Raw genomic sequence first — 139,923 nt, 5'->3', positions numbered from 1 at the left:
TTATCAAAAAATTACGAACCACTTTACCGATGTACCGGCATATATCCGAGGGTTTTTTGCATGGAAAATGGCCGAGGAGTTCCGAATGATGTTGCTTTTGCTGTGACAAGTGGATACCTCACAATCAAACAATACAGTTTGATAAATTTCAGTCTCATACAAGGAACAGACCGTCTCTTAGAAGGATGATGGTCTGTTTTGAATAATAATAATAATAATAATAATAATAATAATAATAATAATAATAATAATAATAATAATAATAACAATAGTGTAGCACATATACCTATTTGTGCCTGACTGTAGGGTAGCACATATACCTATTTGCGCCTGACTGTAGGGTAGCACATATACCTATTTGCGCCTGACTGTAGGGTAGCACATATACCTATTTGCGCCTGACTGTAGGGTAGCACATATACCTATTTGCGCCTGACTGTAGTGTAGCACATATACCTATTCGCGCCTGACTGTAGTGAAGCACATATACCTATTTGCGCCTGACTGTAGGGTAGCACATATACCTATTTGCGCCTGACTGTAGGGTAGCACATATACCTATTTGCGCCTGACTGTAGGGTAGCACATATACCTATTTTCGCCTGACTGTAGTGTAGCACATATACCTATTCGCGCTTGACTGTAGGGTAGCACATATACCTATTCGTGCTTGACTGTAGGGTAGCACATATACCTATTTGCGCCTGACTGTAGGGTAGCACATATACCTATTTGCGCCTGACTGTAGGGTAGCACATATACCTATTTGCGCCTGACTGTAATGTAGCACATATACCTATTCGCGCCTGACTGTAGTGTAGCACATATACCTATTTGCGCCTGAGGGTAGTGTAGCATATATACCTATTCGCGCCTGACTGTAGTGTAGCACATACACCTATTTGCGCCTGACTGTAGTGCAGCACATATACCTATTCGCGCCTGACTGTAGTGTAGCACATATACCTATTTGCGCTTGACTGTAGGGTAGCACATATACCTATTTGCGCCTGACTGTAGGGTAGCACATATACCTATTTGCGCCTGACTGTAGGGTAGCACATATACCTATTTGCGCCTGACTGTAGGGAAGCACATATACCTATTTGCGCCTGACTGTAATGTAGCACATATACCTATTCGCGCCTGACTGTAGTGTAGCACATATACCTATTTGCGCCTGAGGGTAGTGTAGCATATATACCTATTCGCGCCTGACTGTAGGGTAGCACATACACCTATTTGCGCCTGACTGTAGTGCAGCACATATACCTATTCGCGCCTGACTGTAGTGTAGCATATATACCTATTTGCGCCTGACTGTAGTGCAGCACATACACCTATTTGCGCCTGACTGTAGTGCAGCACATATACCTATTCGCGCCTGACTGTAGTGTAGCACATATACCTATTTGCGCTTGACTGTAGGGTAGCACATATACCTATTTGCGCCTGACTGTAGGGTAGCACATATACCTATTTGCGCCGGACTGTAGGGTAGCACATATACCTATTTGCGCTTGACTGTAGGGAAGCACATATACCTATTTGTCTATTTGCGCCTGACTGTAGTGTAGCACATATACCTATAAAGTATCTGCGCCTGACTGTAGTGTAGCACATATACATATTTGCCTATTTGCGCCAGAATATAGTGTAGCACATATACCGATATATCTATTGGCGCTTGACTGTAGGGTAGCACATTTAACTATTTGCGCCTGACTGTAGTGTAGCACATTTACCTATTTGCGCCTGACTGTAGGGTAGCACATTTACCTATTTTCGCCTGACTGTAGTGTAACACATATACCTATTTGCGCCGGACTGTAGGGTAGCACATATACTTATTTTCGCTTGACTGTAGTGTAGCACATATACCTATTTGCGCCTGACTGTAGTGTAGCACATATACCTATTTGCGCTTGACTGTAGGGTAGCACATATACCTATTTGCGCCTGACTGTAGGGTAGCACATATACCTATTTGCGCCTGACTGTAGGGTAGCACATATACCTATTTGCGCCTGTCTGTAGTGTATCGAAGCACTCACTTCTGTTAATCTGTAGTGTAGCAAAGAGTTCACGTTGTGACTAACGTTAGTTAAGCGAAGGGACCTACTTGTGTCTAACTGTTGTGTAGCAAATATATCAATTTGTATCTAGCGTCATTGCAGTGAAGATACCTACTTGTATCTCACTTTAGCAAATGCAAATACTTGTAATTAAATGTAGTGTAGCATAGAGAACTAATTGTGTCTTGCTCTAGTATAGCAAAGAGATCTTCTTATGTCTAACAGCAGCGAAGGCACATACTTGTGTCTAACCCTTGTGCAGCAAACACGACTAACTGTAGTGTAGCAAAGAGACCTACTTGTGTCTAACTGCAGTGTAGCAAAGAGACCTACTTGTGTCTAACTGTAGTGTAGCAAAGAGACCTACTTGTGTCATTCTGCAGTACAGCGAAGAGACCTTCTTGTGTACAACTGCAGTATAGCCGAGACACCTACTTGTGTCCAACTGCAGTATAGGCAAGACACCTACTTGTGTCCAACTGTGGTGTAGCAAAGAGACCTACTTGTGTCATACTGTAGTGTAGTAAAGAGACCTACTTGTGTCATACTGTTGTGTAGCAATGAGACCTACTTGTGTCCAACTGCAGTGTAGCAAAGAGACCTACTTGTGCCGAACTGTAGTGTTGCAAAGAGACCTACTTGTGTCTAACTGCAGTGTAGCAAAGAGACCTACTTGTGTCATACTCTAGTGTAGCAAAGAGACCTACTTTTGTCCAACTGCAGTGTAGCAAAGAGACCTACTTGTGTCATACTGTAGTGTAGCAAAGAGACCTACTTGTGTCATACTGTAATGTGGCAAAGAGACCTACTTTTGTCCAACTGCAGTGTAACAAAGAGACCTACTTGTGTCTAACTGTATTGTAGCAAAGATACCTACTTGTGTCCAACTCTAGTGTAGCAAAGATACCTACATGTGTCCAACTAAAGTGAAGCAAAGAGACCTACTTGTGTCCAATTGCAGTGAAGCAAAGATACCTACTTGTTTCCAACTGTAGTGTAGCAAAAAGACCTACTTGTTTCATACGGTAGTGTAAGTAAAGAGACCTACTTGTGGCATGCCGTAGTGTAGCAAAGAGACTTACTTGTGTCTAACTGCAGTGTAGCATAAAGACCTACTTGTGTCATACTGTAGTGTAGCAAAGAGACCTACTTGTGTCTAACTGTAGTGTAGCAAAGAGACTTACTTGTGTCATACTGTAGTGTAGCAAAGAGACCTACTTGTTTCATACTGTAGTGTAGCAAAGAGACTTACTTGTGTCATACTGCAGTGTAGCAAAGAGACCTACTTGTGTCATACTGTAGTGTAGCAAAGAGACCTACTTGTGTCATACTGCAGTGTAGCAAAGAGACCTACTTGTGTCATACTGTAGTGTAGCAAAGAGACCTACTTGTGTCATACTGTAGTGTAGCAAAGAGACTTAATTGTGTCTTACTTAAATGAAGCAAAGAGACCTACTTGTGTCCAACTGCAATATAGCAAAAATACCTACTCGTGTCCAACTGTAGTGTAGCCAAGACACCTACGTGTGTCTAACTGCAGCGAGAAAACACACTTGTGTCATACTGTAGTGCAGCAAAGAGACCTACTTATGCTTAACTCTTGTGAAACGAAAGGACCTACTTGTGTCTTACTCTAGTGAAGCAAAGATATTTACTTTCACCAACCTGTAGCGAAGACACCTAATTGTGACGAATTGTAGTGTAGCAAAGGGACCTACCTATGTCTAACTCGAGTGTATCAAAGAGACCTACTTATGTCTAACTCTAGTGGTGTATCAAAGATACCTACTTATGTCTAACTCGAGTGTATCAAAGATACCTTCTTATGTCTAACTATAGTATAGCAAAGAGAACTACTTATGTCTAACTCTAGTGTAGTAAAGAGAACTACTTATGTCTAACTCTAGTGTAGCAAAGAGACCTACTTATGTCAGCTCTAGTGTATCAAAGAGACCTACTTATGCTTAACTCTAGTGTATCAAAGAGACCTACTTATGTCAGCTCTAGTGTATCAAAGAGACCTACTTATGTCAGCTCTAGTGTATCAAAGAGACCTACTTATGTCTAACTCTAGTGTTGTAAAGAGAACTACTTATGTCTAACTCTAGTGTAGTAAAGAGAACTACTTATGTCTAACTCTAGTGTAGCAAAGAGAACTACTTATGTCTAACTCTAGTGTAGCAAAGAGACCTACTTATGTCTAACTCTAGTGTAGCAAAGAGACCTACTTATGTCTAACTCTAGTGTAGCAAAGAGAACTACTTATGTCAGCTCTAGTGTATCAAAGAGACCTACTTATGTCTAACTCTAGTGTATCAAAGAGACCTACTTATGTCTAACTATAGTGTATCAAAGAGACCTGCTTATGTCAGCTCTAGTGTATCAAAGAGACCTACTTATGCTTAACTCTAGTGTATCAAAGAGACCTACTTATGTCAGCTCTAGTGTATCAAAGAGACCTACTTATGCTTAACTCTTGTGTATCAAAGAGACCTACTTATGCTTAACTCTAGTGTATCAAAGAGACCTACTTATGCTTAACTCTAGTGTAGCAAAGAGGCCTACTGATTTCTTACTCTAGTGTATCAAAGAGACCTACTTATGCTTAACTCTTGTGTATCAAAGAGACCTGCTTATGCTTAACTCTAGTGTAGCAAAGATATCTATTTATGTCTAACTCTAGTGTAGCAAAGAGAACTACTTATGACTAACTCGAGTGTAGCAAAGATATCTATTTATGTCTAACTCTAGTGTAGCAAAGAGACCTACTTATGTCTAACTCTAGTGTAGCAAAGAGACCTACTTATGTCTAACTCGAGTGTAGCAAAGATATCTATTTATGCCTAACTCTAGTGTAGCGAAGGGACCTATTTATGCCTAACTCTAGTGCATCAAAGAGACCTACTTATGCCTAATTATAGTGTAGCAAAGATACCTATTTATCCCTAACTCTAGTGTAGCGAAGGGACCTACTGATGTCTTACTCAAGTGTATCAAAGAGACCTACATATGTGTAACTTTTGTGTATCAAAGAGACCTACTTATGTGTAACTCTAGTGCCTAACTCTAGTGTAGCGAAGGGACCTATTTGGGATTTCTTTAACACTACAATGGCCCTCTCCCAACGCCCGTTTTTTCGAAAACGTTTTGTGTACCTAATTTGTTCTTTTCGCAAAACCAGGTTCCAAAACAAGCACTCACTAGAATCACTTTTATCACCAATCAAAGTATCTAGAAACCAGCCAAAATATGTCTTGAGATTTTTAAAACATTAAAAGTTAAATACATATAAATTCAATTTTTCATCAAATATTGCCTCTAGGTTTTGTAACTAAAGTGACAGATTTATTTAATGGTATAAAAGGCGGAACAAAGGTTTTCTTATCTCTACTTAAAAACACTTTGCACTGAAAACAGAAGGTGGCTTATACATTTATAGAAATATAGGCACATATAAACGTAAATATACATTAATTGTTTATGTAAGGCATCGGCTGATTGCAAACCGTCACCTTTTGTCAAAAAGAAAGACAATTGTATACCACTCGGCTATGTCTGTGTTAACAGAAATTGCCGAGAATATGCGATTTAAGCAATGATGCTCAAATATATATTTGTGCATTTCAATCAAAGACTGTGGAGACACGTAGTTATTATTATAATGACATGCATGAATTATACAGTATTGTTGATTCCATTCCAGCACTGCATACACTATTAAAATGGTTTAGGTAAAAATGAATTTGCGGTCGATTTATCTATGTTCCATGTTTTCCATCCCCACAATTTCCATAAAATATTTATGGCACTGGAACTAAATTGAAAGCAATAACGAACTGTTCTGTAACTCCTGGTAGCGCTTTGTCAGCTGTGACAAACATATCTATAGGGGCTTGGTTTGTAGTCTAATGGCGTTATTGTTTGAACATGCATATACAATATTCCATCTGTATAAAGGGAACCATAAATCCTAATATCCTGATAAAGCTCACTGACATGAAAACGAAGCACATTTGCCGCCGAGTACAGGACGCGAGGATGAGGTTCAACATTTAAAACAGCATAAAATTAACAAATAATCAAATATGCAACAGACATCATGCAGATTATTACTGGTTACAGGAAAGTGAAGACAACTATTTCCAAGTTTTCATTGAACGTTGGCTGCCGCCTTTACCATTCATGTACTGGCCCCTACCCCAGTCCCAACTCCATTCATGTACTGGCCCCTACTCCAGTCCCAACTCCATTTATGTACTGGCCCCTACCCCAGTCCTAACTCCATTCATGTACTGGCCCCTACCCCAGTCCCAACTCCATCCATGCACTGGCCCCTACCCCAGTCCCAACTCCATTCATGAACTGGCCCCTACTACAGTCCCAACTCCATTCATGTACTGGTCCCTACCCCAGTCCTAACTCCATTCATGTACTGGTCCCTACTCCAGTCCCAACTCCATTCATGTACTGGTCTCTACCCCAGTCCTAACTCCATTCATGTACTGGTCCCTACTCCAGTCCTAACTCCATTCATGTACTGGTCCCTACCCCAGTCCTAACTCCATTCATGTACTGGTCCCTATCCCAGTCCCAAACTCCATTCATGTACAGGTCCCTACCCCAGTCCCAACTCCATTCATGTACTGGACCCTACTCCAGTCCCAACTCCATTCATGTACTGGTCCCTACCCCAGTCCCAACTCCATTCATGTACTGGCCCCTACTCCAGTCCCAACTCCATTCATGTACTGGCCCCTACTCCAGTCCCAACTCCATTCATGTACTGGTCCCTACCCCAGTCCCAACTCCATTCATGTACTGGCCCCTACTCCAGTCCCAACTCCATTCATGTACTGGCCCCTACTCCAGTCCCAACTCCATTCATGTACTGGCCCCTACCCCAGTCCCAACTCCATCCATGCACTGGCCCCTACCCCAGTCCCAACTCCATTCATGTACTGGCCCCTACCCCAGTCCCAACTCCATTCATGTACTGGCCCCTACCCCAGTCCAAACTCCCGCTCCAAAACAAAAATAACAATAGGGGTCATCTTCTGGTCCAGGCAATATACCACTAGAGAATCATGCTTCTACCTAAACGTGTTCTCAAGTTTTTAATGCGGACACAGTTTTATACGACTGTTAACCCTTGACAATGACCAACTAAACTGACCCTTGTCATCTTCTTGTCAAGAGCAACCGTCCATTAAAGGTTCATGGTGGTACTGACCTCCAAGCAATGGCGTTCATGTTTATGGCCAAGGGTAACTGTTTACTGAAGTTTGCTGGTCCAAGAACAAACCAGTCTAAAGTTTTGAATACTTGATGTATCGAAACAAGAGAGGCGAAGCTGGCATTGGCCTCGACTTACTTACTTCGCTGGCTTCCCTTCCAGCATCGAGGCAGCTGCGTCGTAGAAGCCACCGTTTGCTCACCGTGAGTCAGGTCATCATCCGAGGCATTGTAACTGCAGCATAACCAAAGTTTGACAAGTATCGGGACTTTAAAAAGTCTATGGATATACATGTACATCTAGAACAATATACCAGGACAATGTCTTGTTTTTTTTCAATTCCTATTGCGTAATTTTAATATACACTTTCATCATGAATCAATAAATCCTCATGTTCCCCATGTTGGGAAAGCCAAAAAAAATATGCGTTATGAAGGTCTGTTATGACTACAGATGATGACGACCTGTGATGAAAGGAAGCTGTAATGGTGTGGATTTGAAATCGTGACTCTTTTAGGATGAACGTGAATTAGAAGCCATTGAACAGATAAAGCATCCAATTAACTGCCTTTGTATGGAATGAACATGTGATTTAAAGTGACAAAGAACAAGATGAACGTATTGCGTTAAAGGTTAAAAAAGCTGCTCTGCATAAAGGCACCATTGTTAACCATTTTGCCAATCTATGGTTTCCATAATTCAGCTTTGGGAAATGCTTTAAGAAGGATTGTACATTAACAATTCCGTTCATGTTCTTCTGTCATGCATATTAATATGTTGGAAATTTGTTTAAATCGAGATAGTACTGTAGAACCTGTGTCAATTACGGAAGAATTGTTCATACATTATGTATATCCTAGCGGCGCGTGATAAGCAATGTCCCATGTGACCTTGTTGGCGACAGTATGTCAATCCAGCTAACATACAATATCACCGTTAACGTGGTATTTTCCTGAATTTTACGGGTTTTTTCATCGACAGTTACTGTTATACTCCGTAATAAAAAGTATTGCTTGGCAAGAACATGGATAAACGTTGGTGTACACAAAGAGAAAGGTTACTTGTGCAAATTAAGAATTGTCATACTGTGATCTGTAAATGCCTGTCACGTGCCCGGGTGTATGACCATTATCCCGGGGAGAAGTGTTATGACCACCCCACCAATTGTCAAATTTCGCATTGACCGCGGTTACTATATGTGGTCAAGTTGTGGCTTATAGCATTTGTCAGGGGTCGCATTAAAATACTGTTTCAACAATTAAAATGAAGCGCTTGAACAAGCTATAAAGTGTGTATTTTAATTTTAATTAGATATTTAATTATTTCATAGTAGCTCGTACCGTTCGAGTGAAGTGGCTTGTGACTAGTTGAGCGTTCACAGCCTTCATAACAGAAGTGAAAAGAACTTGTTCAACCAAGCTGTTGAGAATAAAAAGACCCTAGTTTTATCTTGAAACTTTTGCCAATATTATCATTTTGAATAAATATGATTTAATAAACTTGCCATCACAATCGTGTGAATGATATAGTGATACAAAATGGAGACCCAAACATTGTCAATGATTGTATAAACAAAATCCACGACTGACCCATTCCGTTACCTACATTCATCAATATGCGACGTTACTTTGACCTAAATCAGGTTCTACAGAGAACCCAAACGGGCTTTGTCCTAAGAAAATAAAATACATTTTGTTTAACAAATACAGTCTTAATTCCATGATTTTTATGTACATGTATAATGAACCATCAAGAACAGGGTGGTTGAACAAGACACATTTCTACAATGCCACTCTGCCAAGTTTGATAGATGCATGGGCTAGAGGTATAACCTGCAGCATACTAGCTGGGATTTTGTTCATTAGGAAGAATATGATAAAGTTGATCATAAAATCATTTTGCACTGTACTGTATTTGTTAGCCATGTCTTATTTTCGAATAAAGGGTCGGGGAATCGTCATAGCCTTGGTCTGGGAAATGCCATGGTATTTGATCGGGGAATCGTCATAGCCTTGGTCGGGGAATTGTCATAGCCTTGGTCGGGGAATCGTCATAGCCTTGGTCGGGGAATTGTCATAGCCTTGGTCGGGAATTGTCATGACCTTGATCGGAAAAATGTCATGGAACTTGGTCGGGGAAATGTCAAAGCCTTGGTCAGGTAAATGTCATAGCCTCGGTCGGGGAATTGTCATAGCGTTCGTGGGGAATTGTCATGGTATTTGGTCGCGGAATTGTCATAGCCTTGGTCAGGTAATCGTCATAGCCTCGGTCGGGGAATTGTCATAGCCTTGGTCGGGGAATCGTCATAGCGTTCGTGGGGAATTGTCATGGTATTTGTTCTCGGAATTGTCATAGCCTTGGTCGGGGAATTGTCATAGCCTTGGTCGGGGAATTGTTATCATCTTGGTCGGGGAATTGTTATAACCTTGGTCGGGGAATCGTCATAGCCTTGGTCGGGGAAATTTAATATCCTTGGTCGGGGAATTGTCATGACCTTGATCGGGGAAATGTCATGGTATTTGGTCGGGGATCGTCATAGTCTTGGTCTGGGAAATGTCATAGCCTTCGTCGGGGAATCGTTATAGCCTTGGTCGGGGAATTGGCATAGCCTATGTCGGGGAATTGCCATAGCCTAGGTCGGGGAATCGTCACAGCCTTGGTCGGGGAATTGTCATAGCCTTGGTCGGGGAAATGTCATAGCCTTGGTCGGGGAATTGTCATAGCCTTGGTCGAGGAATTGTCATAGCCTAGGTCGGAGAAATGTCATAGTATTTGGTCGGAGATCGTCATAGCTTTGGTCTGGGAAATGTCATAGCCTTGGTCGGGGAATTGTCATAGCCTTGGTCGAGGAATTGTCATAGCCTAGGTCGGAGAAATGTCATAGTATTTGGTCGGAGATCGTCATAGCTTTGGTCTGGGAAATGTCATAGCCTTGGTCGGGGAATTGTCATAGCCTTGGTCGAGGAATTGTCATAGCCTAGGTCGGGGAAATGTCATATCCTTGGTCGGGGAATTGTGATGACCTTGGTCGGGGAAATGTCATAGTATTTGGTCGGGGATCGTCATAGTCTTGGTCGGGGAAATGTCATAGCCTTCGTCGGGGAATCGTAATAGCCTTGGTCGGAGAATTGGCATAGCCTATGTCGGGGAATTGCCATAGCCTAGGTCGGGGAATCGTCACAGCCTTGGTCGGGGAATTGTCATGACCTTGGTCGGGGAAATGTCATAGTATTTGGTCGGAGATCGTCATAGCTTTGGTCTGGGAAATGTCATAGCCTTGGTCGGGGAATTGTCATAGCCTTGGTCGAGGAATTGTCATAGCCTAGGTCGGGGAAATGTCATATCCTTGGTCGGGGAATTGTGATGACCTTGGTCGGGGAAATGTCATAGTATTTGGTCGGAGATCGTCATAGCTTTGGTCTGGGAAATGTCATAGCCTTGGTCGGGGAATTGTCATAGCCTTGGTCGAGGAATTGTCATAGCCTAGGTCGGAGAAATGTCATAGTATTTGGTCGGAGATCGTCATAGCTTTGGTCTGGGAAATGTCATAGCCTTGGTCAGGGAATTGTCATAGCCTTGGTCGGGGAAATGTCATAGTATTTGGTCGGGGATCGTCATAGTCTTGGTCGGGGAAATGTCATAGCCTTCGTCGGGGAATCGTTATAGCCTTGGTCGGAGAATTGGCATAGCCTATGTCGGGGAATTGCCATAGCCTAGGTCGGGGAATCGTCACAGCCTTGGTCGGGGAATTGTCATAGCCTAGGTCGGGGAAATGTCATAGCCTTGGTCGAGGAATTGTCATAGCCTAGGTCGGAGAAATGTCATAGTATTTGGTAGGAGATCGTCATAGCTTTGTTCTGGGAAATGTCATAGCCTTGGTCGGAGAATTGTCATAGCCTTGGTCGAGGAATTGTCATAGCCTAGGTCGGAGAAATGTCATAGTATTTGGTCGGAGATCGTCATAGCTTTGGTCTGGGAAATGTCATAGCCTTGGTCGGGGAATTGTCATAGCCTTGGTCGAGGAATTGTCATAGCCTAGGTCGGGGAAATGTCATATCCTTGGTCGGGGAATTGTGATGACCTTGGTCGGGGAAATGTCATAGTATTTGGTCGGAGATCGTCATAGCTTTGTTCTGGGAAATGTCATAGCCTTGGTCGGGGAATTGTCATAGCCTTGGTCGAGGAATCGTCATAGCCTTGGTCGGGGAATTGTCATAGCCTTGGTCGGGGAATTTTTATCACCTTGGTCGGGGAATTGTTATAACCTTGGTCGGGGAATCGTCATAGCCTTGATCGGGGAAATTTCATATCCTTGGTCGGGGAATTGTCATGACCTTGATCGGGGAAATGTCATGGTATTTGGTCGGGGATCGTCATAGTCTTGGTCGCGGAAATGTCATAGCCTTGGTCGGGGAATCGTTATAGCCTTGGTCGGGGAATTGCCATAGCCTAGGTCGGGGAATCGTCATAGCCTTGGTCGGGGAATTGTCATAGCCTAGGTCGGGGAAATGTCATATCCTTGGTCGTGGGAATTGTCATGACCTTGGTCGGGGAAATGTCATAGTATTTGGTCGGAGATAGCCTTGGTCGAGGAATCGTCATAGCCTTGGTCGGGGAATTGTCATAGCCTAGGTCGGGGAATTGTCATAGCCTTGGTCGGGGAATTTGTATAGCCTGTGTCAGGGAATTGTCATAGCCTAGGTCGGGGAATCGTCATAGCCTTGGTTGGGGAAGTGTCATAGCCTAGGTCAGGGAATCGTCATAGCCTTGGTCGGGGAATCGTTATAGCCTTGGTCGGGGAATTGGCATAGCCTATGTCGGGGAATTGCCATAGCCTAGGTCGGGGAATCGTCATAGCCTTGGTCGGGGAATTGTCATAGCCTAGGTCGGGGAAATGTCATATCCTTGGTCGTGGGAATTGTCATGACCTTGGTCGGGGAAATGTCATAGTATTTGGTCGGAGATCGTCATAGCTTTGGTCTGGGAAATGTCATAGCCTTGGTCATAGCCTTAGTCGGGGAATTGTCATAGCCTTGGTCGAGGAATTGTCATAGCCTAGGTCGGGCAAATGTCAAAGTATTTGGTCGGAGATCGTCATAGCCTTGGTCGGGGAATTGTCATAGCCTTGGTCGGGGAATTGTCATAGCCTTGGTCGAGGAATTGTCATAGCCTAGGTCGGGGAAATGTCATATCCTTGGTCGGGGAATTGTGATGACCTTGGTCGGGGAAATGTCATAGTATTTGGTCGGAGATCGTCATAGCTTTGGTCTGGGAAATGTCATAGCCTTGGTCGGGGAATTGTCATAGCCTTGGTCGAGGAATTGTCATAGCCTAGGTCGGGCAAATGTCATAGTATTTGGTCGGAGATCGTCATAGCCTTGGTCGGGGAATTGTCATAGCCTTAGTCGGGGAATTGTCATAGCCTTGGTCGAGGAATTGTCATAGCCTAGGTCGGGGAAATGTCATATCCTTGGTCGGGGAATTGTGATGACCTTGGTCGGGGAAATGTCATAGTATTTGGTCGGAGATCGTCATAGCTTTGGTCTGGGAAATGTCATAGCCTTGGTCGGGGAAATGTCATAGCCTTGGTCGAGGAATCGTCATAGCCTTGGTCGGGAAATTGCCATAGCCTAGGTCGGGGATTCGTCACAGCCTTGGTCGGGGAATTGTCATAGCCTAGGTCGGGGAATTGTCATAGCCTTGGTCGGGGAATTTGTATAGCCTGTGTCGGGGAATTGTCATAGCCTAGGTCGGGGAATCGTCATAGCCTTGGTTGGGGAAGTGTCATAGCCTAGGTCAGGGAATCGTCATAGCCTTGGTTGGAGAATCGTCATAGCCTTGGTCGGGGAATTGTCATAGCCTTGGTCGAGGAATCGTCATAGCCTTGGTTGGAGAATCGTCATAGCCTTGGTTGGGGAATCGTCATAGCCTTGGTTGGAGAATTGTCATGGCCTTGGTCGGGGAAATGTCATAGCCTTGGTCGAGGAATCGTCATAGCCTTGGTCGGGAAATTGCCATAGCCTAGGTCGGGGATTCGTCACAGCCTTGGTCGGGGAATTGTCATAGCCTAGGTCGGGGAATTGTCATAGCCTTGGTCGGGGAATTTGTATAGCCTGTGTCGGGGAATTGTCATAGCCTAGGTCGGGGAATCGTCATAGCCTTGGTTGGGGAAGTGTCATAGCCTAGGTCAGGGAATCGTCATAGCCTTGGTTGGAGAATCGTCATAGCCTTGGTCGGGGAATTGTCATAGCCTTGGTCGAGGAATCGTCATAGCCTTGGTTGGAGAATCGTCATAGCCTTGGTTGGGGAATCGTCATAGCCTTGGTTGGAGAATCGTCATAGCCTTAGTTGGGGAATTGTCATAGCCTAGGTCGGGGAATCGTCATAGCCTTGGTTGGGGAAGTGTCATAGCCTAGGTCAGGGAATCGTCATAGCCTTGGTTGGAGAATCGTCATAGCCTTGGTCGGGGAATTGTCATAGCCTTGGTCGGGGAATCGTCATAGCCTTGGTTGGAGAATCGTCATAGCCTTGGTTGGGGAATCGTCATAGCCTTGGTCGGAGAATTGTCATGACCTTGGTCGGGGAAATGTCATGGTATTTGGTCGGGGATCGTCATAGCCTTGGTCAGCGAAATGTTATAGCCTTGGTCGGGGAATCGTCATATGCTTGGTCGAAGAATTGTCATTACCTAGGTCGGGGAAATGTCATAGCCTTGGTTGTGGTATCGTCTTAGCCTTTGTCGGGGAATTGTCATTGCTTTGGTCGGGGGAAATGTCATATCATTGATCAGGGAATTGTCATGACCTTGGTCGGGGAAATGTCATGGTATTTGGTCGGGGATCGTCATAGCCTTGGTCGGCGAAATGTTATAGCCTTGGTCGGGGAATCGTCATATCCTTGGTCGGAAAATTGTCATAACCTAGGTCGGGGTATTGTCATAGCCTTGGTTGTGGTATCGTCTTAGCCTTTGTCGGGGAATTGTCATGACCTTGGTCGGGGAAATGTCATGGTATTTTGTCGGGGATCGTCATAGCTTTGGTCGGGGAATTGTCTTAGCCTATGTCGGGGAATTGGCATAGCCTTGGTTGGGGTATCGTCTAAGCCTTGGTCGGGGAATTGTCATAGTCTTGGTCGGGGAAATGTCATATCCTTGGTCGGGGAAATGTCATATCCTTGGTCGTGGGAATAGTCATGACCTTGGTCGGGGAAATGTCATTGTATTTGATCGGGGATCGTCATAGCTTTGGTCGGGGAAATGTCATAGCCTTGGTTTGGGAATTGCCATAGCCTTGGCCGGGGAATTGTCATAGCTTTGGTCTGGGAAATGTCATATCCTTGGTTTGGGAAATGTCATGACCTTGGTCGGAGAAATGTCATGGTATTTGGTCGGGGATCGTCATAGCCTTTGTCGGGAAAATGTCATAGCCTTGGTCGGGGAATCGCCATAGCGTTGGTCTGGGAATCGTCATTGCCTTGGCCGGGGAATTGTCATAACCTTGGTCGGGGAAATGTCATATCCTTGGTTTAGGAAATGTCATGACCTTGGTCGGAGAAATGTCATGGTATTTGGTCGGGGATCGTCATAGCCTTGGTCGGGGAATTTTTATCACCTTGGTCGGGGAATTGTTATAACCTTGGTCGGGGAATCGTCATAGCCTTGGTCGGGGAAATGTCATGGTATTTGGTCGGGGAATTGTTATAGCGTTGGTCGGGGAAAAAGTCATAGCCTTGGTCAAGGAATCGTCATAGCCTTGGTCGGGGAAATGTCATGGTATTTAGTCGGGGAATTGTTATAGCCTTGGTCGGGGAAAAAGTCATTGCCTTGGTCGGGTAATCGTCATAGCCTTGGTCGGGGAATCGTCATAGCTTTGGTCGGGGAATGGTCATAGGTTAGGTCGGGTAATCGTCATAGCCTTGGTCGGGGAATTTTCATAGCCTTGGTCGGTCAATTGTCATAGCCTTGGTCGGGGAATCCTCATAGCTTTGGTCGCGAAATTGTCATAGCCAAGCTTTCAATTTCACATTAACGTTGCAATCTTTTGAATGTATTGAAATACAGATGTAATTAAAGTCGCACTTTTTCAAGCCGCATATCACCATGCTTCCCATTTTCTAGCCCCGGTGCATTAATTATTTTAGCATGACATGTCAAAAAGTAGTTCCGACGATACTTGGTTTCTATTTGGGGTACTAAAGTCTAAAGGATCTCATTTTTCTTCAATAATATGTCGGACCATCCTAATAAATCAAACTGCATGAGCATTGGCCAACCTGCATCTAAGTAATGATTTAAGATTGTAAGTGAATACATATTAAGATAAATGGTTTGATGCGACTTAGTTTTCATATTCGTTTATTTCGTGTAAGAATGTACAAACAATCTAGAAGTTTTTTAGTGCTCTGCAATATATTGTGTCAAGTACCCACTGACTGGGCTACCTACTGTTAAAATTCAATAACGGCTGATTTACTGAAATAAATCAGGTGATGCGGTAAATCCCGTTACGATTGTTTGTATGTTATTACAAGAAACAAGATACAAGAGATACAAGAATCTTTATTTAAAGTCGAGTATATATAATAACAAGAAACATTAGCTCAATGAGCTTTTTCCGACATGAATAACACATACATAACATATCAAAAACATAACAATGAGCTTGTGACCTGGAAATAAAAGCATATAGGTTAAAATAGGTACAAATATTGGAACAAGTATTAACAAAATCCGTTATTATTTTCATGCATATATTTACAAAAAGTAAGTTGGATTAGAGCATTGCAAACAGTGGTAACATCAATTAGTTTTCCCGGCTGTATGGGCAATCCACACGAGCACGGTTCCGCGAGTTGACATACCACTGTAACATGGTTAGTTTTTTCAAGAGTACAACTTAAAGCTGCACTCTCACAGATAAACCATTTTAATATAACTGGTTTCCATGGATTTTCGCAAAAAATTGGCTCGTTCCAAGACAAAAATGAAAAAAATTGGTCAAAACATTTAATCTGTGAGAGTGCAGCTTTAAAGTATAATCCTATACTTTTAAACAGCAAAATTGTAAGTAGCATTGTATGAATGGGAATTACAGCATGGTGCATTGATGTGTAGTTGGTAAAATGTTATAATTGATCTAGCTTTATAGGAACACTCTTTAGAAAGTATTGTTAAGAGGTGTTATATTTATCATGATAATTTAAATACTACTAGATTTTGCTGATATTATCAGAAACAGTACCGTACACAGGCATTGTTTATCCCATGATTGGGTCAATCCCTACCCACAGGTAACCACCCAAACCTCTGCCAGGTCACTGTCCTGACAATATCAGCACCTGCCATTGTGTAAGAATGGTAATTGAAAATGCCAAGTCGTAACACCTAACCAAAATACTTGCCCCAAAACACACATTGTCAAGTAATTGTATGTGTTCGACAGCACAGGGGCAGGTTGCGTTGTTTTGACACACCACGCCCCGCCCTTTTTTGTCATTGAGACAAAGGATAAAAGATTTTCAGTGAAACATCTTATAATTCTCAATTTCCTCTTATTTTTAAATTGCAATAAGATATTTGCACATTGAGCATTTACACAAAATAGATGGTTATGCGACTGCTAAATTACAGTACATACGGTCAATTTTTAAACATTACGTAGTTTTCAGTGGTCACGTTCTGACAAGGGAAGTTGATATCCCATATAGTGGTGACAGATTCAATCTAATAGTTCATCGTCTTCATATGTTATTGTCAATAGTCATAGACAGCAAAGTATTATTAAAGAACTGGTATTGCAATTTGATTAAAACTGTATCACAGTTCTGATAGAAATTCTTCACTGATTTGGCTACAAAACAAGAACCAAGGCATCGTATTATTCGATCGCTTTATAGTAAAGTATATCGTTTTCTATCAAATGCGTAATAAGGCGTCAGCTATAATGTCATGACAGCAAGGTATACAATGGTTAGAGATGGCACAAGGAAAGAACGGATGTTCCGTTATGCCACTATACGTCAAAATAATGGAGTCTTCCATTAACTGTAGATATCTTCCTTACAAAAATCGTATTTCCGTGCAATTATATACACTGGACCATGTACTTTTTATACACATCCAGTATCTCCACTTCTTTAGATGTACGTGAAGTTAGCGGCCTAGCGGCGTGAAGTTAGAGGCCTAGCGGCCTGGCGGCCTAGTGGCGTGAAGTTAGCGGCCTGGCGGCCTAGCGGCGTAAAGTTGGTGGCCAAGCGGCCTAGCGGCTTAACTTTTCTATTTCAAAACAATTGTTTATGCGTTTTTTTGGAAAAGAATGATAAAACAAGTTTTTTATTCATACATTAACATATCGGCATTAAATTGTTTTCAATTCAGAGCATTTTTCTATACGTGTTCTTCTAAATTTATGATAAATTAACTGTTTTAATGCACAAATTAGCAATCTGAAGCGATTATAAACATTTTTTCAAAAAGGCGAGCAAGCACTCCAGCGGTATAACGACCTAGCGGCGTGAAGTTAGCGGCCTAAAATGGTATCCTATTTCAAAGCATGTCTACATGCCTTTTCTTCTAAACATTGATATAGTATCTGTTTATATGCACGAATTATCACTCTGAAGCGATTATCAACATTTTTTCAAAATAGTCGATCAAGCAGTTAGCTATTTTAAAGCATGTTAAAATGCTTTTTCTTCTTGCCAGATAAACTTCCTCCATCCACGGCACTAACCTAGTATTCTCTATTTTCACTACCAATTGTTGCATTACTGCTGCCAGCTTTAAGCAGTACCGTCCCCAGCACTTTCAGTGCTTTGATTTTTCTTGGAATGAGCCAACTCATTCAATTATTTATTAATGGAATATATAGGACCTTAGAACTGACAAATCACCAATTTAGCCTTCATATTTACAACATTTAATTCCACAAAAGGATGAATTGTGTGTTATCGTTGAATATAATACTATGTATAACTTTTTTATTCATATCTTTTGGCCTTGGAATGAGCCAAATCATTCAATTATTTATATTTACGGAATTTATAGGACTTTAAAACTGCTAATAACCAATTTAGCTTTCTCTTAAATCATTTTCCAAGTTATGCATAATTCATCATTTAGTGGAATTAAATGATTCTTGCATGAGGCTGTCTTAAATGGCAGTCTATAGCCGAATATAAAATGAATAAAATACCTCATATTTTTATATCGAGTTTGAAAACATGAATATCTGTATCTACGTTTCGAAGGATGAGAAACCGTTTATCATAAAACGATCCGTTACGTGGTATGGTAAAGTGAAACTAAATTACCGCTGCAATAGCAAAATAAACTGTTTTAATTTGAAGACTTTTTTCATTATATAATGACGGGAAAGTTTGCGCGATTTCGTCTTTGGAGAGCGATAGAAATCAAGGTAAATGCAAGCAAGAAGGAGACTGATTAAGTTTGATGAAATGAAATATAATACATCTTATATTGTCTTAAAAAAATATTGAAAGACACCACTTAAAATCTTGTATACAGGCCAGGTGACAAAAGCGCAGCATGTTTTTTCTAGATCCAGGTTGATAGATCTGGTAGCGGGGTTATAATAGAAAATAAATGAAATTAAACCATTCAGACTTTTTTTCAAATGACTTGCTGCTGGATAGTCGTTAATATCTCGTTGGCCTTTCGTTGAATAACGGGTCGGCTACGTCGACGTTTGAAAAGATGAACTGTACAATATTTTCAGCACTGTGTGTAGTTATATTGCTTAATATGCTGTTAAAATCGGTGAGTTTGCCGCAAGGCTACGGGGCAAACATTTTTTAAACATTGATCTCAATGTACTTTATAAGCTCGAATGCCGACCTTAAGAAAACATTTAGCGCTCAGTGTTTCAAAAACATTTGACTACAAGCAATCGTCTGACAATTCCTAAAATCGTCAACCTGAAAATTTTCAGTGAAATAAAAAGATTTTTTTTCGATTTTTAAAACATGCATATCTGGATTTATGTTATGTTGCTGACTTCACGATGCCTGTGTGTCAGAATGTTTTGCTGCCAACCATAACCTGTCAGGATGTCAGGGTGCTAATTTTAGCTGTAACTGTAAGGCTGCTGAGCTTTTATGTTGCTTTGTTTCGCAGCCAGGCTGCCATGCTTTAGGCTGCTAATTTTACGCTGCCACACTGCTATGCTGCTATGTTCACGCTGCCAAGCTGTTATGCTGCTATGCTCACGCTACCAAGCTGTTAAGCTGCTAAGTTCACACTGCCAGGCTGCTATGCTGCTAAGTTCATACAGCCAGGCTGCTATGCTGCTAAGTTCACACTGCCAGGCTGCTATGCTGCTAAGTTCACACTGCCAGGCTGCTATGCTGCTAAGTTCACACTGCCAGGCTGCTATGCTGCTAAGTTCACACTGCCAGGCTGCTATGCTGCTAAGTTCACACTGCCAGCCTGCTATGCTGTCTTGCTGCTAAGTTACGCTGCCAGGATGCTATGCTGCTAGTTAACACTGTCAGGCTGCCATGCTGTTAGGCTGCTGACTTCACGCTGCCAGGCTACTAAGCTGCTCTGTTCACACTGCAAAGCTGCCAAGCTTCTATGCTGCTGACTTCACGCTGCCAGGCCGCTATGCTGTCATGCTACGAATTTATGCGGCCAGGCTGCTATGCTGCTATGTTCACGCGTCCACGTTGTTATGCCGCTAAGTTCATGCTGCCAGGCTGCTATGTTGTCATGCCGCTAATTTACGCTGCTAGGATGCTAGGATGCTAGTTACCACTATCAGGTTGACATGCTGTAAGGCAGCTTACTCAACGATGCCACGCTTATAAGCTGCTATGTTCACGCTACCAGACTGCCAAGCTGCTATGTTGCTGGCATCACGTTTCCAGACCGCCATGCTGTTAGGCTGCTGACTTCATGCTGCAACGCTGCTAAGCTGCTATATTTACGTTGCAAGGCTGCGAAGCTGCTATGCTGCTAATTTATACTGGCTGGCTACTAGGCTGCCAACTTCACGGACATGGTGTATAGCACAATTTCTTCGCTTCGACGATGCCGGAAGACTAGTAGGTAGCGGTTGCTTTTTGACTGGTGGCAATAATTGCGTTTCACCCCCTTGCCTTCGATTCAGTTGTTTCTGAATTTCTTTATAAAAACGCTAAACTCACCCGCAGAAATCAGTGTAAGAACTTAATGATAAGCATTTATAAGCAAAAACAAATTAAAAATATTGTGTAAGGGTTTTCAAATAAACTGTACAGCAAGGACTATAGTAAACAACCAATCAGCTCTCAAACATAAAACGGATCGAAGCAGAAAGCTTTACCCCCAGCATTACCGCCATGTATGATATATTTACGGTATAACCCCTCTGTCAACAATACAATGAAATCTACTGGGACAAGCCAAGCCGTCCATCACTACAACACCTGACCTGTATAGAGCAGAAGGCATGGGTCCAAATTAAACACTGAACAAAGTACAAACACCGCATACACACGGTCAACCACCACATACACCGCATACACATGATCAACCATCACAAACGCCACATACACACGGTCAACCATCACAAAAGCCACAAACATATGGTCAACCATCACATACACCACATACACACGATCAACCATCACATATACCACGTACATACGGTCAACCATCACATACACCAAATACACACGTTCAACCATCACATACACCACATACACACGATCAATAATCACATATACCGCATACACATGGTCAACCATCAAAAACATCACATACACACGATCGACCACCACAAACACCGCATACACACGATCGACCACCACAAATACAGCATACACACGATCGACCACCAAGAACACCGCATACACACGGTCAACCATCAAAAACACCGCATACACACGGTACACCATTACATACACCACATACACTGGTCAACTACCACATACACACGGTCAACCACCGAAAACATCGAATACACACGGTCAACCATCACATACACCGCATACACACGGTCAACCATCACAAACAACAAATAAACACTGGTCAACCATCACAAACACACCAATCACACGATAAACCATCAATTCCGCCACTTATACAAGGTCAACCGTCACAAACAACGCATACACACAGGTCAACCATCACAAACACCGCATACACACGTTCAATTATCACATATACGGCATACTCACGGTCAACCATCACAAACAACGCATACACACTGGTCAACCATCACAAACAACACAAACAAACGGTAAACCATCACAAACAACGCATATACACTGGTCAACGATCACAAAAACCGCATATACACTGGTCAACCATCATATAAACCACATACACACGGTCAACCATCACATACACCACATACACACGGTCAACCATCACATACACAACATACACCACAAACACACGGCCAATCATCACATACACCACATACACACGGTCAACCATCACAAACAGTGCATACACATGGTCAACTCTCATAACACCACATACACACGGTCAACTATCACATACACCACATACACACTGTCAACCATCAAATACACCACATACACACGGCCAACCATCACATACATCACATACACACGGTCAACCATCACATACACCACATACACACGGTCAACCATCACATACACAACATACACACTAGTCAACCACCACATACACCACATACACACGGTCAACTATCACAAACAATACATACACACTGGTCAACTATCACAAACACCACATACAGACGGTCAAACATCACATACACCACATGCACATGATCAACCATAACAAACACTTCATACACACGGTCAACCATCACATACACAACATATACACTGGTTAACCACCACATACACCACATACACACGGTCAACTATCACACACACCACATACACACTGGTCAACTATCACATACACAACATTCACACGATCAACCATCACATTCACCACATACACACGGTCAACCATCACAAACACACGATCAACCATCACATACACCACATACACACTGGTCAGCAACCATTAACACCACTTACACACGGTCATTCACCACATACACCGCATACACACGGTCAACCATCACATACACTACATACACACTGGTCAAACATCACATACACATGGTCAACCATCACATACACCACATACACCATATACACACGGTCAACCATCGCATACACCTCATACACACGTTCAACCATCACATACACCGCATACAAACGGTCAACCATCACATACACCACATACACACTGGTCAACCATCACATACACCACATACACAAGGTATTCCATTAAATACACCACATACACACTGGTCATCCATGACATACACCACATACACACTGGTCAACCATCACAAACACCACATACACAAGGTATTCCATTACATACACCACATACACACTGGTCATCCGTCACTAACACCAATACACACTGCTCAACCATCACATACACCACATACACACGGTCAACTATCACATACACCACATACACACTGGTCAACCATCACATACACCACATACACAAGGTATTCCATCACATACACCACATACACACTGGTCATCCATCACATACACCACATACACACTGGTCAACCATCACATACACCACATACACACGGTCAACCATCACATACACCGCAAACACACGGTCAACCACCACATACACCACATAAACACGGTCAACCATCACATACACCAAATGCACACGGTCAACCATCACATACACAACATACACACGGTCAACCATCACAAACACCACATACACACTGGTCACCCATCACATACACAACATACGCACTGGTCAACCATCACATACACCACATCCACACTGGTCAACCATCACATACACCACATACACACGGTCAACCATCACATACACCACATACACACGGTAAACCATCACAAACAACGCATATACACTGGTCAACCATCACAAAAACCGCATATACACTGGTCAACCATCACATACACCACATACACACGGTCAACCATCACATACACAAAATACACACGGTAAACCATCACATACACAACATGCACCACAAACACACGGCCAATCATCACATACACCACATACACATGGTCAACCATCACAAACAACGCATATACACTGGTTAACAATCACAAACACTGCATACACACTGGCCAACCATCACATACACCACTTACACACGGTCAACCATCACAAACACCGCATACACACGGTCAACTATCACATACACCACAAACACACGGTCAACTATCACATACACCACATATACACTGTCAACCATCAAATACACCACATACACACGGCCAACCATCACATACACCACATACACACGGTCAACCATCACATACACCACATACACAAGGTATTCAATCACATACACAACATACAAACTAGTCAACCAACACATACACCACATACACACTGGTCGACTATCACAAACAAAACAAACACACGGTCAACCATCACATACACCACATAAACACTGTCAACCATCACATACACCAAATACACACGGTCAACCATCACATACACAACATACACACGGTCAACCATCACAAACACCACATACACACTGGTCACCCATCACATACACAACATACGCACTGGTCAACCATCACATACACCACATCCACACGGTCAACCATCACATACACCACATACACACGGTCAACCATCACATACACCACATACACACGGTAAACCATCACAAACAACGCATATACACTGGTCAACCATCACAAAAACCGCATATACACTGGTCAACCATCACATACACCACATACACACGGTCAACCATCACATACACAACATACACCACAAACACACGGCCAATCATCACATACACCACATACACATGGTCAACCATCACAAACAACGCATATACACTGGTTAACACTCACAAACACTGCATACACACTGGCCAACCATCACATACATCACTTACACACGGTCAACCATCACAAACACCGCATACACACGGTCAACTATCACATACACCACAAACAAAAGGTCAACTAGCACATACATCACATACACACTATCAACCATCAAATACACCACATACACACGGCCAACCATCACATACACCACATACACACGGTCAACCATCACATACACAACATACACACTAGTCAACCACCTAATACACCACAAACACACGGTCGACTATCACAAACAACACATACACACGGTCAACCATAACAAACACCACATACACACGGTCAACTATCACATACATCACATCCACACGGTCAACTATCACAAACACCACATACACACTGGTCAACTATCACATACACCACATACACACGGTCAACCATCACATACACCACATACACACGATCAACCATAACAAACACCACATACACACGGTCAACCATCACATACACAATATACACACAGTCATTTATTACATACACCACATACACACGGTCAACCGTCACATACACCACATACACACTGGTCAACTATTACATACACCACAAACACATTGTCAACTATCACATACACCACATACACACTGGTCAACTATCACATACACAACATACACACGGTCAACCATCATATTCACCACATACACATGGTCAACCATCACATACACCACATACACCATATAGACACGTTCAACCATCACATACACCTCATACACACGGTCAACCATCACATACACCACATACACACGGTCAACTATCACATACACCACATACACACTGGTCAACCATCACATACACCACATACAAACTGGTCAACCATCACATAAACCACATAGACACGGTCAGTCATCACATACACCACATACACACTGGTCAACCATCACATACACTACATACACACGGTCAATCATCACATACACCACATACACTCTGGTCAACCATCGCATACACCACATACATAAGGTCAAACATCACATACACAGCATACACACGGTCAACCATCACATACACTTTATACACACGGTCAACCATCACATACACCACATACACAAGGTCAAGCAACACATACACCACATACACAAGGTCATTCATCACATACACTACATACACACGGTCAACCATCATATACACCACATACACAAGGTCAGTTATCACATAGACCACAAACACACCGGTCAACCACCACATACACCACTTACACACGGACAACCATCACATACATTACAACCCCTATAGTACCTCTGCGTCAAACTATTATTCCAAAATTCCCTCTATGAATATATGACCTTTAGTCAAGCCTACTCCCAAAATGACTTCGACGTCAAGCGTTTTCCCGAGTATGCCTTTAAGTCCTTTTCTATTCCCTATATTGCATCGATCATAGAGTCTGTCAAAATATACTCGAAATAGTGCCGCTCGTGTCAATCCTTACTCCCGATGGTCACTGTATCTAGCTTTACTCCTCACACTTCAAATTTGACCCCTATGTCAAGTTGCACTCCCGACCTCAATATCACAAAAATACTCAAGTCAATTCTCAATCTCAACTCAATTTACCACAGCAAAGCATAGTATAATTTAAAATCTTGCATGTTTTTTATACTTGATAGAATACTATTTTCTCATAGAATGTTTTATTAAAGAATATTGTTTCCCTTGAAATCTTGACCAAATCCATTATTCAACATATTCTATGACATAATGCGCTTTTAGAAGGTGTTTAAACACATATGATTTTAATAACATTTGATGCTATGAGCTAAAAAGAGTTGAGTCTGAGAAAGAGATTTGACTTTATCCTGATATTGGGACCCTGTGGTGCCCCTGTGTCAAGCCTTACTCCAAATATGACATATATGTCAAGCTTTGCTCCCATTGGTTGTGTCTATGTCAAAGTTTGCTCCAAATAATTGTGTCTATGTCAGGCTTTACTCACAATAGTTGTGTCTATGTCAAGCTTTGCTCCCAATAGTTGTGACTATGTCCAGCTTTGCTCCCAATAGTTGTGTCTGTGTCAAGCTTTGCTCTCAATAGTTGTGTCTGTGTCAAGCTTTACTCCCAATAGTTGTGTCTGTGTCAAGCTATGCTCCCAATAGTTGTGTCTGTGTCAAGCTTTGCTCCCAATAGTTGTGTCTGTGTCAAGCTTTACTCACAATAGTTGTGTCTGTGTCAAGCTTTACTCACATTAGTTGGGTCTATGTCAAGCTTTACCCCCAATAGTTGTGTCTATGCCAAGCTTTTCTCCCAGTAGTTGTGTCTATGTCAAGCTTTGCTCCCAATAGTTGTGTTTTTGTCAAGCTTTGCTCCCAATAGTTATGTCTATGCCAAGCTTTGCTCCCATTAATTGGGTCTATGTCAAACTTTGCTCCCAATAGTTGTGTCTGTGTCAAGCTTTATTCCCAATAGTTGTGTCTGTGTCAAGCTTTACTCCCAATAGTTGTGTCTATGTCAAGCTTTGCTCCCAATAGTTGTGTTTTTGTCAAGCTTTGCTCCCAATAGTTATGTCTATGCCAAGCTTTGCTCCCATTTATTGGGTCTATGTCAAACTTTGCTCCCAATAGTTGTGTCTGTGTCAAGCTTTATTCCCAATAGTTGTGTCTGTGTCAAGCTTTACTCCCAATAATTGTGTCTATGTCAAGCTTTGCTCCCAATAGTTGTGTCAATGTCAAGCTTAGAAGGTGTTTAAACACATATGATTTTAATAACATTTGATGCTATGAGCTAAAAAGAGTTGAGTCTGAGAAAGAGATTTGACTTTATCCTGATATTGGGACCCTGTGGTGCCCCTGTGTCAAGCCTTACTCCAAATATGACATATATGTCAAGCTTTGCTCCCAATAGTTGTGTCTATGTCAAAGTTTGCTCCAAATAATTGTGTCTATGTCAGGCTTTACTCACAATAGTTGTGTCTATGTCAAGCTTTGCTCCCAATAGTTGTGTCTGTGTCAAGCTTTACTCACAATAGTTGTGTCTGTGTCAAGCTTTACTCACATTATTTGGGTCTATGTCAAGCTTTACCCCCAATAGTTGTGTCTATGCCAAGCTTTTCTCCCAATAGTTGTGTCTATGTCAAGCTTTGCTCCCAATAGTTGTGTCTTTGTCAAGCTTTGCTCCCAATAGTTATGTCTATGCCAAGCTTTGCTCCCATTAATTGGGTCTATGTCAAACTTTGCTCCCAATAGTTGTGTCTGTGTCAAGCTTTATTCCCAATAGTTGTGTCTGTGTCAAGCTTTACTCCAAATAATTGTGTCTATGTCAAGCTTTGCTCCCAATAGTTGTGTCTATGTCAAGCTTTGCTCCCACTAGTTGTCTCTTTGTCAACCTTTGCTCCCAATAGTTGTGTCAATGCCAAGCTTTGCTTCCAATAGTTGTGTCTTTGTCAAGCTTTGCTCCCAATAGTTGTGTCTATGCCAACCTTTGCTCCCATTAGTTGGGTCTATGTCAAATTTTGCTCCCAATAGTTGTCTCTGTGTCAAGCTTTGCTCACAATAGTTGTGTCTGTGTCAAGCTTTGCTCCCAATAGTTGTGTCTATGCCAAGCTTTGCTCCCAATAGTTGTGTCTATGTCAAGCTTTACTCCCAATAGTTGGGTCTATGTCAAGCTTTACTCCCAATAGTTGGGTCTATGTCAAGCTTTATTCACAATAGTTGTGTCTATGTCCAACTTTGCTCCCAATAGTTGTGTCTATGTCAAGCTTTACTCACAATATTTGTGTCTATGTCAAGCTTTGCTCCAAATAGTTGGGTCTATAACAAGCTTTACTCCCAATAGTTGTGTCTATGTCAAGCTTTACTTCAAATAGTTGTGTCTATGTCAAGCTTTACCTTCAATAGTTGTGTCTATGTCAAGCTTTGCTCCCAACTGTTGTGTCCTTGTCAAGCTTAACTCCCAATAGTTGTGTCTATGTCAAGCTTTGCTTCCAATAGTTGTGTCTATGTCAAGCTTTACTCCCATTACTTTGCTCCCAATAGTTGTGTCTGTGTCAAGCTTTACTCACAGTAGTTGGGTCTATGTCAAGCTTTACTCCCAATATTTGTGTCAATGTCAAGCATTGCTCCCAATAGTTGTGTCTGTGTCAAGCTTTACTCCCAATAGTTGTGTCTGTGTCAAGCTGTACTCCCAATAGTTGTGTCTATGTCAAGCTTTACTCACAATAGTTGTGTCTTTGTCAAGCTTTTCTCCCAATAGTTGTGTCTATGTCAAGCTTTGCTCCCAATAGTTGTGTCAATGTCAAGCATTGCTCCCAATAGTTGTGTCTGTGTCAAGCTTTACTTCCAATAGTTGTTTGTGTGTCAAGCTGTACTCCCAAAAGTTGTGTCTATGTCAAGCTTTACTCACAATGGTTGTGTCTGTGTCAAGCTTTATTCCCAATAGTTGTGTCTATGTCAAGATTTGCTTCCAATAGCTGTGTCTATGTCAAGCTTTATTCACAATAGTTGTGTCTATGTCAAGCTTTGCTCGCAATAGTTGTGTCTATGCCAAGCTTTGCTCCCATTACGTTGCTCCCAATAGTTGTGTCTGTGTCAAGCTTTACTCACAATAGTTGTGTCTGTGTCAAGCTTTACTCCCAATAGTTGTGTCAATGTCAAGCTTTGCTCCCAATAGTTGTGTCAATGTCAGGTTTTGCTCCCAATAGTTGTGTCTGTGTCAAGCTTTACTCCCAATAGTTGTGTCTGTGTCAAGCTGTACTCACAATAGTTATGTCTATGTCAAGCTTTGCTCCCAATAGTTGTGTCTGTGTCAAGCTTTACTCCCAATAGTTGTGTTGTGTCAATGTCAAGCTTTGCTCCCAATAGTTGTGTCTGTGTGAACCTTAACTCCCAATAGTTGTGTCTGTGTCAAGTTTTGCTCACAATATTTCTGTCTTTGTCAATCTTAACTCCCAATAGTTGTGTCTATGTCAAGCTTTACTTCCAATAGTTGTGTCTATGTCAAACTTTGCTCCAAAAAGTTGTGTCTGTCTCAAGCTTTACTCACAATAGTTGGGTCTTTGTCAAGCTTTACTCCCAATAGTTGTGTCTTTGTCAAGCTTTACTCCCAATAGTTGTGTCTATGTCAAGCTTTACTCCCAATAGTTGTGTCTATGTCAAACTTTGCTCCAAAAAGTTGTGTCTGTCTCAAGCTTTACTCACAATAGTTGGGTCTTTGTCAAGCTTTACTCCCAATAGTTGTGTCTTTGTCAAGCTTTACTCCCAATAGTTGTGTCTTTGTCAAGCTTTACTTCAAATAGTTGTGTCAAAGTCAAGCTTTGCTTCCAATAGTTTTGACAATGTCAAACTTTACTCATAATAGTTGTGTCTATGTCAAGCTTTACTTCCAATAGTTGTGTCTATGTCAAGCTTTACTCACAATAGTTGGGTCTATGTCAAGCTTCACTTCAAATAGTTGTGTCTATGTCAAGCTTTACTCCCAATAGTTGGGTCTATGTCAAGCTTTACTTCAAATAATTGTGTCTATGTCAAGCTTTACCTTCAATAGTTGTGTCTTTGTCAAGCTTTACTCCCAATTGTGTAATAACTCTTTCATTATACATGTTACGCAGGAAATATCTACTGGAAATGCATTCTATGGAACGACGCTCAAGCACTGGGATATATTAAAAGAGGAGTATATGCTTCATGATGTTAAATATATTTTAATTGTCCACTTACCTTGGCCATGTTTATTTGAATACGATATGTTTATTTCTGTTGCTAGGTATATGAAAGACTGAAGACTACCTCAAGGCGGTAAAGCCAACATTTATTAATAAGATATTTTAAATGCTTGTATAGTCTGTCTTTACTGTTGTGTGGCGGTTTTTATCTAATGTTTAATATATGTTTCTAAACATGGTTGGGCTTGTCTCTCTAGTTTCCATTGAGTTATTAAGTGTAATCATACTTTAGCAATCACATAACTGAAGACACCATGAACGCATTCAAAAAAACAACAAGGGGATATCAGTATTAAATGTGTATATAGTATATCAGGCCCAAACAACATTCATTGCCCCCCATTTCCTAGACCATTACTCCATGGTGAACAATGTGAGTAGAAACTGGTTGGTATTTATATAAACAGCGAAATTGCAAACAATTAAACGTCTTCCAGGGCCGAAGTATGTCTAGGCCTTTAAGACGTTTTATTATCTGATTCAGCGAACAATAATGTTACTTTATTTATCTTATGTAATAATTGTAAACCAAATAAAGGTAATCAATTGTGTTTCATATGGCTTAAAACTGTACTGCGAAGTTCTAGCTGGTTAGTCGATCACCAACATTATATTAAGAAGTAAAAAATGTTTTAGAATATTTAGTATATACTTGTCGGTGTTTTATAGAGATTTATTAGTGAGATAAAAATGATATGTTAGTGTTTTAAACACACATATATATATAAGCTCTTGGTGCCCTCTCGGTCTTGCGAAACAAACAATTATCCTTAATATCTTAATTTAAGATGTTTTATAAATGATTTTTAGTTCAATACTGCCGGTACGCGAGACCTGCTGGTAATTAATCATAAGGACATGATGTAGCCTCTGTGTAATTCAATTAAATATTTTATTTCCCGGGGAGGAGGAATATGGCGGAATCGGTCATAAACAGCCGGCCGCGCAGACAGGAGCGCAATTAGTCCTGCGTCACCGTCGAGGTAAGCTAGGCTGTCACATGGTCATTGTTACGATGACTTTTGTATGCGCTGAATAGCTGATAGATGTACTCGCCGAATGGGAAAGGTCCGAGTGCGAGTATAGATATGCTTGCACACCACCGGTATTTTGTCAGTCCAAATCGCAAGTGTGTAGAAGTCGCAAGCATTGTGTCTCGTAGAAAGCGTTCACTATAAACTCCACACAGCAGTTACTGCCCTTTGCCGTACCGAACTCACTGCAACCCCGCATAGCACGTATCGCGTGAAGTAAGTCATATAATAATAACAGATAGTTTAATAAAAAAGATTTTATAGCTGAAATCCTGCCATTTCATAGGCGATGGCTTAGATAATATCTTCTCGTCAGGGGAGATCACTGCGTATGAGATTTGGGTTACTAGTGCAGCCGCTGCATTTGCTTCTTGCGTCAAAAATAATCACTAAATTACTGAGAAATATGAAAATATAGCTCTTTCGGGATTCAAATCATGGCTTCCTGTCATTACAGACAGAAACCAGTCCACCGATCTTCGGGATTGACTGACATGATAAAACACCAATGAGAATTTAGCGCTATCACAATATTTCAACTCGGATCATATCCTTCATGCATTGCTTTATTCAATGGATTTTGACAGTAATACCAGATGAAACGGTATTCGTCTTTTAACCATATCAGTCAATTAACATGTTTCCTTCAAGAAGCTAAAAAAGGATGATTTTTTTCTTCTATGTTGTCCGATGAATTTATAATTTTATAAGACCAATGGCAATAGATTCCAAATCGGATGCACATTTTTCGTAGATTAACAGTCAGCCATCATTGACTTTATCAATAAGGTGAATCGGTAGCTTCAAATGAATTAAGGCTGGGTTAGTTGAACAAATATCATCTCGCCGATAACTCAGAAATTGTTATAAGTGTACATTTATATGTTAAAGGAACACATAAAGTCATTGATTGTGGTCAAAACATCTTAAGTAATAGTTTTGTTAAAGATGCACTCTTACTCCCAAATAAGATTTGCCGCAATGAATACAATTGTTTTAATATACCAATAAGGATGAATAAATGTAAATGGTTCTTTTGTAGGATACCGAGTTTAATATGAAAGAAATGTGCAGAAAACACGGGTTTTCTACCGTGTGAGACGAAAGAAGATAACAGTATATATTTTAGCACCCACCAATCATTTAATAGTTTTGCATTTTTAGTTATTAAATACATGGTTATGGTTATAATCGTGTTATCAGTTATTAATAGTTTCCAATTAAACGAATTATTTAGTGAGTATTTAAGGTCAAAATGTGTCTTTGTTATACTTGTGTATTTATTGATTTTGAATAAGTGTCACTTTTACTATTGTTCGACCAAATCGATTAAGTTGGTAGGCCGGGTTAAGAAAAGAAAATGGGCAAATGATTCAAATAACGCATTAATCTAATAGGTCAGTCAGTATATTGAATGTTCATCAATGCAGACATGGTTCTTACACGTGATTGAACATTTTCACAGAGATTGAATTTCTCCGCTGATTCATTGCATGCGATAGTGCCTATAATGGGTCCATGGATGTATGATGCACTGGTAACGGAATCAAGGGACTGCGATAGATATGTATGAAAATGGAGTGTTTCATTAACTGAACATATAACATCATGTCTTCGCTGGTATACAATCAACCATCTATCATCACCTTTCAACTTTAATAGATACGTATGACAATGTATTGTTCGGTAATGCAGTCATATATCACAACAAGCCTTTCATATCTACTACCTTTCATTTTTATTCACATAAACGCAAACTTCTGCAGGAAACATACGCAGAGAAAACAAAGCAAATATAATACAAATCACATTTAAAAAAGGAAAACGACTGGATTTTTTAAAGCATACTTACTTTGTCCTACCAAAAATATATAAAAGTTTTATGTAATAGATTTTTTTTTAAATGTATAATGATAATAGTAAACATATTAAACCTTAGAAATATAAACAAAATACAGCGGAAAAGAATGCCAACATTGTATCAGTAAACTGGCGCTCTCATATGTTACATTTGTGTATCTCTTCAGTACTGAACAGTTCGTACATAGGTCTTTGATGTGCTTAGTTTATACGCTCGTGCCTCACCAAATGGGATCGCTGACAGGATTCGTATTTAATCATTTGGAAACCCTCTGACGAACACAAACGCCAAATTTTCATTTCAGTATTAATTGGTTTGATGAAGTAGGTTATTTCAAAGCAATGGCTAGTAATGAGGCATTCTGCGCTAAACGCTAAGTTAGCATTAATTATGGTCTTCTAAATAATAAAATCTGCACCGGTCCGAGCCTGCCATGCTGACTTAATTGTTTAGAACAAACATAAACAGTTACTGCTACAAAGTGTTCGCATGGACTAAAATATCGCATGGATGGAAATATTGCAAGCCAAAAAATGTTAAACTAACGTCTATTATACATGATTATATAAATCAAGACATAGTATTACATCCGCACCAGTCCGGTATTCCTAGTCAAAACATGTGTATGTCCTTGATAAGTATGAATAGTATCCCCTTCAAGGTTTGACGTTTTTGGAAAGTGCTGAATCGTCGTTGTTTGTCCGCGTGTCGTAACCACTCTGTTGAAGGACAAATAATAATAGAGCTTGGGACCCATTACTGTAATGTCTATGTTGGCTGCAGTGGGAGGCGAGGACTGGCGGCTTAATGACACATAAATAGAGTTCTTCTCAATGCCTCCCTGTCTCTGACTCGTGGTTCCTGAGAGCCGCTTTCCAAACAATGCAAACATCTTTATATAATTCGTCAACATTCATTGAGTGTTTTTACTTGATTATATTTCAAAGCCAGACAAACGATAACAAAAATGTGAAAAAGACGGATGTCTGAATTGTCTGCATTTGGACACTTAAGTGCAAGCTTATAGAATATATATGTGCAAAATGCGTATTAGAAAAGTGCGTGTGTGCGTGCGTGCGTGCGTGCGCGCGTGCGTGAGTGCGTGTGTGCGTGCGTGCGTGAGTGTATGTCACGGTGAGAGAGAGATATGATTGGGGAGTGGTGGGTGCGACAGAGATAGATATCTTACACGAGCTTAATATTTCACCACGCTTTGCTAGTTTACTTAGTCTTTCCCTAATTCTGTCATTTGTCTCTTGTATTATTGACATTTTCTTGTGCGCCAAATCTGTTGTATGTCTCTCATCATAATATTCATCTTGAGATACATATGATGCAAATTTACTGTGTTAAGCTAAACATTAAAGCTGAAAATGAGATTATAATTATAACTCATGAGCGTGACGGGTTGCTGCGCGTGGACCTAAATATGCCCAGGGGAGGAGGGAGGGGGAGATGTCTGCTTATTTATGACAGGTAAAAAGAACGTTCGTTTGTAACAGGTCACTACTGAAGCCGCCCCAATAGCTCAGTGACCGAGCGTCCGCTTCCGGTGCCAAGGGTCATTGATTCAAACTCAGACCGCGTCATAAAGACGCTTGCCTTTCGCTCTACATATGAGATTGGAACGGAAAAAATCGTGGTTCTCAGTACTGCACATTGTATTTTGTGACAATTTTATGTTTCAATATAGGTAAAATATCGCAGTTGCAAAACAAATTGCTTACAGATTTATCTTAAGATCTGTAATTTTACATGATGCCGAGTTTCATAAATATGTCATCCAAAAAGCCTAGAAATGATAATGAAGGCATTGCAGCTGCGGCCAATGTAGCCCCTGTGTCATTAATTAAATAGTATAGTATCCACGGGAGACATAAACGTGCAGGCTCGCAGAGAGGAACACAATAAAGCCATAATTTACGAGGGCTCGGTCGGCTCTTTTCGGAAATAGTTCAGCTTTCTTTAAAGAGGCACTGGTGCCGCATCGCTTAGTCTCGTATATGTAGTCAAACAAAAACAGTTACTATCAAGGGACGAAAAATGCAACCGACTTAATAAACCTCCCATTGGGACTCGAACGTTGGTCCCCTGTGTGTACAGGCGGTAACCAGTCCATCTAGTTGACAAGCAGGAAAACAATACTGGGTGATCAGAGCACACATCCGGTAATCTACTCTTATCGTATCCGATCTGGGGTTTTATGTAACTTGATCCACATTTCTTTTGAGGAGAGTGAACAATTGCTGCTGTGGTGTGTTATACATAACATGACAAATATCAGAAATTGTATTAAATGTTCTCGATAGAATGAATACGGATTTTAATCCACTATATTTAGTGTTCTAAATTATATTAAGTCCAATCGGATGGCATTTTTTCCAATTTCTCCTTACATTTATTTGAGTAACTCGGGATTCAGCTTGGATTGATTTAAACCAGATTAAACGATGAGTTTAACCAAGGCTGGGCAAGTGGACAAAAAATAGTATCGAATAGATGTTCTTTGCTGTACAAATATCACCTATCCATAGAGTGCAATACATATAACCAGGTAATTCTCTTAAAATATAACTTTAATATCCAAAAAGCCCACATATTTATGAACAGACACAGCTGTCCAACAATTAGAAGTTAAAATCTCGGAATTTTTGACACTCTTTGTAAAAACTGTCATTATTTTAACTTTTATATGTGTAAAGCCTTTCATACAAATACTAAAATTCCATTCAATTACATACATACACTGTACACTATGCACTGTATCATGAACTTGTTAGAAGGCGACATAATGACAGCAGAACAGCTATTGCACATATGTCTGTAAACACTTTACAGATACATTGTTAAATACACTGATGTGAAAAACATTTCAACTAAACAGAAAACATAGGTGTAAAAATGTGATGTAGATGTTGAATGTTGCCTCCAGTATTCAATCAATAAAATCCCAGGTCGCCGCATATATCCACATGAATTAATAGTTTATGGAAAAATCCGCATCTATTCAGTCGACTCCGAGTCAGTTTTCTTTCTATCGAGTTTGGGCGAGTTTTTAGGCGAGTCTTTGTTTTTCCTGCGGAAGAGCGGCGAATTCAAGAGCCTGTGTTTAAGGGACGGGGAACCACTTCCGGGTGGGACTAGGTCCTTGTGCAGGTCCTTGTGTTTGCAGATGAATACGGGAATGTGCGAGTGGTGAAGCACGTAGTCGCTGATGGAACCCAAGAACGTGCGCCGGAAAGTGCCCTTCCCACGTGACCCGCAAATGACAAACAAGGCGTGCTCCTCGTCTGCCACGGAGACGATCACCTCTCCCGGTTTCCCCGCCACAGACTTTACCTTACCCCCAATCTGAAATGGACAAACGAATGTATTCACGTATCGTATGCATCTGATAATTTCATTTCTATCATGCATATAACTGGTTTGTCCACTTTTACTTCATCGTATATGAGTTGTTGTGTATGCGAGTGGAATGTGCCCTTCATGGCTTCAATGATTACCTACACAGTCGCCGTCGAGCGACAACCTACCAAGCTGCCAATCAATGATAACAACACTGTCGTCCAGAAGCGAGTACCAACCAAGCTGCCCTTCAATGATTACCTACACCGTCGACCAGGAGCGAGTACCTACCAAGCTGCCACTCAATGATTTACTACACAGTCGTCCAGAAGCGAGTACCTACCAAGCTGCCACTCAATCATTGTCTACAGTCGCCCAGGAGCGAGTACCTACCAAGCTGCCACTCAATTATTAACTACACAGTCGTCCAGGAGCGGGTACCTACCAAGCTGCCACTCAATGATTTACTACACAGTCGTCCAGGAGCGAGTACCTACAAAGCTGCCACTCAATGATTATCTTCAGTCGTCCAGGAGCGAGCACCTACCAAGCTGCCACTCAATTATTAACTACACAGTCGTCCAGGAGCGAGTACCTACCAAGCTGCCACTCAATGATAACCTACACAGTCGCGCAGGAGCGAATACCTACCAAGCTGCCACTCAATGATTAACTACACAGTCGTCCAGGAGCGAGTACCTACCAAGCTGCCACTCAATGATTATCTACACAGTCGTCCAGGAGCGAGTACCTACCAAGCTGCCACTCAATGATTAACTACACAGTCGTCCAGGAGCGAGTACCTACCAAGCTGCCACTCAATGATTAACTACACAGTCGTCCAGGAGCGAGTACCTACCAAGCTGCCACTCAATGATTAACTACACAGTCGTCCAGGAGCGAGTACCTACCAAGCTGCCACTCAATGATTAACTACACAGTCGCCAGGAGCGAGTACCTACCAAGCTGCCACTCAATGGTTAACTACACAGTCGTCCAGGAGCGAGTACCAACCAAGTTGCCACTCAATGATTATCTACACAGTCGCTGTCGAGCGAGTACCTACCAAGCTGCCACTCAGTGATTAACAACATCCGTCCTTTAGCGAGTCCTTATCCCGCTGTTCTTCATTGTAAACCTTAACAACCGTCATTCAGAGAATACCTACCCTGTTGTCCTTTAAAAATACATTACAGTCGCTAAGGAGCGAAATCTCAACCCGCTGCCATTCAATGACTAATTACACAGTCGTCCAGGAGCGAGTACCCAACCCGCAGCCTTTAAGTAGCGAGTACCCAACCCGCTGCCATTCAATGATTGACTACACAGTAATTCAGGAGCGAGTACCCAACCCGCTGCCATTCAATGATTAACTACACAGTAGTCCAGGAGCGAGTACCCAACCCGCTGCCATTAAATGATTAACTACACAGTAGTCCAGGAGCGAGTACCCAACCCGCTGCCATTAAATGATTAACTACACAGTAGTCCAGGAGCGAGTACCCAACCCGCTGCCATTAAATGATTAACTACACAGTAGTCCAGGAGCGAGTACCCAACCCGCTGCCATTAAATGATTAACTACACAGTAGTCCAGGAGCGAGTACCCAACCCGCTGCCATTCAATGATTTACTACACAGTAGTCCAGGAGCGAGTACCCAACCCGCTGCCATTAAATGATTAACTACACAGTAGTCCAGGAGCGAGTACCCAACCCGCTGCCTTTCAATGATTTACTACACAGTAGTCCAGGAGCGAGTACCTAACCCGCTGCCTTTCAATGATTTATTACACAGTAGTCCAGTAGCGAGTACCCAACCCGCTGCCATTAAATGACTAACTACACAGTAGTCCAGGAGCGAGTACCCAATCCGCTGCCTTTCAATGATTTACTACACAGTAGTCCAGTAGCGAGTACCCAACCCGCTGCCATTAAATGATTAACTACACAGTAGTCCAGGATCGAGTACCCAACCTGCTGTAATTCAATGAATAGCTGTACAGTCGTGAGCGCCTGAAATAATCCTGATGTTACGATGATACAATTGGGATCATTTCAGTCGCTCATAACAGCAGTAGAATTAGTCTGTATGGCGAAACTTTGGCGATAGTGTGTATAATTTTAATCGGATTCCTGCTACAATTTGGAATAATCGGTAAGATTGTTGTGTCATTTCGATGTAAAAATGATAATTCTTTGCGCAGAATGCAGTGATATGCTTAGGATTTGTATCTTAGTTATAAAATTCATGTCTGAACTGGACGTTTACCGTTTTCATGAACAAAGTGTGTTTGGGAAATCTTTTCTTGTCAATTATATAACCCTAGTGGATTTTTAGATTTTACAGAATGTTGAAATATCGTCGACAAATCATGATTAATAGTTGTATTGTGTCCCATGACGTGATAAACAGCCCCTAAAATGTTGTATTTTTCCAAGGATCAAGACTGATTTTAACCAGCTGAAGCCACGGGCAATTATTGAAAGTAAGCCTGGGGCAGCTGTTCAGATCTGCATCATATATTCAAGTCTCTGTGGTGAGAACCTACCCCGCCGTCCTTGAGTTTCTGAGCGAGTCTCTCCAGGAAGGCCTTCTCCTTCGCTTCCTCCTCCTTCATCATAAGCTGGATTGACTCCACGTCCGCCGTACCGCCTAGCGCTGAAACCGAAAGTACACTGTGGTAATATAGCAACGGTTGACGTCACGTGGCACTCACTTTGGGCTCGGTTTGACAGATTATGAATACAAAATGGTCAAGGTATCTCTATTAAGACTATATCTATATATATATTGTATGTTTGACGTCGAGATTAGTTCTGTTTGGAAGAGTTCGTGTTTAACATCCTTTTGACAAACTGAAGTTTTACACCAAAGAATGAAAATTATAACAATGATAAATGATACAAGACATAATGATTTCAATTTTCCAGGCTCCATTTAACTGTCAACACTTTAAAATATGCAGAAATGGAACCGAAAGCAATATGTTTTGCCAACGGCATTACAACTTTATAACGCATTGATATCAAGTACAAAGTTCTTGCATCAAGTAATAAAGAGCATATTTTAACATTATACATCAAAATAATGCAGCCTTAAAGGGACTGTACACCAGATTGGCACCAAAATTATTATTTTTTTCTGTAACGAATCTCAGGACAATTATTTAATAAAATGTTTTACTCTTTGATATCATTATCGTAAAAAAATACCAAAATGTAAAAAATATCGAGTCGGGGACAAGGTTTGAACCGGGGTCGCCAAAATTGAAGTTTATGTCAGTTTTCGACAATTTTAATTGTTGTTTTTTTTTGCTATTTTATCATACGGAGTACAGCCCCTTTAATGCACCAGTCATTTGTAACCACGGCCCCTCAGGTGCAGGGGTATCCCGGGGATAGCCGAGGAAATATGCCGTGTTTTTAACTTCCAAGTGGCCCCGCAGTGCCGGGTGAATGCTGTGGTTTTGTCTTCGCGCCCAAAATAGCGGGGAATGGGCTTTACCTAGGGTCCCTGGGGTGCGGGGGGCATTTGCCGGGGATTTTACCAGCAGTTTGTCCCCGCAGGCTGGGGAATTTACCCGGGCTTGGCTGGACTGAAAGTCAAAGTCCCCGCTATTCCCCAGACCTGGGGGGCATGGTAACAAATGACTGGTGCATTACTAGGCTGGAGATATAATTCTTCCTGAAATCATCTTTCTGCGCTATTGCATTCAAGGATCCATCTAGAATTACCGGTAAACTGTTGCTCTCGTGTGTTACATTATGACAAGGATCCATCTAGAATTACCGGTAAACTGTTGCTCTCGTGTGTTACATTATGACAAGGATCCATCTAGAATTACCGGTAAACTGTTGCTCTCGTGTGTTATATTATGCGTTATATTTAATGAATGAATTGCTGGGTTGATGTCATTATCGGGGTATGAACGCAATTGGGCTGGTCTAAGTGTGTGGAGTCCGAAGGACTCTACGCGTACTTTGACCAGCCGAATTGCGTTCATATCCCCGTTTATGACATCAACCCCGCAATTCATTCATTATATTTACACCAATAGTTCATTATTTCATTCAAGAATTGTTACAAAAATACTTCATTTCATTGAAGAAAACCTTTCAGTATTCCGCTCTACCCATTCTGTAAATAGAACGACCCGACTGTAACCGGAAATATTTTTTAAAATGCAGTCACAATAACGCGGGAAAAGATCAACCACTTGAAATTACTTTTAAACGTATAATTGAAACATTTATGATAATAATACATTTAAAATATAATAAATTTACACTTTCTAAAATGTTGATTTATATTATACGGGACCCATGGGACCTGCTGACACAATACAAACAATAACAAGATCAATAGTTTTTTATGTATATTGCTATGCGACGAATTGCGATCCGAACATATCCGAAGATGTTGCGTTCAGCGATTGATAAACGCAATTGCCGAAAGGCAGTTCATTTAAGACACGGAAGTTGAGGTGTAAATATTATGTACTTAACTAGGTTTCATGTTTTATAACTGTCACGTCAATACATACATAAAACATTTCCAATATAAAAACGGTTATAAGAAGTATTGCTACTTAAACTGAGTTATGAGAGACTTTTATCAAATATACAGAATCGAATTGAAAGCTTATAGGTAGTATATATATACCATACATACACTGTACAAAATCAGAAATTAAATAAGTGATGTATTCACCTGTCAGTTCCTGTACAATGTATCAGATCGATACATTGCAAAGGAATTGACATAAAAGGTAGTTATTAATATAATATAACTTGACTTTTATATTATTAATAACTTTTTTTAAGATTCGTATGTCCATTATTCTAGGGAAAAAAAGTTATTTGTACTATTATATGCCACTTCATATATCATAGTCAAACCTTTCATACATAAAGGTTTAAAAATCACATAGGATGATTAGATTTATTTTTCTGAAATATCTGAAAGTAAATAGTTCTCTCTGCCATCAGTCCTGTAACCACAAATATAAAGTATTATTAATCAACTAAATATTACGTATTTGATGAGATACAGACACAACTGCGGCATCAATACCAGACAATTGAAGACAATATATGCCAGAATTCGCTCAGTATCGACCAAACTCGGCCAATATCAACAAAACTCGCCTAATATGAGTTTCCTCCGTTCTGATTGGCTACAAAACTCGCCTAATATAGGATTTGAGAAATGGGCCATTTTCATTGGCTGTCGAAACTCGCCTAATATGAAAAATATGCTGGAAATTGCTTTTTAAAGGTAGCCATTTTGTTTTCCATTTACCGACTTTTTAAAAATAAATTGTGCTTCGTATAACTTTATTTGAAATACTTGAACCTATTGAATGATTGAACCACTTTGTACGGTTTTATATAACAGTTGTATCTAACCCGTTGGTGGATTTTACGACTTTTATGATTTTGTACGCCGACAAAATGGACGACGAAGGTAAACACATTTGACGTTTTGGACATGCTTTCTTACAATGTACAGTGCTTTATTCATAAGTATGTGCAATGTCACTATAAGGATGCATGTCAAAATCAGCAAAGTCAAGTCTAGAAAAGCAAACACCATGAATGAATAAGGGATAAATACGGCTTCAATGTGAACTAAAGGTAAGTTATAAGACTGTTTTAACCAAAACGATAATATAGTTTAATTAATAAAATACTTATTAATTAGGTGATTTCATATTGGCCCAGTTATTTGCCCTCGGTCAGCTGCATTTGACTTCGCCCTTTCGGGCTCAGGCAAATACAGCTAACCTCGGACAAATAACTAGGCCAATATGAAATCACCTAATTAATAACATTATATTATTAGATCTATGATGTAGATTATAAAAACAGGTTTTGGCAGTTACTTTGACTAGACCATTGTTTGAGAATATATACAATAATGTAGTCTCATCACTCATTCAATTAAATGTACTATCTAATGCATTTGCTGTGGAAAATAGTTTTGTCTTAAAACCTGTGTATACCACATGACATAGCACTGAAGCAACACATGTTCTTCTGTTTTCAGCAGAAATACTACATATAGGGCATATTCTTGTCTCTTCTGAAACATGTTCTGCCCGTCTCCAGTCCTAGAAGGTCGACGCTACATATAAACTTTGCAAACGATTCTCTGTGCTTTACTGGAATGCACATTGTTACATAATTTTCTATTTCATATTGAAATATAAAAAGTCTATAATTATGTTCCGAGTATGTTTCTACAAACTCCAGATACACAATGTATATTGTTTATCCATGCATGTATAAAGATATCCATGCATTGCTCAAAAATCGTACTAAAATATTAATTAGATAAAATTGTTAAATACAAGCCAATGACAGATCATTTAAATTCAGTAATATTATTTTCTTGACATACATATATTGCCAATGTCTAACATTACCATTTCTCTTCTTGCAACCATAGGTACACTCATATAAAGTATAAATAATATTATTAAATGTTAGCTTGAATGGTTGTTATCATTTGCATACCAATATCAAAAACATTAGTTAAACCTAAAGTCATGATCCAAGAGTTAGTGTTGCTCTATTACTCCGTACAAAACACAAGTCATGTTCGTATTACAGCAATTAGCGTTGGACAAAAAAAATGAATGTTTACCAATGTACAGTACATTTCTGGCAGTCTATGATGCCTGCAGTATGTCTTCGAGTGAGTGATGTCCTAGTGAAACCTTTAATATGAAGACAAAGCAAACAATTCAACATGGTTTACTCAAAATCCAATTAGTACCATTCAGACTTATATTTCTGTTTTAGCCCAAGAATAAAATACTAATGAAGACAAATGCCTCAGTTCACTACATTGCGACACCATTCTGAGATCTATGGAAGCGTATATCGTACATTCTGATAGTGTGACTATTATGTTCTTTTTTCATTTTGTATAACACATGGCAGTGAATCAAATCATGTTTAACCATCTCGAACTATTGATTACTTTCCACATGTTTTATAGGTTTTGAAGCTGACTGGTTTGTGCTCTACAAACAAACGAGCTGAGCTTGCTAGATCTACGTTATATTGGTCACATTAACACCGCATTATTTGTTCCCCTCCACCGGATGCGGTCACTTTATCGAGTTATAGATAAAGGTAGGTTCGATTGTTCTTATAAGAAATACAAAGTTACGTTATATATTGTTTAGGATAATCACACACGCACGCGCACGCACACACGCACGCACAGACGCACACAAACGCGCACACATGCACGCACACGCACACACACGCGCACGCACGCACACATGTTCACACGCACGCACACACGCATACATACGCGCACACACGCACGCATACACACACACACTTACGCACGCACGCGCACACACGGTAGCACGCACGCACACGCGCACACACGAACGCACACACGAACGCACACACACGCACACACACGCATGCACACGCACACACAAGCACGCATACACGCACGCACACGCACACACAAAAGCAATTGACTATACAGCAGAATATACAGCCAATATATTTAGTCACCAACCTTTAGGCAGATTTGACGAGTTATAAAACAAGATGTTGCAAAGATATGTCGACTGGTTTCACTTATTAACTTGGTTGACTGTTAAAATGTTGACACCTGTTTTGTCGACAATTCCCTACGTAATGTAGACGACACGAAAGAGGTATTTCAAAAGAAACAGTTTATCAAAACTGTTAATTCCGCCCTTAGTCACAAAGGTAACATATATCACAAGTCATGCTAGATGCATCAATACAATGCACCATCATTCAAAAGAAAAAAATATGCTAGTAATTACGTTAGTTAGTTTATATACGTATATTGCGTTCAGCATGCGCACTGCGGTGTTCAGTTAGTACAGATGGAACAAGAATTGATACCAGAGTAAAATCATACATTTTTAAAAACATTCTTCAAAACACAATCCTTATTTTAAAAATAAAACAGAACGTCAGAACGTAGAGAAAGAGTGAGTGCGGTGTCGGTAAGCATGACAACAGATTAACGTACTAATGAGCAACTCCATGGCCGAGTAGCGGTTTGCTGTAAGTGGATTACAGTATGGCAGTTATGGTATTGTAAGAAGCAGCCATACCCTTTGTATTGCAAATACAGAACATCTTACTTTGCAACGCTCATATGACTTTTTATCCTCTCCAATGTGTATTTCATGATTATAGCACAGAAATACAGTAATAAACAAGAGCTGCTGAACGATATACGTCGCTATATAATTGAAAAACAGGCTATAACTGGAGGTTCATACTGAGTTAACTAAGGTTATAGTCTTGCGGTTATAGTATAGTATTATGTCCGTTTCATTAACGATTTTTGAATATTTATGAAAACCCCCAAAGTATCGAAAAACTTGAGCCCAACCTTGTAAGTCAATCAGGGCATAAGTTGTGTTCAAGGGCATACCCAGTTGTATCTCAGTTGAGTAGTATTACGCCACTGAACACTTGTAAGAAGTATCAAATCAATTATATAAATGTTTTTGGAGATATTGTCAACAGTACCAACGTAAAGAAAACACTTTAAGAATTTCTTTTAGGGGCCATAATTCTTTTATTTAGGAGCATATTGAATCTTCCAACTTCATTGTTTGATGGTCCTTAACACAAAGTCCTTTTAAGTCAATCAAGGGCCATGCTTTGTGTTTATGATAATATAATGTTGTCTTACTTATTTGTCTTATTGTCCTGAACAACTGTGTTAACTATCAAGTCAGTTGAACGATCGGTATTCGAGACCCCAACTAGCCCTAAAACCTAATCGGAATTATACGCCAACGCCGACGCAGAACCCGGCGCCAACGCCTGGGCGAGTAGAAAAGCCTTATTCTTCGAAAAGTCCTCTAAAGGGAAGTCAATGGACATATCTTCAAATTTAGCCATGGTGTTATATTGCTATTTCAAAGATATCGCGCATATACATGTATTTCAATTTAGTCGGACTTTGTCTTAAATATTTATACTTAATCTAAGGTCATACAGAGAAACGTGATTACGTAAAAATGTGTATTACCATCGTAAATATTTATATGTATGTACACGCTATCTTAATAATCATCTCAGACCCCATTTGGTTACTGCACTTGAGTAAACTCTGGTTGAAGGTGATGATAACAGCAGTAATTCTAACAAACGACTTCAACCGGGCTTAAAGAGCAACCAATACATCAGATTTAAAAGGCTTATGCATGTTATGTAAGTGATTACTTTTTTAGAACAACACTAGTAATAATATATGATCTTAACGACCATATCGGTGTTATTCGTTGTTACGTAGTTTGGATTTTAACCGTTCAAGGACAATCGAAACATAATAATTATTTGAAAAAACAACAACATATATTGAAGATTTTATCAACGCTTTCGGTCCTTAAATGATGTCGGTTTACAGACACGCCTGGCCTCTTGCATAGCCTGGTAATTATAAGAGAGGACATGATGAAGCCCATCTGCGTTATTAAATTAAATGTTTTATTATCTCCGGGGGGAATAGAACAGCGGCTTCAGCTATAAACAGCCAGTCGCGCAGACAGGGGCACAATAAGCGATGATGTATATGAGCCCCTAGCATTGTTTACATATTATTTCTATTTCTTTAAGCGTCATAGACCCTGGCTCTTTATTCATTTTGGACGCCGGATATAATCACTATTCGATTACTGAGAACTATGACAACAGAAGCCCCCTATTTAACCTCCTGTCTCCAATCTGCTGGTTTGACTGACATAATAACAAACACTGGTGGAGATTTCAACAAAAATCACAATGTCTACTCTGATCTTATCGAGTGTTTTGCTTTGTAACAGTGATACATATTTGACAACAGAATGGGGAGAGGTAGATATCGTAAAGTAATTTCGACTGAATTGACGGTTGTTCTTTACATTAGGACCACGTCCACTGTTTCTTGAAGGGAAACAAAGCATTTTTGTTATTCAAAAAAAAAAAGCAGTCTTTATGACAACTGTATACTCACGTCCGACCATGAAGGCGTGTCTCTCCGGCACGTGCAGAAGGACAACGTAATGGTGCGACTTGTGCAGGTGCTCCATGTACCCTGAAACGTTACGTAAGTTTGAAATAAACGCCATAAAAAATGCCGTTTTATATGACGTATTATCATGTTTTCACGATAAAAAAAACTGACACGTGGGCGTTTTTTTGTAGTATGGTTTAACATGACTATCTAATCTACACTGATCTATATTACTAGGTTATTTTTTCGGATATGTAAATGTAATATTATGTGAAACAAGATGTAACGGTGACACCTGTTAATACTCAATCATTTTCTACATTGTTTATACACTAGCACTCAGAAGTAGTTTGATTTGTTCAGTTTTATACTTTTCTTAATCTCTTCAATATTTTTTCTCGATGTTTCAGACTTTCCAAAATAGAAATATTGGAATTTTTTAATAAAATATGCTCAAAATGCACCACTTCGGACTTGAACTATTAAAAAGGTAATGGTGGAGTACCCAAAACACCCCTGGCAACATTGTTCACTCAATAATATCGCTTTTGACGGAGGGGTGCACGTCAAAAAGTTGCGCCCCAAAGTTACGCCCCCCTCTAACGAGACTCCGGATAAGCCCCTGCTCTGATATGCTTGAAATGAGCCATAATATTTTTAATGCAGCCTTCAGGCCTTAAGCCTATTCATCTTAAGTTTAACAAACATAATAGCTGACCATTTTGAATGTGAGCGTTCCATTAATACATTGTACAATGACAGGTATAATAAGAGTTGTCCACTCTATACATGGCCTGGCTAGTGATTGAGAGTTGACAATCCAAATATTCACGAAATAACACAGATAAGGAGGACCAGAGACCTTAAAAGTCAAACTAATGTCCTACAAGGGTAAATGTACGCAACTTAAATTAATTAATGAACGTAAAGCTTGACAGAGCACGATTCAATACATCTTATTATTGTTCGGAATATTACTATTCACGATATGTTATTCTCCGTCAACGGCCTGCCCCATTATAAGCAACATGTGTTCCAAGTCACGGTTATATTGAAAAGTGTAAATTTTGCAAAAAAAAACGCGTATAGCACATGATACGATATAGCCTCTTATACTTATTAATAGAGCATTTGCTCAAAAACTTTCCGATTGTTTTTTTTTCAGTAATGAAAACATTGAAACTGAATCCCTCTGTACACATCTATTGCATTTTCTGACCTGTAACTCTCGTTTTACAGTCAATTTCAGTTAGTATTTTAGCATAACAACGATTGTTACACGTCCAATACAAATTAAAGAGCTTGCTGTAAATGCCGCGAAAACTAACGGCAAAAAGGGGCTTGAACCGTTCAACTTCCACAACTTCTACATAAAATCATAATTTTTGAAAACCGAGCTCGAAACTCAGGTTCAATGAATTACAATGAATGTTGATTTAACTTACATTCAAATGCGTAGTCTGCATGCTCGCTGCCATCCAGTGCCAGGACAACGGCCTGTTTGCCGTGCCTCTCCCCTGAGGTGTGATGATCTCCGGACATGTCGGCCTGCTCTCAATCTACACCCCCTCTATGCATAAATACACTACTATCCACAAGGCCACCAAGTATCCGAGATAAAACCTGAACCACAGTGCAGTCAAGTTATAGGTCTGATATGCCGTACACGTACACTGTAAACTGTAAACAGGTCAATGTTTAAAGGAACTACACTGTCACTCGATTACAATATCACATTCATACTACTTAAACCCGACCTGATGTTTTCCCACAATATTGAATTTAGTAACGCTCAATCATAGCACGTCTACAATAGATTACTTAAGTACGCGAACTCTAGTTCCTGAAGCTCAGTTTCCTAGCTCGCTATGAGCATGCATGAAGGCGTATTACATCCAGAATACTAAAGATGCTGGCCCCCCTCTGGTGTGCCACGGCTACATGTATATATTTAGATAACAAACATAACTATCTGTGTTATTAACCAGCTTATTCCGAAGGAATGGCCAATTTAAGCAAGTGAACAAGCGTATATAACTGCCTTTATTGTCGCCTTGTCGGATGTAAATATAATTATTTAAAAAAATTCTCTAATTGGCTCAGCACCGTTTATCGACTGGTTCCCTTGTCGTTGGCATTTAATGAGTTCGATGAAAAGAACGGTCGTAGTATAGTAAAAATGGGCACGAGGCTGGTAATGGAGAAAACGTTCGCGAGCTTCCGACGTTCCCACTCAGTTGTTCTTGGAAATATATCCTTTGAAATGCAATATTATCGGCATTAATTTAAATGGTACGTTAACAAATGCCCGTAGATACGACTCCTGTGTACTATACTGACACTGCCGGAGATTGGGTCCTGAGCGATATAAGTTTAAAAGATATTTCAAGAATCTTAACTAAGAAATCCTACAGAAATTCATCACGACTACCAAATACATGTACTTCTCACTCCATATTTCGACTCAACTTTTCACTCGAGGTCAAGTCCTTCAATACAGGAAAGATAAGCAAACTATAAAAAAAACAAGCGTATGATTCAACTGAATATATAAAGAAACACTCAAGGCTGGTGCAGTTGTAAGTAAAATCTCAAAGCTACCACGGCATTTATAAAGCGTTAATTTCATTCCAAACCTTTACTACATTGGCCGAAATGAATTCCGAAGTGTTTTACTGGTTAACAATCCTGGTAGTTCAAGAAAATTAAAGGTTCTGGTGTTCGGCTGACTCGTTATTCCTGAACATTAGGAGGTTCACGTACTTGTTGGTCAGCTGTTGATGTTGGCATGGTTTTGGGTAGCAGCCGGGTTTACGACTCCATGGTTACCAGGATGCACGAGGAATAATTACATGTTTGTTTTTATTGTACAGTAGATGTCTGTTGTATTCTGTACGCTCACTTATATTATTAACTCCGGTAAGGAGCCGTATCTTTTACAAGCCCTTAATTATGGAATTAATATGTCAAACTTCATAGGTTTCAATGGAACGAAACAGTGACATTTATTGCATGTAATTTTCTAAGAACAGGCAACCACGCAGACAAGATCAAGACTTTAAATCAATTAAACAGCGCACGTACACACCTTAGCTGAATTCGAGCGTTTCCCAAGAATTGTTTATTGGATTTGAATTAAGGTATCTTACGTACAGTAATGTGATCATTGATGGTTGTGGACCCAGTAATGCGATCATTGATGGTTTTGGACCCAGTAATGTGAACATTGATGGTTGTAGACCCGGTAATGTGAACATTGATGGTTGTGGACCCAGTTATGTGAATATTGATGGTTGTGGACCCAGTAATGTGAACATTGATGGTTGTGGACCCAGTAATGTGATCAGACCCAGTAATGTGAACATTGATGGTTGTGGACCCAGTAATGTGAACATTGATGGTTGTGGACCCAGTAATGTGAACATTGATGGTTGTGGACCCGGTAATGTGAACATTGATGGTTGTGGACCCGGTAATGTGAGCATTGATGGTTGTGGACCCGGTAATGTGAGCATTGATGGTTTTGGACCCGGTAATGTGAACATTGATGGTTGTGGACCCGGTAATGTGAGCATTGATGGTTGTGGACCCGGTAATGTGAACATTGATGGTTGTGGACCCGGTAATGTGAGCATTGATGGTTGTGGACCCGGTAATGTGAGCATTGATGGTTGTGGACCCGGTAATGTGAACATTGATGGTTGTGGACCCGGTAATGTGAACATTGATGGTTGTGGACCCGGTAATGTGAACATTGATGGTTGTGGACCCGGTAATGTGAACATTGATGGTTGTGGACCCGGTAATGTGAACATTGATGGTTGTGGACCCGGTAATGTGAACATTGATGGTTTTGGACCCAGTAATGTGAACATTGATGGTTGTGGACCCGGTAATGTGAACATTGATGGTTGTGGACCCAGTAAGGTGAACATTGATGGTTTTGGACCCGGTAATGTGAACATTGATGGTTGTCGACCAAGTTATGTGAACATGGATTCTTGTGGACCCAGTAATGTGAACACTGATGGTTGTGGAAGGTGAACATTGATGGTTTTGGACCCGGTAATGTGAACATTGATGGTTGTGGACCCAGTAATGTGAACATTGATGGTTTTGGACCCGATAATGTGAACATTGATGGTTGTAGACCCGGTAATGTGAACATGATGGTTGTGGACCCAGTAATGTGAACATTGATGGTTGTGGAAGGTGAACATTGATGGTTGTGGACCCAGTAATGTGAACATTTATGGTTGTGGACCCGGTAATGTGAACAGTGATGGTTGTGGACCAAGTAATGTCCGGTAATGTGAACAGTGATGGTTGTAGACCCGGTAATGTGAACATGATGGTTGTGGACCCAATAATGTGAACATTGATGGTTGTGGAAGGTGAACATTGATGGTTGTGGACCCAGTAATGTGAACATTGATGGTTGTAGACCCGGTAAAGTGAACATGATGGTTGTGGACCCGGTTATGTGAACATTGATGGTTGTGGACCCCGTTATGTGAACATTGATGGTTTTGGACCCAGTAATGTGAACATTGATGGTTGTAGACCCAGTAATGTGAACATTGATGGCTGTGGACCCGGTTATGTGAACATTGATGGCTGTGGACCCAGTAATGTGAACATTGATGGCTGTGGACCCAGTAATGTGAACATTGATGGTTGTAGACCCGGTAATGTGAACATTGATGGTTGTGGACCCAGTTATGTGAACATTGATGGTTGTGGACCCGGTAATGTGAACATTGATGGTTGTGGAACCGGTAATGTGAACATTGATGGTTGTGGACCCAGTAATGTGAACATTTATGGCTATAGACCCAGTATTATTTTTGTATAATTTGAAAAGGTTTAATGTGTTGAGGAAGACTATGCAAATATTATACCCATAAAGATGTCGCAAACACGCTGTCACAAACTTTGATGAAAATCGGTCATTTCACCACCGATCTCAGTTGGAGTAAAGAACAAAAATACAAACTGCCATAAACGTATTAGTAATGTATGTTCGGTCATTTATTGGACATATTAGTAACCATTAGACAATACCCTTTCATATAATACCAAATCTGCCTGGGGTCACCACACATCAAAACTGACCACTATCGCCAATGGTCTGATGAAATGACAAGCTTGATTGTTCATGATATACCTTGAATTCATTCTTCGAAATAATTCGGAAGCCCATGCATTATATGGCGGTCTTATCGCGTGCAGATACTTAGAACTGTAATATATAGTGCGTTTAGAGTGTCGGGTTGGACGAGGGAATAAAATTGAAGTGAAAAAAGTGTTTGGTGTTGATAAGAAAATTCTAGCTTTACTGCAAAAACGATGCGCAAACTATTATTGATGGTAATTTAATTTCGAAGACTTTCAAGTAACAGATTACAAAACGTAGAGCTGCAAGTAGGAATACGTGAATTAAAGCAGGGGTCTTCACAATCAGAAGTTGGGATAGTAGGGCTCTTTTCTTGCAATAAACAATGACGAAAATGTTGACAAGATATATGAATGGAATCTTCACTGTTTCTTTTTTAGCAAACTATGGGAAGGGTGATCGGTAAACAGCGGTCTTGTAAATGGTATGCCGTACACTAAAGAAATTATGCATAAATTACACCAAAATGTTCCATTTAAGACCAAAATTAGTTCACATGTTTTTGTTCTCAGCCTATTTCCGGGGATCTAGGGACGGGGGCGCGTGCCCCAGAGGTGTCCTATCTAAATTACACCCACTCTAGCATTAACTGAAGGAACCGACCCTGGTACTTGCATCAAGTGTGATATGCGGATGGAGGTAAGACAATTTTTATGAATCCATCAACTACTCTAGCAAATGCTCGATAGCATCTTACTCGATGATGAAAATAACTGATATTGAATTAGGCACGCGCGTCTGCTCTTGCTAAATTGAAAACCCATTTAAAGGAGAGATATTCGTCTCTGCATTCACTGATACAGATCGTGGTGGCTTCGTCCATGTACAACTGTAATAACTCATAAATGCCAAACTTTTAACAAACAAAAGTAAAATCAACAACTTTTTATGAAAGAAATAAATTAACGCACACAACTTTGTTCTTAAAAAATATTTTCTCCAAGAGCATCCATGTGTCACCTATTCGCATTAAGACATGTAATAAACATCACACTTAGGGGCTGGTTGATAATGAGATATAACTAAAAAGGCAGATGTTAATTAAGTTCTACGGGGGCCAAACAAACAACATTTTATTTTCAAATATAGGTTAACTGTAACTGTAACCTTGAGCTTTACTATGAAAGGACAAATGTGGCAAGTCTTCACATGCTGATCAACAATTCTGCGAAGTTTGATGAAAATTGACAAAAGATAAAAGCATGAACCAGAACTATGAAAACCCTATATGGCCCATTGACCACATAGACCTTTCAGATTAGAGCATTATTTGTTATGCATCGCACATCTCTCCCTGAAAACTATTGAGAAAAAAAAACTATAATAAAAAAAAACATCAGAAATACGGTAAAACCTTGAAGTACGTTAAAACAATAATATAAACATTGACAATGTTTTGATAAACCAGACCCGTTTGTTAACATTTTTTTACTAAATACTCATCATCGTTTATTCATACATACATAAAAATACAAATCTGTCTACAAATACAATAAACGAGCTATGGAAATGTCACTGGCATATTTCTTTTTCAAATGACTTTTTACACTAAAGTAATTCTCTATGTCATACACCGTATCTACTCTTTCAGGTGGCCAATTTCGATTACAAAACAGGTTGCCGCTACGTATATTCCTTTTCCCGTCATCCGCTGCCAACAAGCCTACGTCTTGACTTCTTTTTGTGGCTCGTGATGGCCGTGCTTGTGATGATGATGATGATCCTCCTTGTGGCGACACACGAGCACGGGAACGTGCGAATGATGGAGCACGTGGTCGCTGACGCTGCCAAGGAACGTACGCCGCACCTTGCCCATCCCGCGACACCCCATTAGTATGAGGTCCACGTTTTCTTCCTCCGCCACTCGGAGAATCTCGGACCGCGGCGGCCCCGTCGTCTGCTTTACCTTCCCATGCAACTGAAACGGAATAATGACAGTCAGAAAGACAACAGGAGATGACAACCTCTGTCACTGAATGAACATTTACATATTAATATATATGACGAATGCAATTTATTGTGATTGACGTAGAAATCAACGCCGGATGCTTAAGTTAGTTAAATAACGTTTATTAACATGAGCGTCTTGAGAGCCTACCCCGTTATCCTTCATCTTGTCTGTGAGTTTCTGCAGGTACTGCTCCGCGTGCGCTTTCTCCTCCTCTATCATCCTAGTCAGCAAGTCCGCGCTGCCAACCCCCATCGCTGAAACAGAGAACACACTGACGTGAGACAGTAGAGCATCACCAACCCAAACCCAAATAGCAAAAACATGTGCCGACCCGATGAAACACATTCTACATGCACTCTTAAAACGTTACGACTCACGTCAGTTAAACACAGGCTTAACATAACGCACAGGCGTCAGAAACCGTTGGGTGATACTGACGCCCCATAATGGCTACTGATTAAAACAGGAGTCGTGGGTAAAGTACGTCTACCCTCGGCTAAAGGATGTGGACCGGCCGGTGGTGGTAGGGTTGAGAGTGTCTACCCTTGGTTTTAGGATGGAGGCCGACCAGTGTGTTCGGGGACCGGCCGGTGGACATAGGGTTGTGAGCGTCTACCCTTGTTTAAAAGGATGGGGACCGGTCGATGGTGGAAAGTTTCGAACGCCTTCCCTTGGCTACATGATGAGGACCGGCCGATGGGGTTTTGATTGAGAGCGTCTACCCTCAGCTATAGGATTGGGACTTTCCGGTGGGGAGATAGTTGAGAGCGTAAACCCTCGGCTGTATGATGGGGACCGGCCGGTGGGGTTTGGGTTGAGAGCCTCTACCCTTAGCTATAGGATGGGGACTTGCCGATGAGCTGGGTTGAGAGCGTCTACCCTCGGCTATAGGATGGTGACCGGCCAGTTAGGGAAGGTTGAGAGCGTCTTCCCTCGGCTTTAGAATGGGGTCCAGCCGGTGGAAGTAGGGTTGAGAGCGTTTATACTCGGCTTTAGGATGGGGACCGGTCGGTGGGGGGGGGGGGGGAGAGTTGAAAACGGCCGTTGGGAAGAGGGTTGAGAGCGTCTACCCTCGGCTATAGGATTGGGACCGGCCAGTGGGGGAGGGTTGAGAGCGTCTACCCTCGGCTATAGGATTGGGACCGGCCAGTGAGGGAGGGTTGAGAGCGTCTACCCTCGGCTATAGGATTGGGACCGGCCAGTGGGGGAGGGTTGAGAGCGTCTACCCTCGGCTATAGGATTGGGACCGGCCAGTGGGGGAGGGTTGAGAGCGTCTACCCTCGGCTATATGATTGGGACCGGGCAGCAGGAGGAGGGTTGAGAGCGTCTACCCTCTGCTATAGGATGGGGACTGCCCGATGGGAGTAGGTTTGAGAACGCCCACCCTCGGCTATAGGATTGGAACCGGCCAGTGGGGGAGGGTAAAGAGCGTCTACCCTCGGCTTTAGGATTGGAACCGGCCAGTGGGGGAGGGTTAAGAGCGTCTACCCTCGGCTATAGGATTGGGACCGGCCAGAGGGGGAGGGTTGAGAGCGTCTACCCTCGGCTATAGGATTGGGACCGGCCAGTGGGGGAGGGTTGAGAGCGTCTACCCTCGGCTATAGGATTGGGACCGGCCAGTGGGGGAGGGTTGAGAGCGTCTACCCTCGGCTATAGGATTGGGACCGGCCAGTGGGTGAGGGTTGAGAGCGTCTACCCTCTGCTATAGGATTGGGACCGGCCAGTGGGGGAGGGTTAAGAGCGTCTACCCTCGGCTATGGGATTGGGACCGGCGGTGGAGGTAGGGTGGAATAGATTACCCTTGCCATAGGACTCGGCCCAACATAGGCGCAAATTTAGTGACCGCTTCGTACGTATAAATTACGTTTTTCTTTCAGTACGCGTGTACTTACGCATGGTGGTGAGTGTGTGGAACTCAACGGAGTGAAAGAGGACCACGAAGTCGCCCGGCTGCCGGACCTTCGTCATGTACCCTGTAAAAGTTGTTGGAAATATCATAAGTTAGCGTATTCGGATACCGATAGTGTATAACCTGTACTATAGTTATCTAACGCGTACAATATCACGGACACAATCTGGAGGGAAACAAGGTTGTGTTATCAGTGTTATAACTGCAATTTGCTCGAAAGGTTTTTGGAATCAAAAAAATAAAAGCACTACTCACAGTTGAAGGCGTAGTCGCAGTAACTACTGCCGTCCATGGCAATGAGCACGCGCTTCTCATCCTGGCTCGTCATTATCCTCTGATCGTAGTTCGGTCGTCTGCTCCCAAGAAATATCCCCAATTCTCACAATATCCACCCGGTACGAATTGTGGTTTAGTATATATGAATGGGCTTAACTGGTCAAATAAGTACCCCAGTTTACTGATAGCGATGAAAAACTGTGTCGCTCAAACAAGTCTCCAGCGATCTGGATGAAGTTCGTTATCTACACAAACATTTCATGTCACAAAATACCTTCTTCGTCACTTTGTAGAACACAAGTTGATCTACAATGGCCAGTAGGTACTGATATGCGTCTAGTCAACAGATCCACAAATATTTAAGCTTTAATAATCCTAAAACTGACATTTGCGTTTAGACAATAGTAGATATCTCATACGAAACACACAAAAAACATCTTCCGTTTTACTGCACCAAGCTTACAAGTCGAAAGTCTTAATTGTAGTATACATACAATATAAAGACATTAACATTACTTAATTGTTCAGTGTACAAATGGGGCGCTATCCGTTACAAACCATCTTATTATTTTCACATTATTCTCCCCTTGATTTCAATAAAACAACAGAAACCAGAGTTAATATTTTATTTCCATAAAACACTTAGAACTATAACATGTACATAATTAATACGATCTTAGAGTTGAATATCATACAGTGCACAAACATAATGTGTATTACATACTAGGCCAGAATGCATTTGGAATGTACTCGGGTTTTAGATGATGTTGTAATTGTGTCAATGAGCCTGTATGTTAATGGGTTAGAACTGGAACAGAAACATCCACATTGAAACAAGTGACTTGATATTGTAACACTTAAGGAGAGAGTCGAGAAACAAATAACACAACATAGAAACTGTAACTAGCAACTCAAATACTAACAGGCAATTGTACCTTGGTGGTTCCCCCATAAAAGTTCAGTCAAGTGACTGTTCATATACATATACCATACTTTAAACCATTAAACACACATATTTATGGGACTTGCACTTGATTTTCTTTTAGGTTTTTTTTAAGCACATACTTGTTATTTGGACTTAAATATACTTTAATACTTTAAGGCATCTTAAGCAGGAGATAAATGTTGATAATTGATCACATGGAGTTGACAACTGGTACATGTGTCAACATATCACTGCTTCTTGAGCTCAGAGCCAAGTTTGATATTTATTCTGACAAGAATGTAACTGGATTAATAAAAGAGCATTCAAACAGTACATGCGTTTGTCGTTGCCAACTACTATAAATAATTGCAATAAAACAAGAGAGTGAGTTTTGGTAAGAATAGCTAAATGTTTTACACAGTCTATGGATATTATCACTAAAACATTTCGAAAAACCATAAAAATATAAAATGTAATTATTAAGTTAGGATTAAGTTAACTGATTATTTGATTACACATACATTTAAGGCATACAAAATCAAATTAATCTGATTACGAAGGCAAGGTAGGTAAAGATGAAAAGTCTTAATCAATATATGAGAAAATGATGGCTGGTTTACAGCGAATGTGAATGGTATGATTTATTTTGCTAATTAAACAATATAAGGAGACTCCATAGCTATGCATTATCCCATCACACTATAAAACAGACTGGTACCATTAAATTATTATAGGTCCATATGCTAAACTGAGTTAGACTGGTACCATTAAAGACCTGAAGTCAGTTAGATTACCAATGAAGTGTCAGTTTGCAAAATGAAAGAAATTATCAAGTATTGTGAAAAAGAAAGAACATACAGATGTTTCCTTGTCTAAATCCTACCCAATATTTACAAATTAGATAACATTAAGCATTTTACATTTACTTTCAAAACATATCTTTCCTTAAACAGGAAGTTAAACAGGTCCATATTTCAATAACATAAATCATAATGTATTCATTTGTATATGATTGTAATCAACAAAATTACAGATGATTGAATCTAGCATGACTTGAAAACATCACAGAAAACTAATGCACGGGACTATTTCTGATAAAATTATGAAAATCACTTATCAACAAATGATAGTAATGTTTTTTATTAAAACTCATTTCACTCTTTCTCAAATTGATGAAGACAAATACCTTGATTAATGTTCATAAAACAAATATAACACCACTGCTCTCTCATGGTGACAATTATATACAATTTACTGAGATGGAAAACAAACGCAAACTATAAATTTAAACATTGTATATGTATGTGCTTTCAAACAAATACAGCTTTACTCAATTGCTGGATAGATCAACATTAACAACATATAGAGAAACACATTACAAAACTTTAAAGCTTCATTATTTCATATTTTAAAAAAAGTGCAATTACTTAAAACTGCATATTAGAGAGAAAGGAGTTTAAAGTGTTTATACCACTAACAGATATCCAGATTTCTTGATTGAATATGTTTTTATAAGTTTAGTAAGGAAAAAGAAACAGTGAAAAACCACAAAACAACAAATAGTAATTATGATTATTATCTTGTTTAATTTCATTTATCAACCATGCTAATTTTCTGCATCACCTAACTGAACAAAAAGGACAGATCATTTCCAAAGTCCATTACAAATCAAACCATAAAACTGTCCAATCAAGCCTGAATAGCAGCTGGTTCTGCTTTATAAACCAATCAATCAAATCTGGGTTTTTTAAATTCAAATATTTCAATGGACCAATCAGGTGATGGCATACATTAAACTGGACCAATGGTGTGTGAGGTATCTATTGGTGATGCTAGGTGTCCTTATGTCGACACACCAGGACTGGTACATTGGAGTGGTGGATGATGTAGTCGGAGATGGAGCCTAGGAACGTGCGTCTTATCTTCCCCATTCCACGAGTGCCTGTCACAATGAGCGTGGCACCCTCTTCCTTGGCCACACGGCACACCACATCCCCGGGGTTGCCCCCCACACTCTTCACCTTCCCACCAACCTGCAGAAAAGATACAAGTAAATAAGTTCAACCAAATAATCCAAATATACTTCCACATTGACGGAATAATTACTTGAATGTGCATTACCTTCATTTGAATCTGTTCTAAATATTGCTTTAATAGTAACCTATTTACATTCAACAGTGACAAGAGCTTCCACAGGACTGACAAATACCCACACATTCCAACTTAACACGGGAATGGCAAACTATTTCTTTATAAAGGGGACATTACTCCAACAAAGTTATACATTGGTGTATTGTTAGGATTTTATTTGGGGGTATAACAATGATGATTTGACATTTCTTTCATTTTTTGCCTTTATATTAAGCCAATCTGCTTACCATGCCACAACACTTCTGATAGTTTGAAATGGTAATTAGTAATTAATCACCCAATATGAAGAATACATGTCTCAAACTAAGCCCAGTCATAAAGGAAAACCACTGGCTAATAGCCGGTAATAGGTCTGTATAATTTCACTGATCTATCTGAGGAAATAGACCTAAGACTTAAGTCCAAAACATCAGGTCCTGGGCACAACAAACATCAATAAATGTAACATTCTGGATCATCTGTTAAGTTCCTGAATAAATGTAAATGGCCATATATTGACAGTAATTATTTTCCTCCAAGACATTTCTAAGAGTGTTAATGCCTTATGAATGTCCAATATTCCAACTTCCAAGCATAGTGTCCATGGAAGCTCTGGCCATAATGATAAACCACTTTCATATCTAGTTTTGAAGCTTGCTCCTGGGGGCTTGCTCGAAATCTGAACTAGTTATGATCACTGCAGGTTAGCATATTGCCAACAAACATTTGCTTTACATCTTAGGTTTATTTTGGACATGTTGTGACACTGTATGTTGAAAATATTCTCCTACTTAGACCAGCTCAAGTGAGAGATTCAGTAGTTGTTCTCCATGCTAAATTCTGTTGATATCATGCATACATAATGTTGTTTAAATTACCTTTTAACACTGTGGCTCCGAATATGTAAACATGAAGACCTAGATGAACTTATTTTCTCCAGAGATACAAACTGTTTTTCTGACAACTGACTTGGGTTCATTTCAACTAGCCCACATTTCTCAAACAAACATATATCTTCATAAAAGGCTCAGCTAACTTTTTTAATTCGGTATTAATTGTTTAATATTCTGTTTTCAGGCTTTAAAGGGAATAGTATTTGAGATAGAAACCTGTAAACAATCTTGCTTAATGAGATAAGACATTTAGCTAGAAAGCTTAAGAATTTTCAAAAAATCTGGGCCAATTGACAGCCCTGTAAATATGTGAAACATTAACATGGATAAAAGACTATGTGAAAATGTTGATTGTTTGTTGCAACGAATATCAGAAGAAAACGAGAGCTGTCACAGTAAGTGACAAATGCCCTCTAAAGTGCCATCCAGTTCAATGGATTATGCAATTACTAATATGCCTACATTCAGGAACAGCCATCATAACTGAACACTGGTGCCAGTATGTTTTAAAATCCCTGCATGACAAAGTTACAATTTGAGGTAGGTCATGTTTATGTACCAAGAAATTTTAGAATCCTTCTCTGCATATCAAATGTTACAGCCCGGACACAACCAACTATATATACTCCATGTGAATATATGCAGCATACCATAATGACTTAACACCAAGTGTGACCTTAAACTTTAAGGAAGGGATGTGGGTATTACATGTGACACATTGTCTATATACATGTACTAAACACAAGTCAGTTTATGTTAAAATTTCTCGCTGCATGACAAAGGAACAGCATGGACACAACCAAATACACTTCCTAAAGCGAGATTGCATCATCATAGAAATCCGCTAGAATAGCCAACGCGGTGGTGCAGGTTATCACAGCGTTCATCTGCTGCTACCACATAGGACATCCGAAAACATGCACATGGCATATTGTTGGGGTTCCGGGGTACCCTGAGGGTACTGTTAATCGGGCTGGCTTGAATTAAGGATGGGGACAAACAATGGCTAGACAAATCGTGTTAAACTGTAACACCGGTACTATTCAGTAAATACACCAATAATATTACGTTGTTTCTCTTTAAAACTGTGATACACCGTTTATGTTCATAGTCGTTTTCCTGACATTACTTTATACGCTTGACACCTTAATTTGGCTTAATGACTTTCCTTCAGCTAATAATAGATGCAAGACAAAGAAAGTCACTTTAAACGTTTATATGTTTTATTTCTATGGACGGAGAAATAATGTTTTCAAATAACGCCAACACAATATACCCCTCGATTATCGCGTTAAACTGTGATAATATGTCCCTGCGTATAGTTCATAGTATACAGTACAATTATTATTCATTTAAGTCAGCCTTCACTTCCACATTCAACAATATCATTAATAAAGGTTAAAGAATTCTATTGTTTTAAGTTATAAATCGTATTTGCATTAAGTTACTATAAACTCGTATAAATTTGTATAAAACAAAGTCTAGCCGTTTTAAATAATTCAAATACTGCCGCTATAACGTACTTTTACTTGCGTAAAGCTTTAAAACAATATTTTCAATACTGCGGCTGTACTCACTAATGGCAAAAATATCTCAACCTTGAACTGAAAAATCGCAGCCCTTTTATACTCAGAAAAATATGTCGATCAAATAATTGATCGAAAAGACTCGAAAAGTGAATTGAAAAGTGTCGAACAACTTGATCGATCTAAAAATGCTAACGAAATTAATCGATCGTTTCCGACACTGTCTACGACTTTTAATTCTAAAAATAGAAACATCAATGTCTTTACTCTGATGTAAACAAGACTGGAATGTTAGTATAACTGAGCAGGCTTATGGAATTTAACAGTGGTAGCTGCAAATCACTAACCGTGAAATTATGCGTAGATGTACTTTGTGACCTTGAGCGAAAAGGAAGTGCATACATGTAAACAACAAGATGGCTGACGCAATGTCAAAGTTCAACATAAAACATGGAATTTACTTGAAATAAGCGACTAATCGAGGGTAAAACGAATAGTGAATTAAGTATAGTTAACCAGTAAGTCTTACTGGTGATGCTTATTATGATTTTTAACTTACTAGTCAGTAAACATATAGGAAAATAGTGTAATTTCTGTGAAACTACCATAAATGTTTTCAAGTCTGTAAGGTTTGTGCTACCCCACCTGTGTTTCCAAGTAATCGAGGATATTGATTATATCATACATCACAGGTAAGTCCCATTTTTACCTTATAAATTCAAATAAACTGTAAAATGAAACTTGTTACTGTTAATGTTATTGATATTTTTAGAACTCAAATTAATGGGCTGGCCTCGGGCCTATCAATATTGCCGCTGTTGCAGCTTACTGTGATATGCAGATATTTTAACAGGTAGCGTTGGTATAAATATTAGAATGTACATGTTAATTGAAAGTGTAACAGGGTCATTTATTATTATTATCATTATTATTATCATTAGTATGATGATGACACCTTAAAACTAACATTTCTCGGTTAAGGAGATCGCGTAATGGGGGACTACTTTCTTTACTTTCGTTTTCCAATATATTTACATGTATGACCTCAACATTGAACTTCAGCGCTTGGTATGGTCTTAGATATTCGTTTTCCATTGGCCATAATTCCATAATTATTGCCGCTTTTATTGAATCATGCTTAAATGTGACAAGTTTTTTAATTCAATTACATTTTGGAGCTGAGCGGAGAAGGTGTTACTGGCCCACATTTCAAATTTAGTAAAATAACATGTAACCACTACGCACCTGTGAGAGAGAATTTAATATATGAGCAAGAATTTTCTGTCCAGCACATTTTCGTTACATCACTAAATGCTTGGTGTCCAACATTTATGAGTTTTTCAAGATGTATTGTTTGCATATCTTATGTTCTATTAATGAAATATGACACATAAGCTTCAAGATAATGAAAGGACAATATAAAAACACCACATGGAAAGTAAATACAGCCGTTTAGAAATTTCACTTTGTTTGTGATGTAACAAGGACAATATGACAGAAAGATGGCACTATCTGCTTTTATGTGCTGATGTCAAGTTTTTCTTTATTATCTAAACATTGCTGGCACTTAAGTGTTTATACTCAACTTTAATATAATTACCATCGACATGAACAAGTGTTCATTTTCACTATAACTTTCGGTGATGTAACTGGACTCAAATGTCTGCATTAAATTAGATGTTATTTGGATAAGAAAGACATAAACATGAAAATAACATGCCTCTTTATACCATTTCAATAAAATACAAATTTTGAGAGATATAATTACAGTTATTTTGCTTTATTCTTTCCAAAACAACACCTTTAACTTTCCAAGGGATGTAACACTGGACACCAAACGGTCATTCACCATGACACTTGTGAAGCGAAATTACATACGTGTTCACATTTTGTCAGACTTCAATTAAGTTTACATACAGGAATACAGTGGAAATCATATGAAAGTAAAAACATAGGCTATTACAAGTTTATTGAATATAAAATTTTACAAAATTTGGAAGAGCTTAACTGTAAACATGATTGAAATACTTATTTTAACATCCATCAGTGTATGAACTACATTTGGGCTGTTCTAAGTGGGTGGAGTCCGAAGGACTTCACTGACACTCTGAGCCGATTACCCTGATGGACATTAAAAATAACTACATAACATTTATATTTGGATATTCTTTATTTACCGTCAATGTTAAGTCTTTTCCGTCAACGTTACAGTGAGCGAAATTAACAGTAGCCCGATCGCCCGTGGCGACGAAAAATTGACCCAGGCTACGAAAAAATCCTTTAAGGTAGCCCGACTGGCGATGAAATCATCGGGCTTGTTGGTTAAAAAAAAATTTCAGGTAAATGTTTACCTCGACACCGTTGACTGACTTCCGGATAATCTCTCATTGTTATGGATATTTTCTGTTGCAGTAATCTCCCTTGTCAAGCAATTATACGCTTTATACTGCTTGAAAATAATTATTTTGACGGAAATCATATTTCGGACTGTCAATACTTTTTTTTTGTTTTAGTGAGAATTTATTAAAGTTTGGATGTTGTTTTTGTTATGTGTTTTTTTTTTAATAAACTTGGATTATTTAGTCACCGAAAGTTATGAAAAAGATGTTTGTAAAATCCTGTCACTAATGCCACAAGCAGCACATGTTGACAGGACTTCCATCCTCCCCCTTCATCAACAATCCAACTGCCTTGACAGAACCAGCCTACCGCCCCCCCCCCCCCCCCCCCCCCCATCGAACCACCACCAGTCCCCCTGCCCCCTGGCAACACAGGACTACACAAACACCATACTTGCATTTTATACAAAATATAATAAGATATTGTACAGTTGTCATATCATTCCTTGTTTTTAACCATATAAGGTACTCAAGATGCATTTTTCTGTTAACTGGTGGGCTATGGAAATCTGGCTTGGGCTACAGAAATCTCAAAGTCTGTAGCCCCATTGGCTACCAGGTAAAAAAGGTTTATTTCACACACTGACGTTATGTCTTTTATCAATCTCAGATTTTTTATAAACATTTCTGTTGTTTTCATTTCAAGTGATAATATTTTACAAGTGTTTATTTAATCAATTGTGATTAGCAACAAAAATAGCATAAACCATCTAAAAAAACAAAGTATCATTTCTCGGCGTTCGATACGTAAATAAGACACAATAGGGAAAATGGGCTGTCCAACTTTCTTCAACAATAACACGAACTCAAATAATTACATGAGCATGTAGACGGGTGAGAAATGTCCTAAAATGCACTTTTTTCCGCTAGAACACCAATTGTATCGGAATGGTGTAATAGTTTGTCTCATAAAACAACTTTTTTAACACTCAAAACAATGCGTTCGAGACGTAACACGATGAAAATGCTCACACATGTTTGTTTTGACAGTCCTCCATTTGTTTCCAAAAATAGCCGAAGTTTCGAAGCGCCTCGATTTATGACGCTGATGCAGGGTTCGAATTTAACTTTGAGGAGCACTCGCAAAATTTTGCGAGTGCATTTTGAGGCAACTTACAAAATGACAAATCAACTTGCAATTTTATTATTTGCTTTATTCCCTTATAATATTGTCTAATTAAAGTAGAAATTAACACCTAAGACTTATTATGAATATTAAAAAGTATCAATCTTGAGTGACTCGACTACTAGAACTTGTTGATGGCTTATTCTTTTTGGGGGGTTACGGAAAGACTCGTCTGATGCTGGCAGCTTTTTGATAACAAAGCTGTCCAATAATTTGACATTGTTCACTTTGTATATTTACCCTCGCCATCGGGTAATTTAATACCCATTCGACAAGCACGCTACAGATTTCATTAAGTCTATAAGTATTAAAAACAATAAAATAATAAATTTAAAATAAAAAAGCAACAGTAAATGTAGCGTTGATACTTTGGACCATGAAATATATCGATCAACGAAGTCTATTCATTTTGACAGGATGATGGGGTTTACATATAGTGCGCAAAAGCGCTAAATTTAGCCAATGATTGAGCTAGGTGATTACATCATATGTATTTACTTTGTATTATGCACGCCTCGGAGCATCCCGGAAACATTCGAGATAAAACTTGGCCTTTTCCGTATTTTTCTATTTTTGAAAACCTACTAGAGCGTGACTCCGTACTGTCTTCTTTATACCGGTAGTGTAAACATGCCACTTATAGGCTGTTTACACTCGACTACATAGCGGAATTAAGTTCATGTTTATTCTACTTTCCTTTTAACATTTTGTGGTCTAGAAAAAGCCACTCTCAGAATTTTGCGAGCTTGAATAAAAGTCACTCGCAATTTCCAAATGTCACTCGCATTTTGCAAGTATGCGTGTCTAAATTCGAACCCTGCTGATGTCATATGTAAATAGAATAACAACACTGGGAATCCCCCATTTGCGCGCACCTGCTAAATCTAAGCCTTTACAGTGAAAGTTCAGTTACGTAACATTTTGACGGAAAACGCACCTGCCGATTTCGGAATAAAAATAAGGATACACCTTTGTTGATAAAAACACAACAAATACGTTTCCTGTTTATTACAAGACCTTTGTTTTGATATTATTTCAATAAAATTAACCTTTTAGGCACAACTGCTTGGTAACTTCGTCCGGGAAAGACGCAACCAAAATTGACACAAAATGTTACGTCATTAATTTCTGCTTGAAATTTATTTATTTATTATTAAAAACGACCAAATAATTATTTCTAGACACCTTTGTATTGTAGAATGGACCATCTCAGATTAGTTTCTTGCTCCTGTTTGATGTTTTTTGAATACATGCGTTTTTTGTTGCTGGGTAAAAAAGGCCTACATGAAAAAGTGCCTGTTAATTGTCCACAAAAATCAGACTTGTTCTTCGTTTTAAATATTAATCAAATTCAAGGAAATAAATGAAAAACTCGAGAATTCTTGCTCATATGTGCTCAGTACCACATACTGGTAAGACATTTATGTATAATTGTCATGTAATGTTTACTGTTTGTCATGTAATATATTTCGTTGTATCATGTTTGTATTGTTTTATGTTATATGTGATTGATTATGTTTTATTAACGGACAATCGCTTTGTATTGTACCTTTTGAAATTATTGCGATTGACTATTGATTTATATTGCTATGTTAGATATATTTCAACTTGTTCTTTCAGTGCACGCGTTTTCGTAGTAGCTAATAGCTGTTTAATAAAAAGAATAAAACAAACCCGCAACTTATCACCTTATATATTCCCATTACGAAGAATATAAGTATCTATCATGTGTTTCCGGTACGGATAGAAAAATCCGACCCAAGGGCACGTGAGTAAGCCAGTAAAGAGGCTTGCCGAGTTACCGGCCATGCAGCGTGCCCGAGGGTCGGATTTTTCGATCCGGACCGGAAAAACATGATTGATATTTTTTCTTGCATAGATATCTAAATTTATCAATTTGTGGAAAAAGTGATGTTGAAAACGAACTTTTGTACAATTACACCAAAAAGCGCGTGCGACGTTGTTTACCGATGTCATAGAGCGCAGTAATTTTGAATAACTAAAAATAGCGTTTTTAAACGATTATGTATGTTCAATTTTAATTAAAAGTCTTGCAAATATATATATTTGATTGCGCTTTATTGAAATGGCATAATATATTGTTCATAAACCATACAATAAATGAAATAAGAAGTGGCGCATTGTTGCGCGTGACTCATCTTACATGGGGTATGTAAGATGGGTTTTTCCAGCACTAGTCACATGACCGGAAACACACGTCCGGATGCAAGAATAGACAATAAGGACGTGTTACAAAAGAAACACCCAGCATGGATGTCACCCTATTGCGAGGTTAAACTATTCTCATCCCCATCACACTTGAAAATGACGTTGCTGGAATATTGAGTGTTTGTGAAAGCATTTTTAATAAGTTCATTGATACCAAAACATACCTTCGAAAGTCTTTTACGCCTTAAAGAAGTGTTTGTACCAGAAGCTCTCTCATTTTTCAAGCTTAACGAGGGCTTTCGTAATTTAGATTCTAGAGAATAAGGTGACAATAACAGCACAGTTATACAGTACAATCCAAGTGATTTTTATTAAGGGTCAAGTTTGTATGAGTTCAATAAAACCAGAGTTACCGGTATATTTATAGGACAGGAACAAAGAAATAGCCTCCAGAAAATTGACAGCTATAGAAATAAACACAGTGGGCTTTATGCTTGTATCGCATGGTATAGTGAAAATTAGATTTAAAAGATAACATCCACATAAGGAAAAATTGCTGCGATGTGCAAAATGTGCAAAAAACGTAATTGGTAGTGACAGTATTGTTTATGCATATAAGCAGCGTTCCATAGCAATAAACCTGTAAGTGTACCTTGAACTTTGAGGTAGGAACATGGGTCTTGTACATGTTGTCTTAATGTACTAACCACATAAGCCAAGTAATTTATAGTATGTACACGTAAAATCACACAGAGAGAAGGTGTGATTTTAACATGCCCTTCTTGAAGAGCATAAAAATTAATCTGTGTAAGTTAAATAGTGGATTGAAAGAAACGCAATGTGTCTAAATCTGTATGTTTAACATCACTGACCCAACCAGGGATCAGCTATCTGTCACATTAACATGCATAGTCAGCTGCCTTGTCATCAATTTATTCACTCCATGATAAAACAGCCTCTACAACATGTATCTGGTTTACATGTGTCTGTTAATCTGGTCAAGACAAATCTCATTCAAACCACTGTCAAGCTCCACTTTGTAACGACATAGTTTAATAGAGCTTCTCTTTGGCTTCAGTCATTTTCATCTTGTCATGAAAAATAAGGACAAAAAATCTCCTGTCTTTTATATTATATTGAAAGGAAACACCTGTTTCCTACCAGTCTTATAGTGTTATTCATAATACTAATTCCTTGGAAGGATGTAAGTTAAAACAAGAACTCCATGGAGCACAACTTTTTGAGAAAAAGGGGCAAACCTTAACAATTATTAAAGACTAAGATTTAAGCCTTATTACATGTGCATTAGTTATATTTCAAGACCTTGAATGGTTGTAGGAGTTATAAACCATATTTAAAGTTCTGCTTTTTTTTACGGAAAAAGGGCATATTCAACAATTATTAAATTCAAAGCTAATTGGCCTTAAATACATGACTGTGTATACTATGTTGCATTTGAATATCCTGAAATATTTTCACTTTTGGCCATGGTTAAAGTTATTGCATGACACTGACGGTACAACATTGACAGCATGAACAAAAAGGATACCAATGCTACAGCAATACCAAGACATTTTTTCTTAAAAAAAAAAATCCAGCTAAAAAACATATTATTCATGTAATGAAGTTAACAGGTCAATGTCTGCTAGATCACAAACACATCACAATTATATCTGGAAAACAATTCATTCCAGTAAAACCAGAATGTTTGACAAACACTTTCTTTCTTGTTAAGTGACAAATTAGTTTCCCAGACCAAAGGATGTTATTGCTAAGAATGGCTTTCTGCTCGATAGCTTACAAGAACACAGTCATGTCACTATCTTTACCTAGTCATAATTAAATGTTCACAGTCTTTTACATTTTACCCATTTCAAATTAAGTATATACTTTATTTCAATGTGATCATGAAGAAAGCACTTTCACTAATATAAATCACACTGGAGTCTGAGAAAAAAACAGTTCCTGTTTCAATTGTCAGCGGCAACCTCCTGTGGGACTCACATTTGGAAACCCTAGGACAAGTGACATCAAGATTGCGCCTCGAGTGGGACTCACATTTGGAAACCCTTGGACTGACTCACATTTGGAACCCCTTGGACAAGTGGCAACACATGGCACCCCTTTGGGACACACATTGGCAACCCCTTGGACAAGTGGCATCAAGATGGCGCCTCCTGTGGGACTCACATTTGGAACCTCTTGGATGAAAGGCAACAAGATGGCACCTCCTGTGGGACTCACATTGGGAACCCCTTGGAGAAGTGGCACCAAGATGGCGCCTCCTGTGGGACTCACATTTGGAACCCCTTGGACAAGTGGCATCAAGATGGCGCCTCCTGTGGGACTCACATTTGGAACCTCTTGGACAAGTGGCATCAAGATGGCGCCTCCTGTGGGACTCACATTTGGAACCTCTTGGACAAGTGGCATCAAGATGGCGCCTCCTGTGGGACTCACATTTGGAACCTCTTGGACGAGAGGCATCAAGATGGCACCTCCTGTGGGACTCACATTTGGAACCCCTTGGACAAGTGGCATCAAGATGGCGCCTCCTGTGGGACTCACATTTGGAACCTCTTGGACAAGTGGCATCAAGATGGCACCTCCTGTGGGACTCACATTTGGAACCTCTTGGATGAGAGGCATCAAGATGGTGCCTCCTGTGGGACTCACATTGGGAAACCCTTGGACAAGTGGCATCAAGATGGCGCCTCCTGTGGGACTCACATTTGGAACCTCTTGGATGAGGCATCAAGTGGCGCCTCCTGTGGGACTCACATTTGGAACCCCTTGGACAAGTGGCATCAAGATGGCGCCTCCTGTGGGACTCACATTTGGAACCCCTTGGACAAGTGGCATCAAGATGGCGCCTCCTGTGGGACTCACATTTGGAACCTCTTGGATGAGAGGCATCAAAATGGTGCCTCCTGTGGGACTCACATTGGGAACCCCTTGGACTAGAGGCAACAAGATGGCGCCTCCTGTGGGACTCACATTTGGAACCCCTTGGACGAGAGGCAACAAGATGGCACCTCCTGTGGGACTCAAATTTGCAACCCCTTGGATGAGAGGCAACAACATGGCACCTCTTGTGGGACTCACATTTGGAAACCCTTGGACGAGAGGCTACAAGATGGTGCCTCCTGTGGGACTCACATTTGGAAACCCTTGGACGAGAGGCTACAAGATGGTGCCTCCTGTGGGACTCACATTTGGAAACCCTTGGACGAGAGGCTACAAGATGGTGCCTCCTGTGGGACTCACATTTGGAAACCCTTGGAGGAGAGGCTACAAGATGGTGCCTCCTGTGGGACTCACACATTTGGAAACCCTTGGAGGAGAGGCTACAAGATGGTGCCTCCTGTGCGACTCACATTTGGATTAATGGCAGATAAAAATATACCACATCACCCCACTCTCCATTTTTTTCAAGCACCTTACTATCTTAGAGACTTAAAGCAGGTGTTTCTGACCTTTTTGTCCTTGAGTTTCTTTCCGAGGCCCTCGAGGAAGGACTTGATTCTCTTCTCCTCCTCAGCCATCATCTCTGAGATCACCGTCACATCCATCATCACCATGGCTATAACATAGAACAGAGAAATATTTTTCAGAAGTTCAAATCATTTGCAAACAATATTTAGATTACCGGGGTAAAACCTGGTGTAATTACAGTTTTTCTTGGCAAGCCTTTTCTGAAAATGTGGAAATGTTTGATTGATTTAGACGAATCTTAGAAATAGAAGTTTCCAAATTCTTTTGTTATCAACACAAATGTCTAAGAATAAAATCTTTCAATGTTTGTAACTCAACAAAATGTCTTGAAATCTTAAAAGTACTTTAGTATAAAGCTCTATTGATCAGAAGAATGTGCCTGGATGAAAATCCAATTCTGTTAAAAGAAACATTCAATCACTTGTGTTCAGTATAAGTTTTCCTCTCAAAAACTGGGAGTTGAACAATGCTGAAAATGTGATTGATCCATGTCGCAGGGTCATTTGTCTATGTGTTTGTCATTGTTTGTTTGTCTATATGTGTCTAATATTATTCATCATAGTAATAGTAGAACTTAACCCCTGTCACTCACTTTCACTTTCAGTCTGGTCTTCATTATTCTTTCACTTTCATTTTCACTTTATTTTTCTATATCTGTTAACCTTAACCTTTCACTCGTGCACGAGGAATCCGCGCACTGTTATATTAGATTTTGGACATCACAGACGTGTTTTGTTTATTTCTTATAATTATACTTTGCGTGGCTATTTCTTCAGGTAAATTCCATTTATATTTCATTCTGTATTCATTTTATGTCTTACATGCTGTATTTGTATTTAAGCACTCGTATATTAGATTTTGGACATCACAGACTTGTTTTGTTTATTTCTTATAATTATACTTTGCGTGGCTATTTCTTCAGCACGCCTGGGTTTTAAACCCTCGTACTTCGATTATCGCGACATTTGGTGGCCAGTGTGGTCTTGGGCTTGTATTGCTGTTGGGCTTCGCAACGTATACATCTGCAGTTTTGGGCTTGGTGGTCTGTGTCTAACGTCGTGAGGGCGAATCTTCACCAGCCAATCGCTGTGGCGGGATCCATCATCACGTGGTCTGCCATGTGACACCGCTCTGTAACGTTTTCTACCGGAAGTGGTATTTGTAAACATTGAAAGCCGGCATGGCTTTAATATTTTCACAGTTACAAGTGAATTAAAACATTGTCATGGACTACCATTGCTGGTATTGTGATCTATTTATCGTGAGTGAGTAATTTAACTCGCATTTACATATGTGACGACGCCTTTAGAAAGGGGTACAAAGTCGGCAATTTTAATTTCGAGAAAAACGTGTTTAAAGTTTTGTTAATTTATTTTACTGAATTTTATTGTAGTTATTAACATTTCGTCGCTCCATTTTACAAACTTAAAATAAAAGAAATGTATAAATCACTTCTATGAAATATCCATTATGCCCGACAACGATACAAACAAACTGATAGCGACTTTAAAAAAAAACCTCATATGCGTTATCTCCCTTCGTATCACCAACGTAATTTCCGGCGTTAATTGACAAGCGAGAAACTTTGTCAGATTGGTGTTTTTGTCTACATTACTGCTATTCGATGCTACTTTTGCTGAATTTTGACGGGTAAGTTTAATTGCTGTTATTTTATTTAAATTGATGCCTTGTAGGTTTCAAATATTAAATGAAAAGAACCGAAATATAGTTAATTGGCATAGTTCAACAAACCCGGAAGTAAACAACTGGCGCTTCAAGTCAATTTCCATACGACAAAGTGGAAATGAAACTGGATCTCTAATACTCTTATGACCATGAGTCAGTTAGCGTGTAGTCAAGGAAGCATTGTTCCTGATGAACTTTTGGCCAACACTGATGACATTTTTGTACAGGATTTATGTGAAGTAGATGACCTTTACTTTAGAAATCACCTACCTGACCATCTGAGTATTGATAGCGATGATGATGAATTTACTTTTGAACAAACGGTCAGCAATGATGATGATGACGATGATGATGATGATGCTTGTGAAACTAGCCAATCCATTAAATTTGACATTACTGCAAATGATATAGTTGAAATAGAACTACAGAATGAATTGAAAGCTAAAACCTGTCAGTGCAAACAGCTACACAGTTCTCCATGTAGTTTAAAGGTTTCATTTCAAAAACTCATAGAATTCAGAGAAAACTGCCAAGAAATGTCAAAGGAGGAACTGGATTTAGTAATTATGGCTGAGCTTGGTCAGCACACACAATCCACTGAGCATACATTAGGCAAAAAAAAGAAACAGAAATTAAGGGAAAAAATTCGCCACAGTTACTTTTTTGATGGGCAGCAAGTGTGCCGCAAACTATTTTGCTTTGCAGTCATTCTATTGGAAAGAAAAGACTAACTAACATCCAGCAGGCATTACAATTAAATGGCCTGACTGCCCGCATCCATGGTCTTAGTAAGCAGCCTTCAAATAATGGGAAAGGTATATCATATCAGGACAGAGAAAGAGTGCGAACTTTCATTGTGAAATATGCCCGAGACAATGCTCTTCCACTGCCTGGCAGGTTGCCACAGTTCAAAAGAACACATTTGTATGTTTTGCCATCTGATGAATCTATTGCAGCTATTTATTCTTCTTTTGCAAAAACAATGGTTGAAGCGGCATATAAGGTCATGAGTTTAAGATCTTTTCAGCGTGTATGGCAGGAGCTTTGTCCACATATTACTATTGCTAAACCAAAGACAGACCTTTGCCATAAATGTCAAACCTTAGCCATTTCCACATCTTCATGTGGTCAAGATGAAGATGAAAAGGCAAAGCTGTTAGAAGAATATACAGACCATGTATTGAAAGCAAAAACACAGAGAGAGTACTACCGAAACCAATGTGTAAAAAGTAAAGTAAAAATGTGTTTTTGGAGCTCACTGATGAGGAAAAGGCTGGAGGTACTGGTGGTTGAACTAAAGTTGTGTTTGCCAGGGTTCGAATTTAGACTCGCATACTCGCAAAATGCGAGCGACATTTGGAAATTGCGAGTGACTTTTATTCAAGCTCGCAAAATTCTGCGAGTGGCTTTTTCTAGACCACAAAATTTTAAAAGGAAAGTAGAATAAACATGAACTTAATTCCGCTATGTAGTCGAGTGTAAACAGCCTATAAGTGGCATGTTTACACTATCGGTATAAAGAAGACAGTACGGAGTCACGCTCTAGTAGGTTTTCAAAAATAGAACAAATACGGAAAAGGCCGAGTTTTATCTCGAATCATTCCGGGATGCTCCGAGGCGTGCATAATACAAAGTAAATACGAATGACGTAATCACCTAGCTCAATCATTGGCTAAATTTAGCGCTTTTGCGCACTATATGTAAACCCCATCATCCTGTCAAAATGAATAGACTTCGTTGATCGATATATTTCATGGTCAAAGTATCCACGCTATATTTACTGTTGCTTTTTTATTTTAAATTTATTATTTTATTGTTTTTAATACTTATAGACTTAATGAAATCTGTAGCGTGCTTGTCGAATGGGTATTAAATTACCCGATGGCGAGGATAAATATACAAAGTGAACAATGTCAAATTATTGGACAGCTTTGTTATCAAAAAGCTGCCAGCATCAGACGAGTCTTTCCATACCCCCCAAATAGAATAAGCCATCAACAAGTTCTAGTAGTCGAGTCACTCAAGATTGATACTTTTTAATATTCATAATATGTCTTAGGTGTTAATTTCTACTTTAATTAGACAATATTATAAGGGAATAAAGCAAATAATAAAATTGCAAGTTGATTTGTCATTTTGCGAGTTGCCTCAAAATGCACTCGCAAAATTTTGCGAGTGCTCCTCAAAGTTAAATTCGAACCCTGGTTTGCTTCAATTCACTTTGTATAAAACTTCTTTTTATGACAGAACAAGACTTGAGAAGTTAAACTAGTTTTGCCTAAAACTGATTCTTTTTATAATAGTATAAGAAATGCATACCAGGTGATCTGTTATGAAAAGTTTGAGTAAATACATAAATTGTCAATATGTATTGTTTATTTTGCTTTCTTATTACAGGACAGCCTCCATGCGTGTTGCCGGACACCCTCCATTACAGTTGGGACTTCGCGCAGCAGGTCTTTTTCCCCCATCATGCCCAACAGACTGGTCCTATCTTCTTCAAAACCCCACGAAAATGTGCTGTCTTTGGAGTGTGTGCAGAAGGCTCAGGTACATTGTATTTATAATTAACTCAAGTTCATATAGATATTATAAACAGTGAATTGTTTCTAAATAGTTTTTCAAATCAATACCTGGAGAGTCAGTTCACTTGCTTTGTTTTTTCTTGTTGTTTCAAATTTGCAAAAGATCAATTTAAAGGAAATACATTTTAATGGGTATCACAAATAATTTAGACCAGTATCGATAATTCATGTTTCAGCCATGCCATGTGATAGATTGAAAATTATCACAAATGAAATACAGATTTATATTAACTGTTACAGGACAGCAAGTGTTTTATTTACTGGGCGAGCCAGAGATGCCAGGGAAGGGGGCAGACACAGTTGTTAGCCTTGTGCATCACTATTTCCATTACCATGGCCTTGGAGAAGAGAATGCCAAAATTCATTTTGATAACTGTGCCCGGGGCAAAACAAAAATCATACCGTTCTTTGGTATGATCTTTGGAGAACAATGACAGGTGAAATAAGCATTTCTTTACCAGTAATGCATATAAATTAGGGATGGAAGCGAATATCCGAGTATCCGGATATCCGGATATCAGGCAAGTATTTGGATACCAAAATGGGTATTCGAATATTCGATAAGAATTAAAATTTCAATGAAATATCTTAGCAGAGACATAGCAATTGTTATAAAACTTTTCCGATGAAATATTTCAGGTCATCAACAGTGTCTGTCGCGAAGCAGGTATACATATATATGTGTCACAAATCGTCTGCTAATTGGGTGTTTGCACAAGGCGTGATATTGTGTCCTTGTGCAGCACCCTGTGAAGTACAGTACTATGACCTTGTTTACAATGACAAGTGTTGTTTTATGATCTCAAATGTGCTTAATTGACACTTATTGGCACTAGTTGATATTAAACGGATTGATCATTAATCCGTAGGAATTGATCGTCCAATTACAAGATAAGGGTCGTGCAATCAAAGCTATTAATTACCAATCGTATTTTTGATGAATATGCATGAAGAAATTATTGCTATCTGAACAATAAATACAAAAAAAAATGTTTATCTTTTCACTTTTCAATCAAATACTTATTTCATATTTTTCATACGATATGTAAACATGTTTAGTTTATTGATAAATAAAAAAAGAACACGCATGTAAAGAAAGAAAAATCAGATCGTCTTTTTGTCTCCTTATCTTTTCCGCAATTATATCCTTCATTACAAAACACCGCAGAAATTGTAGGTATTGCATTATCCTGGATGTACCAATTACCGGTGTATTAAGCAACTATCCAATGGAATTTTGGCCAGGTTACATGCAAGCTTCTTTAAATTTCACTCATATTTAAGAGAAATCATTTTGCCATCAGTAACAATAAGTTTCGTATACCAGAGAACACAATTATTGATTTCTTGTCGCCTTTTGTTTACCGACCGTGGCCGCCATCTTGGATTTTTTAGTTACCAAATTCCGGTGGAATCATGGGAAATGTAGCTACTGCATTAAACTTCCAGTTAGTAAGCTAAAATTATTATGTCAGCAATGTTGGCAGGTCTGGGTATAGAATTATAATTTACCTTGCAGAAATCAAGTGCATATTAAACAAAATATTGCCAAAAAAAACAAAACTTTTTTTTTTTTGGAGGAGCATAGACCTCTTTACATTTATTAAATATAGCAATACAGTGCCATTCATGAGAATGTAGACAAGTTAGTTAGATAAATAAGTATGGAAAAAAAGTTAACAATAAATAAATTATGCTTATATTTTCCCCATTTTTACCAAAACAATGTTATTTTAGCCCTATCAAAGGATCCCACCACCATTTCTGGAGTTCAATATTGGCATCTTTATTCAACATTAAAAAGTCAGAAGTTTAGTCAAGTAGCAGTGCTCCCAAAAAGCACATGCTCAGAGATGACGTAATCAACAAGATGGATGCCAACTGTCAAAATTTGTTTGAGAATTATTCAAAATTTATTCATTCATTGTAACAGATATGAAAAGAAAAAGTTCAAAAAATATGTTTCCAATGAATTTTGATATAATAAATGTGTTTTTCACCCTTAGGAACTAAATATTTATTGAAAGTTTCATTTTGAGATATACAAAGAGATATTGTAAACAAAGAATACCGGAAGTGCTCTTCATGACCTAGATATTCGGACTTTTCGGATTACACCGGTACTAGGTAACCACCGCTATTTTGTACGTTGGGGATAAATCAAACAATGTAATGAAATAAAATTACAATCGACTATCAAATAATCAAAGCGTCATTTAACATGAAACCTGCTGATAAATAACAAACTCGAAAGCACGTGGCAGTAACCAAGCAACCACCTCGGCCAAAGTGACTATCAAATTCGCGAGGTGTTTATGTGGTATTCATCATGAGTTTTATGACGTAAAATGAGTTGTTTAGCTTTGATTATAACATTATAAATTATTAAGACTGAGAAAGAATGAATGAAAAAGTGAAATTGCCATATGACGAATTATAAATTAAGTGGACAATTATGTCAAATAACGAAGAAGGTGGGTGACATATAATAGGAAATTTACTTATTATAAAAACAATTTGATACGAGTATCCGGATAGTATTCGAATACTTGATACGAATATCTGGATACCGATTTGGTATCCGGTTTCCATCCCTAATATAAATGTTTCCAAAAGAGTGATTGGCTAGTTCTGTGCAGATAAATCACTTTGACATATATTGGTAAATGCAAAACATACATGTATGTGTAATGGGTTAAGTGAATAAGAATGGAAGAAATAGGATCTTTATGATATTAGTGAAGAAAATCATTTACTATTTTGTTAACATTACAGTAACATAGAAAATGATAGATCAATGTCATAATGTAAATGTACTTAAATTATCTACATGTATTTATATTTGTTTCAGGACTACATAAGCGGATAGAGCTTTCTACTATGATCGCAGGTCACACAAAGTTCCACCCAGATTGGCACTTCCGCCTATGGAAAAGCAGGTAAATCATATTAATTATGTAGTATTTCTCTGAAAAACTTTTGCTTTAGATTTTCAAAACTACATGTATTTACTATTGTCTAAGCCAGTGTCTGTACCTTGTTCATAACTCAAAAACTGTTGAAACTATTTAATACAACTAAAAACATGTTGCTTTACATTGGCAGTATAAAGATTTAAAGCAAGTACCTTATTTTATGTTTAATTAATTTCATACATTAAATTGAATAAACAAACAAATGTTGGTATTTGCTGGTCTTTTCATATTGAATTTTTATCTCAGATAGTCAAATGCAGAGACAATTGGAGAAGTAGCTGCTACTGTAACCAGCTCATCACGGAGTGGTCATAACATTCCTCAACTTGTTGGTGATCCCGAAAAACCTGTCGAATTCTTCTATTGGAAACTGTATCTTCAACAGTTGCACATGATTTGTATCAAATTATTCTTTCAGCAAACAGACCAGGCCTTGTGCAGTGTAGAGAGTTTGCTGCATCAGATGTTGTCGAGTTTGCGTTGCTGAAAAATAATGCAGTTGTCGTTCCTGGACTCCCATCAAAGGTCTGCATCAAGGGCATGGATGTTGAGCGGCAATGGTATTTGCATGACACAATCCGGGAATTCTGCCGAATTGACAAAAAACAAGGACATAGTTTGTCCCAAACCTTGTCAACCAAGGCATTGAACAGACAGTACACCAGTTATTACCTTTGGAAGCTTATTGTTTGGAATAGTGTTTGCTATTGTCGAGAATTAACGTTATGGTTCTCATTGTTTGCAAACCGCAAGACTTTGAAACGGTTATGTAATTGTAACCAACTTTTAACCTAATCTCCTAGATAGCTTTCATTCATCAAATTTTGATTGGATATCTGCTTGAATCATTAATTCTGTTTAAAATAATGCCTGTGCCAATCTATAAGTAGTATGCAGTGTTGATGCAAAACATTTGCAACTTTGAAATTAAAATGTATTATGCCTTGCCAAAGAAACATTTTCCTTTGTTATTTACTGTTATTATGTTAAGTTAAAAAACTACATAATATTAGGCCTCAAATAAATTGTTTGGTTAAGGCTTAATCCTTTTCAAAAATAGGTAGTGTAGGTAGGCTTTTTTTAATTAGCATTTATTTAAGAATGTCATTTTCATCATTGGACAATGCTGTTGAAGTCATATTCTGTGTAGGCATTTAAGGTTTTCAACTACAAAGTGAAAAGCAATTTAAATTTTTTTTTTTTTTTTACTTTTTCATTTTTTTTTCAAACTGACTATAAAAACGGTAGGGTCGGCGCCTATTCCGTAGGTAGGGTCGGGTTACCAGAACCAAATGTAATTTTTTTAGACCTTATTATAAATAGAGTACATTCAGTATGTGGCAATCTATGAATGTTTGAAACAGAAGGTTTCCCTTTCAAGTACAGTTACTTGATTTTTGCATACATAAGGGCATAGACAACTATAGTTATGGTTATATTACCTGTATGTTATTTATGTTGAAGTATGTATTTTTTGTTGCCATGGCAACATTTTTATTTCTAATTTGCAATGATTAATGCTATTTTATTAAGTTTTGAAATTATATTTTGTAAAATAAGAAAAGAATCAATATTCCTAAATACCTGACAAAACTGTTGAATTTCTGTTTCTATTTCTGAGCATTTTGATAATTTAATAATTTACTTTACACATAACTGTCAGATCTTCTCTTGACCCATAACAATGAAAATTCTAATAATAATTACTTTTATTTTTAAAAACATATTGTTAAGCTGACGACCTATAACTAACTCTTTCAAATAATGTCTTAAGTATCTTTGATCCTAAATGTGTTACATATTATATTGCTTTATATTTTGGTTGCCATGGTAACATTTCATTTTATGTACTTATACATTATCATTATTTTGCTAGATTATTTAAACAGTCTGTGTATAATATATAATTAAAAATTATATAAAGACTTGGAAAAAAACAAGTTTTCTTCTTTTATTACTCTTTTAAAAAACCCACTGTTTTTGACGCTTTCACCCCCAAAAATGTTCCACTGGTGTGCAACTTTAAATCGACATTACAACGAAAGTACTTAAGATTTTTACATCAAATTTTCACCAAAATGATTGCAATTAAATTCTCTTTTCAGACATACCAAAAACTCAAAAAGTCATTTTTGCACCTTTGTACCCCTTTTTACAGGAATTTCGATCATTTTTTGACTTCATCTTTCGTCAGCGATGGTGACCTTCACCTTTTCACAGCTCTCTATCTGTCATTTATTATAACAACTTGGACTTCATTTTAATGAAGGAATCTACAGTGAATATTTAACATTTAGTTTCTACATTCATCCAGTGAATCTATAAACATTACATGATACTTTCGTAATTAATTGTGACTCTTTGATAATTTTTAGTGAATATATACTAATATAGTGTTTTGATTTTTCATTCACTGATTTAATGTTACATTGTTATGTGATTTATTTGTGCATTCTTGTTGAACATTTTATTTAAATTTTTGCAGACTGTCGTGTGATTCCTTGCGTTTCACGATCATGGTTTCACAGTCTTCATAACAGCATCCTAATAGTAACAGGCTTTTGCATTTAACAAATACTGGTGAGTACTTCATTTTCATTGACTAACATCTGGTATTGGTGATCATTTCTTATTTAACAATATGGATACATTATATTCATATCATATAATCCCGTGTCGTGTTTTCTGTTGAAAAAAATAAAAAAAAATAAAAAAAAAATCCCTCTGGTCAATATTTATTTAGTTTCTCATTATTAAATTAGTTCTTACCATGATAGTTCTAGAACTTGATTAGTGATTAGAATTTAATTATTAAAAAGTAGTTTGTGTATTTTACTTTCATATAAAGTGTGACTGGTGACATACTTGTGGTGAATTGCTTCATGTTAATTCAATTCTGGCACTTCATGACATTGAATTGTTAGTTTCAGCTTTATTCCTGGTGTTCTATCTACATTTTTGCTGTAATGATGCACATGTTAGATGTTGGATAGGTAAGTGTGGTGTATTTAGCATTGCAAAATTTGAAATAAAGTGAAAAACAATTGTTCTTGTATTTGTGTTTCTTTTCTATTGCATTTGTTTTTTCAGGGACCTGTTTGTCAGACCATTTTTTAAGATCCTTTCCAGTGTTCCTGAATTGTTGTTGTGGTTTTCATTATATTTTGTCCATTTTTTCATCTCCTAGTTTTTGCTATTGACATTTATTTTTTATTCACAATGGCAAATTACACTGATGAAACACCTGAGCTGTCTGGATTGCAGGAGATAGAGTTAGCATACTATGCAGAGCAACTTAGGAAGTCAGGCAATTTAATACACTGTTTTGGCTTCAACTATTTCTAGCACGCCAGCTGTATCAAAGGTTGAAAACGTCACATTGTCCACACCGACACCCCTTAGGGAATACAGGATTTTGCATGACAAACCTAAACCTGTTCCCCGAGCACGTTCTTTCACATCACAGTTTGGTAGTCCCATTCATGGTGGTTCCCCAGTTCATTTGAAGTCTCCTGGTTATGATATTAAACAGTTAAGTGGTGTTACTGGGTCTTCTGCATTTAGAGGTGCTTCTACTGGCGCTGTTGGTTTCACACCTGAGGTTGTTAGAGTGAAACCACCTGTTACATCGAGATATTCAGTCTTGCCACATGCTTCTCTTTCAGGAATGAACAGTTCAGCTGCTACTTCTGTCCCAGTTTCTTCAGTTAAGGTGCCTAAACTTCCAGAGTTTTCAGGTGAGGCAGTTGTAGGTGGTGTTGAGTTTGATGTGTGGAAGTATGACCTGAAGTGTCTACTTAGCTACAGTTGGTGATATTTTGAGTGAGTTGGAAGGCATTTATGGTAATGTACACTCTACGGAGAAGTTGAAGGAGCAGTTTTACAGTGCCAAGCAGGAGGTAAATGAGAGTGTTGCTGATTATAGTCTTCGTTTGGAGCAGCTTCTCAGTACTTCCAATTTACAGCTTGATCCTCATAGCAAGAATGACATGCTTTATAATCGTCTGTGGTCTGGTCTTCGTAGTCCAGAATTACGTAATGTGTCACGTTACAAATTTGAAATTGTTTCTGATTTCAATACTCTACGGAAAGAGTTGTGGGTCATTGAACAGGAATTGGGTTCAGTTGTTTCTGTTAAGCCGGTTGGGAACAAGCAGCCTACTGAGACTGTAGGTCAACATATGAGTGTTGTTGAACATAAGATGCTTCAGCAGTTACAGGAGCTGAGCACGCAGATGAAGCAACTTAGTACCAGGATGGGAAAGCTGGAGGAGATGTCTAGTAAGCCAGGACAAGGTAGAGGTGGTCCTAGGTCAGGTTCATACTCTGGTAACTCTAGTAATAGTAAACCGGGTAATTTAAACAAGAAGGGGCCCCAATCAAACGGGAGCCAGTAGGTGGCCCTTCTTGTCGTGTGACGGCTCCCCTTGTAGGTCACTATAGGTGAGAAGTTGTTTAACTCACTTGAACCTCATCCAGCGTTGCAGAGTTTGTCCGATTTCACACTCAACATTACAGGTGCTGCTGGTGCGAAGGTGCCATATTTGGGTTACGGGATGTTGGATATTGATATTCCATCATCTGCTATAGAATCTGTGACTGTTCCAGTGTTAGTTGTGCCAGACACTCAGTACTCCTGTTGTACCCCTGTTGTTGTTGGTACCAACGTTATAAGCTATGTTAAGTCAGCTGCTGATTGTAGTCAGATGCCCTCTGTTTGGCAAAATGTCTTTTCGACATTTTCAGAGGCGCATGTTTTGTCAGTTAGGTCGCTGAGTAGGCTACCTATTGTGGTGAAACCATTTGAGACCCGTACACTTACTGGAGCTGTGAGAGATGTTGGAGGTATGACAGTTGGTGTTACAGAGACAGATGAACACTCCACTTATTTGAATGTTTGCCCTAGATTAGTACAAGTTAAGTCAGGAAGCTCATTTTGCAGGATTCCGGTCCGTATTTGCAACATGTATGCACGGCGGCTTACACTTTTGCCGAAGTCTGTACTTTGTTCTCTGCAAGAAGTGGATGTAGTACGACAGGTTGATCCTTTTGAGGGCAAGTTAGACAAGTCCCGGAATTCTGACAAGAGTCTGGAAGAGTTGGGTATTAGTGTCCCTACTGATACGCTTTCTGAGTGAGATCATATTAAGGCCAAGGATTTTCTTTCTGATTGGAAACCTTTGTTTTCTTCTGGTTTTACAGATTTGGGGTGTACTTCTATGGTCGAACATGAGATCAATTTGACAGACCCCACTCCTTTTAAGGAACCTTATAGAAGGATCCCACCGGGAATGTTTGAGGAGGTTCGTGAACACCTGAAAAGATGCTGGAGGCCGGCGCTATTCGTGAATCGAAGTCCCCATTTTTATCAAACGTGGTCTTGGTTCGTAAGAAGGACAACTCGCTTCGGTTTTGTATAGACTTTCGTCGTTTGAACTCCAGGACTGTTAAGGACGCGTACTCACTTCCACGCATTGATGAGACCATTGATTCTTTGTCCGGTTCTAGGTTTTTCAACAAACTTGACCTTCGAAGTGGTTATTGGCAATGTGCCATGAAAGAGTCTGATAAGCCCAAGATGGCTTTTTCAGTGGGCCCTCTTGGATTTTACGACTGCCAGCGTATGGCTTTCGGGCTTACTAACGCCCCAGCGACTTTCCAGAGACTCATGGAGCGCTGAATCAGCAGGGTTGAAGTTGAAGGGCAGCAAGTGTGAGTTTTTCCAGCGGCAGGTGAAGTATCTGGGTCACGTTGTTAGTGAGTCGGGTATAGAGACTGACCCAGACAAAATTGTTGCACTTAGACAGTGGAAGGTTCCGACGAACATCAAGGAGCTGCGGAGCTTTCTTGGGTTCGCCAGCTATTACCGGCGTTTTATTCACAACTCTGCACACGGTGTTGACGTATGCTGATTTCTCAAAACCGTTCATTTTGAAAGTTGATGCCAGTGGAGACGGGCTTGGAGCCGTTTTATACCAGAAGGTGGAAGGAGTTGAGCGTGTCGTCACATACGCCTCCCGTGGTTTGAGACAGAGTGAGCGCAACTACCCCGCGCATAAGCTCGAGTTTTTATGTCTTAAATGGGCAGTGGTTAACAAGTTTGTATGATTACCTTTATGGTAACCAGTTTCATGTACGTACAGACAACAATCCGTTAACGTACGCCTTCACCGCGGCCAAACTCGATGCTCTTTCACATCGGTGGTTAGCTGCCTTATCTGCCTTTAACTTTTCCATCAAGTACCGGTCCGGCAAGGAGAATATAGATGCGGATGCTTTGTCGAGACTACCAGGTTTTGGCACGACATCTGGTTCTGTGTATGAGTGCGTAGTGTTTCCAGATGTCATCAAGGCCATTTTTCAGTCCCATATGGTTACAGTGGAAGAGTTCCCTCTCTTTGAATGTGTGTCATTTGACCAGGATGTGGTTGTTGACGCAGATGATGATGTATCAAATATGGGTACACCATTGTCATCTGTTAACTGGATAGACGAGCAGTCTATTGATCCAGTGATCAACCGGGTTGTTCAGATTGTGCGTGGAGGTCATCGGCTTACACGTCGGCAAACAGCGCTGGAAGAAGAGCCAGTGAAACAGTTGCTGCGTGAGTGGCCGCATTTGTTTGTGCGTGATGGTGTGTTGTACAGACATGGTTTGGTGAGTGGGCATAAGGTTGAGCAGTTGGTAGCTCCAAGAGCATTTCACGATCTCATTTTTACAGGTTTGCATGAAGAGGCTGGACATCAAGGTCGAGACCGGACATCTTCATTGGTACAGTCTAGGTTCTAATGGTTCGGCATTGATGATTACGTTGAGCGGAGAGTACGTGACTGTGAGCGGTGCATTTTGAGGAAGACACCGGAGAAGAGGGCTGCTAATCTTGTCCCTATTGTCTCAACGCATCCTTTTGATCTTGTTTGTATAGATTACCTCACTTTAGACATGTGCGCTGGAGGGTATGAGAAGGTTCTGATAATTACAGACCATTTCACGCGCTTCGCACAAGCAATTCCCACCCGCAATGAGACTGCGAGAACAACTGCAAGGGCATTATTTGAGAAGTTCATTTGTCACTATGGATTTCCGAGCCGTATCCACAGCGACCAAGGTCGTAACTTCAAGTCATGTTATCAGCGAGTTATGCAAAATTGCTAACGTGGAGAAAAGCCGCACCACACCTTACCATCCCCAGGGCAACGGAATGGCCGAAAGGTTCAATCAGACTCTGATGAACATGATTGGCACTTTGACTGAGGAGGAGAAGAAGGATTGGAAAGCACATATACCTACGTTGGTGCACGCGTATAACGCAACTCGACACGAGAGTACGGGCTTAACGCCACACTTTCTTATGTTTGGGCAGAACCCTCGTTTGGCTCTAGATGCATTTCTAGGCATTACACCTGATACTTGTTCTTCTTCTTTTGTCGATAAGTCCTCATATATCAGAGATCTTAAGTCTCGTTTGCATTTTGCATACAAGGCTGCCAGTCGTGAATCCAAGCGACAGGGCTGGAGACATAAGCGCCGATATGACCATCGTGTGAGATCTTGTAAGGTAGAGCCAGGCGATCACGTTTTGGTTAGGAATGTTGGCATAAAAGGTAGACACAAGTTGGCTGATCGCTGGGACCGTGATGTCTATGTTGTGGTTGATCAACCTAACAAGGACATTCCCGTTTTCCGGGTCCGGAAGGAGTTTTGCAGGGGTCCTGTGAAAACACTTCATAGGAATTTGTTGCTGCCATGTTCGGCAATTCCTTTGAGAGGTCCCGATGCTGACGTTGATGTGGGTGTTGGTGAAAGGCTTGATTCAACGGATGTAGGCAAGTCAGATGACTTAGTTTCACCAAGTACAACAATGGCGTCCGCGCCGGGAGCTTCTTTAATTTCAGACTCTGGTGGTTGTTCTGATGGTACTCATGCTTTGAGGTCTAGAGAGAGTAGCAATGTGGTACCTTGTTCAGATTCCAGCCAGAAATACGTCATACCGCAGCGACGTGAAGCGAGGGTGCGTCAGATACCCAGATGGATGGAGAAGGATTGGGTCGTTTGACACTGGTTTTAATTTCAGAGTGATTACGGTGTTTTCTGAGATAGTAGTTTTGATTTTTTTTCAATTTTTTTTTTCTTGTTGTATTGAACCATGAATTTGAAAATTGTGTTATTTTTCAATAAGTATAGAATAACATGTGTTTTTGAAAATAAAGGTTATTTATTGTGTTTGAAATGCGTTATTATTGAATAGTAAACCATAATGGTTAAAAATGCTGTGTTTTCAAATGATAAAACTGCAGACATACAATTATTTAGATGTGCCATTTATTTGCTATTGATTAAGATTATGTCTTAATTAATATTATTACACTACTACATAAACATATTATTATCTTTACGGTTCAATTTGGGGCCCCGTACTGGGTTTTTTTCATAGTGACTGTCACCAGCTACAAGTAGTTTTGACAGTTGTAGGGTACTTACTTAAATGTAGTACCTGTATTTAGAATTATGTATATTACTTTAGCTGAATTTTAGTTTACAGCGTCTAGTTACTTTGCAATGTCGGGACGACATTCTCTCTAAGAGGGGGAGGATGTCGCAGGGTCATTTGTCTATGTGTTTGTCGTTGTTTGTTTGTCTATATGTGTCTAATATTATTCATCATAGTAATAGTAGAACTTAACCCCTGTCACTCACTTTCACTTTCAGTCTGGTCTTCATTATTCTTTCACTTTCATTTTCACTTTATTTTTCTATATCCGTTAACCTTAACCTTTCACTCGAGCACGAGGAATCCGCGCACTGTTATATTAGATTTTGGACATCACAGACGTGTTTTGTTTATTTCTTATAATTATACTTTGCGTGGCTATTTCTTCAGGTAAATTCCATTTATATTTCATTCTGTATTCATTTTATGTCTTACATGCTGTTTTTGTATTTAAGCACTCGTATATTAGATTTTGGACATCACAGACATGTTTATTTCTTATAATTATACTTTGCGTGGCTATTTCTTCAGCACGCCTGGGTTTTAAACCCTCGTACTCCGAGTATCGCAACATCCAGAAAGACATTACAAGGGCTTTTAAAGATTTGTTTGCAAATATTGTCCAGGAAATTTAGAAACACATTTGAATGAGATGTGAGATATTGTTCATCCAAGTACCTCAGCTAAAATGATTAAATTTCACATATAATATGTCCACTTTTAGTTCTTAAGAATATCCAAAAACTGTATGACTGTCAAAATAAAATGTAGAACAATATACAATAATGAAGGTGGAAGCATGCATACATTCTAATCAATAAAGTTTCATGATGCTGGTACAATATATTCCATACTATACCATGGCATAACATCACCACCAATCTAGATTATATGATCTCTCATTAGGAAACTTGTTGACTAAAGCAATATAATCATGTAGATATGATCCCAATGAGATGCTTGTTTTTGCTTTACTCAACCATAAAATCGGCAACGGCTTGGCATAGCCCATGTACTGATTGAATTGTTTAGTAAAGCAAGAATAAACCATACAGATTTAGTGTTGCACTAAATATCTTTATTCTATCCAGATTGCATGAAGGAACCCCTGAATAAGCCACTTAAATATTCCAATTAATGACTAAATGGAACTTTGGCAGTTGGTTTCTTCACAAGCTTCCTTAATGATTTAATCAGATAATGGCTAACTGGTTATCATGAGTTGCTACTTTTCATATTATACCTTAATATAGATGACATTCTTGTTATTGTTATACACACTCTCACAATATTTATATCAAACTTATGATTGATTCATTAACAGAACTTATGTTATAATTGTCACATGCCATGCATTATACATATTGTTGTGACGATGAGCTTTTTATGCTTAAGTCGAATAAAATTTCTGTTCTGTTCTGTTCCATTTTCAGGAAATATTACAACTTTTTTGCAGTGAGGCAAAAACTCATTACTTAACTATGCTGTATAATAATAGATAGAAAGATGTTCATTACTGTATCAAAACATCTTCCGACCATCCATTGGTGAATGTATGTAAAATATATCCTCTCCACATCCATTGGTGAATGTATGTAGAATATATCTTTTTATGTCGTAGGGAAGCAATATTATTTTAAGACAAAAGACATGCATTTATATGCTTTAAAAAGATTTAATAATGCTTCCCTCCATTAAGCACAGCAATACAGCACAGCCACTATGTATTCAGTATACACCTGTAGCACCTGTTGGGACCAGTTGTCTGGGACTATTAGTCCCTAACAGCATGCAGAAAACCTGCCAAATATTGAGTTAAATGTTAACAATATAATGTCAGCTATAGAAGCACATGAAACTTGTAAAGTGCATACTTGAATGCTTCCTTACACAATACATGTATAAACCTCTGCCACAACATGCCCTTGTCCTGAGCTTTTGTAACTGAATTTATGAACTTTACCATAATGCCTGTCTACAAAATACATGACACATCAAATGATTGAACTATGATTCAAATTATAATGTATTAGAGTGTTTATAATAACAAGAGCTGTCACAGAGACAGCGCGCTCGACTATTCCGCCGCTTTTCAATGTAAGTTTTGGCGAAACGCAATACATGGTGTGCTGAGATATTAACATAAATGTGGTTCCATGCAAAATTTTAACGAGTATTTCGAAGTCTAATAATAAACAGTGATTATTTGCAAAATACAGTTATCTAACTTCTTAATAAGAAGGTTAAATAGATGGAAGCCTGTGTGTAAAGTTTCAATGCAATACATGATGTATTCCCTGAGGTATTGACTTGAAAGTGGTTACATGCAAAACCTTAAGCAGAATTTCTATGTCGAATAAAAAAGGGGCCATTATTTTAATTTAATGCAAACTGGAGTTATCTTACTTGGTTATATAAGTAGGTTGGATGGTTGAGTACCATTGTATAAAGTCTCAATGCAATCCATCAAGTAATTGCTGAGATATTAACCTATGTGTGCTTACATGCAAAACCTTAACCAGAATTTCTAAGTCAAATAATAAAGGCCCATAATTTGCCTTGTATTCAAAAAAGTGTTATCTGGGAATACATATGTAATGTTTCAATGCAATACATGATATATTTGCTGAGATATTGACTTAAATGTGGTTACATGCAAAACCTTAACCAGAATTTCTAAGTCGGATAATAAAGGGCAATTATTTTGCATTAAATGCAAACTAGAGTTATCTAACTTGGTTAATTAAGTAGGTTGGATGGTTGACTACCATTGTATAAAGTCTCAATGCAATACCTCAAGTAGTTGCTGAGATATTAACCTATGTGTGCTTACACGCAAAAAACCTTAACCAGAATTTCTAAGTCGAATAATGAAGGGCAATTATTTGCATTAAATGCAAACTAGAGTTATCTAAATTTGCATTAAATGCAAACTAGAGTTATCTAACTTGGTTAATTAAGTAGGTTGGATGGTTGAGTACCATTGTATCAAGTATCAATGCAATACCTCAAGTAGTTGCTGAGATATTAACCTATGTGTGCTTACACGCAAAACCTTAACCAGAATTTCTTAGTCGAATAATAAAGGCCTATTATTTGCATTATATTCAAATAATTGTTATCTAACTTCATTAATTTAGTATGTAAGATAGCTGGGAATACATATCCAAAGTTTCAATGCAATAACTGATGTATTTACTGAGATAATGACTTAAAGGTGCTTACATGCAAAACCTTAACCAAGGTGTGACGCCAACGCCGACGCCAGGGTGGGTAGTATAGCTCTCCTTATTCTTCGAATAGTCGAGCTAAAAATGTGTGTGAAACATCAAATCAACCATGAAAGAAATATTGTACTGAAAAACTTCAGGAAACATTTCATTCTTTGGATTCTCAATAAGGATTTTGTTTTATTCTGATATCAGATTCCTGTGCCAGATGGAAACTGTCGGTATCCCCAAACCTTGTGTAATGTACACAAAAGAAAAAAGGCAATCTGGTGTTTTCTTGTGTTAATACTATATAGTTCATATATCTCAACACTCGTAAAATCGACTGATCACCTCACCTTATATGTTTTAAACAAACTAACCAAAAGTTTGTTGTTGTTGTTTTTTTTGTTGTTTTTTTTTTGGGGGGGGGGGGGTTAAACAATATGTCTGCAGGTCAGTCACATTTCAGAAAAATGCAATTGTTAAGAAGGCCCCATGCATATAAAAGCTAACTTTCTTAGGGTTGAGCTCCAATTGCCTCGATAGTCTATTCTACCTTGAAAATAATCAACTTAATAAAATCAATTAATGACTAAACTCTAGATTTCTGGCACTCTCACAGATTGACTGTTTGACAACTTTTTTATTTCCTTTTTTGTATTGGAATAAGCCATTCTTAGAACATGTTAGGAAACCAACGATAAAAGAAGGCTCATGACCAGGCTTAAGATTAGATTGCAGTTTTTTGTTTTTAAAAAATTGATGTTTTGCCAACGCTTTCATAAAAAATATGACATACCGGTATGACAAAAGGTTGAGTAAATCTTCATTGGCTATTGTTTTATATAATTCTAGCACTCCCTGAAGCAGCTTCTCTCTATACATTTTAAGCAGTTAGTTGTTTTCTTCCATTAAACACAACCAATGCCAAATGTTACACACCTGTGACTCTGTCAGCCTCTGTTTTGGCATATAAATCAGTTACAATTGATAAAAAAGTATGGAAATAAAAACGAAACAAGATCATGATAAAATCCATGAAGTGATTCATATCGCTGCCTACTCCCCCCCCCCCCCCCCCCCCTTTGAGTCCTATACTCATTGTTTTTCTTGAGGAACCATTTTTTTAATCATCTGAGGGTTGAATAATTTTAAAGTAATCTGTGCATAAAACTATTCCTGGGACTGGGACTGCCATTGCTGGAACTGCTATCTCTTTTTCTAAGCACCAATGGTTTTAAAATATGTGTGTTTAAAAGATGCATTCAAGCATACTCCAAAATGAATCACTGTACATGTATACTAGTACATAATAATGTGCATATGAATAAGTGTGTTTATATACATTATGGCAGGGTTTACCATGACTAGGGGTTATAGCAGGCCTGTGGAAGTGAAAACATGGGTGAGAATTATGGGGTGTCAACACATTCAGCACGGTAAGGCAAGATGTAATAAAGATTGCATCCCAACATTGTCCTGGTCTGTGGTTTGGGAAAACAATGTACACCATTTTAAATTCCCTTTAGTATTTTGTGCCATTCTATTACGGACAACATCATCACATGGAAAAAACATCATCACACACACAGATTTCAATCCTATAACACACAATATCAGTACAATAACAGTTGACTTGGTCCAAAATGAAATGGTCTTGGAATATGAAAACTGATTTTTAGTCTTATTTCTCAATTCCTTTTATAACAGGAATGCCATAATCTAATGAAAAAAAGGCAATACAAATGGGCAAACATCTAATGATCAAACATGTTGTTTAAACAACCACTTGCAAAACAGACAGACAAGATGCTTACAGGCTGTTACAAGCAATACATTCAACAAAGGTGCAACAATACTCAAGCATACAACTGGGAACTGAGTAGTCAGAGTGGATGAAGCTAGGCAGAGATGGGTTCATAAAACGATTAATTGCTGAGCATGCTATTCTGTTCTCAGTCTTCATGACATTGTACACAGAAGATTGGAGATCAGGTACTGGAGTTGTATCACTATCTGACTTACATGACTTCACAGCTGAATAAGTAGTTTGTGCAATATTCAGTTATGCTAAAATTGTGTTCAAAGGTCTGAGTATGAATTTCCTATGCCAATTTAGTAATGATATACAGACAATGGCTGTACATTTCTGATGGAATTTCATATCATGACTTGTTCTTGTACATGTTATCCTGGTTATCTGTGAAAACATTTTCAGATTGAAATAAAAAATGAGAAATACACTGAAAGGCACAAGTAAATTTCAACAACAGTATGTTGACATGTTTCTTTGCTTTTAATTGTCCATTGACCTTTGGCACCACATCAATGTCCAACTGTCCAACTTAACTGAAGGAATTGCCTGACTACTGTGGTATTTGTGAACAAAAACAGGAGTGTGCAAAGGTTTTAATATGTTTTCTTTCAGTTCAATGAGCATGATTTGATATATTCATAGAGGCCACAAAAGTCATATTCTGAATATATATGGGCCGCGTCGCGACAAAACCTGTCTTAATGACCAAAATATCGATTTTGAGTTTTCTACATTTTTATATACGTGTGTTTATAACAATAAAAAATATGTAATTTTATTTTTGATATCGTGTAAACTTTTTGATATTTTTCACTTTAAGTGGCACAGGGGTAAACTTCAATTTTTTGAAAACGCGTGACGTTATGACGTGAAATACCAACAACTGATGTAAAAACTTTGTGATAATGAAGCGAACACCTGTCTTCATGAGTAAATATATTCATAAGAATATTACTGACATTAGACCGTTTTAATTGTTTTATTTTCAATTTTTATTTCGTTGCTTAGCAACATACAAACAATTAAGAATAACATGAATCATAGCATCAGAATGCAAAAAACTGCTTTTTAAAAACAAATCAACAACTTCATTTCCTTTCAATATCACTTTATTAGAGTTATTGTCTGCAATATATATGCATCTACAAAAGATGTCGTGAATTTACATTAACAATAGAACAATCACCGGCGACAAGGCATACACAGCTATAAAGTGTTTGGTACGGGGCATAAAATGTCCTGGTACGGAGGCCGAACATATGGTCGGACGCATTTATATAATGATTCTTGTCGGGGATGGCTAAATCCTGCAGCTTGAACAACATCCAGTTGGGCTAGGGTCTCGAACCGGAAGGCAGGATCCTTTAGAACGTTCAGCGTGTCCTCCTCTGCATATTGCGACGTTCTTACTACAACTACACCAGGCTCAGTGGACGAAAATCTAAAGTACTGGTACTTCCTGAAATTTAATCAGGCATGACACTTGATTAACAAGTGATTTTCATTAATAAATAAACGGAGATTGGCTACCAATTACAGGGTTTCCGCCAGGAATTTCGTAAGGCATGTCGGAAGGGGAGGGTTTGGGACGGGTGTCCCCTCCTGACGTTGATTTTTTATTTATTTTAGTATCTTAAATGGTGCAATTTCCTGCATTTTAACCCTTTCCCTCATGTCAAATCAGCCATATTAGGCCTGCCACTGCATGGCTTATCAGTACATTGATAACCAGAAACCAATAGATAATAAGCCCCTATAAGTACCCCTACTGCATAGGAGATTATTGGAGAATATTGAAAAATTGCCCCCTATGCATTTCTAACTTATTTTTCTAGTATTTCTTTTGGTTTAATCAATTATAGTTCAATATAAAGTTTGTAGGTAAATGAATTTCCAATCCAGTGGTATAATTTTTATTATGTTGTCTAAATTATTTGGTTGAATATTTGTAGAGAAACACAACTCCTGTGAAAAATTGAAGATGTTTCAGTTGATTTCATATTATACTATATTTCCATTGACACCTATGCATAACAACTTTAATATTTTGTAGTATTTCTTTTGATTAAAACAATGTTAGAAATTCAAATAATGAATATAGTATTTGTAGTGTATTAAATTTCGAATCTAGTGATCATAGTTTAATCTAAAAAGGTTTTAACAATAAACAAATATTCATATCACAGAAATCATGCATTGTTAAAAAATAAACACAATTTAATTGGGCAACAAGAAATGTTATTTCAGATTCATTGTTCTCATAAATAAAATTTGCATGTCCGTTGTTTTGAAATGAATTGAATAAAATAATTGTAAATATCAAAATAAAAGTCTGGGTCTGCTACTGGCAGTTTTAAAAACTTTGGGAACGTACTAGATGTTGCCCTCAACAAGCCGAACAACTCGAATTTTTAATAGTCAGAATCCCTATTTAAATTAAATTTAGTGATTCCGTAATAATATTATTATTAAAATCTGTCAACACAAGGCAATGAATCAAGGTCTAAAATGCATGGACAATTACGACAACATTCTTGTGTATTTATCGAGATCGAGAGAACACGTGTTTTAACAGCTGTCAAACTGGGTCATATCACATATAATTTTATTATTATCCGTGTGTTCACAACAAAATACTAACTTTGATTAACAGACGTAAAGGGACATTTTTATTACTGGATTAACATTCCATTTTTGGAAACAGAAGTGACAAATGACATGCGTTTATTCAAGCCAGACTCTTGTTTACTACATCGTAAATCAGCCATTTTGACACATTTCTAAACCATGACAGGTGACGTCATTAGCGCGTGATCAATAGGATATATTTATATGATATTAATTATTGGTAGTTTTAAATAGCTAGTGACGTGTATGGGTATTTTCCATTAAAAAAACGAGACAAGCACGCGTTAAGCATGCGCTGTGAACTTTTAAGGCGTGTTTGACCTCTGTCTCTTTTAGTCGCGATTTTCCGAAAATCTTGAATAGTAACATCATCTTTTTTCATTATTTTTATAATTATCGATCTTTATATTACACAAAAATGCATTTGTTGCGAAAAAATAAGCAACAGTTATATTAATAAATGACCGTAAATAAGCATGGCACATTTTGGAACAATCATGCGGGAATCGATAAAGTGACATTTTGGAACAATCATGCGGGAATCGATAAAGGGACAATTTGGAACAATCATGCGGGAATAGATAAAGGGGCAATTTGGCACTATCATGCGGGAAAGGGTTAAACAAGTTTACAGTAATGTTCCTATGATTTAGAATTACCAACTCAAGTCCGATTAACATTAAAAATATTTTTGAAAAGGTTTAATGGTTTCTCTTCATTAATTATTGGTATTTCTCAAGTTTTCCGACAATACAATATCGACGATATCGATCGACTCATGTTTCGTTTAGTGGGGGTATTATTTATATTGACACCGTTGACGTCACAGCAAATTGTGTAAAGCACGCTGCATGCTGGAACACAAAAGAGCCCGGAGCAAAGCGACAGCACGTGAGTGTATTCGTATTTAAAGTTGCAACAGCTAATATTTTTAAAGCCGGGTCGGCTAAATAATAACTTAAAGGGAATGTAATGAGTATTTTCAGATTTATTTATCTTTTTTCTAAATAAATTAAAAGAACGATAAAATAATCAAAGTTTAATAATAAGCAACACAAAATATAACTTTACACTAAACTAAAGACGGGAACGCGACTCAATTACATACGACGACCTAGCATAACCCTTGTTTATAATAACACAGATATCTTAACACGGTTCTCAATAGCAATTTAATAATTTAATAATTGGTTAGGAAACGGACTCGGGATTAAGAAACAAAATAAAACGACACATGATTTATGTTACCGAAATCAATTAACACTTATTGTTTACTTTGCGTTCATAGATGATTATAGGGATGAAGGTCGCAATTACGACAGTGGTGTTTTTCACACATTCCCATTTTGAATAAGAATAGGAGGAGTTTGGTTAATTGCACCGTAGATCCTCACCGACACGTCTTCATGCTGTCGTCAATCCTGAATGGCTGATACAAATGCCGTAATAGTCCCGACACGCCTTCTGGCTGTCAAGTCAACCGTTGCAATCGCAACAAAACTGTGTATTGTCAAAACTGATGGATTGTTTTGATAAGGATTGTCGCTACGCGGATTAAAGCATGTCGGCATAATTAACGTGTGTCGGTAATTAGCCTTGCCAGCGGAAGGCACGTCGGGCCCGCCAAGCCATAAAGGGCTGGCGGAAACCCTGTATTACATACTGTAACATTTGCGGTTATTAATTATATATGGGTTTTTAGTCAATCGTAAAATCATAATCATTATGTAGAAGGTATGGGACTTTAATGAGTTATAATTGAACGTGACGTTACCTTCTTCCATTGAGTGCTTTGAAATGATCGCCAAGGAAGCCTTTCCAGTTTCTCCAAGGCCATGCTGGATAACGAACCGCTGTGTTAGAATATGAGGATTTGTTCACAACGTCCTCCAGCTGATCCAGGCTTTCACAGTCTCTTCTCCTGTACAATCGCTTCACATTTCCAAACCCACTATCCACGAGGCATTTTGCATGTCCTGCAAGAGTTTGATAAACGGATTTATTAATTAAGAGCATGTGTATTTTGCACGATGTTAAAGTTGCAGAAACAAAAAGACAATGTTGTAAAAGCAGCAGGAGAATAAAATCTTAATATAAGCAAATGTGAATATACATAGATGTATAGAATATATTCGTATTCAAGAAATCGTTATATGTTTATGTATAAAAATATGCATATATTTTTACTATAATGACTTAGAAAGACGAACCTGGTATTTGCATAAGATACTCAATGGTACTGTGTTGTCCGGTCATGACTCTCCACATGAAGTAGCCCACGAGATACTTATTCTTATTCTGACCTGTAATGCGAAAAAATACATGAATGTGTGTAATTAATTTCCTGTACAGAATGTATTGCCCACTTACGCGCAAATTAAAGCACAAACACACGTAAACGCACACACGCACAAAACTGCAAAGGTGAGACATTGTAAATTTTACGGACAATTACCAATAGAAATAGGAGGGACGGCGCAGAGTTAGAGTGTCTGCTTTTTGACAAAGAGGTGCAAAGTCCGATCACCAGTCGGGAAACATTCTTGTGACCACTCATATTGATACACCGTACTGGTGAGTTCAAGCAAGGAAATTGAGTTACTCTATAAGCTATCAGCTTTCGTCACAATTGAACTGAAATAAATTGGTATGCTAGTAATAAATTTTATATGCTTTGTGAAAGATTTGTTTTGTGTTTAAATTTACCTGGACAATTATCGGCGTGGATGGAGCAAGACGTTGATTGGCCGCCGTAGATTTGAAGGGCCCAGTCTTTCATTGAAATGAAGGCATCTGGTCCGTGCGATTTCGAACCGTCTTTCCCCATGGTCTCGTTCTCATCGATGAGGAAATTCAGCTGGTGTGGGTCGCCATCTATTCGGAATCCAAATATACTGATCTTCTGAAGGGACAAGAAGAATAAGGGCCCCATTTGTCTGTAGTAATGCGGCAGGCTAACACTTTGGGCAAAGTCAAATGTGAAATGGTGGTACCGCTCACATTCAGCGGTGTGGAGCGTCTCCGTACTGCGACGTATACAGTCATTGTACAACTCCCATTCCTGAAAAAATGGCTCTTTTATTTACCTTAAATATATAACTAACTTTTACCAGAAATTGACATTGTCGTATAATAATAGGTGAGAATAGCAGACTCGTATTTGTGATTTAAGTAAGTATGCACATCATGATTTATGTACATAAATAAAACTATAACGGTGGGGGAGTCTAGTGGATAGTTGTGCACCTCTCACCTTAAAGGTCATGTGTTCGATCCACTACACGGGTACTTTCTTATTGCTTCTCGAGAACAGGAAATTGATGCGGCAGTTATTCATATTATCATCACAAAAAAACTTCTTTGGCATACAAAAAAACTTTGTATTTTACCTATTGTGCCTTCGTTATATGAGCGCTGCATGCATCCGCCGCTTCTTTTTTGTCGTTTTCCTCAACAGCTTCCATCACGTGTTTCCTGATTTTTTCGCATGTAGCACAGACGTCATCACGCGTAGATGCGATTTTGATATGGGGTACACATGTCGACCAAATTGTCTTGAAGGCGGTCAGCTTCACACATCGAATGGGAACCACTGAATCTACAGCCTGTTTCTCATATTCATTGAATGTCTTCAGTTTCGTTTGGCTTGCAGGGAGATAAGTTGGCGGAATATTGTCTCGCCCTCTGCAGGCATTGGTAACCCCTCACGTTCTCCATAGTTCAGGAGAAACTTTACCACGGGCTGCACATCGTCAAACGTTAGGGCCTGCTTGGGCCGTCTTCCAGTGTTTCCATGGGTCCTTAGAACGATCCCATTTGTTGCCATGTGCGCCATTAGACCTTGTAAGGCACTTCTTCCTATGTCATAGCAGAGGTGAAATGTTCTCCTGCAAACAATGGACCCATTAAATTTAAATGTACAACGCATCCGTTGTCTCTTTTTTCCTTTCTTAGTTGTTGCCGTGGCGCGGTCGTCTTGTAAGATGGCCATAATATACATGTCTTTTTCATTTGTGTCCATTTCTCTTAAGTTAAGTATGTGTTCATACACATTTCCTACATTAAGCTGTTGTGAACATTTCCTTTTGACACCCACATCCATCTTTACACACTTTCTTTATATCTGTAAGCTCACAATTTTCAGCCACTTCAATATCGCTTTCATCTAATTCAGCCTCTCCATTGCCATCGCTGTCTGTATCTTCATCTACGATTTCTTGCTGCAAAATATAATCCCTCACACATCCTTCCAATATCCTGCCAATTGTGTCAATATCATCGTTGTCGACTTCATAATCAACTTCACACGACTCGTCTAACTCTTGTGATGCAAATGGTGTGGAAACTGGCGTTCTTCCAAAATGATTTGAGTACACACTCTTTAACTCCTGAAAATATATTATAGGAAAAACCTCATTATATCTGTCATATGAACCGGGTAGTTTTGTATTATTTGAACCATTTTTTTTTCAAAATTTATCAATGATAAAACAATATATACCAACACAATTTAGTGGAAATGTGATTAAAGCAAAAAAAAAAAAAAAAGTATAGCTCATATCAGGAACTGAACTTGAGTCTCCCAGGTACTGCACGTTTATCTAATTCCACTGCGCCACAGTCTCTTCAGTCAATTAACGTTATATATTACATCAACTCTTGGTCATAAAATCAATATAATGACTCGACACTTTTTCCATCTCATTTTAAACATGATATTTCGTTTTTTGAATATATTTATTATAAATTCAAATACAGTAAAACAAAGAGATTTTCATTTTGAATGTCATTGCATCAAAATACGAATAAAATAATAATAATTCTCATTTATAAAACGTTACGATGTCCAATTATAAATGTATATATTGACGGGTTGAGTTTAAGACAGGGAATAAGTTAACTTAACCAGTTTTAAGGGATGTTATGATGCCGATATAAGGTGATGTATGCATGTAACGTTATTTATTTACATGTTATACCTAAGTGCAAATTTATGGTAAAACCAAATTTACGCCCTCCTTTGACAGAACAAAATAATGAAATACATAAAAAGATAACTTACCTCCAACTCTGCATCCATTTTAACACATCTAAGTCAATAACCTGTACAAATATCTATTTTTTCTTCAGTGTTTACAAATCTAACTTCTCACTTCCTGGATAAAATACGTGACGTCATTTAAATCCGGTTTTCCATAAAACGTCATCAATGTCATTAAGACAGGTTTAGTCGCGACACGGCCCATATATTTCTTTTATCTACAATTTTTGTTTAATTTTATTTATCTCACCATTTGCTTTAATGTAACACAAATGTGGGCTTCTGCTGTGGGAGAAACCGTGCATATGGAGGAAACCCACTTCTATGGCTTGGTGGTCACCAACCAAACTCATTGTGTTCGTACTTAATTGTTCTATTACTATTAACTTAAAATGGTAAGGCATTTAATACTTTTAAATAAGCATTTCTGGAGGAAGCACTTTACAGAATAATGGCATAGGGCTAGTGTGCCTGTAATATACTCACGTGACTGAACAACAGTGTGGTATTCTGGCACATGCAGCAGGACAACGTGGTCCGAGTCACGGTGGATGTTGTTCCAGTACCCTGAAACAAAACAAACACAGTTTTAACCCAATGCAGTAATTTGTTGCAGTACCAATGCAATATATAACAGTTTTACTCTAAAGTCAGACACTTTTACAACTCAAATCTTTTATTCAACAAACTGATGAACTCAATCATTTATTATTGCTACATGCTAAATGTTCAGAGGTCAACGCTCATCCAAAATATAAATAAAAAAATTATGTCTATATATATCTTTAAAGGGATTTTTCACCTGCTTAGGGGAAAAGGGACTTAAGCCTTAAAACCCACCGTGCATGAACTCACATTGTAGGAGAATGAACAATATAATCACAGGAAAGGTACTTCATAACCTGTACCCCAGTAAATTCAGCATTGTGTACCTGGTATTGTAATTTCATTTGAGAGTTGTGTACATCTTGGACAGAGGAATGCTACCGTGGGTCTATCACTGGAGCCTGATGAGCTAGACTATTATCTATTTCATATCATAATAGGGTGGTTCTGACACTGGCTAAACTATATTCTTTTAAATATTCTCATAACAATATATAAAACCAGAGCTGTCACAGAGACAGCGCGCTCGACTATTCCGCCGCTTTTCAGCGTAAGGATTGAAAAGTTTTAGCCAAACATGCATGGATCACTGTTAGATTAGATTTCAATGCAATTCATGATGTGCTGAGATAGTAACATAAATGTGGTTACATGGAAAATTTCAACTAGATTTTTTAAGTCTAATAATAAAGGGCAATTATTTGCAAAATACAGTTATATATCTTGGTTATTCAATTACGTTGAGTGGTTGAATACCATTCTATAAAGTCTCAATTTAATACATCGAGTAGTTGCTTAGAAATTAACCTATGTGTGCTTACACCCAAAACCTTAAACAGAATTTCTATGTCGAATAATAAAGGGCAATTATTTGCATTAAATGAAACTAGAGTTATCTTACATGGTTAATTAAGTAGGTTGGATGGTTGAATACCATTGTATCGAGTCTCAATGCAATACATCAAGTAGTTGCTTTGATATTAAAATAATGTGTGCTTGCACACAAAACCTTAACCAGAATTTCTAAGTCGAATAATAAAGGGCATTTATTTGCATTAAATGCAAACTAGAGTTATCTAACTTGTTTAATTGAGTAGGTTGGATGGTTGAGTACCATTGTATTAAGTCTCAATGCAATACCTCAAGTAGTTGCTGAGATATTAACCTATGTGTGCTTGCACGCAAAAACCTTAACCAAGGGGTGACGCCGACGCTTGGGTGAGTAGTATAGCTCTCCATATTATTCGAATAGTCAACTAATAAAAATTATCATGTACACTTTTCAAGAATAACTACATACTGTTGCTGGATTCTGGGCCCACATAATTTATCCTACTCCAAGCTAGAATATTATCTCTCTTTTACATCTCAATTGATGTCTGTATTTTCAACAATTTACATAACTTTAAATGTTTAGGTTAATGGTAAAATGGACACATTTATCCTGGTTTATGAGCGGTGCCTGGGACCAATATCTTATGACTACTCCCACTCCTAGGAGGTGCTAAGAGGTCTAACTCTATTCCCGAAACCAAAGAACACAAATCTTTCGAAATTACGCTGGTAGTATTTTAACAGCCCAATGGGCAGTTATTATAAGTCAGTGTGACAAATTTTTACCACAGCCGTGTAAAACAGTTGACTGTAACCTAAAATGTTGTTTTACTTTTTATTGTTATTGCCAAATTGTCAAAACTTCAACTGTTATTCTTGAAAACTTAAAAGGTAAATATTGTTATTTCTTCACATAAAAGAAACATATTAAGGACTGGAATACTTTGATAAAGGTTTTTATTATTGATATAAATCGCTCTTTTGTTTATTTAGCTTTTAATAAGCGTTTTGCATAATCTGTAACTTTGTATTAAAACGCAAAGTGAATCTCGCAAGCCAGAATCATCTTTGATAGTAATTTAGTTAAGAATAATTTTATCCAATCAGAATGCTGATTGCAACCAATCAAAGTGCTTGGTTTTCAACCAATCGACGCGCAGTTTTAACAACCAATGAAAGCATTGCTTTGCTTGAGCACTATTCCCGGCGTATATAAGGCCGAGTTTTTCATAATATCGTCATTCTAGATGCAGTTACCATACAGTCAACATCAAGAAATAATTGGTATTAAACAACTTGAACTTTGTAGTTACTTATCTAAAATATTAACTATATTTACTGAAAAGCTCAGCTTTGACGTATTGTATAGTTAATAGCTGACGAGTGGACCGGGTTGTTGTTAAAAGATACGATAGTTAATTAAATGTATACACTTCTATGCTCTTGCTAAAAAGCTCAGCTATCCTGTGAGGCATATATAGTAAGTTGGAACTTCAACAATCTTTCAGAGAAAGCTCTGCTTTCCTGTTGGATGAAGTTAGAGCGTATTTATATTTAGATTGCAGACGCAAAGAAAGAAAGTGAACGCATTTTATGTATTTACCACGAAAGCTCAGCTATCTGGTATTTCATAACTGAGTAGTATTTTAAGTATTGTAATTTTGAAAGATACAACTCTGTGTTTCATGCAAGAAAGCCCAGCTTTCTGTTAATTCACAGAGATCACTGATATTTAAAGCAGTAGATTTAAAGAGTTGGAAAATCATTTTAATAAGTTGATCATAGGCATTTTGGCAAAAGAAAAATTACTTATACAAAACTTCTTCTATAATTATTTTGTGATTATTTATTTGGAGCTCAATCAAAAATCAATTGTACACAATCAAAATGTTAAGTAACCTTGAGGAAAATTATTATATAGTTTCATCTTTTGTCATTTATTAAAGAGTTCTGTCATAACTTTGATAAAATAGTGTACAGCCGCTCGGTACACTCCAAACACGTTACAAATTTGGTGGCAGCGGTGGGATAGACAACTGCCAGCTTAAATCAAAGAAATAATTGGTAATAATCAACTTGAACTTTGTAGTTGCTTATCTAAAATATTAACTATATTTACCGAAAAGCTCAGCTTTGACGTATTGTATAGTTAATAGCTGACGAATGGACCGGGTTGTTGTTGAAAGATACGGTAGATAATTCATGGAACGGAGTTGCTTTACCCTAAAGAGTCCCAGACCAAGACTCGGGACGAGTCTTCTCGGAGGGGAAAGTAATGTAACGGTCCCCTGTAGGCGGCAGAGGTCTACAGCGGCGGATGTGCGTTCATAAATGTAACCGGGTATACGATGTATATATAGCGGCACTTATACTGTCTCGCTATCGAGCTAGCTTTTATAGCGACGCAGTAGAGTGTCCGCCTGCAGAGCGAGAGGTCATGGGTTCGAGTCCCGACAGGTGCACATAGCAATGTGTGCAGTCTGTTACATTTGGCGCCCAACGAGGGACCCGTGTTATACGATATCTCTCAAGGTCATTCGCCTTTGTCACGATATAATGACAATTTCCTTTTTGCTGTTGTTACTTTGTAATTTTCTTAACATGTTATGTTAAAATTGTCTTTTTTATGTCTCATGATATGCAGAATATATCTGTCGACTCAACTTATACAGATTTCCATCACTTGATTTGACGCGTTTTCTAATTTCAACCTCCAAATAGCCAAAATGTGGCTAAAAACTGTCGTTACAACGTTTCATTTCAAAATTACCCCTTTTTTAATATAAAAAACAAAAAATACTGGAAAATAATTGTATCAGATATCTTGAGCATTGAGTAAGCAATTTAGTCTTCTTTCTGTAGCTGGTTATTTCATTTAAATTGCATAAAAACTGACTGAGTACTACTATAATAACTGAACCCACCATTTCGTTACCAAAATCTGGCTTTTTCAATTCAGGGATACAAAATGGCCAAAATTTCTTAGCAATATGGTATTTTGTGAAAATATGACCCTCAATTGGAAGAACTACAACTCATTTATCAATAGCAATAATAAATTTATACATAATACCTACATTACCAAATTTATTATACATGTACGCCTGAGTATGCACACAAAAATACAGAAAATTTTGTCCCATCCGTAGACGCATGTTTTTCCCAGCAAGAAATATGCTTAGCATATAACCAACCAGGCAGATTTTGCATTTCCATTCAGTGACCAAATATATTATTTGTTGCATCAATATCTGATTGTAATTTGTAAATATGAAGCTCAACATGTCAATGTCCCATCCGTAGACACACATAAAATGCTCAAAATTTGCATATATTAAGCGAAAAGAACCACTTTCCTTTGACAGAAATGTAGCACATATTCAAACCTAGGCAATGGATTACCAAAAACAACTCATTACCTTTGTATTTTCATTTTTCCACTTCTATATGTTGCTAAAAACATTGAAATTCATGCCTTAACTTATTTTTTTCTATAGTGTGTATGTTTGGGAATTAAAATAAGTAGCCAAAATACAGGATGGATTATGTTGTTTTAGCCAGACATAAAGAGGCCTATTAGAAATTTATTTATGGTTAAGAAAATGAAGTACAGTAAAGCTGGTAAATGTCTACGGATGGGACATTTAAATCACGCTATGTACGAAATGTCCATTTATAAATTCAGGTGTGACTAGAATTAACATTAATACAAAAATGGACAAGCAGAGAAATAAAAACCATTCAAATATACCTGAAATTGACATTAATGTAAGTGCAAAAGCCCTTAGAATGAAAAGATACAGGGAAAAACTGAAAAATGAAAGAAATGAAAAATATGATGAAATGAAGAGGAAAGATGCTGAAAGGTTAAACACATGATAGGCAAATTGACAAAGGGAGAAAAAGAAAGTGATCCAAGAGAAACCAAAAAACAATAATAAATATGGAGAGAAAAGAAAATGAAATTAAGCTTGCCAAAAAGAAAGAAGGTGCAGACAATATCACAAACAAAATTAATGGAGAAAAACGGACTCCTAGACAGACACCGTGTAACAATAAGAATAGAGAAATGAAAGAAAATGAAAGCCTGAAAAAGAAGAAGAATGTGCTTAAAGATGCTTAATGTACAGAATTGGACGATGGGGATAAAACTTAAAAAAATACAGTGAAAATAGTCTTTCAACAGACCAAGATACTACAAACATTGATCAAACAAAAACAGATGGTACAATAGACAACGATGATATTAACAGATCCAGAACAGCCACAAATTCAGCTGAAATATAAGTAATGAGATGTGTGAGCCTCCGTTTAATTCAAGAAGCAAGAAGTACAAAATATAGAGCAATATCAAAAGTAAAAGAAAGTATGCCTACAACACCAAAGCGTAAAACAAGAGTGTAAGAAAAACTGATAGAGTATGTCACCTACGATAAGAAGAAATTTGGAAGAAAAGGGTGTTATTTTACCAAAGAGTGCTAGAAGAAATTTAAAGCTGAGCGAAACAGTCAATATGAACAACATTAAAGAAGAATGCAGGATGTGAAATTGAGTCATGGAGGGACTTCACAAGAAAAGAAGACAGAATACAACAATGTGTTGCAATGTGTGCTTGATAGGAATATAACCAAATACCATACTAGCTTTGGTAGTGGGATTGCTTCCTTCCTACAAGTTAGGCGACCAACAGGGAAAATAGACAACACCAATGAAAAGAAGTGGAAACTAAAACCAAAAAAGACAAGGAAAGATAGGCTGACTGCAGGAACTGTTATTAGTCAGTAGATGTGTCCGGAAAAGTACCGAATAAAAAAGATGTAAAGTTACTCGATGGAGAGAACATCCAACCTCAAGTAATGACAATGACCTTGGCCGAGGCATATGAATTATTTATTTTCTGGAGTTCTTAAGTAGTTAAGAAAAGGTCATTGACAAAATGTCATTTTTACATATGATTCAGAACAGTTTCTCAGTTTTGGAGTATATATTTCAGTCATCAGGGCTTTTTCTGCCCATTTTTGGAAAAAGGATCCTAGACATTTTGGGAAAATTTGCGTCACAATTATGCCTAAATTGGGAAAATTTACAGTTAAAATAACAAGCTTTTCAGTCTCCTGCAAATGAGGAAATTATTAAATATAAGTTTATTTTCCCTTTCAAAAGCCCTAAAACAGCTGAAATCTTAATTCTTGGGTGTAAATATTTATTGCAATGAATCATGACAGATACTAATTTTTCATTTCAAATGATCTCTGAATGTGATGCAAATCAATGATTTCTGAATTCAGTTATCCCCAAAACTTTACATCACCTAATTTTAGGATGTTGAATGAACCGGTACAGGTAAAAACACTGTTTTACTTTTGATTGGGATTTTTTTCTGAAGATTGGAAAAATATATCATATATTTTGCTTTAGGAATGGGTCTGATAGTCGGACCCGTGGGTACTATATAAAATGCCCTGGTTATTGTTAATTAAACATGTTTCTAAGTTAAAATTTCCTTGAAACATTTAAGTAGTTAGTAACTGGATACAGTATAAGTATTGTGGATACCATCAGGGAATATCTTATGCCTGCAGCTTGGTATTACATTAAATAGTTTTATGTCCCATCCGTAGACACTTACAACACATGGTACATTTACATCGTGTCTATTTCTAACAACTGAACTAGTGAAAAATCTTACATTTGGTGTTCAATGAGGAATTTAAAACATATACTGATTGACACCATTATAATTCAATGAATTTTCACCTTTGAAAGTTGCAACTTAAAACTGAACTTAAAAGGTCCGATTATCAAATTACAATTACATTGTAAAAGGTTGTCTTACTGAAATTTAGAAATATTAAATATCTTGTACTTCATTTTTGTGTTCTGTTAGCATTGTTGCAACAAGAGATGTTTATACTAGGTTTGTAACTGAACTTAAAGTTATATATAGTGTGCCTTTTGTCCCATCCGTAGACACTTCGGACCGGATACAGAAAGTGATCTAAAAAAATTATGCATCAAGATAATGCTGAAAAATTGGTATGGCCTTGTTTGTTTTTGATTCTGGTGTTAGAAAAAATCACTTTTATTTGCTCCCTTGGGCTTCTAAAAATGGTAGATCATTTACAAGCAGTCAAATTCAAAATAATATCATGACATTTATGGTTAAATCTCATTTATTTCTACTAAGAAGGAATAAAGTCAATTATTTTGCCCATAACTGTTTATTTGGCACCTATGCAACAAGTCTGGCTAAAAAAAGCATTATAAAAGAGTTCTGTCACATTATCAAAAGCATTTAAATATACATCACAAATCACATCACAATCATTTTTTTTTTCAGTATTCCTTGATACATAAACCTCCCTGAGAAAAAAAAAATGGAGCTCAAACCTAATGATTTTATTCGAATTATTATAACACCATGACCCTACTGTTATGGAACGTATGTAATTTGGCTATTTGAATACTTTGATTTTTTACCCTTTGTGAAACACTTTTTGTCATTATATCGTGACCAAGGCGATTGCGAATTGACCTTTGTCTCCGAAATTCGAGGACGAATTTCAAAATGGAGGGGAAATGTGTAACCGGGTATACAATGTATATATAGCGGCACTTATACTGTCTCGCTATCGAGCTAGCTTTTATAGGGACGCGGTAGAGTGTCCGCCTGCAGAGCGAGAGGTCGTGGGTTCGAATCCCGACAGGTGCACATAGCAATGTGTGCAGTCTGTTACATAAAAATATTCCGTATAAAATGGAAGTAAATTCATACCGGTTGGTAATATGCAAATTAGCAAATCCCGGGCTATGTGAGAATAGAGAAGTTAGTGTATATAAAGACCAGTGGACCCCTTCAGGGTCAAGCATGCTTTTCCCTGAAGGGATCTGCTGGTGTTTGTTTCATTATGCCAGAAAGCTCTGCTGTCTGGTGTTTGTTTGTTTGGCTTGCACGTTACAAATGGTGGCAGCGGTGGGATAGACAACTGCCTGCTTACATCAAAGAAATAATTGGTATTAATCAACTTGAACTTTGTAGTTGCTTATCTAAAATATTAACTATATTTACCGAAAAGCTCAGCTTTGACGTATTGTATAGTTAATAGCTGACGAGTGGACCGGGTTGTTGTTGAAAGATACGATAGATAATTCATGGAACAGAGTTGCTTTACGCTTAAGAGTCCCAGACCAAGACTTGGGATGATTCTTCTTGGAGGGGAAAGTAATGTAACGGTCCCCTGTAAGCGGCAGAGGTCTACAGCGGCGGAGGTGCGTTCACAGACAACGCGAAAACTTTTCCTTCTTCACAGGACATTGCGACAGGTAAACACTGAAAGTTTACCTGTCGCACCAAATTTTTACCTGTCACAATGTTACAAACAGTATTCAGTAACATCAGCCTAAACCTTGATTTTAAGCCTCTTTTTTAAATAAGTTTTGTAATTCCCCATTTGAACAGGTTTAGATCTTTTTTGGTTAGATTTGTCCTACAGTACTATAATAAATTACAAAAAAAAGCCAAACATAATGTAAAAAAAAAATCAATATTCGGATCTTATAAATGTCATAATTTTTTTCTTCCCTTGCCTCCCAAAAAAACTCATATCTGGTTCGTCTACCCATGAAACAGCTAGATCTTACCCTTTTAATTCATCTTTAAATTAAAGATACAATAGGGTTATAAAATGTAACGAATTGTACTACCAGTCAAACTCAGGCACAACATTTATGCAAAAACGAAAGTAGAGTTCTTGCTATTCGCAATGTTAAACAGAGTGGAAAGAAAGTCAGCTCGGTATATTAATCATCATATTTAAATTAACACGATTGCCGGGAACCACTACATACGGAATTTTGTAATTTCCGAACATTTCCGTAAAAAATAATATTCCGTATAAAACGCACGTTACATCAGTTAGAACTATGGCATACCAACGATACCACTTACATAAAATTATCAGGTGTCTTATTTGCATACACTTAAATGTAAATATTTATATAATAAATAAGCAGATTATCCGAAATATCCGAATTAAGTATCCGAAAATATTACGAACATACAATAAATAACAAAATATTTACAATCAAAAGCATGATTCGAATATTCACTGCCATCCATGGCTATCAGAACAATCCTGTTTTCGTTATTCTTGGCTGCCATCTTGCTGTGTTCTCCAGTTAGTCGGGAAATAGGCACATTGAATGTAAACAGCAAAACGAAACGTAGGCCACTATTGCAGACGACAGTATGGATTTCAGCAAGTGCTTGTAGTGATTTTTACGTCATAGATGGACAGTTATATTTGCCGGGACCCTGGACTTTTTCGGAAAAGCCGGGACTATTATTATTGATCCCGCGTCGGGACCAACAAAATGATATTTGCCGGGACCATCACAGCCGGGACCTCGGTATCAGCGACTGTTAATATCGACCCCGGGTCGGGACCAATAAAGTGCAATATGAAAGAGGAAAGTTTATTTTTATTTGTGATTTGTTTCATAAATTATGTTTTGCATTTTGTTCTTGAATGTTATAACATTTAATTCTGAATAACAGCTATGTTTGATATAAAATTGATTTGATATAATTGCAATTTTAAGGGAAAAGATCTGCATTGAGTGTGATAAATCGTATTCTAATACGGCTATAATTAAAATGAGGTTTGTTTTATGTACCGTAAAAGCGGGTGCATTCATTGGCAATTATTCTTTTATTTCAAATGTATACTTAATCAAATAAAGCAGATGTTACAAATAAGAAGTGCACAAAGGAAAAATGTTATATTTTTATTTGCCTTTACTCTTGACGATATGATATATTATTCCTCAAAGAAATGTTTTTATATAACTCTTTTTAACATGCTATGAAAATAGATGAATCAATGCATTAGATTGCATATACATGTCATATAAGTCGATGACTGTGAAAATGAACTATATTTATGTTTGCGCATTGTAAATATTCATTAAATCAATGGAACAGTAGCAAATAAGAGACTAAGTTGCAAAAAAGGTGTTGTGTTGACGGAGCAGCATTGTAGGTATTAACTGATGATTAAAGGGATGCGCTCATTTGTTATATGACACTGTCACCTCCGTGTATTGGCCCTTGAAGTGACACATTTCATACGTGTTTATAGCAATTACAACTTGGCCAAAACATGTATATATTATGGCAACAAATCATTAAAACATAAAGAGCGAAACAATATCATGGATAAAAAGGGAGGGGATAGTTGTTTTTGATGTTTGCATTGCATAGAAACATTGAACAGTTTATATATAAATTTTGATAAAATAATTAGAGATTTATTTCAATTGTTAGATTGAAAACAAATTAATTAACTTTTACTTTGTTGGTCAAGTGTAGTTATATCGTTTGTATATACTAGTATTTGGCTCTTATTTGTAATTTTGGACAACATTTACCGTCACGGTCGTTTTCTATGCGAACTGTACGGTTAAAAAGACAATACGTTTTAAGACATTTGATGATAATTATCTAGCGCGGTTTAGTGTTTTATAAGACTTAAATCGATTACCATATAAAACTGATTCACTGATAATTCCTTGCTCCTTGCTCCTTGGTGAAATTAAGAAATAGTTTTTCATACAAGCATGGTTACTTATATGCATGGAAATACCAACATAAAGCAGAACTTATGTGAATTGTGTCACAAATTAATTCTTCTGAAAGTACAGTAACTATTATACTCTACTGTTTGCAAATCACATTAACATACAAATACCAAGGGTCTGAAGCATTGATCTTGGATTTTGTTCAGGATTAAACCACCAAGTTCCTTTCAAGTGTAACACCTATAGCCTGTCATTCCACTTCAAACTTTGTAAAAACACTTAATTTTGATCACACCATCAGCAATTTGACCTGTTGTTTAACTCATCACATAGAACTTTCTACCGAAAAGGGGGCTTCTTACCACACAAAACCATCCATGTACAGTTTGCATTTATCTACCTATTGAATCTTAGCTTTAAAGTATGCTTGCAACAACTGCATGGTTACAATGGGGTATCTTTGAAGAGTTGATCTTGACTGCCTGAAGAAGGTGGTATAAATAAACCATCTGCTCGGTGCAAAATGGAAAAATGCTTTCAGTCATGCCTTTAAACAAGTAAAAGAGACTTTCTAGCTGCCTGCTAACCTTATATTATAGAAGTAATCACACCATACAAGAAATCAACATTTTCAAATGCTTTATTTGAAATAATATGAAAATAAAAAATCCATTCAAACAAGAGCTATCATAAGAACAATGTGACAAATGTTCTGGACTGGGCTACTAAACACAGACAGCCAATTGAACAATGTTCTGGACTGGGCTACTTAACACAGACAGCCAACTGTACAATGTTCTGGACTGGGCTACTTAACACAGACAGCCAATTGTACAATGTTCTGGACTGGGCTACTTAACACAGACAGCCAATTGTACAATGTTCTGGACTGGGCTACTTAACACAGACAGCCAATTGTACAATGTTCTGGACTGGGCTACTTAACACAGACAACCAATTGTACAATGTTCTGGACTGGGCTACTTAACACAGACAGCCAATTGTACAATGTTCTGGACTGGGCTACCTAACACAGACATCCAATTGTACAATGTTCTGGACTGGGCTACTTAACACAGACAGCCAATTGTACAATGTTCTGGACTGGGCTACCTAACACAGACAGCCAATTGTACAATGTTCTGGACTGGGCTACCTAACACAGACAGCCAATTGTACAATGTTCTGGACTGGGCTACCTAACACAGACAGCCAATTGTACAATGTTCTGGACTGGGCTACTAAACACAGACAGCCAATTGTACAATGTTCTGGACTGGGCTACCTAACACAGACATCCAATTGTACAATGTTCTGGACTGGGTTACTAAACACAGAGAGCCAATTGTACAATGTTCTGGACTGGGCTACCTAACACAGACAGTCAATTGTACAATGTTCTGGACTGGGCTACTTAACACAGACAGCCAACGGTACAATGTTCTGGACTGGGCTACTTAACACAGACAGCCAATTGTACAATGTTCTGGACTGGGCTACTTAACACAGACAGCCAATTGTACAATGTTCTGGACTGGGCTACTTAACACAGACAGCCAATTGTACAATGTTCTGGACTGGGCTACCTAACACAGACAGCCAATTGTACAATGTTCTGGACTGGGCTACTTAACACAGACAGCCAATTGTACAATGTTCTGGACTGGGCTACTTAACACAGACAGCCAATTGTACAATGTTCTGGACTGGGCTACCTAACACAGACAGCCAATTGTACAATGTTCTGGACTGGGCTACTTAACACAGACAGCCAATTGTACAATGTTCTGGACTGGGCTACTTAACACAGACAGCCAATTGTACAATGCTCTGGACTTGGCTACTTAACACAGACAGCCAATTGTACAATGTTCTGGACTGGGCTACTTAACACAGACAGCCAATTGTACAATGTTTTGGACTGGGCTACTTAACACAGACAGCCATTTGTACAATGTTCTGGACTTGGCTACCTAACACAGACAGCCAATTGTACAATGTTCTGGACTGGGCTACTAAACACAGACAGCCAATTGTACAATGTTCTGGACTGGGCTACTTAACACAGACAGCCAATTGTACAATGTTCTGGACTGGGCTACCTAACACAGACAGCCAATTGTACAATGTTCTGGACTGGGCTACTTAACACAGACAGCCAATTGTACAATGTTCTGGACTGGGCTACTTAACACAGACAGCCAATTGTACAATGCTCTGGACTTGGCTACTTAACACAGACAGCCAATTGTACAATGTTCTGGACTGGGCTACTTAACACAGACAGCCAATTGTACAATGTTTTGGACTGGGCTACTTAACACAGACAGCCATTTGTACAATGTTCTGGACTTGGCTACCTAACACAGACAGTCAATTGTACAATGTTCTGGACTGGGCTACTTAACACAGACAGCCAATTGTACAATGTTCTGGACTGGGCTACTTAACACAGACAGCCAATTGTACAATGTTCTGGACTGGGCTACTTAACACAGACAGCCAATTGTACAATGTTCTGGACTGGGCTACTTAACACAGACAGCCAATTGTACAATGTTCTGGACTGGGCTACCTAACACAGACAGCCAATTGTACAATGTTCTGGACTGGGCTACTTAACACAGACAGCCAATTGTACAATGTTCTGGGCTGGGCTACTTAACACAAACAGCCAATTGTACAATGTTATGGGCTGGGCTACCTAACACAGACAGCCAATTGTACAATGTTCTGGACTGGGCTACTTAACACAGACAGCCAATTGTACAATGCTCTGGACTGGGCTACTTAACACAGACAGCCAATTGTACAATGCTCTGGATTGGGCTACTTAACACAGACAGCCAATTGTACAATGTTCTGGACTGGGCTACTTAACACAGACAGCCAATTGTACAATGCTCTGGACTGGGCTACTTAACACAGACAGCCAATTGTACAATGTTCTGGACTTGGCTACTTAACACAGACAGCCAATTGTACAATTTTTTGGACTGGGCTACTTAACACAGACAGCCATTTGTACAATGTTCTGGACTGGGCTACCTAACACAGACAGCCAATTGTACAATGTTCTGGACTGGGCTACTTAACACAGACAGCCAATTGTACAATGTTCTGGACTGGGCTACTTAACACAGACAGCCAATTGTACAATGTTCTGGACTGGGCTACTTAACACAGACAGCCAGTTGTACAATGTTCTGATTGCATAAATGCCCATAAATATGGGGAAACATGTACAGTAATGCATCTTAATGGACCCACTGGTTCCAATGAACTTTAAAGTTTGAATGCAAAAGCTATTCCATTTGAGAACAACAGTTACCTTAACATTTCGCCTTAATTGTATACAGTTGGCGACTTTAAAAGTCAAAGCCAAATATGACTGCATTGTAACATTTTATGGTTCATTTAACTAATGAAGGCCAATATGTGTCTGTATATGCAAAGATCTTACATAACTTTATTACAATAATTTAGTTTAAAAGCATTAAAGAGAATACATCTGTACATAGTGCTATTTTAGCTATCAGTAAAAAAAAACCTGGTACTAAACATTACACACATTGAACACAAACTCCAATCATCAAATGCACAATGCAAAAGTACATGCATTCATTAAAAAATGAAACAATTTTAAACAAGAGATGTTTTAAGACATTGTGTTAGATTAAAGAAGGTATATTTCAGCAATAACTGTAGTATTGACTTTTGACCTAATGATCATTAAGGAAAATCAAACTGGTCAAGTCATAGCTACTAAAAAGTATTAATTGTCTGAGATATAAAACAAAACGAATGTTTTGCTAATAACAGTAACTGTGACTTTGATCTACTGGTTTCAAATACAAGCAGGAATTGTTGTAAGAGGGGGCTGCTTAAGGGCGCAACCTTTTGCCACACGCCCCTCCCTCAGAGACAAATTTGTAAACAGTTTTAAATGTTTGCAGTCGGGTTCAGGAAATTTCGATTCATTCACGTTTGAAATAAAAAGTACCCCCACCCCTTAATCGGCTAGTGGTTTTATCCTGTTTTAGTGCAAACTAGCACAAAGTTACAAGGTCCACAAACAAGTAACTCGTTTAAAAGTTATTATGCAAATTTGTATTATAATACTGATGGATGTGACCCAACAACACCATCACCTTAAACCTTAAACAGTAATATCAATCCTACATAATTGTACCAAAGTTACAGTGCATTATTCCTTAACAAAATTAGTTGAATAGATTAAACAAGTTTAATAACATGTAAATGGAAACACTTATTATATAATTAACAGCAAAAACATTGGCTCTGAAACATAATACTGTGAAATCATTAATGTTCGTGGGCATGAAATTTCGTGGTTTGCCGAAAAAAAAACCCAATTTCGTGGGTACTTGAATTCGTGGATGTTCATTTTTGAAAAAAAAAATCGAGGATGCGATCGTCCTAGATCGTCTGCATAATATCCACGCGCTGGCCCGTGATTTCCGTCTTCTACGTCACTCGGTTTATGACACTCGCTAATGTGGTATGACATGCCAATTAGTGCATATACCCATGTCACTTATCGATTTAATTGGGAATAAAGGTAATAAAAGAAGATGTACCCTGATCATAAATACAGATAGGGGAAGCCATTGAATGCCAATTAAGAATTTTGCAAACTGTGAAAACACCGAAAAGGTGCGTATATTGTCACGTTCGGCGCTTGGTAACCTTCAATGGTTGAAACTCTTGAAAAATTTCAATGTACATGTACATGTACTTTTCTCCATTCACTGTTTGTTTTTGCTAAAAACGTTGTATAATGTATTCATGCAATAAACACTCCATACAATACAATGTACTAGTAATCGATTAATTATTTCATTAAATAAAAAAATCGAGTATGGACACTCATCACGCACATCTTGTAAACTTGGATATTTTCATTAACAGCACACGTTTAAACACGTGCTTATAACTGTCATTTGCTGCATAAAACACATTTAATTGATTTGGTTCATTATTTGTTAAAGGCAGTTATAATATATTAACAGAATAACGATCGTAAGTTATACAGTGAGACAGGTTTTAACACTGTATACTGCGACCTCTGTAAATAGATTCTAGGACATTTGCCCCCCCCCGGATGTTTGCCCCCCTTTTGGACCATCGCGGACATTTGCCCCCCCCCCCGCCGTTTTCGAGGGGGCGGACATTTGCCCCCCCCCCCGGTTTTATAAGTTTATACCAAGATATTAAAAATATATTAATATATAAAAAAAATGAACATTTTTTTCTTTAACTATTTGTTCAATTTACGTGCAAACTGCCAACCGATTTACACCAGTTTGTATGTTTGTCACTAATTACATATAAATACAGATTACACCGTTCAGGTCACACATGTGACGATGTAGGCTTAGGTAAGACAACAATGTAAATCCTTTTATAATATTTTTATTTCAAATCAGAAGTCATATAGCACATTTATAGCACTCATATATACAAGTATATACAGCAAAAAATACGTTTCTGTTCTCTGAATGGTATGATAAGTAATTCACTAATCAAGATCAAAATAGCACATTCATTTTAGCACATTCATCATATCATATTACAGGTACATTACAGATGTTCAGTCCTAACGCAGTCGGATGTGACCCCCAATGGCCTGCAGAAACTCTTCGACCGTCTTCTGTCCATTGGATAACTGCTGGCACAGGGTCTTCAACGGATTACAACATGAACGCTCTGTCGTTTCTGAGGTTTTTAGCTATTATGACAAAAGGGTAGATAACTCTCCATGCTGTTCGTGTTCAAAATGTATGACTAAACTTTTTTTGTTCAGCATATTATTATATTTTTTTTTATTAAATTAAATTCACTAAAAAAATATTTTTTAATCTCAAAAATATCACATAATTCGACTTACCTCGACAGGTTGAGAGAACATCTTGTCGGCGATGATCTGACCTGGCCACCCTCTGTTCGCCTGAACGCTGAGCTGGATTTCTTTCCGGACCTTTAAACCACCGACATGGGAGTCGTCTTTCTCGTGGTTGTGCTCTCGTGAGGAACGAATCTCTGTGGCCTGTAATGAATTTCTTTTATTTTATTAACACGCTGGACGACACACTCTATTGACAAGATTTCTAATTTCGAAAGAGTTATAACAGATTTATCTTAATTCAGTGAGTATTTAAAGAAATAACTTACTGGACTGTCAGTAATAACTGCTCCTTTGCATTCCAATGTGCGTCTCTGTGAGCACTCCCAGGTGATGGTGGTCTTGCTGCTTTTCTTCTTCGTGTACGTAAAACTATCAAAGCAAAGCTTTGGTGCGCCTCTACTACTCGTAATGAATTCCATGTTGCTTCGTGGAAGTGAATTGTGAGTTGTAATTTGTGATAGGAAATACGTCCATTATATGAGTCCCGTGTTCTTAGTTTGTATTTTGAGCAAAAGTACGTCACATTTTTCTCGTTAATTATCTCTTCTTTGATATCATGCAAACAGAGGTAAATAGCGCGATCGAGATTGCTTTAATTGTTTCTCATTAATTAACTCTTCTTTGATATCATGCAAACAGAGGTAAATAGCGCGATCGAGATTGCTTTAATTGTTTCTCATTAATTAACACTTCTTTGATATCATGCACACATAGGTAATTAGCGCGATCGGGATTGCTTTAATTGTAGTGTTGGATCGCACTTTAATACAAACACATGTTTGGTGTTGATAGTTTGTAAGATTATTAAAGTTATCGCAAATGTCCGCCCCATCGAAAATGGAGGGGGGGCAAATGTCCGCCCCCTCGAACATTGAGGGGGGGCAAATGTCCGCCCCCTCGAAAACGGCGGGGGGGGGGCAAATGTCCGCCATGGTCCAAAAGGGGGGCAAACATCCGGGGGGGGCAAATGTCCGTTTACCCTGTAAATAATATACTAGAGTATGTACGTAACAAGGCAATTGAAAAAGTGAATAAAGTGTTTATATTTCGTGGGATCTTGAATTCGTGGACCACCCAACCCACGAAAACCACGAACATTAATGCCCCACGAACATTAATGATTTCACAGTATATCATAAAGTCATTGTTTAAAGTTGCTCTCTCACATATGACATCATTATACAGATAGAAATCCTGACTCAGTTAAATTTAAACTTCACACTGTTAGTGAAGAATACATTTACAAGGAACTATGTCAACTAAATTGTTCAAAAAGCACAGGGTAAGATAACATTCCTGCAAGATTTAAAAAAAATGCTGCACCATTTTTAAAGATACCAGTAACATTTCTGATAAACAGCTCTATCACAAGTAACATTGTACCATCTGAACTCAAAAGTGCTTAAGTTAAACCATTGTTTAAGAAAAACAACAGATCTGATGTTTCAAACTATCGACCTGTAAGCATACTATGTATAGTTTCAAAAATCTTAGGAAGAGTTGTATACAACCAACTAGAATCTTTTCTTGTTAAACATGGATTATTATAACTTCAGAGTGGTTTTAGATGTAACTATTCAACTGACTCCTGCCTTATTCATTTGACTGACCATATAAAACAACAAAATTCCAAAGGTCTATATACAGGAATGATTATGCTGGATCTTCAAAAGGCGTTTGATACCGTTGATTACAAAATTCTATGTAAGAAGTTAAAAGAAATTGGTGTGGAATCAATTGAGTGGTTTCAATCATATTTATCTGGACGTAAACAAGTTGTCAATGTAAATAATACAACGTCTAAATTCCTGAACATCTCTTGTGGCGTTCCACAAGGAAGCACACTTGGGCCGTTGCTGTTTTTATGTTATGTCAATGATATGAGTACCATATAATAAAACCTAAACAATCTGTTAAATATCTTGGAAATATACTGGACAATGATCTCAATGCTGCATCTATTGTTAACAATATTGTCAGTAAAGTTCATTCTAATTTAAAACATTTATATAGACAAAATCGTTTTTTTTAGATATGAATCTAAGAAGATTGTTATGTAACTCCTTAATACAATGTCATTTTGACTATGCATCGACATCTTGGTACAGTGGTATATCTTAACAATTCAAGAACAGATAACAGGTCACTCAGAACAAAGTTGTCAGATTTATTTATGGCTATGATTGTAGAACTTCCCTGAAAGCCTCGGCTTTCAGTGATATTGGATGGCTTAATATAGAAAATAGGATAAAGCAACTACGACCAAACCATGTACATAAAATCTTTAATAGAAAATGTCCATCATACTTACATGAACATTTTACTTTAGTCTCATCCACACATTCTTACATCAGTAGACATAGTGCTGGAAATTCCAAAGTGCCACAGGCTGACAGTTTTATATTAAATACTTTCTTTTATCATGCAATCCAGGACTGGAACAGTCTTCCAATAAAGTTAAAAGAATTGAAAAATAAGAATTCTTTTAAAAAAGAAGTGAAATCACATCTCATTGTTGGTATGAAATGTGCAGAAATGGAAGATTTCTTATTTTATTAATTGTTATTATTCATTTAATCTTGCATATCACTTCTAAGATTTTTGTCATATTATGCTTAAGTGTCATATGGTTTTAACAGTCGGTTGCATCATAACTGTAAAAGAAGTTCGACCACAAACATTTAATCATTCTTTAACTGGTCAAGAGTACATGCATGTTATTTTTGTATAAGAAAACCTAATTTGAACAGCTTACAACTGAGATCTTGGCAAATAATTATATTTGTCATAAGGACCCCATTGGAAATAAGTTGAATAACTTTAATGGGTTATCCTGTGTTATATATTTGTCACATTGAATCTTTATTAACGCACGTATGTATCCAACGCATTCTAATGATGTTGTGCTTTAGTATAGATATAATCAGTAATACTTTGTTAATCAGTCTGTGTTATAACTTTATGAGATATTTGGTTTGTTACTATGACACACACACACATATATATATATATATATATATATATATATATATATATATATATATATATATATATATATATATATATATATATATATATATCTACTTAGGGCTTTAAGGAGACCGTATGTATTTTACGGCATTAAGGAGACAATTTGTATATTTGTTGTTTTATACTTTATTTTGCTTTTTTGTTGATAATTAAGTATTGAAATGATCATTTATTATGTGTACAAGATTTGGGCTTCTTAAATTAATTAACAAAAAATATACGTAATTTGCGGTCTCCTTAATAATTTGTAAGTATGTTGCAGGTTTTAAGGGGACAGGTATATATGTCGAAGGGTTTATGGAGACCAGTGTATATATTATATTATTTTTGAGGCATTAAGGGGACCATCCATATTTTATGGCATTAGGGGGACAAATTATATATATCTTACTTTTGACAGTTACTTTTATATAATTGTGTGTAATAAATCCACAAACAATGACCGGTCGAAACGGGAGGACTGCAAATTTCATAGGATATTCATCAGAAATCTTTTACAGACCATCTCATTCATTAAATGAAATTCAGCTTCAGTCACTTGGTATGTGTACCGTTTGATAAACAAAAAATAAAATGGCCAGGGGCGGATCCAGGAATTGTCGTTAGAAGGGGGCGTTACTAAGACGCGTTTGCAGGAGGATTGAGGGTTACTAAATCAAGAAATTTTTAACAATTTGTAGTCGGAAATGATGCATTATGTGCGTATTTATTTTCTTCTCATATATTGACACAAAAAGTAAACTTGGACGATTTTAAAGGCAGCGCACGCCGATTGCGCCCCATGCTCAATCCGCTAGTGAATGGTGACTTAATATTTGATATATTATGGTTAAATAGAACTTTCAGTTGAATTATATAGAAACTGTAAATGCTAAATACAAGTTCTGTGCTTGTAAAAACAATAAAAGTTTCGTCTGCACAGGAATGTGTCTGTTAACGCTTGAACAGTTAGCTCATGATTAAAGAACATTGTTCATTGGGTTCATTGTGACCCATGGAAGTTTTTTTTTATTAAATTCCAACTTCCCCTTAAATTTTACTTGCCTAAAACTTTAACCTAAGTCAATCAGGGGCCATAACTTGTATTATGGAGTTATGTAACCTCATTGGCTGATGGTCCTGAACAATTGTGTGAAGTATTAAGTCAATTGAATGATGGGTATAGAACGCCTTAACCAATAGGCTACGGAGACGGTTTTAATGCATGTACTCAATTGCAGATTCAGGGGGGGGGGGGGGGTCGGTCCCAGCGCACGCGCCGTCCCCCGCCCCTTTGAATCGTCCGTTTATAATACGTTCTCAGTCAATATCGGGAAAAAAAAACAATAGTAAGATAAAAATGCATTATTTCGGACTATAAATTAGGGGAGTCTAACCCCCACCCCGGTCCAACATTTTAAGCCATTCAATTTCTGTTCTGAGGGAGGGGCGGATGTGGAAAGATTAAGCCCATGAGTTTCACGTACCCCTTCTTAAGTCGATTCCTGGATCTGCCACTGATATCTGTAATCAGATTTGTTGTTTCATAATGTTATAGTTCCTTTAAACAGTTTAAACCTTTTATGGCATCAAAATAAACAGACGCATGTTCAGTAAAATCACACTCTGTATACAACGTTCTCGTACTCCAGAGCGATGATGCTATGCATTATATTTATCATCATCTGACTGACTGCCAAAACTTTTCCGTTTTAAGAGACTCTCTCATATTTTGGCACCAAACATATTTTTCCTCGCAATGCATCTGAAAACACTTACATGTATATTTATTTTACTCCTTGGTACTGAAATTTGCAGAAATAATAGTAACCAGGTTGATTTTCTTTTATACTTCAATTGCATTTTTAAAAAAAACGATTAAAGTATTAAAAATTAATCTTGTTCAAGTTGGGAGCAAGCACATGGGGGTGCAGATAACACATAGAATAAAAAACGGATCGCTTATCCACTCGCCCACAGGGACTCATACTAAGGTGTTGAATATTTTAACCTTAATGGAAGTTATTGGTTTATCACGTGATTATGTCAATCAACTGATTGTGCAACAGCCTTTTGTTGAATCGGGTTAGTAACGCATTTCAAAATTTTGGACTTCAAAGACTATATTTTAGCACATATCAACATTTATTGAAGGGTTTCAGCCATCAATAGCTTGGCTTTAACACTTCGTTTGATTCGCCATACTTTATTTCGTAATAACAATCTATAAAATAGAAGTAAAAGATGCATTTTCAAAACACTTAACGCTTCGCTTATGTTCACTCAAAAACTCATGTTCGAAAGATTTAAAAAAAGTATGTCATAATCATATCCTCTTTAGCGGCTGAGTTTCTTAATATTTAAATCTCTTATAAATTTGCCAAATAAAATTCAACATGGGTAAACAATTATAACAAATAACGTATTTTATGTATTGCAACATATTTATAAAAAGATAAAGTCAATTGAATCAAATGAACATTTTCAATGTACTTTTTTTCTCTCGGAAAGTCGACATTTCATCTTACTCCAACAAGTGTAGGGTATGGTTGATTCTCTTCGTGACTGAAATCAACTTTTTTAAACACTTGGTGCATTTCAAATCTAGTCCATATAAACAGCCCCTTCAGATTCTTTGACGATTGCATTTCCATGGGAGATCACTGCGTATGATAAACATACAGGTGTTGTTTAGCCACACTGTGGTTTCAATTATGTCTGGGGCGTAGCTACCCCTCTATTCATGTGAATTCATAAATGTGCTGGGGGGTTCAGGGGCGTGCCCCCTCAGAAAATTTTGAAAACCATGGTGCAATCTAGTGCATTATGGGCGTTCCGATGTGCATTATTTAGTACTGGAAAATAACCAGTTTTAGATTCATGTAGTCAAGTTCGCATACTGCAACTTTGGTTGATTTTTTTGTCAGAATCATGTGGATTCAGCCGCGTATTCACGTATAGGCGGCTACACGCCTGTATGATGTGCATATGAATGTATAATTTGGTTTAAATGATGCATCCTTAATGTAACACCTCCTTGCTGCTACACCAATAGAAACTTCATAGGATGTTAATAGTAAAAGAACTAGCACTGACGTTCCCATTTTTGTCTGAGTCATTTAAATAATAGATAACAAATTACAAGATAAACAAATTTGTTTTGACTTCTTTAATGAATTATATAAAAACATTGTACAAAGATATCATTACACTTTTAAACAATAAGTATGGTTGTCAATTAAACAGTATGCTAGCTTTAAAGATTTAGGCAAAACCATTGGAATTTTACAGCGGTCTTAAAAGGTGTATTTAAAGCTGCAATCTCACCGATTGCTCGTTTTGACTACCGGTACTCTTTTATTGTTTATCTATAAATGGAGTATTTTTTGCAGAAATGTCTAGACCCAATTTTAAGTGATATAAGACTGCTGAAAAAAGATTAGATTGCAGTTCATCATATTTATGTTAAAAAAAATGATGTTTTATGACTAAAAGCATTACGAACAATGACTAAAAGCATTACGAACAATTTAATGTAAATTAACTTTTCGGCAGTTTTACCAAACATTTTTGATTATCTAATATGACTGAATTACAGGAATGATAACCAAATCAGCCGATTTTGAGACAATTTTGTGTCTAAACTGACAATCTGTAAGAGTGCAGCTTTAAGTGTTGATCTAAAGCTTCATATACACATTGTTATATTGTCAATAACTGTTTAAAAGGTCTCATGTACTAAATAAGATAATAATTTTCATAATATCTAAAATTGATTAAAATAAATAAAGTACCATTATACCTATTTCTTAATAGAGCCGTTTCTCATCTGACAATACCATTCAAAGCCATCATTTCAACTATGAATTTATTTTTAACTTTCAACTTTTCTATAGCATATGCAACAAAATATACCAAAAATACAAGCCATGAACAATATGTTTGTTCAACTTGCGTTATCTTTGACCTTTTGATATGACCATTTTCCAGTTTTGTTTATTTGTAAGTTGTGCCCTGAATAATAAAGTATGACTGTATGAATCAAAAACAAGCAATAAAAACACTAAAAATATACCCCAATCCCTGTAATTTCTAATACAGTAGTAAAATCAAGCAATTAAACATTTAGAGCTGCACTCTCACAGATATACCGTTTCCACAACTTTTTTTGTCTTCGAATGAGCAAGTTTTTGCGTAATTATCTGCAAACCAATGATAAAAGATTGCTGACTAAAGATCAGATCGCAGATTTCATATTTCCGTTCGAAAATTAATGTTACTAACAGTTTAAGAAAAGTGCATAAAAAACATCAATGTTTTAACTTAAATAGAAAAATCTGGGATTTAATTTTTCGCAAAAATTGGATGGTTCCAATCCAAGACATAAAATGAAAAAGGTTGTCAAAACATCCAAAGTGTGAGAGTGCAGCTTTAACGTTTGAAAGTAACTCTGTTTGCCTCGTGCCCCTAAACAGGGTTTAATTATATTATATGCCCAGTGGGCTTGTCCCTGTATATTTGATTGTATGATTGCAGTAATGGATACTGGTCTAATTATCTTCTGACAATTTTTCACCAATTTTAAAGAATGAGAAAACACATATTGAGCTCATATAACGCTGTACAATTTAATCTCATTCATTAGGTTGAGAAAAATTCCCTAAAAATATTAATTGTGGAGACATATCTTATTTAAATACATACAGGAAATGGCGACATCATTTACCCTTTAGTATGAAAAAGGCAGTTTCCTGATATTTGAATAGCGTTTTTTTATTTAAGCATCTCAATTCATAGTATGTATCAAGTTTCAAAGGAAACCAAATCATTGTAACAATTGTTTTCAAAATAGATTCACTCTCTTGATAAACTTCTTTTCCTAGTTTCAACTTTTGAGACTTTTTGATGAGCCTGCACCTCCCCCCTCTTATGCAGTGGCTTCAAGCAATAAAGCTACCAGCTCAAGTTGCACAGCTGGTGAACAAGACTGCTGATAGTCGGCAAACTGCACACTTGATGCCATGATAAATCATGTCCATCGACTTCCAGAATGAAGAAATGACGCAGCACAGAATTGATTTCAATTGGACCTCTCTCTACTTTCATCACCTTGTTGTAGTCAAAGACTATGTCTTAGTGTGCAGTGCGGGATCTTGAGAAGCTTTCTGCTCGTCTGATGAAGTAAGTTTGGCAGAGTGTGACACTCCTATCTACTCATATGGCTAGATACCTGTGATCTATGTCTTCTTGTGTGTGCCCAACCATCACCTGAAGAGAATTTAGAGGAAGTTAGTGCTTGATTACAAGTCAATGTGACAAAACAAGGTCTTTCATTTATGCTACCAAGAACTAGTATTCGAAGTTTCATAACTGTATGTTAACTCAAAGCAATTGAGCAGAAACTGTTTGGTAATTAATTTTAAGTCACTGCTTCCGCTTATACTGCAAGTAATATTGAACGTGAACCGACTGACCCAAATGCAATTCTAAATAATTTTTATGTGCAGAAACCTTAATCCTATTGACACAAAAGTAATCCAATTGTATGTCTTCACAAAACATTCTACAACAATATTTGTCAATTTAACTCAAAGATTGATTATTGTTTTTTAGTCAGACAAACATAGAGGTGGCCCTATATCGCTCACTTGATTTGAGAAAGGATTCTAACTTAGTTATTGTTTGGACACTTACTGAACACTTTTGGTCTGACTTTATAATGCAGCTGGTGAAAATATTAAAAGTCCCTTAATAATGGGCTTACAAAAACATGAAAAAAATGTATTTGTTTAAAAATTACAAAGGGCCATAACTCTTACAATATTTAAGTTTGTATTGAGCAGAATAAAAGGCTTTGCCTAAAATACAACCTTAAAACTATATTTACAAGTAAAACAAAAAAATCTACAAATATGTCTTTAGTATCTGGTTTTTGAGAGTGAATGATCAGAAGAAAACATCACACATTCACAATCATATTAAATAATAATTTAGTTTTTTTTAAATTATATTATATTTCAAAAACACTGCAAAAGACAAGACACTTACGTTTCAATTTCTTGATTTAATACAGTGATGATTATCAATTCTTATGAAGGGAGATGGGTCTTACACTCTAACCAGTGCAATTTGCATGTTCTTAGTTGCTCAGTTATTACCTTTCTTAAAATTCTCCTCTTGATCTGAGCCACGCCAAAATGATGGGAGATGCTTTTGTTTTTCCATCAGAATGTATAGCACCTCTGTGTTTCTGTTTGTCTCCTGAAATAGTAAAAGTTTATTAATAATAATAACAATAATAATAATCAGTGACTTTTATTGTAATAATCAGTGACTTTTATTGTAATAATCAGTGACTTTTATTGAAATAATTTTCACCGATTGTGCCTTGCACATTGGGGAACAAAGTTGACTTCTGAGGAGAAGATTTTTCCATATAGACATATAGCAAAAAATAGCTCCGCACCCTGGAGCAATGTTTTTTATTAATCAATATCCAGTGAAAAAATTCATACAGGGTATTGAAACATATTTTGCTTCAAATGAAGACTTTTAACAAAGATAACTTAACTAGCTCTTCATCATACTAAATAAAAATTAACACAGTCTATGCCGCACACAGAGCCCCGCATTTGATCTTTTACCAAAGTTTGATTTTTTATCTTGGAATGAACCAATATATGCGAAAATGATGACAAAAAATGTCTTTGAATTCCCGTCAAACATGTCCGAACCAAATTCAAACTATGGATAATCACTGTCAATCACGATGAAATTCAGCACTTCTTGCCAAGTATATATACCCTTACTTTAAGCAGAAGGCAAATTAAAACAAACACATTTGTCTGAAATTTAATCAAACTTTAAATGGTAGTAGGATTGTCATTTGTTCACGTAAATTTCAAGAATCAGGAAGTGGGGAACATTATAAAGCCATTTAACGATACAAACAAGACGATTTTCTATTGAATGTACAATAGTAGTACTGGGGTAATATGCAAATAGTTATTATCTCAAGAAAAGGACATCAAGACCAGTTCATTTACCAGTAGCATCTGACAGTCAATAATGGTTCTGAGTTTAAAGAGCATAATTTCCATTTTATTGTTAGTTTAATCATTATATATTTAACACCAGTTGTGAAGAAGGAGTTATCATTATATAAGATTATATTATCTGGCAGTGGTTGAAAATGTAAAGTGAGACAAGTTTTTTACCTGTTATTGAACAAACTGTTATGTTGGCAGGACTGTCCTCCTCAGCAATGCAAGAACAGCAATGACTGGCTGGCACTCTGTAAAATGGCGATTAAAATATTTTGTCCAATTAAAACTGTCCCTTTCTAAACAATCCATCAGCAATATATATAAATGAGCTGCGCCATGTGGAAATGTATCTTGGGAAGTTTCCATTCCATGTAATGATGTCATAAAGATGAGCAGAAGACATTACTTACTATGCAGTAAAAGTTCTTACTTTTACAGTAAAGATATCTTTTTTTGAGAAAATTTATCAAAGTGAGCTCTTTTATGTCATGTTTCTAAGTCTTGTAGACATCTATGTTACATATATAAATAATAAACAGGAATAAAATGAGGAGTTGTGTACACACTTATTCCTCCTTATGTACTGTGTAACTCAAGAAAAACAATCCATAATTCTAGTAAATCTCTAGAATTCCCTTACTTTTCTCGCTGTACAAAAATGAATGAGGAGTTGCAAACAAGCAGGGCCATAAAACTTTTGCTATTTAAACTGTACTGCAACAGCAATTTAAAGAGAGTGACACTCATTGATGGAATAGGCACTTAGACAGCTAATTTTCTGAGAAATGGAGATCAGACTAAATTCTCCAGAGATAATTTATAGATTTATTTGAAATAAAGAACATGTTACAGTGTTTGTGTTAAACTTGTTACTTATCCCTGATTTAACAAAATCATTACCTTCAAAATGGTGATAAAATAAAAACAAATATACCTTATCAAACACTGTTTACTATCACATCTGTACCCCCCCCCCCCCCCCCCCCCGTTCTTACATACTTAAGCGGCTGTTACCAAAGTAAGGAATGAAAGGTCCACAAGGCCAATTATAAACCATGAAGCATGAGAATCCTGTTTACTAATTTGATTTTAAATCACCCAAAAGGCTTTCTACACATAATGGTTCCTTAATTTAAATCTAGTCTCCAAAGGTGTCACAGTTGTGATTTCATTGAAAGACTTGAGATACGTTATTTAAAAACATGACGAAAGGAAAGCTTAAACGCAGAAGTCTGGCCGGGTATATGAGCCTGGAAATAAATACGCAAAAGCTCACCATGCTGCTAAGGAGTCTTATATAATTCCGGGCCCCAGTTCAGCTGGTTGATTCCACAAGGCTGGAAAACCGGCCTGGTGCACCCAAGCTTCACCATCAGCAGTATCTGCAAGAGGAGGGTGTAAATCTGGGAAAACGCATTTATAATCAATTTGCAAAAGTTCTTATCCGTCATAAGTAGTGAACATGTATGTGGCTTATAGAACATCTGAAATTAAGTTTAATGAAGGAGACAAAGTTCGGTCTGAGATCTAAACCTGGATTTTGATGCTGAAATTGTAAGGGCCGAATTCAGAACATCCACTCTCACTCACACTCCAACCACATTCCCGTAAGGGACACTCAAATGATCACTTGAGTGGAATATGGGGAGTGACACTCAAGTGATCTGTTCGTATTCACACGCCTCGCTAACACTCCACTTCATCAAGCGAGCAATACAGTATATAATTATACACGTATGTTAACATGATCATATCGGATTATCTGTTTGACTATGGTGATGTTTACATTATACATTGTAAACATATGTTTATTTGAGATTTGAGTACCTTATTGTTAGTTATGGCAACAAACAAATGATAATAAGTGTTATTCTGAAACTGAAATTTACATTTTAAAACAATTGGTTAATAAAAATAAACGTTTTGTGTTGTAAATAACTGTTGCAAAATACGTTTAAATGCATGTTTTTTGTTGTCGTTGTTGTTGCTGTTTTAAATATATAGCCGTTTTCCGTTGTATCACGTAATTCAAATATGTATTCATATATAATCTTGCTTATGTATTCTACATAAAGAGGTCTTGGGCGTTTGAAAATAATATATGGAAGTTGAAAAAATGGAAGTTGAAAAAATAGCAGATGGATAGAATTAGCGAATGAATCTACTTCTTATGGGGAAATAACACCTCGGAGTGAAAAACAACTCAAGAAATGTAGGGGAAAATGGATGAAGATGACGATAATAATAATAATAATAATAATAATAATAATAATAATAATAATAATAATAATGATGATGTTGATGATGATATGGTGGTGTTGGTGTTGGTGGTGCTGCTGCTGCTGCTGGTGGTGGTGCTGCTGCTGCTGCTGATGATGATGATGATGATGATGATGATGCTGCTGATGATGATGATGATGAAAATGATAATAATAATAATAATAATAATAATAATAATAATAATAATAATAGTAATAATAATCCAGCTGAAAGTAGGCTGGAAAATACATATCAATTCCCTTACCACAGTGAAATGGCCTAGCGGCGTCAAGTTAGCGGCCTGGCAGCCTAGCCGCCTCATGTGACTAGCGGCCTAAAATTGTTTCCTATTCCAAAGCATTTTATATGCGTTCTTTTCTAAAACAATGATAAATTAAATGTCCTTTTCATAAATCGACATCCTTTAGCGAATATCAGCATTTCCCCCTTTTCATGGGCTGCTGGATTGAGTTTTGGGGATTTTTAGGGGCTAGGCCACCAGGCCGCCAAGTTCACGCCCCAAGACCGCTCAAGCGTGATGTATTTTGCATAGGAAAACAATTATTTTAGCATTGTTTTAGAAGAAAACTCATATAAAAAAAAACATATAAAAACGCTCTGAAGTAGAAAACAATTTAAGGCCGCTAATGTACGACTAAAAACATTGATTTATCTTATTTTCCATTTAAACCATTGAACCTTGAAATAGATAACAAATTTAGGCCGCTAGTCCGCCAACCTCACGCCGCTAGGCCGCTAACTTCATGCCGCTAGGATGCTAACTTCACGTACCTTTAGCTGCCTGTCTTTGCAGCCATTGATGAATTGCAAACATCAACATTGCTGGGGGTTCAAGATCATTGCGAAACAAAACAAATATATGATAGGCGCATCCTTTTGAATTTGTTTTGTTTATAGATGGCCACGTTATTGAATGAACATGTACTTCAATGGATTATCCCGGTCTCTTAAATATTGTCTGGGAACGAGCATGTCCCTTATTTGTTCCAAATATTTGATATATTTCATCTTTTCTACTTGCCATGTACTTTTTTCACATACACTCATTCAATTCCTATTCACAACCAATCCTCGAGGGCGGTTCAAGTGGCCTAGCCGAGCACTCACAAATGTCCTACTCACGCAAAACACTTGAGTCTCACTCACACCTGTGAATACGGATATACCTTTCACTCGAAAATATCTCGACCGTTATGTGATTACAGAGGATTAACTCATTGAGTGTGAGTGAGAGTGATTGTTCTGAATTCGGCCCTATGTTTTGTTCAAATGAAGTATAAACTTACAGTGAGTACAGAGATATCTTGAAGCCCAGATTTATCGCTTACCTGAAGTTCGTAGGGCAACAATTGAGAGCTTTTCTGTAAATTGCAGGAACTGTCCCCATGAGCCTCTTGTCTGTTAGGGGAATGGTGGCTTAGGTGATTGGTGGTACCACTCTGCATTTTTTATCCACACAAAACACAGTGTATCTGAAAATGACAGAGAATAGCCATGTACTTGTGAAAGCTATGCTAGAAATACGCCGTTATGAGTGTATCAGATGACATTTCCACACAGAAATTGTGAGGCCTCCAATACAGCAGTACTGACATCAATGACGAAAATATATATATCTGTCATGGAGCTATGCTGGTTCTGTGGCGTCAAAACCACTGCAACTGGGCAGTTCACTAGAAACATCTTTTCAGAAAAAAGAAACAACCAATACTGGGTAGCCTTTGTCACCCAGTGAACACCCAGAGCATCTAGTTACTTTGAGCATCTATTTACTTAGAAGTAGCCACATTAAGATCTCAAATTAACAAAAAAGTGTATCCGTAAGCTTTCAAATATTGAACGAAGTGCAACTTTAAGGGGGGCTGCGAGCAAATATTGTCAAGGGCAGAAATCTCGCAGAAGTTTGAAAAAGATTATGCAAAGCTCTAGCTTGATGATTTTGGCCCAATTTCAAATTGTTACTCAGTAACACGGCGGCGTAAATTTAATCTAACATCAATATAGTTACACAGGAAAATAAGAAATAGCTTTAAACTCTCTAACATTCATGGCAGAGTGTCTGATGATGGTCCAGTATGCCAAAAGGACGGAGAATATGTGAAGCATGCACATACACACCTTTACAACCCAACATTTGGTTATGGTTTCACAGTTATTCATTTACACAAACTCACAATCAATCAATCAATGCACACCCACCTGGAAAGGTACGACATCCTTTGGAAGAGATGAATCTTGCAGTCTGGTAGACGGTTGCTGACTTAACTTTATTGTACCATTGGTCCAAGCAGCAACTGCAATTAGATAAACATGTTGATGTTCGCACTTAAACAAAGCTTTGTATTGAGTAAAATTAAACATGCAGCCTGTATTTAAGTGTTTAGACAGGGGCAGGCAAATCTTTAAAAAAAGTCAAAATTTTAAAATTTAAATAAAACTAAAATTGTACAAACCTTATATAAATCATGTGTACACTTGAAAATACATACAAGGATACAATGTACACATAATCAAACGCTACCTGAGAGAATCATTTTTTTTCAAGAACTACTTGAAGGGGTACTGTGATCCGCAAGCATTAATTTTCGTTGTGGGCGGACACCTTTAAACCTCTTTCCCGCACATTAATTAAACACATCTTATGTTTTGTCAATGCCGGTTTTGATGACCAGTATAAAACTAAAAGCAGTTTTTCTGCCAATATTTACCCAAATGATTTGGATGAATGCTTAACAAGAAAGTGCAGTGTACACAATTCAAAATGTTCCAAAAATAATGAGCAATCTGAAATCTGACCCCTTACATTCCTTAAATATTCACAAAGAGTTAAGTTCAAATTTAAGCAACAAAAATCACATTCAAGCAGAATAATTTCAAGCAAAAATGAGCATGAAAATAGAAACCAACTGAATTGTATTTTCAAATGTTCCATCCGTGTTTGTTTGTTATCTTTTTATGATTCAAATGGTAAAAAATTGGTGCAAATGTGAGAAGCTCTGAAGAAGAAAACTGATATTTTAATAGAAATAGTGATGAAATCACTGACATTATGTTTACTTAGCATCTAAAGCAACAGACCAACCAGACCTACCAGTATGCTAATCTATATTTAACTGCTAAATTTTAAAAACCCTAAACATACAGATAAGATCTGTGGCACAGTTGTTTACATTGTGTGATTAAAATGCATATATTTTTGTTGGTGATTAGTTTAAATCCAAGATTTGTTTTCAGAATATTAAATGTAATAATTTTTTAATTCATAGATGTTCTACCATTGAGAGGAATTGTGACCTTAAGCCAATATTTTTTAAATATATAGACCATATAACTTTAGAATTTCATTTTTTTTAAATTGCATAGAAGTATTGTAAAATGTAGTGAGTTTGCTGAATGAGAGTATGCGCTTTTTATATGCTTATTGTATTAAAAATGTGCCCATATGTTTAATTTTGTAACTTGTTATTGGAAATTAATACATTGGAAACTCACTAAACCGGACAAGGTCCGGACTGGGCAAAATTTCCGGTTTAGTGAGGATTCCGGTTTAATGGGGATTTGATGTACGGAGTAAGTTTACTCAATATATTAACTGAGTTAACCTTTAAAGGCTTTTGTCCTCTAGGGACAGTTCAATTCTCCGACCTTTAGACGGAGGTTGAGACATGATTAAAGCACTTGCAAAAGTGATAAGCATAATTAAACATTTCTGCGTTTTTATAACCATCTTTTTTCCAAGTCTTGAAATAAAACAACTCTCGTAATTTAATGCTTGTTAAGTATGTTTGATAGTTTAATTAAAGCACCGCTCTAATTTGATTCAATCATAGAGTCTTTAGATAAAACAACCCTTCAAAATGATCACTAAAAAACCGTTTCTAGTTCTTTATTTTCTGCAACAAACAAATAAATGTTTTAATCAATTTTCTTTTTACAAGTTTGATTATCGTTTGATTATCGCACGACAGTCAATCCACAGCGCAATCATCATTATCGATTATCATGTTAACATAACATCACAGGTGTAATATTTAAAGACGTACCGGCTGTCAAAACAAAGTGACACGTGATTCGCGAATTCCTAATACACATAATTATTTTGACATGTTTGAACAAAACGTCCGGTTTTGTAAGGCAAAATTACGTTGACAACTAACAAATTTTCTCGATTTTTTGTCCGGTATCCGGAATTCCGGGGTTCCGGTTTTGTAGGGATTTTTTTACATTGATAATAGAAGGGGAAAACCGGGACTCTGATAAAATCCAGTATCCCGAGCATTCCGGTTTTGTGGAGATCCAGTTTATTGAGTTTCCACTGTACCATAACTAATCATTTTAGGCTGTTTTTTGTTGGTTTCGGATATAAAGTATGCAGAATATGGATCAATTTTGTTCGTTTTAAACAATTCAAACAAATATAGTCAATGAAATAGGTCAAGAATGATCATTTATGTAAACGTAATTTTACTCAAAAATACATCGCAATCAGTCTTAAATTATTGTTTATAAGTAAGCAAAATGTAAGAAAATAATTAACATATTTTGGTAGTATAACAAATCATTTCTAATTTAGCATGATATATATATATAATAACTATTGAGTAACATAAATTATTGGCTTGTTACTAGTGAGAATTTGAGTAATGTCTCCCAATTGGTGTCTTGGTTGCTGTGCCATATACATCCAGGTTCGAACAATACACTTCACGAGGTGCTAAGTGTACTATTTATCACCTTGTTAAATGGTGGTTACCATATGAGCAATTGATTTCTTGACGGTTACGAATTGACTAACAAAATGGTTACGAAATAACCAAGATTCAGCAGTTACGAAATGGTAAGGTTACAAAATGACCAGATCCCCGTCAAATGCCCCTGGGGACATCCTAGGTTAGGCCCATTCCCCGTTTTCAGCGCAAAAAACAACAACACCGCATTCACTCAGCACTGCCGGTCCACCTGGAACGTAAAAACATGGCCTATTTCCCCTGCTATCCCCGGTATAAACAAGACCTGCCTGGGGGCCATGGTTACAATTGACTGGTGCATAACTGTGGCAGAATAAGGGAAATATTTTATTGTTGCATTTATTATCAAATATGAGAATTTAAGACACTAATGACATGACATTGACAAACAAAATGTAAGGCATTTGTATCATTTCGTCTTTTATTTATTAAAATCTGAGATGTTAAGGGAGCAAATCCCTTTTTAGATTGGAACATACCAAATAATAATAAGCGACGATGTAGTGGTAAACCAAGTTTGCTAGAAATCAATCGAGTTTCTCCAAAATACAAGCAAAAATTACACCGGATGTTGATACTAGTGACTTAGTTTCGGATGAACAAAATCCGGATAAATCATTTGCTTTTCATCCAAAGGGTAGACGATTTATACTACTGTACAAAAGTCATAAAAATAAACGAAAAAAACGTTGAATATGTATTTTAAACACTTACCAAGTTACCATTCTCTTTCCGTAAGAGATGAACGCCATACTGCATAATTGCACGAAGATGGTACCACGGAGATACCCGGAAAATTTCCGTTATATTCCGGAAAGTTAAATTTCTGTATACTTGAAAATTTGGATGCTGGTGGTACACGAAATATCGAATTTCCTTATTTCTGTTTTTTATGGAATGAAACTTCGGGATAATATACAATAGGCTTTAAATAAAGTAAAACAAATAAAAAATGCTTAGTATATAGCTATTTTTGACCAAAATTATGATTTTTTCCCTGGTCGCCTTAATAGCTATTTTTATGGATACACAAATATACACACACAAAAGTTTAAGAATATTTTTTTTAATATTAAAAGATAATAAGATTTAAAACAATGAAATGATCTCGTAAATAAACATTCAAGCTTATCAACTTACTGTCAATGGACAATTTTATTGACATTTGATACATCAAATCTGGACTGAAAATATTAAGGAGACCAATTTTTGTCGCCTTAATCCAGCGGTCCCCATAATGCCTAGATTAATATATATATGGTCGCCTTAATATCTGTAGTAGATATATATATATATATATATATATATATATATATATATATATATATATATATATATATATATATATATATATATATGCACGAATCTATCTATCTATCTATCTGTCTGTCTGTCTGTCTGTCTGTCTGTCTGTCTATCTGTCTATCTATCTATCTATCTATCTATCTATCTATCTATCTATCTGTCTATCTACGCTTTAAAAAAAATGAAATTTTCAGCAGTTTTTCACACAATTAAGATCTGTCATATTCTTTTATCTTAAATGAATTAAACTGAAGGATGGTTCAGAGACATAACATGTAAAATAATGTCAAAATTGTCAATCCATAGAGTGCAGCTGTAGTGTAAGTTCTATAATTCAAAAACACAAAACTGTGTTCCCGATTGCTGTAGAGTGGAATGAAAATAAAAAAAGCTTAAATAAGATCCAAAATGACCGTAATTTGTGATCGTCAAGTTTGTGACACAACGCCAGTCAGTATGAACAGTTACATACACAAATAATGATTTGCAATGCTAATAAGCTCTTGCTGAATTTTAGCCGGACACTTTTACATATGCAGACCCTATATATTCTTACCCCTATATATTCTTACCCAAGGTAGAGGTGCAGATTGTATGCATCCATAGGCCTACTGCAGGTGTCATCTTGAAGATGTTGTCATGGCTGCTACTGAGTTCATTGACTCAATGGTGTGGTTAACTGTTGGTCCAAGCAGCCATATATCTGCCATTCCTATGGAAGGCTCTGGATGAATGACCAGCTCCTTAACACAATTATTATTCATAGTATGAGATGCATTGTTTATTAACATGTACATATGTATATCATTTTTGTGCCCACTCATCAACTCAATGCTCTTAGTTATAATCATTGTTTTTATTTTAATCCTGTACTTGTGTATAGAAATTTCTTTAAGACCTGGCAGAAATAATATGTGTGGTATCATACAAAAATTACAAACGCAAAGCAGAGTCTTACCAGTTGGCTTTTCAACTCAATTTCGTTCTTCTTTATTCCAGAAGCAAGCTGGTGTAGACAGACAGCATGCACTTTATGGTGATGTTGGTGGTGGCCATTTTGTGCTGCAGAAGCACATCTGTTGTCTGTGCTTTTTATGGCTTGTTTACTACTACAGGTCTCTCTGGTCCATTTCTATATAAAAAAAATACAAATTGAACATCTGTCAATCAACTTCTAACAGTGCATTTGAAAGTCACATGTATAGAGATATATGGTTAAAAAAATGAATCAACTAAGAATAGAGCTTTTAAAAGTACAGACCAGTCGAAATCCCTACACTATACATGTAGACACAGCTTTAGACCATAAATTCCTGTCATAGCCACCAGTACCATTTATATATATATATATATATATATATATATATATATATATATATATTGTAATTTGTCCTACTACAGTGCTTTAGCTATGGCCATCAGTATAGAGATATATGACCAGTTGTCTAACTACAGTGCTTTAGAATGTGAATTCTAGCTATGGTCATCAGTATAAAGATATATGGCCAGTTGTCTAACTACAGTGCTTAAGAACGAGAATTCTAGCTATGGTCATCAGCATAGAGATACATGGCCAGTTGTCTAACAACAGTGCTTAAGAACGTGAATTCTAGCTATGGTTATCAGTATATGGATATATGGCCAGTTTTCTAACCACAGTGCTTTTTGTCCTGAAACGTTTCGCCAAAACATTTGCATAACATTATTTCTTTTAAGGATATATATTTATTTCTGCAATCATTTTGAATAATCAAAATTATAGTGTAACATAAAAATGTCAATGATTAGTATTATTTTCAATGTATCCTTATATTAGTTAATATTAAATGCTGCCAGAAACTACATCGACGAAATTTAAAAACAACAACATGTATACAAATCTGATAGAATGGGTGATTTTGTATATATGTATCACAAACATCATCATTTTACTCATTAGAATTGATAGGGGAGTGATTTTGGGCTTGTTCTGAAAATATATCGATTTGGTTTAATTCCGTGCGGGTTCGTATGCTCGGTCTGCCATTATTATTTTTTTGGTAAATGTTGTAAAAATTTACTTGCATATTGATTGAAATATGCATAATTAATTTATTAAATATATCTCATTGCTAAAAAGCATTGGAACCCATTACAAAGCAAACTATAAAAAAAATAGTTCATGCGCATCCGTTTGAAAGCGACGTGGTTGACTGTCACTGACATTGGTAATAACATAGTGTTACATCGTCTATAATCATATGCTACTTTGTATTTACTATTATACAGGTGCATCAATGGAAAGTTCCGAAAAATACAGTCCCAAAAGGCATTGGTTTGTGAACAACACATGGCTACGATATTCGAAGTAAACTGGTGGAGCGTATTGTGGTCCGTGCCGAGATCGCTTGTGTCGCAATCAGCGACCGATCTAAGTAATTTAGGCAAGGTCATCACCGCTCACATGAAGTGCAAGACAAATGCGGATTCTCTTGAGGCAGCTGAACATTTCACTGCAGTTATGTCTGGAACGAAGAAGAACACCTTCCAATCAGTTTCCTGTGCGCATGATCTCCTAGTTAACAAGAATAGACAGATACTAAAGGGCATAATTGAAACAATTATCCTATGTGGTCAACAAAATCTTGCTGGTGGTCATGAGGATACAGATAGTAACTTTAAAGCACTATTGCAATACCAAACCAAATATAATTCTGTGTTGCGTGATCATTTGGAGAACGGTGACCCGAGAACAACGTTCTCTTCACCTGAAATACAAAATGAAATAATCACAATATGCGGGGATCAAATCAGTCAGGAAATTGTTCGCTTATGCAATAGTGCCCCGTTCTTTGGGTTTATGGCAGACGAAGCCACGGACGCGTCTACTTGGAGCAAATGACGCTCTGTTTGGGGTACTTCGACCATACAATAAAGTAGGTTAGGGAAGATTTCATATCCTTTGCAGAATGTGAAGCAACTACCGGCGAATCTTTGTCCGCATTCCTGGCAAATTTAAGAACAGCCGGTGTAGACATTGTAAAAATGAGGGGTCAAGGCTACGATTGCGCATCCAACATGTCGGGAAAGTTCCGTGGTGTTCAAGCGCGAATTTGCCAGATAATTCCCGACGCAGTGTACACCCACTGCAAAGCTCACTGCCTAAACCTGGCTATCATTCATGCGTCCGAGGAGCCACTTGCCAAAAACATGATGAATACCGTTCTTGAAAGAAGTAGCATTTCTCTACTCATGCAAACGGCTGCTGCGTTTTCAGGCAACTCTCGCGAATGATCAGGTAAGCAGAGAACAAATGGAAAATTACAGTCGCTTTGTGAAACACGATGGGCAGCCAGGGCTGACGCACTTAACACTTTCAAGTGCTCTTATACGACAATCGTTGAAAGCTTAGATGACTTCAACCTTCACTATGGTGATGCCACAGCCGGGGCATATAGAGCTGCGATCACTCAGTTCGGCTACATCATTGGTCTCATACTATCGAGCATGTGCTGTCAGGGTTGGTGTCGTTATCCCAGATGTTACAGAACAAAACCTGTGATCTGGATGAAGCCGTGAGAGAAGCGCTAACGGTAACCCAACAGGTTGCAGCCGAACGGAACGATCCAGCAGTATGGGATTCCCTGTATAACAATTCCGTCGACATGGCCCATATAGTTAATGTTGAACCATCACACCCAAGGGCATACAACAATCGTAGTCAAAAGCATCGACAGAATTCGCCTGCAGACACTATATCAGAGTACTGGCGACGAAACCTATATATACCGTTTGTTGATCACCTTTCGATGGACTTATCAGACCGGCTAATTGAAGATGGCGACAGGTTCAATGCACAGTATCTGATTTCAAGTGAAATCGGTCACCTGAATGATGTCATAGTGCAGTCAATATATGTCACGTTTGAGCGTGATCTACCGGCGGAATCTCTGGAAGAGTTCCAGCGTGAAGTGTGTCGTTGGAGAAATAGGTGTGATAGCGATGGCCTAGTGTATAACAATATAGGTGATACATGAGCACAAATAACACATGTTTATACCCAAACGTATCAACATGCCTCCACATTTTACTGTCACTGCCAGTTTCGACCGCCACTGCGGAACGTTCGTTTAGCACCATGAGAAGGGTGAAGACATATCTATGGTCAACCATGACCACCGGTAGATTATCTGGGCTTGGTTTAATGAACATTCACCTTGATCGAGACATAAACATGGATTTGGTGATATATGTGTTTGCAAGAATAAAGGAGGGACGACTAGCCCTTCTATTTCGCGTGTAGGCTTAAAAGGAAAACTATGAATCCTCTGGCAGTCAGAAAAACATTATTGACTTAATCGGTTGCACACAACTGTGCGGTCGGTGAAGACAAGATATGGCTGACCATTTTCTCAATATTTATTTACAGGTTTCGTATTATATATATGTATTCTATTCTATGCCTCGATCACAAACTCCATTAGTCAGATAACATTAAATGCTGTTCGTGGGTTGGTCCCTACTTTCAATGAAATAACTGCAACTTAATACTAGTACATAGCACCGCCGATCGTTAGCGGCAGCGTTGTTCGTTGAATCAGCGATGGCTAGTAATCGTTGACAAGCCCCATTCTGATTGAGGCTGCATGGGCGTGCTACTTGAGATGTTACCCCTCCACCAGACACCGACAAAATAGGCTCTGAAAGGGGTATGCCATTCTTGTCATTTTCAGTCGCGTCATTTTCAGTTCCTCTTACTGTTGTTTTGGCCTACCTCAACATAACGGGATGTGTACATGTAGCTGACCCCCTTGGTGTAATCTGTTACTTCCCGTCCCTCTGTTTATATGTATTATATCCCTACATCATTCCTTTTACGGTACCTAACTTAGTTTATCACCCTAGTTATTCATGAAAATAGCCTACTCGTGGAAGTGGTGTGTTCGACCATTGTTTGTTCATCAACTCTGTGTTCATTGGTACTAGTATGCTGCTACTATTTCTACATCCTGGATGGGTACGCCATCGCCTTTCATAATAGTATAGTGCGTTCCAGTGGCTATTTTGTTGCTTGTCCGAGTACACGTTACAGCACTTCGTATTGACTCAGGGCCGAGTCCAGACGAGTCAGTGTTGGGAGGGGGGCTGACTATGGGAGGGGTATCCCCTCCCGTTTGATTTCTTTTTTACTTTTTTGGATGAAATGCTGTATTTTGCAGTGCTGCTTGACTACTTTGTAGCACATTATGGTTATTAAAATGGACGAATTATCCAGCAGATTCCAGCACACTTTTTGGCCTCATAGTTGTGAGATTTCCTACTTCTTTACTTATCAGTATACATGAATCCTTGGGAGACAGCAACATTTTACCTATAAAATTTGCAATGGTAAGAAGTTCGAAGTTCTCACTGATAAGGACTATATGCAAAGAACTGAACGAAGTTTACCAACAGATCATATTAAAATGAGGTGCAATTTTATTATTAAGACAAAAAAATAGGACATTGTGATGACACTACACTCTGCAACACTGGCAGCTAATAAAACACTACACAGTGTACGCAGAAGACAACATTTTCGGAAATACTATATGCATGTCCTGGGAATTTTGAGAGCTAAGCCGTCTGAAGAGAACGTTTCAGTTGACCACATTGTGTCTTTGGGAACTCAAAATGTGGTGGGGGAACCCAGTCTTTCTTCAGAACATGATGCTTTTCACTATCTGTCAAGGAGCCCTGTCGCTAAATGTACGAGCTGATATCTTCGACAGCAACTGCTGTCAGAGAGCTGGGAAAAACATAGAAAACAAAGAAGGGCATCAGTTGAAAGTTTGAATGTAATGTTTGGACTGGTAATACAAGTAAATAGTCGTATTAACAATCCACAGTTTTTGTCAAATAAAAATAGGGCAAATAAAAAATAATATGATTAGGTTAACATTTTTATTTGTTTAAAAATATAGCACAATCTTCAAACATGGTCACTACAATACAAATATATCATACAAGTTAAAACAAAGGAAACATAACTGTTCTAGCAATAATGAAAACACTTGAAAATATCAT

At 37.9% G+C, this 139,923-nt stretch overlaps 6 protein-coding genes and 1 long non-coding RNA gene across 8 annotated transcripts; 1 reads left to right on the top strand and 6 right to left on the bottom strand.

Moving 5' to 3' along the window:
* Positions 1–35,328: 35,328 nt before the first annotated feature.
* LOC128216907 (uncharacterized) lies at positions 35,329–48,058 on the bottom strand. The gene is made up of 4 exons (XM_052923611.1): positions 47,578–48,058; positions 46,133–46,213; positions 38,667–38,776; positions 35,329–36,121 (listed from the first exon to the last, which is right to left on the bottom strand). The coding sequence occupies exons 1-4, from the start codon at positions 47,672–47,674 to the stop codon at positions 35,774–35,776; spliced, it is 636 nt and encodes a 211-aa protein (XP_052779571.1). The 5' UTR covers positions 47,675–48,058; the 3' UTR covers positions 35,329–35,773.
* Positions 48,059–48,311: 253 nt separating this feature from the next.
* Positions 48,312–51,714, top strand: LOC128215861 (spidroin-2-like). The gene is made up of 4 exons (XM_052922472.1): positions 48,312–48,340; positions 49,288–50,172; positions 50,696–50,940; positions 51,689–51,714. The coding sequence occupies exons 1-4, from the start codon at positions 48,312–48,314 to the stop codon at positions 51,712–51,714; spliced, it is 1,185 nt and encodes a 394-aa protein (XP_052778432.1).
* Positions 51,715–52,178: 464 nt separating this feature from the next.
* Positions 52,179–55,856, bottom strand: LOC128217443 (universal stress protein Sll1388-like). Its single transcript, XM_052924597.1, has 4 exons — positions 55,424–55,856; positions 55,152–55,232; positions 53,407–53,513; positions 52,179–53,226 (listed from the first exon to the last, which is right to left on the bottom strand). The coding sequence occupies exons 1-4, from the start codon at positions 55,494–55,496 to the stop codon at positions 52,972–52,974; spliced, it is 516 nt and encodes a 171-aa protein (XP_052780557.1). The 5' UTR covers positions 55,497–55,856; the 3' UTR covers positions 52,179–52,971.
* A 200-nt stretch (positions 55,857–56,056) lies between these two features.
* Positions 56,057–108,214, bottom strand: LOC128217445 (universal stress protein YxiE-like). The gene is made up of 4 exons (XM_052924601.1): positions 108,065–108,214; positions 99,029–99,109; positions 70,089–70,195; positions 56,057–58,402 (listed from the first exon to the last, which is right to left on the bottom strand). The coding sequence occupies exons 1-4, from the start codon at positions 108,141–108,143 to the stop codon at positions 58,202–58,204; spliced, it is 468 nt and encodes a 155-aa protein (XP_052780561.1). The 5' UTR covers positions 108,144–108,214; the 3' UTR covers positions 56,057–58,201.
* On the bottom strand, positions 91,973–97,279 carry LOC128217442 (uncharacterized). The gene is made up of 5 exons (XM_052924596.1): positions 96,891–97,279; positions 96,208–96,562; positions 95,712–95,804; positions 95,276–95,477; positions 91,973–92,332 (listed from the first exon to the last, which is right to left on the bottom strand). Exons 2-5 carry the CDS (start codon positions 96,431–96,433, stop codon positions 92,080–92,082), a joined length of 774 nt encoding a protein of 257 aa, XP_052780556.1. The 5' UTR covers positions 96,434–96,562; positions 96,891–97,279; the 3' UTR covers positions 91,973–92,079.
* On the bottom strand, positions 97,281–98,590 carry LOC128217446 (uncharacterized). Its single transcript, XM_052924602.1, has 2 exons — positions 98,564–98,590; positions 97,281–97,889 (listed from the first exon to the last, which is right to left on the bottom strand). Exons 1-2 carry the CDS (start codon positions 98,579–98,581, stop codon positions 97,563–97,565), a joined length of 345 nt encoding a protein of 114 aa, XP_052780562.1. The 5' UTR covers positions 98,582–98,590; the 3' UTR covers positions 97,281–97,562.
* A 13,465-nt stretch (positions 108,215–121,679) lies between the features above and the next one.
* On the bottom strand, positions 121,680–133,340 carry LOC128217447 (uncharacterized). Of its 2 annotated transcripts, none has more exons than XR_008258225.1 (7): positions 133,288–133,340; positions 130,025–130,119; positions 129,154–129,297; positions 126,822–126,927; positions 125,717–125,793; positions 124,658–124,760; positions 121,680–123,767 (listed from the first exon to the last, which is right to left on the bottom strand). It is a non-coding gene; the product is annotated as an uncharacterized LOC128217447 (long non-coding RNA). The 2 variants fall into 2 exon arrangements; XR_008258224.1 differs by lacking the exon at positions 133,288–133,340 and adding an exon at positions 133,053–133,131 and having other exon boundaries at positions 130,025–132,784.
* Positions 133,341–139,923: the final 6,583 nt, after the last annotated feature.

The sequence above is a fragment of the Mya arenaria genome, chromosome 14 (genome assembly GCF_026914265.1).
Source record: "Mya arenaria isolate MELC-2E11 chromosome 14, ASM2691426v1".
NCBI lineage: Eukaryota > Metazoa > Mollusca > Bivalvia > Myida > Myidae > Mya > Mya arenaria.
The sequence above is the reverse complement of the archived record's forward strand: the minus strand, read 5'-3'. Positions and strand labels throughout refer to the sequence as shown.

Bases quoted from the DNA above. Each gene is read 5' to 3' on its own strand.
- LOC128216907 (XM_052923611.1), bottom strand. From the start codon at position 47,674: ATGTCCGGAGATCATCACACCTCAGGGGAGAGGCACGGCAAACAGGCC. The intron at 46,214-47,577 runs GTAAGTTAAATC...GTAACGTTTCAG, and splicing joins TGCAGACTACGCATTTGAAT to GGTACATGGAGCACCTGCAC. The intron at 36,122-38,666 runs GTAGGTTCTCAC...TGTCCATTTCAG, and splicing joins AGAAACTCAAGGACGGCGGG to ATTGGGGGTAAGGTAAAGTC.
- LOC128215861 (XM_052922472.1), top strand. From the start codon at position 48,312: ATGGGCACGAGGCTGGTAATGGAGAAAAC. The intron at 50,173-50,695 runs GTGAACATTGAT...TGATGGTTGTAG, and splicing joins AACACTGATGGTTGTGGAAG to ACCCAGTAATGTGAACATTG. The intron at 50,941-51,688 runs GTAATGTGAACA...TTTCTTTTTTAG, and splicing joins CATTGATGGTTGTGGACCCA to CAAACTATGGGAAGGGTGAT.
- LOC128217443 (XM_052924597.1), bottom strand. From the start codon at position 55,496: ATGACGAGCCAGGATGAGAAGCGCGTGCTCATTGCCATGGACGGCAGT. The intron at 55,233-55,423 runs GTGAGTAGTGCT...CAACTTTTACAG, and splicing joins CTGCGACTACGCCTTCAACT to GGTACATGACGAAGGTCCGG. The intron at 53,227-53,406 runs GTAGGCTCTCAA...ATTCCGTTTCAG, and splicing joins ACAAGATGAAGGATAACGGG to TTGCATGGGAAGGTAAAGCA.
- LOC128217442 (XM_052924596.1), bottom strand. From the start codon at position 96,433: ATGGGGCCCTTATTCTTCTTGTCCCTTCAGAAGATCAGTATATTTGGA. The intron at 95,478-95,711 runs GTTCGTCTTTCT...AAACTCTTGCAG, and splicing joins GTATCTTATGCAAATACCAG to GACATGCAAAATGCCTCGTG. The intron at 92,333-95,275 runs GTAACGTCACGT...ATTAAATTTCAG, and splicing joins AAAGCACTCAATGGAAGAAG to GAAGTACCAGTACTTTAGAT.
- LOC128217445 (XM_052924601.1), bottom strand. From the start codon at position 108,143: ATGGCAGCCAAGAATAACGAAAACAGGATTGTTCTGATAGCCATGGAT. The intron at 99,110-108,064 runs GTAAATATTTTG...GTTTTGTTTCAG, and splicing joins TTCGAATCATGCTTTTGATT to GGTACTGGAACAACATCCAC. The intron at 70,196-99,028 runs GTGAGTATATTA...TCTATGTTATAG, and splicing joins CCACACTGTTGTTCAGTCAC to CCATGGTGATGATGGATGTG.